This window comes from Elephas maximus, chromosome 2, assembly GCF_024166365.1.
Source record: "Elephas maximus indicus isolate mEleMax1 chromosome 2, mEleMax1 primary haplotype, whole genome shotgun sequence".
NCBI lineage: Eukaryota > Metazoa > Chordata > Mammalia > Proboscidea > Elephantidae > Elephas > Elephas maximus.
The window spans coordinates 134,843,749-134,987,927 of record NC_064820.1 but is presented as its reverse complement, the minus strand read 5'-3'; the positions used below and the strand labels follow the sequence as shown (position 1 = coordinate 134,987,927).

At 37.7% G+C, this 144,179-nt stretch overlaps 1 protein-coding gene across 4 annotated transcripts; it reads right to left on the bottom strand.

Annotated features, from left to right (window-relative positions):
* Positions 1-41,055: 41,055 nt before the first annotated feature.
* CEP120 (centrosomal protein 120) lies at positions 41,056-117,578 on the bottom strand. Of its 4 annotated transcripts, none has more exons than XM_049873557.1 (21): positions 117,469-117,578; positions 117,129-117,206; positions 112,621-112,777; positions 109,942-110,056; positions 108,479-108,620; positions 104,245-104,393; positions 97,721-97,918; positions 92,776-93,003; positions 91,565-91,781; positions 89,977-90,151; positions 85,861-86,010; positions 84,917-85,099; positions 82,795-82,891; positions 82,539-82,691; positions 81,853-81,942; positions 73,105-73,197; positions 71,738-71,899; positions 68,170-68,292; positions 57,684-57,782; positions 45,540-45,685; positions 41,056-42,148 (listed from the first exon to the last, which is right to left on the bottom strand). In XM_049873557.1, exons 2-21 carry the CDS (start codon positions 117,175-117,177, stop codon positions 41,911-41,913), a joined length of 2,964 nt encoding a protein of 987 aa, XP_049729514.1. In that variant the 5' UTR covers positions 117,178-117,206; positions 117,469-117,578; the 3' UTR covers positions 41,056-41,910. The 4 variants fall into 4 exon arrangements, with proteins under 4 accessions (XP_049729514.1, XP_049729515.1, XP_049729516.1 ...); XM_049873558.1 differs by having other exon boundaries at positions 117,129-117,209; positions 117,345-117,577; XM_049873559.1 differs by having other exon boundaries at positions 117,129-117,209; positions 117,469-117,576.
* Positions 117,579-144,179: the final 26,601 nt, after the last annotated feature.

The following is a 144,179-nucleotide window of genomic DNA, read 5'->3' as shown; positions in this document are numbered from 1 at the left end:
AGAAAATTTGTATGCTTACTTTTCTTTATGTCAATTATTTTAAAATGGTAAAAATTATACAAGCAGGTTGCAGAAAATTTAGGTAATAAAGGAAAAAAAATTCCCCCATAATTCCATCATCAAATGGCAAACTATCATAGTCTGGGGGCTGTCTGTCCCTTTTATTTTTCATATGAATTTTTAATATCCTTAAAAATTGAATTTTGTCTCATATCTATCATTTAGCAACCTGAACATTTCCCATAGCCTCTAAAGTTTTCATAATTGTCATTTTGAGTTGTATTATAAAAGTAATACATGGTTGTCTGAATTATTTTTAAAATTATAGAGAACAAAATGTGACTGCCGTCTGACTCCCAACCACAATCCATCTCCCAGAGAGTCAGTGCCTGTAAGCCACTGTGCAAACCCTTCTGCACACCTTCTGTGCACTTGCAGGCAAATATACACACATGCATACGTACATATTTTTTTTGCTATACAAAAAATTAAAAATTTGGAAGGCTTTTTCCCCTACTTACTACATCACAGACATTACCTCACGCTAGCAAGCAAACACAGAGTTGTCTCATTTCTATTAACAACTGCATGATATTTCATTACATTTACCAACAGTTGCCATCAAGTTGATTCTGATTCATGGCTACCCCATGTGTGTCAGAGTAGAACTGTGCTCCACAGGGTTTTCAATGGATGATTTATTGGAAGTAGATCACCAGGCCTTTCTTCTGAGACATCCCTGGATGGACTTGAACTTCCAACCTTTCTGTTAAGCAACCAAACATGTTAACTGTTTGCACCACCCAGGGACTCCTTCTATCACATGTTTTTGTTAAGTCCCATCATGTTGGTTCCAACTCATAGTGATCCCATGTATAGCAGAATGAAACATTGCCCAGTCCTGCCTGCACCGTCCTCACAATCATTGCTATGTTTGAGCCCATTGTTGCAATCATTGCGTCAATCCATCTTGTTGAGGGTCTTCCGCTTTTTTGCTGACCCTCTATTTTACCAAGTATTACCTGATTACATGTCTAAAATAAATGAGATGAAGTCTTGCCATCCTTGGTTCTAAGGAGTATTCTGGCTGTGTTTCCTCCAACACAAATTTGTTTGCTATTCTGGAGGTCCACAGTATATTCAATATTCTTTGCCAACAACGTAATTCGAATCAGTCAATTCTTATCCAGCCAGGCCTCAATTATAGATATTCACATAACAAAGCTGCAGTAATAATCCACACACATACACACATACAATCCTTTGCATCTGAGTGAAAGGGAATGTACGTTATGAAATTGGATAAAACCAAAAACCAAATCCGTTGCCATCGAGTTGTTTCTGACTCATAGTGACTCTATAGGACGGAGTAGAACTGCCCCATAGGATTTCCAAGACTGTAAATCTTTATAGAAGCAGACCGCCACGTCTTTCTCTTAAAGAACAGCTGATGGGTTCCAGTCGTCAACATTTTGATTAGCAGCCGAGCACTTAACCACTGTGCCAGCAGGGCTCCCAAAATTGGATAGGTGTTGTCAAATTGTGCTCTACAAATTTTATACTCATTTGTAATTTTATCAACAGTTCCTCTTTCTCAAAACCTCTCTTCACTCTTCAGATCTTTGCCACCAGGTAAGTGATATACATTATTTCATTTTAACTGTAGTAGTCATTTCTTCAACTTTGAATGTACTCGATATTGTTTCATATGATGAGCCATTTTTATTTCACTTCCTGTGAATTGCTCGTCTTCATTGTTCCTTCTTTTATTGGATTATTGGGGTTTTTGTTGTTGTTGATTTGTAAGAGTGCTGTGTTTTAGGGAAATTACCTCTCCGGGTATGTGTTACAAAAATTTTGTCCACGTTCGTCTGTATTCTGTTTGGGTTTTTTTTTTTTCTATCAAAGTTGAAAATGTTCATGCAAAGAACTATTTCAAGGTTTTCCTTCACAGTGTTCTCTCTAATGGGTTATAGAATTTTCTAGCAATTAGATATACCACGATTTAAGTATTTTATCATTGAACATGTATGTGTAGCTTCCTTTTTAGATAATACAAATACTGCTGTGGTAAGCAACTTTATACATATAATTTTCCATATATTGAGCAAGAATGTATATTTAAAGTGGAAGTACTAGGTGATGTGAGCTAGTAAATGTTGTCAAATTATTTTCCAAAAAGAAAACACACCACCAACAGTTTGTGAGATTACCAAGAAAGCTGTCTTTCTGTATTTCCAAAAGATTTGACACCTGGGGTCTGACGTTCCGTTGTAGTATGCAATTTATAAAAATGGTCCTCGGGTTTACTTGGAAAGAAGAAGGCGCAAAAAACTCACGAGGAAATTTTTATAAGAGAGTGACTGGTAGGGTTAAAGATTTCTCTTAAGGTTTATTAAAAATGAACAAATAGAAAAAGAGCTAAACAGATACAACCAACACATTTTTAATACGTCAGTCTGCCCTCGAAACCCAGTCTCTTTGGGAACACTCAGCTCCTCTCCTCCCAGAATGTAAACACTTCCAACTTTGGCATGATCTTTTCACATCATAAAACACATAATCCTCCTAAAGTGGGTTCTTAAGGCTTGAGGTCTGTTGTGCTTATCAAATAACCAAAACAAATAAATCATCTTATTTGGGTTGAGGTCAGTGAGTGTGTGATTCTGTCTGGGAGAGGTGGGGAGGGACAGGAAGAGGCCAGGCCCACACGATACTGTTTGGTGCATTAGCAGAGAAGCTGCCCAGGGTAAACTGTCCTGCACAAGCTAACGTTTCTTTTACTTATAAAACTTTTTATCATGGAAATGTTCATAAGCACCCCAAAATGAAAATAATAGCGTATGAATCCCCATGTACCCATCACTCAGCTTTAATGATTATCTATATTTTGCTAATTGTGTTTCATTTATCTCCTCCAAATTTTGTTTCGTTGGTTTTTTTCTTGGAGTTTTTAAAACAAATATTAGATATCATATCATTTTATAGGTAAACCCTTCAGTATGCACCTCTGTTTAAGAACCTTTTATAAAAACATATTAACCAGGCTATTATATCACCTACCAAAAACTCACTGAAAACCAAAAAAAAAAAAAACCCACTGCTGTCAAGTCGATTCCGACTCATAGTGACCCTACAGGACAGAGGGTCACTGGTGAATTCCAACTGCCCACTTTTTGATTATCAGCTGAGCTCTTATCCACTGTGCCACCAGGGCTCTTTTTATCACTGAGGCCATACTCAAATTTCCCCGGCTGTCTCAAAGATGTTGCCGGTCTGTTTGTTTACAAAGAGTTTGAATCAAAATCCAATACCTATTTGGTTGTTACTTCTCCTAAGTCTCTTTTATTCTAGAATAAACCATGGTTCCTGCCCTTTATTTGTGGCATCAATTTATGGAAAAAACTGGATCGTTTGTCCTGCAGAACACCCCACATTCTGAATTTGGTTTATTGCTTCTTCATAGCGTAATTTAACTTATGCCTCTCTCCCCTATATTTTCTATACTTGGGTAGTTAGTTTATAGTGGCTTGATTAGATTTGGGTTCAATATTCTAGAAAAGAATATTTCATATGGGTACAATTTTGGATTTAAAAATGCTAAAATAACCATTTATTTTCCACTAAAATGCACTGAACACCACATAAAAATTGTCTTTAGTAAGTAATAGAGACTGATTTTGCATGCCAAACACCCAAATAAAGATAAAATGAGAAAAATAAATGCAGAATATGCAAAAATCACCATTTTCAGTAAGAACTTGTCCGTGACTATAACTGCTGATGTCAGGAACCACTACCATTCACTTCTGAGGTCAAAAAGAGTTTATGTCAAATTATTTTATTTTTCTCATTTATTTTAAAATCATGTTGGTATGGCGTGGCAGCCAAACCTCAAAAACCCAAACACATTGACTTTGAGTCAAGTCATAGTGACCCTATTGGACAAAGTAGACCTGCCCCCATAGAGTTTCCAAGGCTGTAAATCTTTACAGAAGCAGATTGCCACATCTTTCTCCCGCAGAGCAGCTGGTGGTTCTAACCATTGACCTTTTGGTTAGCAATTGAGCACTTAACCACTGCGCCACCAGAGCGCCTCATGTGGCAGCCACACAGATGTAAATACGAGGTCCAAACAAAAGTTTGCCCAGCCCACCAAACTTCACTTTTCAAGGGTTTCCTCCTCCCGTGAGCCATCTGAAGCATGCTGCTTCCATCCCAGACTTTCAGAGGTCCTTCCCTTCACTGCGAACCTGGGCGTCACTGGAGCACTGTTTAAAACAGCAGAAGATGGGAAACAACATAAATGTCCATTAAAAGGGAACTTATTAAATAAGTTAGGAATACTAAGTAGCCTTTCAAAATATTTCTGTAGAACCATATGTGCTAATATGACACCATCTCCTAGTGAGAAGAGCAAGATTTAAAATAGTGAATAGACGAGCAATTCCACAAAAGAATTGAAAATAGGAACTCAGGTACTTGTATGTCAGTGCTCATAAACCCGTTATTCACAATAACCAAAAGGCAGAAACAACAAACCCGCATCGACAGATAAATGGATAAACAAAATGCTGTGCATGCATACAATAGCCTACTACTCAGCCATGAAAAGGAATGAAAGTCTGATACATGTTACAACATGAATGAATCTTGAAAATGTTATACTGTTATAATCCAGACACAGAAGGACAAATATTGTATGAATCCACTTATCTGAGGTATCTGTTGTTGTTAGGTGCCATAGAGTTGGTTCCAACTCATAATGACCCTAGGCACAACAGATCGAAACACTGCCCTGTCCTGAGCCATCCTCACAATTGTTGTTCTGCCTGAGCTCATTGTTGCAGCCACTGTGTCAATCCACCTCATTGAGGGTCTTCCTCTTTTCCGCTGACCCTCTACTTTCCCAAGCATGATGTCCTTCTTTAGAGACTGATCCCTCCTGACAACATGTCCAAAGTATGTAAGATGCAGTCTTGCCATCCTTGCTTCTCAGGAGCATTCTGGTTGTGCTTCTTCCAAGACAAATTTCTTCATTCTTCTGGCAGCCCATGGTATATTCAATATTCTTTGCCAACACCACAATTCAAAGGCATCAATTCTTCTTCAGTCTTCCTTGTTCATTGTCCAGCTTTCACATGCACATGATGCAATTGAAAATGCCATGGCTTAGGTCAGACACACCTTTGTGTTCAAGGTGACATCTTTGCTTTTCAACACTTTAAATAGGTCCTTTGCAGCAGATTTACTCAATGCAATGTGTCTTTTGATTTCTTGACTGCTGCTTCCATGGGTGTTGATTGTGGATCCAAGTAAAATGAAATCCTTGACAACTTCAATCTTTTCTCCATTTTTCATGATGTTGCTTATTGGTACAGTTCAAAAGAATTTTTGTTTTCTTTATGTTGAGGTATAATTCATACTGAAGGCTGTAGCCTTTGATCTTCATCAGTAAGGGCTCCAAGTCCTCTTCACTTTCAGCAAGCAAGGTTGTGTCATCTGCATAACACAGGTTGTTAATGAGTCTTCCTCCAATCTTGATGCCCCATTCTTCTTCATATAGTCCAGCTTCTTGGATCACTTACTCAGCATACAGATTGAATGGGTATAGTGAAAGGATACAACCCTAACATACACCTTTCCTGAGTTTAAACCAATCAGTATCCCCTCGTTCTGTTCAAACAACTGCCTCTTGATCTGTGTACAGGTTCCTCATGAGCACAAATATGTGTTCTGGAATTCCCTTTCTTTGCAATGTTATCCATAATTTGTTATGACCCACACAGTTGAATGCCTTTACATAGTCAATAAAACACAGGTAAACATCTTTCTGGTATTGTCTGCTTTTAGCCTGGATTCATCTGACATCAGCAATGATATCCCTGGTTCCAAATCCTCTTCTGAAACCAGCCTGAATTTCTGGCAGTTCCCTGTCAATATAATCCTATAGCCATTTTTGAATGATCTTCAGCAAAATTTTGCTTGTTTGTGATATTAATGATATTGTTGTATAATTTCTGCATTCTGTTGGATCACCTTTCTTGTGAATAGGCATAAATATGGGTCTCTTCCAGTCAGTTGGCCACGAAGCCGTCCTCCATATTTCTTGACATAGATGAGTGGTATCTCTGAGGTATCTAGAATAAGCAAATTCATAGATACAGGAAGTAGAAAAATAATTACCAGGGGCTGGGGGAGGAGGGAATGGGACGTTATTGCTATATGGGTACAGAGTTTCTGTTGGGGGTGATGGAAATGTTCTGGAAATAGTGGTGATGATTACACAACACCATGAATGTACTTAATGTCAATGAATTGTACACTTAAAAATGCTTAAAATGGTAACTTTAAAGTTATGTATATTTTACCACAATCAAAAAGAAGAATTAAAAGATAGTACATGAAGTGGGCTACCATATGTGTGGTACGATGTTTATCTTATTCTAAGAATACACAGGAAACTGGGAAGAGCTATTGGAAGACAAGAGGCTGCTACACAGGATAGATTTACTTTTCTGTGTAGGCCCTTGTGTGCTATTTGAAATTTTAACTATATGTATAAATTACTTATTCAGAAGTAAATTTTTCAGAGTGGAAACCCAGATGAACTGAGTAGTTGTCAGTGATGCTGCAGATCTGAGCCAGTCACTTTCAGTTCTTTCCCATGTTTATCAAGCTCAAGAGATGACAGACAGCAGCGGGGTTTCCATTTGAAACACTTTTCAGCTTGCATTTGACCACTTTGAAGAGGGAAACCAAACAGACTTTTGGAATGGTTTTCAAGAACCAAACGTGCTCCGTGTTTCAAAGGATTTTAACTCACAAACAGCGCTTTCTCTGTACAGACATCCCCCACGCTGAGAAACTAAAACAAGTAGCTTGTACAAAAAATATATAAATTATGATGACTTCTGATCAAACATGTAATGTCAAGTCTGTACTAAAGAAAAAGAAACTTCCAAAACAGTCTGTGTTAGTGTTTCCATAAAACATGCCACATACTATACATTGCAGGGCACAGCTAAGGAAGTCTATTAATAGAACTGAGAAAACAATAATAGGGGCCCACACGGCCTGGTCATTTTAAAGATATGAGAATGAGCTCTTGGCTTTATAACTTTAGAGCTGTTAAAACACCTGCCAGCAGGATGTCTTAGTTGTGTGGATGTTTTTTTCCATTACGCTGTGTGTGGAAAGACATTTTCAAACAAAGTCTGAAAGCCATTCAAGAAAACTCAAATAAAGCCCTAGTTATGAAGCTTGATACAGTGGTCCAGTAAAATGATTTACAAATCTGAAGACAATCATCGGGTGCTTTTCTTAACCCTCAAGCCCAAATGTTGCAGGGAAGTTTAACTATAGTGGTAATCTCTATAAAAAGGAACTGTCAGGAAGCACAATCGTGTAAAGCAGAAAACAAACAAACAAAAAATTCAACAGATAGATTTCAAAATATTTATCACAGACTTAGCCATCAGAACTCTGAACCTCCTCCATCAATGTGACCAGAGCCTATAGCCACTGAGGGGAGATTCTTCTTGCTTCTTTGTTGTTAGGTGCCACTCAGTCAGTTCTGACTCTATGTACAGCAGAACACAGTGCTGCTCAGCCCTGTGCCATCCTCAAAATCATGGCTATGTTTGAGCCCATTGTTGCAGCCACTTCATCAAATCCATCCCGTTGAGGGTCTTCCTCTTGTTCGAAGACCCTCTGCTTTACCAAGCATGACGTCCTTCTCCAGGGACTGGCTCCTCCTGATAATACACTCAAAGTACGTGAAACAAAGTCTCACCATCTTCGCCTCTAAGGAACATCTGGCTGTACTTCTTCCAAAACAGATTTGTTCATTCTTCTAGCAGTTCATGGTATATTCAACATTCTTGGCCAACACCTTAATTCAAATGCATCAATTTTTCTTCAGTCTTACTTATTAATTGTCCAGCTTTTGCATGCATATGAGACAATTGAAAATATCATGGCTTTGGTCAAAGTTCTCAAAGTGACATGTTTGCTTTTTAACACATTAAAGAAGTCTTTTACAGCAAATTTGCCCAATGCAATACATCATTTGATTTCTTCTTTGCTGTTGCCATGGGCATTGAGTGTGGATCCAAGTAAAATGAAATTCTTGACAACTTCAATATTTTCTCCATTTATCATAATGTTGCTTATTGGTACAGTTCAAAAGAATTTTTGTTTTCTTTATGTTGAGGTATAATTCATACTGAAGGCTGTAGCCTTTGATCTTCATCAGTAAGTGCCTCAAGTCCTCTTTACTTTCAACAAGGAAGATTGTGTCATTTGCATATTGCAGATTGTTAAGATTCTTCCTCCAATTCTGATGCCACATTCTTCTTCATATAGTTCAGCTTCTTGAATTATTTGCTCAGTTTACAGATTGACTAGGTACTGTGAAAGGATACAAACCTGATGCACACGTTTCCTGGTTTTAAGCCACACACACTATCCCCTAGTTCAGATCAAATGACTGACTCTTGGTCTATGTGAAGGTTCTGCATGAGCACAGTTAAGTGTTCTTGAATTCTCAACAAGAGGGACTATTAATCTGGACAAAGTACAAGACATTAATTAGGTCATAAGTACCAGTGGACAGAACTACTATTTATAAAATGATATTATACCTCTTTCCTGATTCTCAGGTACCCCTTCACCACCTGACTCCCAGGCTGCTGGGCATCCCAAAGCCCCACAGGTTTTCCACTTACCATACTAGTATGATTGAAATTCATTACGTTTTTTTCCAACTAGACTGAGATGGGGGTGATCCTCAAAGTGGGAACCTGTGTAAGTCCCCTCTGAAGCCCTAGGATCTAGTATAGGAGATGTAGTATATAAAGAAACTTAGTAATTATTGGTTGGATTGAAAAATGTTCTGGCTAAGAGAAGCTCCATCTTCTTGCATAAAAATGCTTGCATTTGGCATAATACTAGATGCTGACAGTAATTTCAACATATTTATGATTTAGACAGATAATGAATTTTCTTGGAAGCCATTATTGGCATCAAACCTGGATTACAGATAAATTGGTTGTCATAGCTTTTATCACTGTGGAATGGTTTGGTATGATTAACATACATGAGTCAATCAGTTCTTCCTATCTTGCCCATGTTTGAAGAACATGCTCAAGTCTTTTCTGAGGCACATACAAACTCAGAGCACCTACTTTTGTGCAGGCTGACTTGGGTTCAAAATGACCTAGGAGTTTCCTGGTTAAGGGTCTGGGGAAGATAATCTGACACCAGGGGCAGATTATCAAATAAGCAAGGTACGCACAGACTTACTTGGGCTTACTCACTAATCTGTAGTGAACAATTTCACATGGTGAAACTCAATGGGGTGAAACTCATGTGAAATTGTTCACTACAGATTAGTAAGTAAGCATAAGTAAGCCCATGCTTACCTTACTTATTGAGTCAGGCTTTGATCCTGTGGGAAAGTGCTGTGAGGTTGGGAGAGAGAGAGATGCCAGCCATACCTAGAAGCAGAATCTTTGATGTGGTGAAAAAATGTGAAATTATTCACTACAGATGATCTGTGAGTAAGGTAAGCACTGTGCTTGCCTTGCTCCTTGGATCATCTGCCCCTGTCTGACATCAGGAGGTGGGTATCATGGTTAGTAAGGCACCTGAAGCAGAACAATCATTTTTCTGGTGCAGATTTCTACAAACACGAATCTGTTCTGGAGCCAGAAACTGTAGCAGCAGCCTCCTATTCCCAGGGCAGCTTCCTCTTCACAGCACAGACCTCGGCTCTACAGTGTAAGTTTGGGGCTCATTCTTGGAAGTTCACCACAGAGTCTGTCTTTTCAGCCATCCTAACCTTTTCAAAGAAACATATAAGACTGTCTGCATTTTATAATGGAGGGAATTAAAGAGCAATGAAAATAATTAAAAAAAAAAAACAACAGTTACCATCAAGTTGATCTTGACTATTGGCAACCCAGGGTACGTCAGAGACTTTCAATGGATGATTTTTTGGAAGTATATCACCAGGCTTTTCTTCCAAGGAGTCTCTGAATGAACTCAAACTGCCAACCTTTCAGTTAGCCGCCAGTGTGTTAAGCATGTGCCCCATCCATGGACTTCATGAAAAGGATGCACCAAAAGACAGAGATCAACTCAAAAATTTTTTACCACAATAAGAAAAAAGTGGAACTGAAAAACAGAAAGGTAATTCCAGGGCTTCTAGACTTATATCCTGTGATACTGACCTCCAGCCTCTCTCAGTTTTCTTTCAGAAATCCATCCACATGGTTCACTCCCTCACCTTAGCCAGGTCTCTGCTTAAAAATCAGAGATGCCTGCCCTGACCTCCTACCTGCAACAACTCCTCTTCCCAGCATGCACTCTCTCCCCTGGGTCTGCTTTAGTTTTCTTCCTAGCACTTGCACCACCTGACAAATTATATATTTATGTATTTATTGTCTGTGCTTTCCTGCTAGAATACAGTCTTCATGAGAGCAGGGACTTCTATTCACTGCTATATCCTCAGCACCTGAAAGACTGCCTTGCACATAGCAGGCACTCAGTAAACACTTGCTAGATAAATGAATTAATACTAGCTAATAATTAGTATATTAGAATATTGAATATGCCATGGGCTGCCAAAAGAATGAACAAATCTGTCTTGGAAGAAGTACAGTCACAATGCTCCTTAGAAGCAAGGTTGGTGGGACTACGTCTCACATAATTTGGACGTGTTATTGGGAGAGATCAGTCCCTAGAGAAGGATATCATGCTGGGTAAAGCACAGGGCCAGCGAAAAAGAGGAAGACCCTCAACAAGATGAATTAACACAGTGGCTGCAATAATGGGTTCAAGCATAACAATGACTGTAAGGATGGTGCAGGACTGGGCAGTGTTTTATTCTGTTGTGCGTAGGGTCGCTATGAGTCGGAATCAACTCGAGGGCACCTAACAGTAACAACAATTAGTAAGCCCTTCCTCTGTCTTAGTTATTTTATATGCATTTGTTCATCAAGTTCTTTTACCAACCTATGAGAGGCTGGGAGAGGTTAAGGAACTTGCCCAAAGTCATACAGCTAATAAGTGGTAAAAGCTAAATGCCACCTAGCGCAGTTTAACCGCAGACCCACACACTTCACCACACTAAAGATTACACATTGAGATTTTACTTCTCAACCCTCCTCAGAATCTCAGACAAAGATAACTCCAGCACTGCCCTTTCCCACCTGCCTCCCAAAAAAGAAAATGTGAATTTCTATGCAAGATTTTTGGAAGACATTTAAAATAATTTTCTCCTAGTATTTTTTTTAATGAAAATTATCCTAAAATAAAATAAAAAGCAAATACATTTAAATGCTCAAAGAAGAGAAAACAAGTAAAGATCCACAAAGTACATGAGCAGAGTAAATCTGATCTAAAGATTTTTCTTCTTACGTTTTTACTCATTGAAATGACTGGCCTACTTTGAGATGGATAAGTTAGCTGAGGTGTTGAAAAATCTCAAGCAATTTTAAAGAAATGTTAGATAACTCAGTACTTGTAGGTGTATCTGCCTGGGACTGTGTAAGCAGGCGGAACAAAGAAGGATCTCTGAGCCCCATCCTTGCCACCATAGGCACCAAAATTGCCTCTTGGGCAATCTTGCTGTACCTAGAATTATGCCCTTAGCTACTCCTGACTCTGTCTCCTGCTAAAACGTATCTCCTAAGGGAGACTGAACTGTAGTCTTCTCAGTCTTTATGTGATGGCTCATGAAAACAGGGTTTTTTTTTTTTCTATTAGAGAGAAAGGTAGAGAAAACATGAGGACCTACACTCCTGCGTGAGGGCAAGGATCATAAAAAGGGAAGATGGAAAATGAATCAACACATGTCCCCCCTAGCTCTACTTGGCACATCTAAAGTAGGAGCTGAAATGAGTCTGGTAGCAAAAGTAAAAATGCTTATTTCTATTGGAATTTTTTCTTACTGCCTTTCTTTATTCAGCCTGTATGCCCAGCACCTAGCACAGTGCCTGGCATGTAGTTAACCAGCTGCTGTTGACTTTATTCTGACTCATGCTGACCCCATGTGTGTCAGAGTAGAGAGAGCTGAACTCCATAGAGTTTTCAGTGGCTGTAATCTCACAGAAAGAGATCACCGGGGCTTTCTTCCCAGGTACCTCAGGGTGGATTCAAACAACCAACATTTCAGTTAGTAGTCGAGCAGTAGTATCTGCTTGTGTCACACAGGGACTCATTGGCATGTAGTAGAAGCTCAGTAAATATTTGTTTGGCAGATGAATGAGCCACCCTCTGAAAGGCACTTCAGGCTCTTACCCCCTCCAGCCTTCCCATCCTTCAAGCAAAGTTCTGCCTTCTCTCTTCCAGCAACTCTCTCACTTGCAAGTGAATTTCTGCCCTGATCTTCTCCAGTGAATATCATTTCTGTTGCAAGTTTTAAGAAGAATTAATCAACTGTAGACAGTGATAGCTCTTCAAATGTTTTGTTGAAGTTATTTATATCATCTTTTGTAGTAAAAATGTTCCATATGTTTATATCTTATCTCCCCATCTGGATTTTTAGTCTCCCAAAGGTAGAGGTTTGACAACTTTGTTTCCCCAATGCTTATAACAGAGACATAAATAATAGCTGGATTTTTATAAGAAAACGTCACCTTTAAATTCAAGCAAACTAAAAGGAAATGGAAAAACTGAGACGATAGGTATATTATCTTACTGCTTCATGTGTCTCAAAAACAGGACTTGAAAGTCTTAAATTAAATCAGTATATTTGTCATTAATAACACACTGATCTCAATTGAAAAAAAGAATTGGTTTTAAAATACCAGGGTAATCCTTATTTATCTGGACAGGCAATGCATGACCATGCAAAATACACTATGACTTTGCCAAGAAAATTAAGAGAAAAAGTCATAAGCTTCAAGTGCCCTAGGCATAACGTTATAATAGGCTTTCGGAAACGCAAAGAATGAAAATGGATTTGCCTGCACCCTTAACTTTTCTGATTTAGAAGACCTGCGTTTTGATAGCAGTGAGACTGATAAAATAGCACTCACTTTCCCTTCGGGTTAAGTACTGGAATTACCATTAACATTCTTACAAGCTGCAGAATTTTAAGATTTTTTTTTTGAGATTTCTTTATATATACTTCTCATCTATTTTCTTCCAATATATCAGTTCATTATATCAGTCCTCAGGACTGCTCATAAAATTGTGGTCTTTTTCTATGGACTACTACTTAGAATTTCTTCTGTGAAATGTGTGAGCACAGAGAGTGTCACTTACTATATGTCAGCATCTACATAATAAAACTGACTCCCCACCACCCACCGCATTCTCTAGTTGGTTATGATGGGGTCGAAAGTTCAAAGCCACAGTGCGTCAGGATTTTCCCCCTCTTCACAATCAAATAAATCAATGAGGAAAAGAAAATCTACCACAACATCAACTGCCAGCAGGGTATTGTGAACAGATTAATGCAGCTCTTAAGATATTGCTGCAGGTCAGACATGGAGCCTGTCGGTGTTGGCAGCGCTGTCTCTTAAAGAAGTCAGGCTTTCCTTGTTTTGGTACAGTGAGTGAGCGACAACTGTGACAACCCAGACCATATTAAAAAAGCTTGTAATGGGCGGCACAGCAACATGATGGCCTAGCTGGCTCAGTGGTGTTCAAACAAAAGAGAAAATAAAGTACACCTTGAAGGACCATGCACACTTACAAAGGAGGGTTTGCCCTGGCTTCATAGATCATGGTTTAGACACAATGTGGAAACAGCTGTATTTATTTTTCATATCAGAAATGATGTGAGAATAATTTCACTTACTGTCTCTCCAGGAAAGCCAGTCTTTGGGGTTACTCTGTCTTAGTCATCCAGTGCTGCTATAACAGAAATACCTCAAGTAGATGGCTTTAAAGAAGAGAAATTTTCTCACAGTCTAGTAGGTTACAAGCCCAAATTCTGGCTGTCAGCTCCAAGGGAAGGCTTTCTCTCTCTGTCAGCTCTGGAGGAAGGTCCTTGTCCTCAACCTTCCTCTGGTCGAGGAGCTTCTCAGGCCAAGGGACCCTGTGTCCCAAGGACATGCTCTGCCCCTGGTGCTGCTTTCTTGGTGGTATGAGCTCCCCAACTCTCTGCTTTCTTCCTTTCCTTTTTATCTCTTGAGAGATAAAAGGTGGTGCAGGCCACACCCCAGGGAAACTCCCTTTACACTGGATCAGGGATGTGACCTGGGTAAGGGTGGTGTTACAATCCCACCCTAATGCCTTTAACGTAAAATTACAATCACAAAATGGAGGACAGCCACACAATGCTGGAAATCATGGCCCAGCCAAATTGATACACACATTTTTGGGGACGTAATTCAATCCATGACACTCTCTTCTTGTCAATTCCTACCCATCCCCACCTTCTAGCAAAAGCACTTCTGAGGTTTTCTTTGTGTTCTGTTAACAGACATGTAGAAGGCCTCTCCCTCCAAAAAGGCAACACTTAGTGGTTAAGAGATTGGCTGCTAACTAAAAGGTCAGCAGTTCAAATCCACCAGCCGCTCTTTGGAAACCCTATGGGCCAGTTCTACTCGGTCCTATAGGGTCGCTCTGAGTTGGAATCGACTTCTCGGCAACAGGGTTAGGTTTTTTTGTTTTTTTAATTCACAGAAGCCAGGGGCTATCTAAGTACTTTGTGTTTAATCCTTACAAAAATTCTCTGAAGCTGGTGCTTTTATTATCATTCCATTTTATAGATGAGAATGAGGTGAGTTCAGGAAACCTGTCCCAGCTATTCTGCTGAGAAGTGGCAGTCAGGATTCACATCCAGACAGCCTGAAGTCAGAGCCCATCCAAGCTCTAAATTCCTGCACAACCAGTCCTCTTAATACCTAACAACAGAGCGGAAGTGCACTCCCAACCCAGCCAATCCTTCTGCTTCCCCTCTCTGGCTCATTCCTTTTATTTATTTATTCTTATTGGAAGCAAAAGTTAAAGATGCTATCAACTTGGATATTCCACTTCAACTCAGACAAAAAGAAATCTTATCCTTTTCCTCTCTTCAAAGCCATGCTAGATTATATATAACCTAATACCTTAACTAAAACTATTTTAAAAATATCAAAGGTTTGTATTATTGTTGCATTACCCTCTTAGATGCTTTGGTTCTTTTTAAGAGCTTATCATTTTCCCCAAAAGCAGTTTGGGGAGGAGGCAATATGTCTTTTGGCTCTTGAACACTGCTCGCCCCTGAAGCTCATTATGACAAGTCACTTTCTGAAGCTGGGCTGTAACTCTGGACAAATGAGCATATGACGTTTTAAATAAACATACAACATTTACATTATGCTGTTTTTTAAAATGATTTATCATCATTTTCTTCTTTCAGTCCTGCTCTCTGGACATGAAAGACATGAGCTTTTGCTGTTTATACAAACCAAATCCTCTGTTTGCTCTGATTAAGCATTCATAGTTCTTTAATATAGTACAGGCATTAGGTTTGGAATTATTCCCTTTGGGAGTGGTGGAATTAGATACATTAGCCAACAGAGATAAGGGAGGGCATCAGGGCTTAATTGCCATTAAAATAGATATTGTGGACAACAAAAATAGAAGGCAGGAAAACAGAAAACAGTCTGTTTTCTCATGTTCTGGCATGGTGAATGAAGTTCTAGGATCCTGTGATTTGCAGCCTCTTGGAAGTCTCCCAGAATGATGGCCTGGAAGATATGGGAAATAGGTGCTGGGAAGAGATTAATCCCTGAGTTCCTAAACAGCCTGATGTTTAAGAAGACATTATTGAGAAGAGAGAGAACCTCTGAATTGCCCACTGGGAGGAGCCTTCACGCAGCTGGACTTGAATTGGGTGCAGCTGTCAATCAGTGGAAAACTCGCATGCCCCTCAGAAGTCATTTCAGAAATGTGGAGACAGAAACTTTCTTCCTCTGTGGCCCTGATTAGTAGCTGGACAGAAAGGAAATCTTCATAGGTAATTCCAATTGGCAACTTTTTATTTTTCACTATTTCATAATTGGCTAATCTGCCGGCTTTTTCTTTTTCATTCTATTCATGGACATTGTAAATGGATCTTGTCAGACTCCCCCAGAAGCAGACACTTGCGGTCTGCCCTGGGTTTGAGCAACTTAACCGATTAACTCAATGGAACAGATATGATCTAAGTGCTTTTTTTTTTTTAATGACTGTTTAAGTCCCACATTTTCACTTCATTTTAGAAGTCTTTAACTTTCTTGGGTTTTATTATGAAAGCCAGAGGGGGGAAAAACAAAATCTTGCCATTTTAAATAGTAAGCATTAAGAAAAACATCACAGAATATATCAGAACGGGGAAAATTCGGAATTAAAAATATACTGGGTGATTCCATTTATTTGGAGTTCTAGAAGGAGCAAAACTAATCTATACTGACAGAAAGCAGATCAGAGGTTGCCCAGACTGGGGTTGGGGGAAGGAGGTTGACTGGGAAGGGGCACAAAGAACTTCATGGGGTGACTGCAATGTTCTGTATCTTAATTGTAGTAGTTGCACAAATTAAAGTCATCAAGCTGTACACTTAAAATGAGTGCACTTTATTGTATGTAAATTATACCTCCATAAAGTTTTTTTTTTTTTTTTTTAATGTACTGGCGTAAGTTACTGAGGAGCCATGGGAAACCTTTCTAAATCATCTTGTATTTTAATATAAAAGAAAATACTTGAGCTAATACTCCAAGAGTCATTAAGGGTCGAATGGATTTTTTTCTAAACAAAAATAATATATATCCACCAGCTTTAAGTGCTGTAGCTGACGGGCTGAGCCTGTTACTTGCAACTACGACCTGAGAAGTTTAAGGCTGGCTCTGCCTGCGCAGCCGCAGGCTCCTCGCTCTCCGCCAAAGGACGCCTGGTTTTCTTGCGGCTCGTGACGTTGTGCTCCTCTATAATGGACTGCAAGGCAACCAAATTAATTGCATTCCTTGTGGCCCAAGATGCGCTTTTATCTCCCACGTGGACATGTAAATAAGTATCCATCAGCCGCGTGCCCACAGCGTCTTTCTCTTTTCTCAAGTGACAGTGCTGGGCTATTATCCATGTCCTCATTCACCGAGGCCAGTACGACCCTTTGACTCGAAGGCTATGGGTAGTACGACCCTGGAGTAGGAAGGCGCTCCTTGTCAATCCCAGCTCCTCAAAGCCTGGTCTGCAAGAGGAGAGCAGCCGCCCAGAGACAAAGGCCGCGGCGGGCCCTGTGGTCAGCTCTGTGGGGCCGGAATGGAGCCGCTGCAGGCTGATCCTGAGCTGCGGCCCTGCCCAGGATCCCAGCACCCGAGGCCACCCGGGCCCGACTGTCTGGGGTCCCTCGCAGGCCCTCCACCCCTCTGTCCCTCCCTCCCCACGCCACACCAGATACTCTCCCCGGGCCAGGAGCGGAGCGCACTGCCCTTGACAGATGGGGAGGTTTAGGTTTTGTGATTCAACAGTTGATAGTGAGCATTCCCCCCAGAGGAAAACCAGCCAGAGCCAAGCCATTTCTTTCTCTGTGGTCCCACAGGCTCTTGGAGTGTTTACACTAACTCCAGGCCAGGGAGGAGAATTTACAGCCTTATCACTGGAATTAAAGGCGATGTCGGCCGGGGGTATGCGTGTCTCCCTTGCTCTTTTTCCAAGGGAGACTTTTGGCTTCATGTTGACGAGCCGTTATTTTGTTCTCTCTCTCCTCCTCTGCCTGAAGTTCCTCTTTGAAGGTTTTCTGTCATGGTTGTTGGGATAATGAGGATTTTTTTTTTAACTTCTATTCCAATATTAATGTCAGGGAATGATTTCTGTAATAGTCTCTTAAAAATTGCAAATCAATGACTCACCATAAAGATGTGCTTCAGGTCAGTATTTCTTTTTAAAAAAAATATTCAATATTAAGTTTATACAAACGACTATTTAAAATATATGTACAGTATAAAAAATAATGATTCAATGGGTACCTGTGTACCTAGTTTAAGGGAAAAAAAAAAAAACCCTGTTGCCCTGGAGTCGTTTCCAACTCATAGCAACCCTATAGGACAGAGTAGAACTGCCCCATAGGTTTTCCAAGCAGTGTCTGGGGGATTCCAACTGCAGACCTTTTGGTTAGTAGCTGTAGCTCTTAACCGCTGCACCACCAGAGCTCCGTGCACCTAGGTATCAAGTGTAAATACAGAAGATAACTGCTTTCTTGTAAGACTTTTGAACCCTTTCCTGATCTAATGTCCCTCCATAAGCCCATCACCTTTCCATCCTGAATTTCTGATTAGTGGTTCCTCACTTTTTTTAACTTTTTTTATGTGTAATTTCAGCATGTGTTTACATATGTAAAAATACATTTTTGCTCGTTTTAAAACTTCATATACATAAAATCCTATTATCTATGTTCTTTGTGGCTTGTTTTCTTCAAGTAACATTATACTCCTGAAATATATCCATTTTGCTGCATGTTTTTAGCTATAATTCATTCATGTTCACTGCCATCTTCATTAATTCGATTGTTGGTGGACATTTGGCTTATTTCCTTTTTTTTTTCTGTTATAAATCATACTGTTGTGAACATTCTTACACATTTTTCTTGGTATACACTCTATAATTTCTCTAGGTCTAGGGTAGATAGCTGGGAGTGGAATTACTGGGTCATGGGTATGTGCATCTTTATTTACTAATAATGCCAAACTGTCTTCCATACATGATTGACTGATTTACTGTCTCACTAGCAATATACACAGTATATATATATACATATATAATTTTTTGTAGGTGCCAATTTAGTGTTTACAAAATGGCTTCTTATTGTGATTTTAACTTGCATTTCTCCAATTACTAATGAAGGTCAGCATCTTTTCATGTTTATTGGCCATCTGGGTTTCCTCTTCTGTGAAGGGTCTGCTTTCCATTGCCCGTTTCCGCTTGTTAGCTATATATATTGCAAATATTTTCTCTTGATTTGTGTCTTGTCATTCCACTATCTTTATGGGTGGTTTTGATGAGCAGAGGTTCTTAGTTTTAATGTAGTTTATCAATCTTTGTCTATATAGTTTGTGGTTTTTGAGTCTTATTTAAGAAATTCTTCTCTAATCCTAATCCTAGGTCATTAAGAGAATCACTTACATTGTCTTCTAAGAGTTTTCTTTTACCTTGCATAGTTAAGTGTTTAATCCACCTGGGATTGATTTTCGTATGTGGCTTAAGGTACAGATAAAATTTTATTTTTTCTATATGGAGCGCCATTCATTAAAAAGTCTCTGAAATGCAATGGCCATTACCATAAACCAAGTATCCATATATGTATATTAATTCACACACACACACACACACACACACCCCGCTCTCTATTCTGTTCCTTTGATCAACTTGTCTATCCCTAAACAGATACCATACTGTATCAATTATTATAATTTCACTGTAAAGGGTGATATCTAATAAATTAAATTCCCTTTTGGCCCCTTGATTTTCCATATAAATATTAGAATCAGCTTGTCAGCTTCACAGGGAAAAAAAAAATTCTTTGGGATTTTTATTGGAATTGTATTGAATCTAAATACCAATTTGAGGAACACTGACACCTAATGATATTGAGCTTTTCAATCCATGAACATGGTATATGTTGTGATTTAAGCCTTTTCGAATATATTTGGAAACCCTGGTGGCATAGTGGTTAAGAGCTACGGCTGCTAACCGAAAGGTCTACAGTTAGAATCCCCCAGGCACTCCTTGGAAACCCTACAAGGCAGTTCTACTCTGTCCTATAGGGTTGCTACAAGTCAGAATTCACTCGACGGCAGTGCATTTGGTTTGGTTAATATATTTCAGTAAAGTTTTATAATTTTCTTCATAGAAGTTTTACGCATCTTTTCTTATTTATTCCTAGAATATATTTTGATGCTATGTAACTGACATCTTTAAAAAATGACATTTTTAATTATTCAGGGCTGCAGTATAGAAATGCAATTCATTTTTGTACATTTATTTTTGTATTCAGCAACTTGTTATTCTAATGCCTTATCCGTAGAATATTTTTTTTTCTACTCATGGTTTTGTTTGTGAGTCATGATAACTTTGTTACTTTCCAATCCTTGTACATTTTACTCATTTCTCTTGCCTTAACTGCACTGGAGAAGACCTCCATCTCTAATATAAGGTTGAACAGAATTAGGAGTAGCAGGCACCCTTGTCTTATTTCTGACTTTAAAGGAAATGCTCTCCACATCTCACTTTTGTGATATTTGTTGTAGATACACTTTATCAAGTTCTTTAAGTATAGTTCTATTCCTTCTTTGGTAATAGGGTTTTTGTCATGAATGGATATTCAGTTTTATCAAACACTTTTTCATTACTGAGATAATCACATGATTTCTATTACTGTGATGAATTTCTGTAATTGACTTTTCTAATGTTAAATTAACCTTACATTATGGACTAAACTCAGTATGGTTATGATATATAATCTTATTTTACATTATTGGGCATGGTCTGCTAATATTTTTCTTAGACTTATTCCATCTAATACTCCAAGTCAATATTTCTTAGAAGCAAAATAATTTCACCAGTCTTTTCCCAGCCTCCAATGATAATGAACCTTAGAAGAGTTGCTATTAAAGCTATATTCCATTTTGTGATGCTGAAACATACACTTCCAAATAAAACCTTTTTCATGAGCATCATGGAAGAATCATACAAGACTTGCATTTCAGTCCCCAAGTGTGCTCTGCAACTGCATGAAGGTGTTACGTGGACATATATTTTTACCAGATTCATATCTTTAACCATCTAAGAAGTTTCAGATTTTTTATCTACATACAAATTTAGTAAAAACCAAAACCAAACCAGTTGCTGTGGAGTCAATTCCTACTCATGGCAACCCCATGTATTTCACAGTAGAACTGTGCTCCACAGGATTTTCAAGGCTTTGACCTTTCAGAAGCAGATCTCCAGGCCTGTCTTCAGAAGCACTTCCGGGTGGGTTCAAATAGCCTTTTTTTTTTTTTTATTGTGCTTTAAGTGAAAGTTTACAAATCAAGACAGTCTCTCACACAAAAACTTATATACACCTTGCTACATACTCCCATTTACTCTCCCCCTAATGAGACAGCCTGCTCTCTCCCTCCACTCTGTCTTTTCATGTCCATTTCACCAGCTTCTAACCCCCTCTACCCTCTCATCTCCCCTCCAGGCAGGAGATGCTAACATAGTCTCAAGTGTCTACCTGATCCAAGAAGCTCACTCCTCACCAGCATCCCCTTCCAACCCATTGTCCAGTCCAATCCATGTCTGAAGAGCTGGCTTCGGGAATGGTTCCCGCCCTGGGCCAACAGAAGGTCTAGGGGCCATGACCACCAGGGTCCTTCTAGTCTCAGTCAGACCATTAAGTCTGGTCTTTTTACTTGAATTTGGGGTCTGCATCCCACTGCTCTCCTGCTCCCTCACGGGTTCTCTGTTGTGTTCCCTCTCAAGGCAGTCATCGGTTGTAGCCAGGCACCATCTAGTTCTCCTGGTCTCAGGATAAGGTAGTCTCTGGTCCATGTAGCCCTTTCTGTCTCTTGGGCTCGTAATTACCTTCTGTCCTTGATGTTATTCATTCTCCTTTATCCAGGTGGGTTGAGACTCATTGATGTATCTTAGATGGCTCCTTGCTAGCACTTAAGACCCCAGAAACCACTCTTCAAAGAGGGATGCAGAATGTTTTCTTAATAGATTTTATTATGCCAATTGACTTACATGTCCCCTGAAACCATGGTCCCCAAACCCCTGCCCCTGCTACACTGGCCTTCGAAGCATTCACTTTATTCAGGAAACTTCTTTGCTTTTGGTTTAGTCCAGTTGTTCAAACAGCCAATTTTTTGTTAGTAGTTGAGTGCTTAACCATTTGCACTACCTGGGACTCCTATATAAATTAAAGTCAATTTTTTTGTGTGTGCGTCCAAGCAACTGTTTTTGGATTGCCAAGCTTGCCTGGCTTTTCCTCACAATTGAACCATAAGCGTTTTTAGGACAGGCACTGCAGTCTCCAGTCTTCATTGGTCCTTCAGTAGAGCATGGTGTATCGTGCTTTACCCACAGAGCTGAGGATACTCCGGAAATAGAAACTAATCTTCTCTTTATCGGATAAAAAGGTAAGGTGCGGCAGTGGTAAAAGACACTCAGGCCTTCTTCATGCTTCTTGACAATCACTTAAGAATTCAGAAATGTTTGTATAGCTTTACAGTCAGGCTTCCCACAAGGGAAGGAAAAAAACTGGGTTAAAGATACATACTCTGGAAAACAAGGTAAATAGCAGATCCATCATGTGAATTCCTAAAATAAAGTGCAGTTCAGGAGATGTGTTCAGTCAGAACTTCCTCCCAATGTCTATCTTGCTATACCTTCCAGCTGACTTCTTACCTTTCCTTTGCTAGTTATCCCCTTTTGTTTGGGATCCCTTTTTGGCAATAAGACCCTCCATTCTATTAGAAGTGTCAGGTGACATGGTTGTTTGGAAATGAGAATGATTGAACGTAGCCATTATGTAGAAGAATTTTTGAAAAGTGAGGGCATAGCAAAACAAACACTATTTTAAAATCTGGATCTCCTGACCTTGGGAACCAAAAAAATCACCATGTACCAGGCAATGCTTCACAGTTTGCCATTGCTCATCGGAACACTGGAGGCAAAACACACTACTCTAATTTGCCCCTAATTGGCTTGGCTGGTAATGGGGCCCGCTGCATGAGAAAACTTTGAAATGAACTCATGGAGGAAAAAAAAAAAAAAACACCCACAAAGCTATATGTTATTGATATTGTGATTAAAAATAATATTCTAATCAATGAAAACCTATGAAATTATGGATGCCATAAGTAATTATTTTGAATTTAATCAACCATCAGTGATATATCTTGGTTGTGCTTTAAATTTCCCCAGCAGAGGGAAAAAGTGTACATGTGGGAAATACATGAAATAAGGATGGTGGTGTGTAGATCGAGGCGAGGCATGGATATATGGAGTTCGTTAGATGATTTTCGCTACTTTTGTGGAAGTTTGAAAATTTTCATAATGAAAAAAAAAATTTTTTTTAAGTCAGTGATTAGAATGGAAAGAAATATATCGACCTTTAGTTGTTAACACAACTAAACTTTGTTCCTACCCATGGCGAGTGCTGTGATGTACTGCTCAACTCCCCCTTCAGGAATGAATGCATATTCCTCATTTGTTGGGAGTGCTACTGACAGAAAGCTCTCAGCCATCAGCCCATACACAGATTGTCTCAGCTGCAGAGACAGCCACTTCCCCCAAGGTTGCACATCCTTCCTGGGGCAGCCTGTCTCAGTGACTGATTGATGTGGTAGTAGAAATGCCAGGCCTTCTCATGCCAACATCCCAGCTTCGCAAGTCCCCGTAGGTTTGGCTGAGGCCTCCACTGAGACCACACACCAGTTCTTCTTCTCCTGCTTCTTCCCTTTCCTTCCACAGATGTTGATCCAAAGAGTACTTCTTCATAAGCCTCCCCCAACCTGTGACACTACTAGAGACACACAATCGGAGAACATTAGTGATAAAAGGGACCTAAGTGTATCCTTAATCCAAATCCCTCATTTTACAGGAAAGGAAAGTATACTCTAGGGAGGTTACTTGACTTACCCAGTACCAATCCTAGTTGATGCTACAACTGAAATGGTGGAACCCACAATTCCTAACTCCTATGGGCCAGGCCATTGCCATGTTCTTTCTAAACATTTCACTGATTCACATGGGCCCATTTTGAAAATAAGTTGCTTAGTCTCATATTCTGATGGCCAGGGATATGGATATATCACATGGTTTTGGTTGCTTGCAATGGAAGAGTCAACTAAAGGCAGTTAGTTGTACATTTATTTTCTCATACCTCAGGAAGGTGGGTATAGCAGTTTGAGGATGTCATCAGGAGCCGGGATTCTTTCCATGTCTAACATGTCCGTCTTTATCCTCAAGTCTCAAAAAAGTTGCTAGGGCTCCAGGCACCACATTTTACAACCATGTAACAACCATGTCAAGATAGAAAAAGTATGTTTATTCATTTAAAAAAAAAAATTATGGATAAAAGCCTTTCCCAGAAGCTCCTCAGCTGACTTCTCCTCAGGTCCCACTGGGTCTTATGCCCAAGCACTAGCTGGAAGGAAGGCTGGGAATCCAAATATCTGGTATCTGGGGCCTGTCTAGGGAGATAAGCAAGTTACACAGGCGTGAAAGGTCACCAATTAGGCAACGCAGTGACTGCCACATCTGATCTAATTTTTATCTTCTAAACCCATCTGCTCAACCAAGCAAAAGTGTTTATCAGATATAATATTATCCAAGTAGCACTTTTAAGATAGCTCCTCGCCTAGGAAGACTTAACTGGCCAGATGAAGTGTCCTGTATTTAAACCACAAACTTGAAACATTTTTCATACTTCACTGAAACAGACTCAATTACATTAAAACAAAGAGGGATGCACTTTGTGTGAACTAATTAAAATAAGTAAAAGAAATCTCTTTAAAGTGTTAAAAAGCAAAGATGTCACTTTAAGGACTAAGGTGCGCCTGACCCAAGCCATGGTGTTTTCAGTCGCCTCATATGAATGTGAAAGCTGGATGATGAATAAGGAAGACCACGAAAGAATCAACGCCTTTAAATTATGGTGTTGGCAAAGAATATTGAATATACCATGGACTGCCAGAAGAACGAACAAATCTGTCTTGGAAGCAGTACAGACAGGATGCTCATTAGAAGTGAAGATTGTGAGACTTTGTCTCACATACTTTGGACGTGTTATCAGTCTCTAGTGAAACACATCATGCTCGGTACACTGAGGGTCAGAGAAAAAGAGGAAGACTCTCAACGGGATGGATTGACACAGTGGCTGCAACAACGGGCTCAGGCCTAACATCCTGTGTGAGGATGGTGCAGGGCTGGGCAGTGTTTAGTTCTGTTGTACATAGGGTTGACTTGATGGCACCTAACAACAACAATGAAAATAAAATTTTGCTGCTTCGATGTAAGCTTCCTTTTTACATTTACAATCATTAGAATATTTTGCTCTTTATGACTAAGAAAATTGATACCGTGGAGATGATTAAAGAACGGACTTGACTCTATAAAACTCTAGACCAAACCATTAGGTAAAAAATAGCAAATATAGGACAGATCAGGGTTGTAAAAGTAATTCAGTCATTTCACATTTTACCAAAATGATGGACTTGGTAAGGGGGAGAACCAAACCTGAGTGTCTTCAATCCTTAGTGTTGCTGTAACAGAAATACCACAAGTGGATGGCTTTAAGAAACATAAGTTTATTTTCTTACAGTTTAGGAGGCTAGAAGTCTGAATTCAGGACACCAGCTCTAGGGGAAGCCTCTGTCTGCCCTAGGAGAAAATTTCGTCCCTTTCAGCTCCTCTTCCTCTGTTTCTTGGTAATTCCAGGGGACATCAATCTTTCCCCACTTGTGCTTCCTTGCTTCTTTGCCTAAACTCCTCCTTTTGTATCTCACAATTAAGACACACCCTACACTAATATAGCCTCATTAACATAACAAAGAAAATCCTATTCCCAGATGGGATTATATCCTTATGTATAGGGGTTAGGATTTACAACACAATATTTTGGGGAGATACAATTCAATCCATAACAATGAATAATTCTGAAGTTTTTCATCTTCTTGATCTGTGACTAAAAGTTCTCTACTATCTTTCACTACAGGATAGAACTTGTCTACTTATTTGGTACTTACCACAAGGAGCTTTGTCTGATACTATGTTAGAACTTCCATGTTATAACTTCTTCCCAGCCAGCATCTTGAATAGACAGTCATTCATTTTTGTATCCAAAATGCCTTGCAAAATTCTTTGTACTCTGGTAAATGTTTGTTGATTATTATTTGCTTCATCACAAGTAACTCATAACTAGGCAGTACCCAACTGAATCGAAGTTCACAGTGTATACAAATAGCTAACAGGGATTTAGCTGTAACTCTGGGAAATAATTTTTTTTAAAACATTTGGTTTTTAAGCCTTCTGCTGTTTAACATTTACATGATTTAATGTGACGTGAATAATGGAATAGAAAGCATGATCCTAGTATTTTAAGATGAAAGGTTCAGAATTTGAATCCATTAATTCAATTATTCATTATTACTTTCAATCAATCTTTATTAAGCACTTATTATAAGCCAGGCACCATGCTTGTACTTGAAAGACAAGGCATGGTTCCAACAGGGCTTCCATTCTAGTGGTGGATGCAGACAGAGGAATAACATTCACTCAATGGCAGGCAACAGCCACTTAGGGCTGACCACATGGCCAGCACAGGTTTAATCAGTTTATATGCACTGCTGCACTTACTTCTCACCACAGTTCTATGTGCTAGGTACTGTGAAAATTATTTTTTTTATACATATAGGTGCAGAAACAGGCACAGGTGGTCTGCCTCCAGCGCTATGCTGACTTCCAAAAATAAAATGATTTTATAAATCAGTGGAAAATTATTACTAACTCAAGAGCTAAGGAGGAGAGGTTCATGATGCTACAAAGCATATTTTAAGGGGAAATGACCCAGTAAGGCGGTCAGGAGAGGCATCCCCAATTCAGGGACAGTTAGGATGACGTCTGAAGGCCAGGTGGGTATTAACTAGGTGAAAAGGGGCTAGAGGAATATTTTAAACAAAGGAAAACCCTTTTGATAGGAAAGGATGAGAGGCTCAAGAAACTCACTCCCAAAAAAAACGTGGAACAGATGGAAGGTCTTTATGTTTCTGCTTTCAGTTCCCAAAGCAGTTTCACATTCACTCTCACAGCGCTCTCAAACGCCCAGTGCAGGTACAGAGAACTTAACCAATTTAACCAAGGCCACAGAGACAGTAAGCACCAATGCCGGAGCCTGAACCCAGTCTCCACAACTATTCCACCGAACCACCGGGGCTAAGCAGCCAGGGGAAGAATAAAGCTGTGTGTGTAGAGAGCATGGAAACCCTGGTGGTGTAGTGGTTAAGTGCTACGGCTGCTAACCAAAGGACTGGCAGTTCAAATCTGCCAGGTGCTCCTTGGAAACTCTATTGGGCAGTTCTACTCTGTCCTATAGGGTCGCTATGAGTTGGAATCAATTCAACGGCACTGGGTTTGGTTTGGTTTTGGTTTGTAGACAGCATGCGTGACTATAGCAGAAAAGACAGGTCACAAATGATTCAAAAGAGCATAAAAGCCAGCAGTAATGCTGGTAACCCTTGTGCCTAAAGAAATCTTTTATCTAGATGTAAAAATGGAAGAATAATTGAAAATCAGAACCAAAACGGAATTAACCAGTGAGAACTGACAAACTTCAAACATCTACTTTAACACTGATGATAGAATGGGCCCCACAGCTTCAGGAAGGTGTGAAGCACTAAAAAATGTTCCTGCAAAAAATAATAGCATTAAAAATAAAGGCTCATGAGGGAAAGCCAAAGAAATTTGGGTTCTTTTGAAGAAAACTATCGGAAGTTGCTTATCAAGAACATTCTATGACAGACAATGACCAGCTGAGTTTTTATCATCTCCCAGAAGGCAGAGAGCAGGAAGGATTTACACCAGCCTTGCAAACAGTCCTCCATTTCCTGAAGAGAAAGAGGCACCCTAGGACAAAATCCCCCAAACAATGAACCAGTAAATCATTTATGCTTAGCTCTGGAGCTGTAATGTGATTCTCCTTCCTATCCCAGATTTACCTATTTATGTTTCACCCAGATCAATAGTAAGGTTATTTTGAAATATTCTAAGCATATGTAATACTGTGCTAAGGGAAAAGTTAATCAAGGATTAAATCAGATAAAAAGACATGCCCAATAAAATAAAGCTACAGACGAAGGGGGATAATCTACATATGGATAATTTAAAGCATTCAAACTTTTTTACAATATCAAAAGTTTTATTGCACTTAACTGTCCAGGATCTATCCCCAGGAGTTGCTCACTTACTCCAGCTCCTTTACAGCCAGATGCTCTATAAATGCCTACTAAGGTTGCAGAAAGGAGCCATGGTGTCACCATGGTTAAGCGCCTGGCTGCTAACCAAAAGCTTAGCAGTTCAAACCCACCCAGCAGCTCTGTGGGAAAAAGACCTGGAAATCTTCTCCTGTAAAGATTACAGCCAAGAAAATCCTACGGGACAGTTCTACTCTGTCATGTGGGGTCACTATGAGTTGGAATAAACTCAAGGGCACCCAACAACAACAGTGTATGGAAGAAGACAAGGAGTAAAGACTATATTGTGAGCTCCCCTCTTACAAGAGACTCGTTGAGGACAGACTATTAATCACTCTTCGGCATCTGGCTGCACCCAGCATAGGGTGCTAGCACAGAAGACTCTCAATGAATATTTGCTACTTGTTCATGTAGTGTCTTTCCTCTTTATTTTCTCTCCCCTACTTACCTTTCTTTTTATTGTCATTACTCCGTCTACCCCATTACTTTAGGAAAAAAAAGGAAGTGTCTCTCTCCTGCTCCTTTTTTCTTGTCTTCAGCACATGCCTAAATGCCTGACCACAGCCGCAAAGGCACCATTCAGACTTGCTAGTGGCAAGCAGAACTAAGGCAGATAGAAATATTCCTTGATTCTCAGAGATGTTAAACCCTGCTGCAGCTTGATGAAAAAAGATTGTAAGATCATTATCTCAGGAGGTCTTTGAAAACGTAGAATATCTAGAATGATTCATAAAGATCTACCTAGAGTTCTAGCTTAACGACCTTTAAACACACCACATGCATGTACACGTTTCCCTCGTTATAGAAGATATACATGGTCACAAAAAGTAGCTTATTTTAATTAGTAAAATACATCTGCTTTAAACATTGCGCTCTTTTAAAGAAATTACCTGTGAGATCAAATTGACAACAACATGGGATGGGATGGGATGGCAACGAATGGGAAGCTTAGGGGACAGTGAGTTTAAGACAATGGTGAAATAATGTGAAAAGGATAGTGAAAAAGGTAGCACAACTTGAAAAATGTTGATTACACTGAACTGTACACGTAGAAATTGTTGAAATGGCATATCTTTGGCTGTGTTTACTTTCACCAGAATTAAAAAATAATAACAACATTTTCGGGACCCTGGCTCATAGAAGGTTAATGCAGAAACTCTGATTGCTATTTTTATTTTCAGCATGGAAAACAAATTAGGTGACATCACTGTACCAAGATGATTCCTGAATGTTGAGATAATGATGAAAAGGGAATGGGTGTAAAGATCTCTTTATGAAGACATTAGAAAACAGAGCATAAATGAATGCAGTAAAGCTTCCGATTGCGTTGTGGGGAATCAGAAAGTACAGGGAGCTGAAGGGTCAGGGATCATTTTTGAGATTAGACTCTGTGGGGTAAGGGCAGATGCCTAGAGAGCTTTTAGGAGGCTATTGCCTTAATTCAGCTGAGGTGACTTATAATGTAGCTCTCTGCATCACTGGCAGGGTTATCAGAGGTTGGTAGTATGGACAACGTTAGAGGCCCAAGCTAGAATCTGGTCTTCTGAGCTCCAAAATGACTCTACTGCTTAGTAGCCTGAACACAATACCTAATATCTCTAAAACTTGTACAGTAGTCCTCTTCTATAAAATACATAAACCAAATTCCTGTGAAGTTCTTCATACACAATATAATGCATAATAAAAACACAATAAATGTAAAGCTATCACTAATATCGACACGTGCGTTACTGGTAAGACTAGACCACTTTACAAATTCTGTGAAGGGACTGTAACATTTCCCAATGAGAGGGATGACCACCGTGGGTGCTGGCAGAGGATGGCATATGCTTGTTCAGTTTTATATTGTAATTTTATATTTATAAAAAATATTCATTTTAAAAATGCAACTATAGAAAAAAAGCTCAAAATTGGCTTTTTTTTTTTTTAAAGGTATACACGTTCAATGCAGAAAATTTGTACAATATAGGGGAGTATAAGGAAAGAAATAACAATCACCCATAATCACATCATCTAAAAGGAGCTACCATTCATATTTTGGTGTGTTTTCTTTTAAGTTTTTTCTACGTACCTACCTCTATTCAGCCATTCATTCATTAATTCAACAAATTCTAATTAGCAGTTTAACAACATTACAATAGAGGGAAACAGACAATAAACAATTATAATAAAAAGAAACTAATGTAGTATGGTAAAAGGTGTTAAGCGCTATGGAACAAATAGTGCAGGTTAAGTAATGTGGTCAGAGATGCTAGGGTGGGGTGGAGGAGGGTCTGAAATTTTAAGTGGAGTGGTCAGGTGGTATCTGAACAGACATAACTGGGACCACCCTGTATTGCTAGTTTTCTTTTGGTGAAGAGTACCATTTGACCGGGGTGCAGAAGGTGTATTTTTCACCTGTAGCCTGTAGTTGCTTTAAATATTAAACCATGTAAATATATTACCTATTGAAAAAATAAAATTATTTTAAAAAGCATTCACTTACTCTCCTTCCCTCTGCCAGCTTAGGTTGACTTGTGAGGTGGGGGATCCCCTGGGTGGGCAGAAGGTACCACTGCTCTTTTACTCCAGTCCTTACAAGCCCTGAAGCACTCTCAGGGGTGGCCCGGTAGTTTCTGGGAACCCCCTCCTCCCGCCTCTACCTTCTCCCGTAGGTTGGAGAAGATGAGGGAGACAGCAAAAGGGACCGACTTATCTGCCTGGCCACCCTCGTGGTCTCATTTGGCATTGTGGCAGTTTCTCTAACACGGTGGCCCTTGATGTATGCTCTGTGGCAGGTCCAAAGACAACAGTCTCCTCAGTCACAAGTGTGAGGTTTCTTTGGGAAATGGATGATGAGGAACCTATGGAGCTCCCACTCTGCCCGGCTCTGATATGAAACATCCATCTTCAGCTTGGCCTCTTCGGACCCTCCTCAACTCTAATACCTGGGGTGGGGGTGAGGGGTGGAAGTATATATACCCAGTAACCTCTCATTCATGTACCTCTCTGATGGTCCCAGCAAGTTGGCTCAGCCTAGCTACCTTCCCCTGACTCACAGGACCCTCATACCTCCAATACTGATGCAGACTGCCCCTCTGCTGTCTTCACCCCGCCATCTCTCATCAGGAAGCTGCAGCCAGTAAATCCAAAGCCTTAATAGATGTCCCAAAGAGGAGCGAAACAACCGTCTTCCCTTTTTGCAGGCACCATCAAACATTATGAGTGATTACGTTAGAATCCTTCACACCTGGATCTCCAATCAGGAGGGGAAGAGGAAAGAAGGAGGAAAAGGGAAGGGGGGGCGGTGTATTCGTTTTTCTGGGCTGCTATAACAAAGACAATAAAAAAATTTATTCTCTCACAGTTCTGGAGGCTAAACCAAAACCAAACCAAACCCAGTGCCGTCGAGTCGATTCCGACTCATAGTGACCCTATAGGACAGAGTAGAACTGCCCCATAGAGTTTCCAAGGAGTGCCTGCAGGATTTGAACTGCCGACCCTTTGGTTAGCAGCTGTAGGACTTAACCATTATGCCACCAGGGTTTCTTTCTGGAGGCTAGGAGTCCAAAATTAGGGTATTGGCCATGTTGATTCCTTCTAGAGTCTGTAAGGGAGAATCTGTTCCATGCCTTTCTCCTAGCTTCTGGTGGCCACCACTGATCCTTGGCATTCCTTGGTTTGTAGACAATTCACTTCTATCGCGGCCCGTCTTCATATGGCTGTCTTCCCTCTGTGTCTCTGTTTATCTTCTTGTCTTTCATAACAGTCATATTGGATTAGGACCCACACCACTCCAGTATGACCTTATGTTAATTTAACTGATAACATCTTCAAAGACCTTATTTCCAAACAAAGTCACAAGTACGGGGTTAGGACTTACATTTTGGGGGGACATAATTCAACCCATACCACAGGAAAAAGCTCCAGTGTCATCCTTCCCTAAGTTGATCACTCAGACCTCCAACAATTTCTTCCACCTCACTTCCCTCGTCTCCTTATATAGACTGAGTTGGTGTAATAGGACCAGTTCTAGTAATTCTTGTTAAGCGTGCATGCGTGCGTGCCTGTGTGCATGTGTAGAGCCAGGTGTGAAATATTTCCATGGGGGGAGGAGGTAACCTACTGTGGAATGGCTTTCTAGTCCAGTGTTTTTCAAATTTTACTGTGCATAAAATACACCTGGGGATGTTTTTAAAATGCAAACTCAGATTCGGTAAATTCAGGTGGGGTCTGCAAGTCAGTATTTTTAACAAGCGCCCAGGTGATGCTGATGCTGTCGTCCCACAAACCACAGTTCCAATAGCAAGACTCTAGGAGGTATTTAAACCATTCGCTGTCTTCAGCCAGAGCCCAAGTCTTAAACTCTGGGGCAATTTGTTCTATTCTTCCAGAATCATGTTATACATACCACTATGCAAATGTGATATATAGTATTGTACTATGTGCATTATTCTGCCTGTTGCTTTTTATTAATGGGAGTTGGTGGTGTAGTTCTAAGATTTACCCATAGCAGTAGACATAGTTCTAGTTTGGTGATTCTCAAACTTTAGCATAAATTAGAATTATCTGGAAGGCTTGTTTGGAAACCCTGGTGGCGTAGTGGGTGTTAACCAAAAAGTTGGCAGTTCAAATCTACCAGGTGCTCCTTGGAAACTCTATGGGGCAGTTCTACTCTGTCCCATAGGGTCGCTATGAGTCGGAATCGACTCAATGGCAAAAGGTTTGGCTTTGTTTGCCTTTTGGAAGGCTTTTTAAACCACAGACTGTCAGGCCTCACCACCAGTTTGATTCAGTAGATCCAGGTGTGGGGCCTGAGCAAGTTGCATTCCCAGGTGATGCTGATGCTACTGATGGACTAGGGGGGAGGCACACTGAGAATTACTGCTTTCTGCATTCATTTTCATTGCTGTATGATATTCCACTCTGTAATGGAATGTATAATGTGTACATTGTATAAAGCATCATTTATCTTTGAATAAACACTTCAACCATTTTCTATTTCAAAATTACATCATTGAATTACACAATTTCAAAATGGTATAAAGATTTTAATTTATGTCTCATAAGGTGCACTTGTGAGCTTTTCAAGAGGCACTAGTTCTCATCCCCGTCAGACCCAAAGCCTCTTCTTTATAACAAATACTTTGTAACTCTTCCTTTACTATCCTGAAATGAAGTTCTTAAGCAATATTGCCCACCTAAACACAAATTTTAGAAAATAAAGTTAATGTCTAGCTATAATATGAAGGAGAAATAAAGTGATTTTAAATAAACTGCTATTTCGATTTATAAATGCCTGAGCACAATCGTATCAGAACACACAATGCATTAAGATGGATGCACCTACTTAAAATGGATGTTTGAATTTCACAGAAGTATAAAAAATCAAAAGCCTCTGTAAAAAGTACAGGAAAATGAAAGGACAGAGAATAGGTGGACACTAGGATAAGAACTAGTAAATAATAAGAAGCAGTTTTAGACTGGGCTTATTCGTGTATGCAAGGCAAAGGGGGAAACAACCTTAATTGAAGTAGTATTAATATGGCAAGGCAAATTACACAACGTTGAAGAAAATGAGTGTGATATGCTTGCAAATGATCTGAGCCTTATTTTTAATTGTTGTTGTTAGTTGCCCTTGAGTCGATTCTGACTCACAGCAACCCCATGTGTGCAGAGCAGAACTGTTTCATAGGGTTTTCAAGGCTGTAAGCTTTCAGAAACAGATCTTTGGAGATACCTGTGGGTAGGTTAGAACTTTGGGCTAGTAGTCAAGTGCTTTACCATTTGTGCCACTTTACAATTTGTTGTGGTGTGTGGTTGGGTCAATACCGACTCACAGCAACCCTACAGAACAGAGCAGATCTGCGCTATAGGGTTTCCAAGGCTGTAATCTTTATGGAAGCAGATTGCACATCTTTCTCCCTCTTAGTAGCTGGTGAATTCAAACCACTGACCTTTCGGTTAGCAGCTGAGCACTTAACCACTGCACTGCCAGGGCTCCTCCCATCTAGTAAACCAAAACCAAACCCATTGCCATCAATTCTGACTCATAGTGACCTTATACGACACAGCAGAACCACCCCATAGGGTTTCCAAGGAGCAACTGGTCGATTCAAACTGCCAACCTTTTGGCTAGCAGCCCAGCTCTTAACCACTGAGCCGCCAAGGCTCTCACCTTATAATAAGAAACCCAAAAACTCATTGCCGTTGAGTCAATTCTGACTTACAGCCACCCTATAGGAGGACAGAGTACAACTGCCCCATATGGTTTACAATGAGTGACTGGTGGATTCAAACAGCTACCTTTTGGTCAGCAGCCGAGCTCTTAACCACTGCGATAGTAGTGTCAAAATAATTCCTTTTGTTATGATATGAAATAGGGTGATGATAACGTATCAAAGAAAACATATCTCTTACCTTGAAATCGCACTAAGTATCGCCTCAATCGAGATAATGAACATACATTTATCAATCCCTAAAAATTTCCTTGTGCTATTTTGTAATCCCTCTATCCTGTCCCTTTCTTCACCTCCCACCCCAATACTAATCAACCACTCATCTGTTGTCACCATAGACTCATTTTTCATTTTCTAGATCTTTCTGTAAATTGAATCCTACAGGGAGCTCTGGTGGCAACAGTGGTTAACCGCCTGGTTGCTAACCAAAATGTCCACAGTTCGAATCTACCAGCTGCTCCTTGGAAACCCTATAGGGCAGTTGTACTCTGTCGTAGAGGGTTGCTATGAGTTGGAATTCATTTGATGGCAATGGGTCTCACAGTGTATACTCTTCTTTTGGATTCTTTCACTCAGCATAACTGTTCAGAGATTCACATATGCTGTTGCACACATCAATAACTCATCCCTTTTTATGGCTGAGTAGTATTCCATTGTATGACTATGCCATAGTCTATCCATTCATCTGTTGATGGCCATTTGGGTTGTCTCTACTTTAGACTATTACGAATAAAGGTCCTATGAACATTCACGTACAGGTTTTTATATGGCCATATGCCTTGTTTTGGATAAACACCTAGAGGAGAATAGCAAATCAAATGGTAGGAATATGCTTCATATTTTAAGAAACTGCCAAACTGTCTTCCAAAGTATCATTTTACATTCCCACCAGCAATGTATGAGAGTTGTAGTTCCTTTATAACCTTGTCAGCACTTGATGTGGTCAGTCTATTTAATTTTACCCATTCTAATAGTTGGATAGTGTGATATCTCAATGTGGTTTTAATTGCATTTTCCTAACGGTAATGATTTTGAGCATCTTTTCACGTACTTATTAGAGATTCACATATCTTCTTTGGTGAAGCATTTGTTCAAATATTTTTTAAAAAATAAATTGGGTTGTTTATTGACTTTTGATAACTCTTTATGTTTTTGCATACAAGTCCCTTATCAGATAAATGACCTGCAAATATCTTATCCCAAGCTGTGGCTTGTTTTTTCATCCTCCTATCGGTGTGTTTTGAAAAGCAAACTTTAAATTTTGATGAAGTTCTACTTATCATCTTGTTCTTTTATGCTTCCTGCTTTTGGTGTCATGTCTAAGAAATCTTTGCCTAACCCAAAGTCACAAAGGTTTTCTCCTAGAAGTTTTATAATTTTAGATTTTACATTAAGATCTATGATCCATTTTGAGTTTATTTTTGTATATGGTATGAAGTGTGACTCAAAGTCTATGTTTTTACATATGGATATCCAATTTTTCCACAACCATTTGTCAAAAAGACAGTCCTTTCTCCATTGATTTGCCCTTGCATCTTTGTTGAAAATCACCTGCCCATATACTTGTGGCCTTGATGACTGTGGCTAAGTCTTGAAATCAGTCTTAGTCTTCCAATCTTGTTCTTTTGAAAACTGCTTTGGCAATTCTAGGTCCTTTGCATTTCTTTATGAATTTTAGAATCAGTTCTTCAATTTCTGCAAGAAAAACATGCTAAGATTTTGAGAAGATTACATGGAATCTGAAGATCCGTTTAGGGAGAATTGACACCTTAACAATATTGACTCTTCCAGTATATGAACACGGTATGTCTCACTATTCAGGTTTTCTTTAACTTCTCTCAGCAATGTTTTATCATTTTAAGTGCACAGGTCTTTCACACTTTAGTCAGATTTATTCCTAAATAGTTCACATTTTTAATGCTGTTATGATTGTGTATATTGATCTTGTATCCTACGACTTTGCTAAATTCACTTATTAGTTCTGGTAGCTTTTTTGTAGATTCCACTGAATTTTCTACATAGATGAGCATGTTATCTGTGAACAAAGATAGTTTCACTTCTGCCTTTACAATCTGCCTTTATTTTTCTGCCTTAGTGCACTGACTAGGACCTCTAGTACGATATTGAATAAAAATTGTGAAAGCAGACATCCTTGTCTTGTTCCTGATTTTTTTTTCGGTGGGCGGCGGGGAGCACTCGGTCATTCACCGGTACAACATTAGCTGTCGGTTTTGCATAGACGCCCTTTATGAGGTGGAGGAAGTTGCTTTCTATTTTTAGTCCGCTGGGAGTTTTATCAGGAATGGATGTAACATTTTGTTCAACGCTTTTTCTTGCCTGACCACTAATATCACTTGTACCCAAAGATGGCTACTGCTACATTCTACAGAATGCACTACAGCCCGTGGATTTTAAGACATTAGATTCTACCTGAGTTTGCCAACACTACCCCTCTGTTGCTAGCCAGCTTTCTTGGAGCACAGGCCTATCAACAGATTGTCTTTTCTAGCCTCCTTATAAGCTGACCTCTAAAGTTTCCATGAAACTAGCAGCTAATCCAATGTACTTTACGACACAAACTTCTCCTCTGGTTCAAACACACTTTTAAGCATCAAATTTAGTATCCAAATACTCTTACTGAATATAAGAAAAAGTCTCTTTTGACATAAAACAAGCAACTTATCAGAGCTTTTAATAATAATGTAATTGGAAATGATTTTGTGTACACTGCATCATAGGATGCTATCAAAGAAGAGGTAGACCAATCAGGGTAAAGGATGAGAAGGAAATGCAGATATGTTTTTTGGTCATTCTTTGCCGTGACCACATGAAGGGACTGGAGATCTACCGTCACCTTCACAATTTACTAGTATCAGAGGAAATGTGTAAATCTCATTCTTCATAATTATATAGAATTTTACAGTAAATAAAGCACTTTTATATAGTTGCTAAAATATATATATTGGTTGAGTGGATTAATTCTTCAATTTATTTTATCTGTGTGTCTGTAGAGCAAATTTCAAATTCGGAATTCATTTCAGAATGTATAGGTTGACAATTGCTTCTCCATAATATGGTAATTATACTGCTGTGTGTTGTGTTCACAGAAATGCTCAGAAAGATCTAGATAACGACACTGAGGTTCAAGCAATAATACAAGGCATAATAGCAGAACCAGCATAAATCATATGACAAATTTACAGACCTTACAAAGAAAAATATAGACAAAAGGAAAATTGGGCTGTAGCCTTCCCCCCACGTGGGGTCTTTAAAGTATCTTCTTAAGGCAAATTTTGTCCCTGGTGCCAATAGGCACACATTCCTGTTCTAAGGAGATAAGGGAGAAAAGTGTGACTTGGTAACAGTGAAAGAGTGGTAGGTTAAACGTGGACTGGAAAATCCAATTTTTAATGGCAAAAAAAAAGTCCCTGGGCTAAATTACTTCTGAAAACTATTTACAAAGCTATTTCCTATTTGGGGCTTTTATTTTCTTTGCACAAATTTGACAAATTTCAGTTAGTTACCTAAATAGACTTCTGCCACAGACCAAGAAAAGATCATTAATCTCATCTGCCAACAATGAAGCTAAGTCAGGAATCAAAATTTCCTTCTTCCAGGCAACAATCAGGTGAATACACCAGTCTGCTACATTATCATCCAATATAAACAAGATGACTAAAGATATCTGCTGAATATTAATGGCTCAAATACTTGACTGGACATACCATCTTCAGAACATCACATTTTACTCACAATCTGAATTGAACTCAAGCAATGAGCAATGCAATAATCATCTTGTTTGAATTCAAAATTTCTCACAAATGGATGGAAATTTTAGTAACCAAATCCTTCTCATTTTTACGTATTACAGAAAGAACTCATAGAAATGAAACCAGTACTTTAATAACACTTTTAATCCCACTCGATCTATTCCCTAATATGAGAATTTGCTGAAGAACAGTATATTGTGAATCTACAGGCTTAGGCTCTCTCTATTTCAGTTGGCATTCAATAAAATTTAGAATAATGGCAAAGCAGGATTTTGCAAAAATATTTTGCTAGCTGTAGCCAAGTTTTAATCTAAAATATTGAGGGAAAAATTCAGCACTTCATCCAGTGTATCTGCTTGCTTTTGACTAGTTAACATGTTAATCAAGAAAGTGGCTGTGCGGTCCAACTATTAGATAAGTTATTTGGAAAAGAAAAAATATTTGTCTATGAATTTGTGGATGAAATGTTTCTAAGAAGAAATTATAAATGGGTTCTAATTTTAGTTCTCTCCTATGATGAATGACAGGTTTAACGTTTTTAGAAACCTTAAGAATATAATGACTACATCTTTAAAAGCCTCTAGGGATTATGGTACATTAATGTATCAGAGTCAGTAAATTATTTATCTATGAATTAATCTTTCTAAACAGATTTTCACCCCCCTTCAACCTGAAAGCTAAACTCCTGAGTCTCCACTTCAACAACTTCATATCTGAAGAGCCTACATCTGTAAAAACATTTCTAATGAAAACATAAAGACAACCCCCAGAGAACCAAATAAAATGAGACTGAAGTATATAGCAGCCTTTCTACAGTTACATTCCTAACAAAAGTGGATTCTAACTTGACGCCAAAGAGACGTTATATAACAAAAGCAGGGAGAGATCTAGTTCTTCTGGTTTCAGTGAAAACTTCAGTTACTAAACGATTCTGTATCTTCCCACTTACACCAAGACAGATGCCTTACATCTTTATCTCCTGAGTCATGGAAGTGGAGGGCCCACTGGGTAGAAAGAAGCTGCATGGTTCTGCTGTAGAACAGGTGGGAGAGTAAGTGCACATTGAAAAGCCTGGGTTCCAAGGGCTATGTTACAATTGCCAAAACACAAACATCAAAGATGGATTTAAATGTTCAAGTCATAACACATTAAAAATCACTCAACTAGACTTTATTCAATACCACCATACAAATTTACCAATTAAGAAGACCACCAACCAACAATAAGATCACCACCAACAGAAACGATACTAAGTCTAACTTAGGGAACTAGTAATTTGTTACAAAAAATTACCTCTACCATTTAAGTCCACAGCCTGGACTATCTGCTAAATTAAACAGTCGTTTTTATTTATTTGCTTTGGTTTTATTTTGTTGTTTTTGCTCTTTTCTAAAGGGTAATAAGATTTAATTTTAGAAAATATGAAGGTATTACAATTCTAAATTTCAAAGATCCTACAATTTACCTTTAGTGTTCAGGATCAAAAAGTAGCCATTAACTTTCACTAAAATCACCTGGTCAAACTAGACTATCCGCCCTGAATTTGTGCAGAGCTTCTGTTGCTGTTAGGTGCCGTCTAGTTGGTTCTGACTCATAGCGACCCCATCTATAAACAGAAAAAAATGCTGCCTGGTCCTGTGACATCCTCACAATTGCTGCTATGTTTGAGCCCATTTTTGCAGCCACTGTGTCAATCCATCTCACTGAGGGACTTCCTCTTTTTTGCTGACCCTCTATTCTACCTAGCATGATGTCCTTCTCCAGGGACTGGTTCCCCTTGATAACAGATTCTCTGTATGTCCTTAAATCAGATATAAACTCCCACCTCTGTTGAAAGCAACAAGAACTCAGGTCCAGCTACAAATTACTAACATATATACCTGGTAGAAATGACACATCACTCCAATGCAGTATGTGCCAGCTTTAGACATGGGAAGTAGACTTTCTCCATCAAATATAATCACAAAAATCTTAAAGGTACATTTTATTTCACTTTAAAATATTTGGTAAAGGTCTGCTGTTTTATGCACTAATTAAGAAACTCATTCATTTGTTCACTCACTCATTTGTCTACTTGTGGTTGTAGTTTGTAACTCCAGCCATGGACAATTCAGTAAAGCAATCAATGTAAATATGTTAAATGTCACTACAAATGTAATGGCTGTAGCTGAAGGATTACAAAGGTGTTAAGTTTCACACTCCCAATTTTTATGACATATAAAAATATCTGCAACGTAAGCACTTGAGAAAAAAACAAAAATACAAAGTGACTTGAAATGGGAAGTGGCAAGCACTCTGCCCTGCATTTTGCTGCGTGGAAGCAAAAGTAATGGACTGCTCAAGAACTCAAAGATGCATACCATTATGATTTTATTTGTTAAGTTACACAGCCAAAAGGTCACGTTACTGATAGCAAAACAAACCACATATTTATTTTCAAAAAAATTCTTTTTGCTTATTTAAATCTAAGGCCCCCTCTAGTGTTTGAAAACGGTCACACACAGCACACAATGTACCCAAAGGTAAACAGTCACAGTACTTTACCAGAGACCTTCTGAAACAGAACACTTCTGTTCTATTCATGCAGCACAAAATCAATGAGAGAAAATGTCTATCATAGTTAATCTTTCAAATTCCTGCTACGATTCACAGATTCATTATCCTCTTATTCAGTCATCCTTTTTTTTCCTGTTATTTACTGCTGGATTGGTTTAAACGATTAGTGCTTTGTTAATAAGGACAGCATATAAAGTAGGTAGGAACTTTAACTTCACAAACAAGAAATATACCTACTGGAAGATAAGAGAAAATTAACATTACCAAATAGCCTATTCTGCTTTTATGAAGGTTACTGGTAAATAATATATACTTCCTAAAGCATATACTTAAATTTACTATCTTTGGGAATCAGAATTTTTAAAACTGCATATATAAGACTCACCTAATCTGTGAATTTGCTAATAAACCTTTTCGGTACCCTGTAGAAGGAGGTGGAAAGTGCTGCTTTGAGGGCCAATACTGGCTCTGAAGAATATGATGCAAAGGAGCCCTTGAAGTTATATGGACATGGCATTATGTAAACCCAATGACTTAATCTTAGGTACTTTTGAAAAAGACGCATTAAAATCAAAATCAGGGGGAGTAAAAAACAGTAGATTTTTACTCTGTTTTCTCAGCTAATGCCTTTAGTGTCTGTTTCTGTATTAGAAAGCGTCTGAATTAGCAACTAACATTACTATTGCTGGAAAAAAAAATCTCTAAATTCCAACAAAAGAATACAATGCAATCTTGAGCACAAGAATGGCGGAAAAAACCATGTTAACCTATTACTTCATATTCATAAAAGAGTATGCTGAAAATTTGAAAGTTCAATAGCTCTTGAAACAAGTTTAATCTGTATTAATTTTATTTAAGTAAATGACTACCTCTTATCCAATGTCATATGGCTTCTCTGCCTTGATTCTACTTTCTGTCTGCAAATTGGTCACTTGCAAATGTTACAAGTTAAAGGGAAAAAATAAGACAGGTCATCCAAAGTGAGTTAAATAAAACTGGTTACACTTACAATTGGTCTCAACTTTTAACATATCTACATTCAAATGGAACAAGGACACAGCATTGTTAAAGTGCAACATAGAGTTTTTTGGCTCAACATGAAAAATTATGTAACTAGAAATCACTGCAGTCATTTTTCCTATAACAAATTTAGTGAAAAGCCGTTTTGAAAGTTAGCCATCAGACTATAAATTATGAGAAACACTGAAGAGTCATTTAAAATGAGTGTATAAAAAGCAATTACAATAAAACCAGTGTGGGAGAGGTAGCATAAAGTAATAAAATCAAATAAATACTATACAGTAACATACAAAATTTTGCTTATAAAAAAATTGAAAATTTTTGGGTAAAAATCCATTTTACCCCCTTTTGAGGGTCTTATAATAAAATTAAAATTTAGACCTGGAGTCTCTGTAAAGATTTCCCAAATGTTATTCATTACTGGCACTGTTTTTTACTAAAACCTCTCTGATCTGCCGGTCAAGTTCACTTATTATTCGATCCTCATGATTATACACACCCGTTCTCATTAAAGTATCCCTTTCTTCTATTAGGCGGGTCAAATAATCATCCAAACCTTCTTCCAATGCTTTGCCATGGGGGCTATCCATTTTTCCGGTTGCGATCTCTCTGGAGTCCTCGTACTGTTTTTGGTCATGTTGCCTTAACCTGAGAGGGCAAGAACCACAGGCAACAAATACTACTTTGGCTTTCGTAACAAAATCATTTAAGTTTTTAGAAATATTTTCATAAAAAAAAAAATAAACAAAAACCAATATTCTATTTGGCTAGTCAGTATCAGCACATTTTTATAAAAGGCAGTTTTAAAAACAATATATTCCTCATTTTAAAGTAATACATGAAAATTGTAGAAAATTTTGGAGATGTATAAAGAAGAAAATAAAAATCACCTGCAATATTACCAACCAGAGATAATCTGAGTTTTTTTCAATTAAAAAAAAAAAAAGCATATGTATTTTAAATAGGCGTCTTCTCTAAAATTTTTGATACTACGTATGCAATGCTGTGCACTACTTTTTTACTTATGTATACAGTGACTATTTGCTACATCGTTCAGTGTTCTTCCAAACGGCTGTGTGATGATGTTCCATCGTTTGGATGCAACATCATTTACATCTTTCACTGCTTATCTCCAGGTGCTGTGAACCTTTTGTCGTTACTCTTGTTTTTAATATGAACATTTTCCTAAAGTTTTTCAACGAATATATATTTGTGCTAGTTCTAGGTTTTGGGATACTGCAATGAATTAAGAAGTCCTTATTTTTATAGAGCTTATATCTCTATTTGTAGATATAAATGTGCACATATAAACGTGAATGCCTAGTTCAAAGTGGTTTGCATTTTAAGACACTGTATGGGTATCTTCAAGTTACGTTTGTGATGATCTCATCTAGGAGGTAAAAAAACGAGAGTAGGTGCCAGCCTGAGATTTGGGTATTCGCAATAGAAAACTGTTGATCATATTGCCTTGAAAGTGGACAGGCACTGAGAATATCTAATATACTCAGTGACAGTAACACTAAATTTGGATATAGAGTTAAGCTATAATTTAATTAAGAATGCACAATTAATAAGATATAATTTTATAGTCCTCTATGTAACTGGCTAAAAAATGTTTAATTTTTTAGCCAGTTACATAGAGGACTATAAAATTATATCTTATTAATTGTTACATAGCAATCCAAAGGCATCCTATTTATAAAGACAAAATTCAGAAACAGTTGTGAATTAAAACATTTTTGTAGCCAGTTACATTGAGAAGTACTGGGGCTACATGAATCCTCCCAGGCTTCCTCACATGAGCTCTTTTCTTATCATGTCTAGCCCATCGCGTAAGTGATGTTTTGTGTAACTTAAACAGAGGACTCTGCTTTTGCCTCTGATACATCTAATCTTGTTGGTTTCAGTTCTCTGAACCTTGATTTATTAAGACATTAGTGATACAATTCAATTTTGTATGATCTCCAAATTCGACAGGCAAAATGGCTATCTTCCTTAAGTCACCAAAACGGTGCTTAGCAAACAACAGGGGCTTAATACATATTTGTTGCACTAAAACAAAAAAAGTGCTGTATATGACAGGAAAATTTTGGAAGGTAAGGATCATGTTACATCATAATTCATTACTCTGTAATACCTTAAAGTCTACAATATAGAATACAAAAGAACAGTAGCACAGATTGAGCCCTGCAGTATGATACCATAGACCATGACTGTTCCCAACTGACATTTATTCATAAATACGCTAAATTTTTTTTTCCCCAGGTGCCATCAGGTCAATTCCGACTCATGGCAACCCCATGTGTGTCAGAGTAGAACTGTGTTTCACGCAGTTTTCAATGGCTGATGTTTTAGAAGCAAACCTCTAGGTCTTTCTTCTGAGGAGCTTCTGGGTGGACTTGAACTGCCAACCTTTTGGTTAGCAATTGAGCATATTAACCATTTGGACCACCCAAAAAAACACCAAAAAATCAAACCGGTTGCTGCTGAGTTGATGACAGCTCACAGTGACTCTGTAAGACAGAGAACTGCCCCATAGGTTTTCCAAGGAGTGGCTGGTGGATTTGAACTGACGACCTTTTGGTTAGCAGCAGAGCTCTTAACTACTATACCACCAGGGCTCCGCCCAGGGATTCCTAATATTCTAAATGCAGTTGTTTAATTCAGCTCTGATCTCACCTAATATACAGTAACTGCATTTTTCCAGCTCACACATGGGGATGTTAAGGGATACTCTATAAAATATATATGCTTTGCTGAAACAAAGTCCCTTGATAAGCTAGGCTAAAAAATCTTCCTCCACCTTCTTCCAAAAAAAAAAAATTGTTCTCATGGTGCTTCCTAATGATTACCTTTCTTCTCTAACATGAAACACTGCTGAAATAATAACTAAAATCAACATGACGCTCACTCCTGAGGTTTACCCTTCAGCCAAAGATTAGACAGGCGCATAAAACAAAATGAGACTAAAGGGGCACACCAGCCCAGGGGCAAGCCCTAAAAGGCAGGAGACAGGAAAGCTTGTAATAGGGAACCCAAGGTCGAGAAGGGAGTGTTGACATGTCGTGGGATTGGTAAACAATGTCATAAAACAACATGTATACTGACTGTTTTAATGAGAAGCTAGTTTATTCTGTAAACCTTCATCTAAAGTACAATTGGAAAAAAAAATCAACGTGACACTACAGAGAAGCCCAGTGTAGTATATATATATATATAAAAAAAAAAAAAAACCCAAAACAAAAACACCAAACCCATTGCCATGGAGTCGACTCTAACTCATAGCTACCCTATAGGATAGACTAGAACTGCCCCATGGGGTTTCCAAGGAGTGGCTGGTGGATTTGAACTGCCAACTTTTTGGTTAGCAGCCGAGTTCTTAACCACTATGCCACCAGGGCTCTCAGTGTACCATAACAATTAAAAATACAATCTCCGAAATTAGATTTGAACTATGGTTTCATGTTTTACTAGCTGTGTAACCTTGAGAAGCATACTTAATCTGTTTAGTCCTCAGTTTCCTCGTCTCTATAAGGGGGATACCTTCCTCAAAGAGTTGCTCTGAAGATACAAACGGGATAAACATAGAAGGCATTTAACATCATTCCTGACATACAGGAAAGGCTCAATAAACAAGTGGTATTTTATTATTGATATCAAGAATATAAACCTGAAATTTCTTATGCTTTATTTAAATTCAAAATTCAATATAATCAATTACCTTAAAACAGTAGCAGTAATCCTGAAATGGTCGCACAAAAATAAATTTTCAAGTCCTATTTTTTAATGCTATGAATGAAAACAAAAAAGCTAAATAGATTTGATATAGCTACATATGGCAAAAAAATTAAGTATAATGGTGACTGGCATAAATTTTCTGTTGTACAAGTCTGCTATACTTTATATATGATCTACTTTATCCTTGAGAGACCTGAAATTATACCTTCCCTAGACCAATGACCAATTAAAAGATTATCCTATTAGGACTTCAGTTTTTTATTAAAAAAAAAAAAAAATTATAATCTTTTAGTTATGATACCTGTTCAATTCATTTCTTATATCCAACAATTCTTGTCGCTCAGTTTTTACTGTATCTTTTTCCTCAGCAGCCAGGTAACGTAGTCTCATCTGTTCTAATTCTTCTTGCTGTTTTTTAAGGCGAGCCATTTGACTTTCTTGCTCACGCTTGAAAGGAAGGAAGAAAGAAACCAGATCCCTAGTATTAGGAACAAATTTATTTCACAGGACTGCGATTTGTGATTATAATCCTATTTGGCAATACTCATGATATAGCCACACACTGCCAATACTATGAGTCACATATTACCTAGAAATGCTCAGATCCTCTCAGAATACCCTACTACTTCTCCCCTTATTATAAGTCCATAATCACCCATGGCCCAGTGATTGAGGTTAGGTGAGTATCACAGGCTAACAGAAGTTGAAGACAAGAGAGTCCACTGTCAATACAATGAGATTCCACAATTACTAATGGTGAGAGTGGCATCTAAGAAATAGTTAATTATATAAAGATGTACAAAGAAAAATTTCATAGTCATCCCTGCACAGGTCACTAATCTCACTTCCACCTCAGATAAATAATAAGCCTTTCTACATTTTTTTCCATGCTCATACAAAAATCTGTGCACATATGCATATATTTGTATGTTTTGAGCAAAAGTGGAACAAACGGTATGTCTTAACTTTGCTTTTTTAACTTGACAACTCCTCCAGCTCAACAGATAAAACCTCTCTTTTAAAATAAATCTGTAACATGCCACAGAATGGATCCACCATGACTTATTCAACCACTCCCTCAATGACGGACACTTTGGTACTATAAACAATGTCACACTAAAACACCCCATCATCCAACACACAGTTACCTCATGAATCCCTATACGTATTTCTTTAGGTACAATTACTTTACTTTCTTTAGGACAGAACCCCAATGTGGGATAGCTGGATCAATAGGTATTTTTCATCTTTTAAAAATAAACCTGTTTATTGACTTACAACAAATAGAAAACTGATAAATCACAAGTGTAAATTTTAATAAATTTTCACAAAGTAAACACTCAAGTAACAACCACCCAGATCAAGAAACAGAACGTTTTCAGAACCACAGACATCCCTTGTTTCTTCTCAGTCACTAACTACCCACTCTTTCCCAAAGATAATTACTACCTTAATTTCTAATACAACAAATGTTTTGACTACTTTGAACTTTTATATAAATGGAATTGAACAGTATATAGTACTTTTTGTCTGGCTTTTTTCACAAAACATTTGTTCTAAGATTCATTTATGTTGTTCTGTATAGCATTCCATTCCTGTATTGCATTTCACTGAAGGAATATACAATTTATTCATTCTACTGTTGTTCTTTTACTGTTGAGGGACATTTGCGTAGTTTCCCATTTTGTATCATAAATAATGCTGATGTGAACATTTTTGTACGTGTATTTTGACACATACTTGTGAGCATTTCTTTTGGGTATATTCCTAGGATTCAAACTGCTACAGGGTATAAGAATTTCAGCATTAGTGAATATTGCCAGTTTTCAAATTGGTCATACCAGTTTAATATTCCCACCACGGTGTGTGAGTGTTCCATACTCTTGCCAATACTTGGTATTCTTTTTCATTCCAACCATTCTAATAGGAGCCCGGGTAGCACAGTGGTTAAGCACTCTGCTGCTAACTGAAAGGCCGGTGGTTTGAACCCACCAGACACCCACTCTGCAGTAGAAAGATGTGGCAGTCTGCTTCCGAAAGATTTGTAGCCCTGAAAACCCTATGGGGCAGTTCCACCCTGTTCCATAGGGTTGCTATGAGTCAGAATTGACTTGACAGCAAGGGGCACACACACAAAAAAACTCATTACCGTCAAGTCAATTCTAACTCATAGTAACCCTATACCAAAGACAAAGAGAAGATCTCTAAGACATCCAGACAAAAAGACTAATTAATTACCTTCTAAAGAATGAAATTATTTTAACAGTTAACTCCTCAACAACAAGAAGAAAAGAAAGCCAAAAGAAGTTGGAAAATATCTTCAAAGTGCTGAGAGAAAACTATCTACTTGGACTAGTGTATTCAGTGAAACTATCTTTCAAGAACAAGGATAAAACAGATTTTACAACAGACAGTTTACTACTGGTAACTCTCATTAAAAAAGAAGACCATAAAGGATGTACTCTAGGAAGAAGGAAAATGAGCACAAAAAGAAGGTCTGAGATCCAAGAAGGAATGACAGGCAAAGGAAAATAATAAATCTAATTAAATATTATATAAAACAGTGATAATAATGTGTAATTTGTAGAGTTAAAAAATGAAAAGACAGAACTAAAATACTTTACAACAAAAGACTGGAAAGAGGGTGAATGGAGATAAATTACTCTTAGGTCCTTGTATTAACTTTAAAGATATTACCTTTGGATTTGTTAAACTCAATATGGATACTAACACCCCTAAGGGAACCACAAAAAAAGAACAGGAGTAATCATTTAAAAATCTGTATAGACGAAAAATAGGATCTGTAAAGGTGAAAAAATCGGATGAGAAAAAGAACAATATTAATCAATCCAAATGAAAGCAAGGAGAAAATAAAGCCTAGAAAAAGTAGGTCAGAAAATCAGATGGTAGAAATAAAATAAAACGTATCAGTAATCACGATAAATGTTAAGGGAATGAAAACTCCAGGTAAAAGACTGATAAAATATCCACTTACATGCTGTCTATGAATGACATACCTAATACATGAGGACAAGAATTGAAAGTAAATACTAACCAATACAAAGCAGGAAATATTAAGTTAGTACGGAACAAAACAAACTTTAAGGGAATATTACTAGAGACGAAAGAGGTTAACTACATAATAATAAAAGTTCAACCCACTGGGAAAATATGACATTGTAATGATAACATGGCTTCAAATTATATAAAGAAACAAAAGATGTGAAAAAGGAAAATGGAGAAATCTACCATTAGAATGGGAGATTTTACCACACCTCCCTCTGTAATGGATAGATCAAACAGACAAAATACTAGAAAAGATACAGAAAATTTGAACACTGCCTTTAACAAGCTTAGTCAAAAGACCATTTAAAGAACAATGTATCCTAAAATTGGAAAATGTATTTTCAAGTACTTCTTAAATATTTGAGAAAAATGATTCCACGCTAGGCCATAAAACAAATCTATCTCCTAGTTCACTGCATAGTGCCTGGGATCTAAAAAGCTTGCAAACAGCCATCCAAGGCACAATGGATCTCTATTTGCCTGGAGCAACAAAGGAAAAAGGAGAACCAGGGATAGCAGGAGAAATGAAATGTGTGGCTAATTGCTTCCACGAACAACTGCTTCCTTTGCCATCAGACCAGAAAAACTAGCTGGTGTCTGGCTGCCATTACTGAACATTTTGATCAAAGATTCTATAAAAGAATCTTGAGCAGAAGGGAGAAAATACAGAACAGAATTTCAAATTCTCATGGACTCTAGACTTTCTGGATTCATAGGGGCTGGATGAAGCCCTGAAATTATTGCCCTGAGATAACCTTTAAACCAAAAATACTTCCTGAAATGGCATATGTTTTGCTGTGTATATTCTCAACAACGAAATAAAATAAATTATTAAAAAAAAAAAAGTCTTAACAAATTTCATTGCCAGAGGTACACAAAAAAATGGGTTACAAAAACAAAAACAAAAAGACAACTTTAAAGAGACATTTATTTAGGGTTCCAGTAGAAATCACGACAGAAATTCAAAAGTAATTTGAGATAACTGAGCAAACGTAAACATAGATTGGATATTAGTTATTAAAGAATTACTGTCAACTTTGTTAGGTAAGATAATGACACATTATTAAAAAAAACAGTCCTTATCCATTAGAGATGCACACTGAAATACATACATAGAAAAATGATTTACTTGGAATTACTCCAGAAACGGAAGAGAACCAAAAATGGAACAGGAAATAGATAAGATTGGCAAAATGTTGATGATAGTTGACACTGGATAATGGGAATACAGGAATTCATTTTAATTATCTCTTTTTTTATGTTAACAAATTTCCATAATAAAAAGTTAAAAAAAAAACTTCACAGCAAAATCTATGGGCTGTTATTAAAGTGATATCCACAAGGAAATTAATAGCCTTAAATGGTTATATTAAAAAGAGAAAGGTTCAAAACTAAACAGTGAAACATCAACTTAGTTTTTTAAAATCCCTAAAAGTAGAAGGAAAATTATAACAGAAGATTAAACAGGCCAAAATATAGTTCTTTACATAGGTTAATAAAATGAACATACGCCTGGCAAAAAGGGCAAATAAATAAATACATAAGTAAACAAGTAAACGAATAATTTAGAATGAAAAGGGGCATACTACAGCTATAGCAGCTAAGAAAATACTTAGGCAACTTAGGAAATTTGAATGCTATATGAAATTGACAAATCACTATAAAACCATAAATTTTAAGAACTGAATTGGAAATAAAAAAGATGTGAATAAGTTTATAATTGAAGAAATTCGATCAATAATTAAGATAGAAAATATAAGGCTCAAAAAGCTTTATAGACTATTACAATACTCAAGAAATAGTGGCCATCTTATGCAAATAGAAAAAAAGATAACTGAAAAAAGGAAATGCACATTTTATGAAGTTAGAATAACCTTACTATCAAGACCAGAGAAAATAATAAGAGAAAGGAATACTAGAGGCCAATTTTACTCTTAAACATAGACTTAAAGATCCTAAGCAAAACACTAGCAAAATGAATCTACCAATTTAGAAAAAATATTAAACATTATGACTTTGTATGGCCACATAAACCAGAGACTCCATCAGCCTAAGACCAGAAGAACTAGATGGTACCCCGCTATCATCAGTGACTGCCCTGACAGGGAATACAACGAAGAGTCCCTGACGAAGTAGGAAAAAAGTGGGGTACAGAACTCAAATTCTAGTCAAAAGACCAGACTTAATGATCTGAGTGAGACTGGAGAAACCCCAGAAGATATGGCCCCTGGACTCTCTGTTAACCAGAACTAAAACCATTCCCAAAGCCAACTCTTCAGATAAAGATTAGACTGGACTAAGACATAAAATGAAATTGGCAGCTCCTGTCCAGAGGCAAGATGAGAAGGCAGAAAGGGACTGGAGCTGGTTGAATGGACATGGGAAATCCTGGGTGGAAAGGAGGAATGTCCTGACATATCATAGGGATAGCAACTAGGGTCACATAACGATGTGTGTATAAATTTTTGTATGAGAAACTAACTTGAGTTATAGACTTTCCTGTAAAGCACAAGAAAAAAAAAATTATGACTTTGTACGGTTTATCTCAGGAATTCAGGTTTGTTCAATGTTAGAAAATGTATTAACATAATTCATATTATAGATTAAAGAAAAAAAACCCTATGAACCCTAAGCAAAGGAATAATAAATAGCAAATTGAGGATAGTGATTACCTCTGGGGAAGATGCAGTTGAGAAAAGGCACACACAGAGCTTCCAAAACATTGATGATGCTCTGTTTCTTAAGGAAGGGGGTATACGAATCTTTTCTTTTTCCCTTTAAACTACACATACAGTCATATATCTTCTTTACAATATATTTCATTTAAGAAGTGATTATTTAAAAAATAAATGGAAAAAAAAATTTGGACAATATACTAAACTGCTATTGCTAGTTAAGGAGCATGTATTATTGGTAATTTTTATTTTCTGTATTAGTTCTGCCTTTTTTTTTTTTTTTACATTGAGCATGTATGATCGCAAGCAGAAAGAAAAATAATGAAAAGTCAGTTTTCAATTTTAGGCTCTTTGGTAAAATCAACTTTTTAATAAAACTTTAAACATTTTTACTCTAAAACCTTAAAAAAAAGCCTTTAAATGCCTTGCATTTTTAATCAAGTATACTGCATTAATTTAATCAACTATACACACACAGACACACAAAAATTAGAGGTTAGTGAAAGAAATCCTCTCTGCTGCCAGGTGCTCTGGGTTAAAGGCTCCTCAATCAAGTGAGTATAATCTTTATTTTGCCTTGGCTGCCTATAAATCCAGAGAGGAGATGTAAACATACATACACTAGACTAAACAGCCGCTAAAAAGTGGCCACTACTTACTCTCCCACTCACACATACCATGTAAGTCTGTGGGAAAAAACTTACAACTAAGCTAAGGAACTCAAGTAAAGTTTTCTGAAAATAACCCAGAGCTGACAAGTCAGTAGGAGGGCCTGGATGGTTTCAAGACACAGTTTTTAACCAAGACTTGGACCTCCAACTGTTTTTCTTAAACAAAGATTTACATCCCATCCTTGGCTAAATTACTTATAAATTAATCAAATTAATTACTCTGAGTGGATAAGCAGGAGGCTGGACAAGATAGTGCTGATGTCAGCCAATGAAGTCTGTGTTGTTTTAACTAAATATATCAGCTTAGTTTTAAACAGATCTACTGTGCACAAATATGGTAAGGGACCCACATCCTATTCAAAATCTTAGTTCTCTTTTCTGTCCTGAGGACAAACATACATAGTTTTAATATATCTGACGCAATAAATAAAATGTTAAATTTTTCTCAATGACAAATTCATACCTCATTAACAATTCTTTTTTTTTTTTTTAAAATAGTGGCTTTTATTCTTCATACATAACTATCTTCTGAGGTGTCAAAAAATGCTTTCAAGTAAATATGTAAATACGTTACTCCTTAGAACACAAGGAGTAAAGCAGACAATCTTAAGTTAGATAGACCAACTGTAGACCAATTTAAGTATTTATTTTGGTATTAAAACATTTCTGTAGTGTTCATCATCATGGAGCAGAGAAAGAGATAAAAGGAGAATTTTCTAAAGCCAATGTTACATTCTGTCCCAAGATACCAAACCCAGAATGTATGGGTATCGTTTCCTTGTTTTCTAAAGGAAGACCCATTTCACATTTTACTTATTTTACATTGTCACAGCTGTTGCTATCGTACTAAAGTTACCAAAGAACAAAAAAGCATATAACTCGGAAACACAAACTTTTATGGTTGAGAATCATAAGATTTTTTTCCCTGAATAATTAGAAGATTATGCTTTTTTAATTCACAAAATGACTATACTAGGTCACCTTTGAGTAATGGAAATCTCTGTTTAAACATTCTTTTGGCAAGGGGCACCAAAGTATTAGATCTTATTTCCAAGCTTTACCAGCTGGGTTTTGTCATTAACATTTATTAACAATCTAAGATTTGGCTTTCGCCGTCTAATCCGTACTACACAAATGTTTTGCATGGCCCTCCAGAGGATTTTGCTGTGACAAATTACTGGCAAAGATTATAGCCCCGTGGCTATTCACCAGAGGCAATGTAAAATTAACATGGTACTAATCCAATTTAAACAAGAAGTTGCACAAACAATCCTCTGAACAAAAGCAGATAGAGGATTCCAATTTTATATTCAAACACAATAAATGTGTTGCGAATAAAAAGTTTTAGGGAAAATTTTTGAAGTAATTTTCACACGTACAAAATGTACCAATTTGATGAAGTTACAATTTTAATCTTCCGAAAACAGCCAGTGGCAGAGTACAATTCACTATGGTACTCTCAGGTCCATTACATTTTTTCTCAAAGTGTTGCATCTCAAATGCAGTCTGCAGAACATCAGTGATGCCTAGTGACCTTGAAATTTGTTTACAGCATAATTTCTAAAGCAGAAAGTTTGTGGGATGAGGAATAAAACTGGGCTACAGTAAGTATGCAGTGAAGATCGCTGCACTCAAAGAATGAGACTATTATTTTCTAACTTTCATGGAATACAAAGAAATCTCACAGTTGAACAGGTTATTTCACATTATGTTTTCTTAACACTTACAGTAACTCAAGAGAAAGATGGCACCTGAACTTTTGTAGTATCCTGTCATCAGGAAAAATAGATAAAATACTCTGCAAATGTTTTTTGAGCAAGAAGGTAGAAAAATACATAGGAAGAAGGGGTTGATGGAAAATAACTGATTAAATGGAAAGACACAGAAGACAGCAAAAGTGTACGAGGATGCAAATGTTAGGAAGAAGGGTTACTTGGGTTGGAGCCTTTCACACGGAATCTGCTTTTAATTATTTATCTCAATATCCCAGTGTGAAAAACAAAGAGCCATGACTTTGGGTGGTTCAGAACTGACTCAAAAACAATAGGTTTAGTTTTTTTGGTATTCAAAACATGATTTATTTCCTTTTTAAATACCACCTCAGAAGGTGAACAACATAAACAATGTAACATATGAACATGACTTAAATATCAATATATTTAAAGTAAACTCTTGCACGAAGATTTCTTAGTAAGAAACATGCCAAATTACAACAGAATTATGTTTTTACAGTTCATTACAATTATTACTAATTTTTCCAAAGAAAATGCTTTAATCGACAGCTAACATAACTCTTCCATCTTTTCAAGTGATTTTGGTATTGTCTTATAATCAATTACCATTACATCATTCTGTTATCCTTCACTACTCAACTTCTTCAATGGCAGGCACTATCTTCTACTTCATCCCCCTTTACGATTATTTTAAAACTTGAAAAGATTTCAAATCGAATAGCGTTATTTGAAATGTTTTCTCTTTGAAGCATTTCTCCCTTACCTTTGATTAACAATACCCCAAACCCAGCTAATGCTCAGTTGTCCTCCTGGTTTTCTAATATTTATTTTCTTTAATTTTTACTGACTTTGCTTGCATTTCCCATACCCTGCTATATTCTTGTTAAGTATCAGTTCTCCCCACTGAACTTTAAGTTCCACACAGGAGAAAACTGCTGTATCCATAGCATTTAATGCTGTGCACGGTGCGTAACAGGCTCTCAACAAGCACTTGCTGAATGAGTGAAAGAATAAACAAATGAACTAACTACAAATGTTTCTCCAGACTCAATACGCTCACATCCCTTTATGCCCAAACTTTAGGAAGTTTACAGACTGACACCTGCATGTCAGCACACTTAGCTCTTTACATGTTTTTTCCTTCAGTACAGTTTTCTGCAGAACATCTGTTAAAACTACCATCTAAAAACAAACTACTATTAATACTCAAACTATACCCTAACCCACTTCCCTTTTGCTATTACTGTATGACATCTTCCTGTTCTCCAGACTTAAAATGTTTAAATTATTATTGGTGCCTACTATTTCTTTAAAGAGCTAGTCAGCCACAAATCCCTCCAATATTCTGTTCATAAATATTCAAATCTACCATCCAATTAGGTCCTCACTGACTGAAACCAAGAACACAACACAATGGCTTTTATGGCTCATCTCTTTTTAATAATCCAAAAAAACCAAACCTGTTGCCATCGAGTTGATTCCCATTCATGGCGACCCTATAGGACAGAGTAGAACTGCCTATAGCGTTTCCAAAAAGCAGCTGGTAGATTCAAACAGCCTATCTTTTGGTTAGTAGCCATAGCTTTTAACCACTGGGCCACCAGGGCTCCACTTTTTAATAGTAGTTACCATTTATTGAGCACATATTATACACGCAACACCGTATTAAATGCTTTACAGACCTCTCATTTAATTCTTAGAACCTATAAGAAAAATTATCTCATTGTACAAATGAGAACACTAATCAGAGATTAAATTACCAAGGTTGCAGAGGTATGAAGAGGTAAAGCCAGATTCAATCCGTGTCTCTTGACTCCAAAGCTGTATCCTTAACTACTATGTATAATGTCCCTGACAGTATATCTTGTTATTTTTAATAGCTTATCATATTATTTCCTTGCTCTCAAATCCAGAGGGACTTCTCTGTATTGTATCATATGTACATACAAATACCTTGGGATCTAAATATCGTGGCATCATGACATTATATGAGTTTACTCTCTTTCAAAGACATTTTAATTCTCATTATCAGAGCTAGTCTAACAATCAGTGATGCCATCTTCCTTGCCAGGAGTATGCCAAGACATGACTTCTCCCTCAGTGCTCTGTCAGAGAGAAATCCTCTTTCATAGACCAAAGTCTTCCATGGCTCAGCTTCTTTCTCCCTGAAATTCTTTCATTCTTTGGCTTCTATATAATTAAACCATAACATTATGAAAAGGAAAGAGCCTGACTCTGGACTCTGGTGAAATGGCTCCAATTCTAGCTCTACTACTTAGTACCTGTGTGATCATGTACAACTTAAAGGCTCTAAGTCTCAATTTCTTCATCTATAAATTGTGGATAATAACATTACCTACTATATAGGAACCTTTGTTATGATTAACTGAAAAATATGAAGGGCTTAGCACAGGATCTGGCATATAGTAAGCCCTCAATAAATGTTAACTGCTCTATAAGTATCATTACAATTATCATCACTCTTTCTCTCTAGTTGCTATTTCATTAGCTTTCTTTCCTCCTTCTTAAACACAAGAATTCTAAGTTCTATCTGTCACAGTTCAGTGATCACTTCCGCAAAAGGACTCTTTCATCTCTGTTTTTAAACCCATTCTTTCTCACATTAGATCCATATTCCTAGCTGCTTGCTGAACTGCATACGTGAAGATTAAAATGTCCAAATTCACAGGTCCTATTTCCTTCCCACTCTCCAATCAGTTTCTTAAGAACCATATTTCCAATACTGGAAACTCTTCTTCTAGGTCACTAAGGCCTGAGCCCTTAGCATCATCTTTGGTTTTCTACTCTGCATTCCAGTCAGATGTTTTGTACTATAGATCGACCAAAACCATATCTCTTACAAGAACCTCCTTGTTGCATTCCTACCACTACCACTTAGTTCAGATCCTTAGTAATGAAATGGGCTCTAAGTGGGCTTTCCTTTGTTCTACAAAAGTAGCCTGTGCTTTTCCACCTCACCCTTCTGTTATATATTTCATCCATTAGATTTACAACATTTCCCCAATATTATATCACGATCAATTCCTCTATTAAAACCCTACCTGCTTATCTCTAGAGGTCCATCTTAAATAAAAACTCTTCAAAAATACCTCTAAGTCCTATGAAACAGATGTACTTTCTCCTTCTGAGCATTTTTTATCACTCTTTACAGGGCTCTTACAATTAGGCAGTAAATGTTATATTTATAGTGGTGTTCTCTTTTTTACTGAATTATAAGCTCCCTGAGGGAAAGCTGTGTATCTTACTTACATCTGTATACTAAAGAAGTGCCCTGAATACAGGAGGTCCTCTGTACTATACTTGGTTATTTATTCATCTACCCTTAGTTCTGTGAACATTTATATAATATATTCACTTTGTATAATGTTTTATGTTTAGTGATATATAACTACCTGTCTTCATGTGCAATGGTTATAATCTCAACTAATCTATAAACTATGTTAGATCAAACTGTCTACCACTTTCTATTCTCAGGTAGTCTAGTATATACTGCTCTATGAAGGTGGTTAGGCATTAGTATAATACCACAGACATGATTAATAGTATTTGAGGGCTATGAAGACACAATAGGAAAAATACAAACCCAAAAAACCCTATGTGTCAATTTTAATTCAGAATAAAATGGATACATTAAAAATAAAAAAGCAAAATTTGGAATAAACTAACCATTACTAACCCTTAAAAGTTTTTGACCAAGTAGATAGATTCAGAATAAAAACCTTGCTCATACAAATAGAGGTCATCATCATTTGGAGAAATTACCCTTACAATTAATTTCTCAAGAATATCATAGCCAGAAGGGGAAAAAAATGTAATGCAAGAAGAATTCAGGAAACTACTATAAAGGTTTTCAAACTCTTAAAATTACACAAAAATTTCCTGTGATCCCATTTCTTAATGGAATAAATTTCTGTGCCTTCTTAGGAAAAACATTTAAAATATGTTTTTAAATTTGAGGACGTGATAAATTTTTTTTTAAGCTATCCTTAAATTTCCCCCAAAAAAGGCACTTCCAATGGGGCAGGGGGATACAGAACTTAAGGAGGAAAAGTGAAAATAAAAGATATTATTCCCAATTTCTTCTGGGAAAAAGGATAATTAGAAAAAAAAATAAAAAAGGACCTAAAAATTATCTTAGTTTTAAGTAACAAAAGGAGGATACAACATGAAAAAAAAAACCCCCTAATCTCAAAAATAGCACTGGCAATTCAAATACAGACATTTGAACATAACAGAAGACATAAAAAGAATAATCCATCATCAGCTATAAACTACATACCTGTTTAAGTCTGGCAAGTTCTTTCAAAGCTCGTCCCCATTGCTGCTTGTAATGCAGTTTGGACTTAGTTGCAGATTCCAACTTTCTTTCAAGTTCAACCTAACAGTGATTAAAATCGTATCAAGTGAAACACTATACCACTGTGTACAATCACTGAAAGATAATATATACAAAGAGTCTGGCTTAAGAAAAGAGTTTATGTAGCGTAACATACGACATCATCTAAAACTGTTATATAATTTACTATAAATATTATGGCACATGAACATTTTCGTGTTTAAAATATGGTCTTATTTTTATTGCCTAACAGCCTATACTAAAAAGAACTGAATTAGTCTTAACCTCCAGACAGTTACTATAAATGTATTTAAAACATGTATATTGTATAAAGATTCCCCACAAAGTGAACAATCATTTTTCTATAAAAAGCAGTTCTGTTAGCATTCCAGTTTGGCTGGCACTTTGAATCTTAGAAACCAAATTATTCCTTTTGAAGGCCTTCATTATATGGAGTTTGTCTTATAATGAAGAAAGCTAGCAGAGATACTTTTGTAACTATATTTTGGCAAAGTCACTGAAGAACACTGAAAACAGAACACAGTTTACTAAGAAAGAAAACAAAGTCAAAAATATTTTCAGAATGTTGAAATATACCCAAGAGTAAGAAAAATAATGTTCCTTAATAACATACATAGAACTTTTATTTTCTATTTTTCCTCAAATATATAAACACTAAAGTGATTCAATTTTAAAAATATGGCTATTTATACTTGCAGCAGGCAATCTGTTGTGCATGAATCGAAGCCAACTTGGCTATGTTTTTGCAATTTACTCTCTCAACGTTTCATACCAAGTACCAAATGAATTCATGTAGCCAACAGACAGTGTTACTATTTAAGTAGTAATGTAATAATCTGCCTGGATTACAGTAAAGTACTATTACTCTCAACTAGTCTATTTTTTTATACCAAGTCTAATTTTTCCCACACACACAACTCCTAATATTTTACAGGAAAATAAAAACAAAGGCACTATCCAAAAACTCAAACTTCAGAAAACTCACATGAAACTAAAACGAAAGTAAAAGCACAACTGCCAAATTCCCTTCACAAGAGACCAGAACATTCTCTGCAGTAATATATGACTACATGGAGTCAAGGACTTTTCTGCTTACAGATCCCTAGTACTTGGATTTAAACGTGTTGACATTTCACAACTGGGTTCAAGCATACTTAAGTTGAATAATACTGCTGAGGCTATTGAAGACGATCTCTTCCACTTATGTCCCAATGATTTATACGTATCACTTGGTAATGTAAGAGGACACACCTCTGAGGAATAACAAAAATCTTTTTATGGTTGTGGGATAAGAGTAGTACCCAATTAAAAAAGTGATCATGTCCACGGGTCTCGGAGAAGGTCTGGAATCTTGGATGGGCCCAAGGATGAGGGTTAGGAAAAGAATGAATCTAGAGTTACCATTTACACCCAATGGACCAACTCCATCAGAAAAAGCTGTCTGGGTAGGTTACATCAGTTTTACTGTAATTATTAAAATAGTTCATATCTACATAGTTATTCACACTAATTTAAAACACAGGTATAGTCCTAATTTATAATTTCTTTATTCTTATCAAATGAAGAAACTGATTACAAATTGAGACAAATCTCATTCTTCTAATTTACTCCTATTACCAAATCAATGGTTCCTAACTTTTCTTTTTTAAGGTTACAGATATGTCTGTGATTCTAAAGAAATCCATGGACCTAATTCCCAGAAAAATACTCACAGCCAAAATTTTAATATAATTTCAGGGCATTAAAAGACCTCGAGAACACTTTTAAGTAGATTTGAGAATTCTGTAATCCTGTGCACAAGGATTTTTTTAGGGTTACTGGTCCATGAACTGAAGTAATATACTATAAGCCAAGTTACAGACTCCCGAAGGAAGACTCAGCCCAGGACTTAGTCACTTCAGAAGCCAGCGAAGGTGGAAAGTACGGACTACTGTTTTTGGGCTCTCCATTTCCCTGTTTCTACTGTTGACATACCCATGATTCTAGTTCTCTTATTGAAGTATGGCATTGTCTTTGTCTCTAATCACCTATTTCCCAGGCCCAATCTCTCACAAAGAACTATAGATTTCTCCTTTTAAGTATTTTTCAGCTTTATTCCTTTATATTCCCACTGCCATTTTCTTAATGCAAGCTCTACTCAACTCTCATCTTACCTTGACTATAAGAAGTTCTTATCTCTCCAGCCTCAAATTTATTCTTCGTTCTACAAATCGTACAAACTACTATTGGATTAATTCACTCTCTACCCAAAAATCGACAATAGCTACTATCTGTCTACAGTATTGAACCCATATTCCTGATTAGTTTTCAAGGTAGGCCAAAATATAATTTCTATCACTCCAGCTCAATCTACTCTGAGTGTTTCTCAAGAAGAAACCTTCTACTCCAACCAGGTCTGTGTCTCCTATGTTTTCCCTCCTTACCCAAGTTACTTTCTGAGCCTGCCAATTTCTTTTTTCTTCTCTGCTTATCTAAATCTTAAAGGTAAACCTCAGTTCAAATTCTACCTCTACATGAAGCTGTCTTAAAACAATTATATTCTGTATGCCAAATGGTTCCTCTTTTCTAAATTGCAAAGAGTTTCTATCACATTCCTTGGTACTTGATTATACATGGTTGTTTATCGCTGAGTCATCTCCCCAATTACATTACAAACTAAAAGTGAGGTCCCAAAAAAATAATGTACTTTTCTCTTCCCTCATCTTTTCCATTGCCCTAAGACAGGTGTGAGCATACAGTAGGTACTTACCATATATTCTTAAATACATAAATTTTACCATGATTAAAAATTTCTGTATTTTTTATCTGCCCTTTCAAACTCTATATGCCCTAAATTATGCTTCCCATAATTTATTGTTTTAACGTTTCAATTATTTTCAAGCCATATAAAAGGTATTTCTCAGCTAAAACAATCATAAGCTCTTATTCACTTCTTACATAATAAAAAGAATCAAGAATTGTATTTGTTAAAACTGTATCTAATGTAAACTTATTTTTAGATCATTTCATTGAAAATGGGAATATGTGTGTTATATTTCAGAATATGGATAATCAGGAAAAAACGACAAGCTCTCAATCAGACAAAACCAGAAATTTTAGAGTACATCAGGTATTTTTTAACTTACGTCTTTTTTGCGGTTTTATCTGTTACTACTTATGAAATAACATTCTGCCCTCTTCTGGCTCCAAAAAGTTATGCAAAGAATTTCCAGAAGAGCTGAGAAGCCTTGTTACACCAGGCACTTAAACATGCTGGATAAACTCATCAGGTCTAGTATAGAAGCAATTCAATTATGCATTCCTCTCTCTTTCTTGTTCACCTTCATCAAATTCATGGTACTGCTTATGCTATTGATATGTTTAATTATTTTTATCATTTTGGTAAAAGTGTAGCTGGAAAAAGAAATTCTAAAAATTATTTAAAATTTATTTCTATGATGGATATTATCTAGCCAACCAGTCTATATTCAGAGAAGATGAATAAGATAATGCTTCTGTTACAATTTGGACATCTAGTCTCTGAATTCCCCAAGATAAACTAAAAATACTCTTTGACACCAACTTAACAGGTCTACAGCTGATGAGACACAGTCTAAATGAACGTTTCAAATACTTCTGGTAGATACTACAGAGCTCATACCTATAAACACAGAAGTACTTTAAGAATTGATATTATCAAAGGAGGGGTGAGAAACACCCAGCTGGATTTAAACTCACTGGTAGAGAAATAAAGAAATGGTCGAAAAGGAAAAAATGAAGAGACTGTTCAAATACGTAAGACATAAAATTAACAACACTTTGTAATTAAGTGGATGTAGGGGTGAGAAGAAAGCAGCCTTGGTGCCACAGTAGTTAAAGCACTCAGCTGCTAACCAAAAGGTCAGCGGTTCAAACCCACCAGCTGCTCCATCAGAGAAAGATGTGGCAGTCTACTTCCACAAAGATACACAACTTTGGAAACCCTACGAGGCAGTTCTACTCTGTCCTATAGGGGCACTATGAGCTGGAACTGCCTCGATGGCTGTGGTTTTGTTGGTAGGGGTAATGAGGGGAGCAAAAGATAGCTCAGGCAATTGACAGTCTACAGAAATACCTACTATAGTGTAAAGGGGTCTTGAAACCAAAAAGTTTGAAAACTGCTGCCCTAAGACATTCAAGAAAGGATGTTGAGAAAGCAGTTGAATAAGGGTCTTCAGCTGAAAAGCCAAGTCTTGTCCTCCTACACACATTTTCTACATACTAGGTGGATTTTCAAAACCCTTCTACTGTATCCCATTATTTATTTAAACTTTGTTTATTTTTCTTAACATTTGTTATAATGCCCGAGTTTCTGTGCTAAGCAATTTATTAATATTAACTCATTTAATCCTTTCATCAACCTTATTATCCCCATTTAAAAGATATGGAAACAGGTACAGAGAAGTAAAGTAACTTGGCCAAGTTTACACACTTTCTAAGTGGCAGAGAGCCGGGATTCGAATGAAGATGATCTGACTCCAAAGTCCATGCTCTTAACTCCTATTGTGCTACAACTCTCACAGACTAAGCACAAAATCTAAACTTCTTGCCATGGTTTAAAAGACCTATATTTTAAACCTTTCTTGTATATTCTCCTCCCCTCACGCTCTATGCTTTAGCTAGGCTAGCCTTCCTATTCCATAAACAATTCAGGCTTACTCCTACATCTGTTCTTTTGCAGTTGCTCTCTAGACACTTCCATAGCCCTTTACAACTGTCGGCTCCTCCTTTTCTCAGATCTCAACTCACCACAAATGATGGTTATCTCCTCAAAGAGACTTTCCCTGACCAGCCTTTGTAGGGTGGCATTGTCCTGCCATGTCACCTACAGTGCCACACTCACCATCACACCATCCTTTTAATTACTTTTGTTATGCTTATGCTTAGCACTAATAAAAATCATCTTGTTCATTTATTTGTTTATTCTCTCTTCTAAAATGAGGAGGCTGTTTGTCTTGGGAACATACAGGGCACTCAATAAATAGCTGATGAATTCATTAACAGTTACCAATGATCTCAACCCCCATGAATCTGTCAGTGTGTCAAACTGAGGGGGCTTGTGTGTTCTGGTGTTGCTGGAAGGTATGCTACTGGTATTGAAGTACCAGCAAGGTCACCCATGGCAGACAGCTTTCAACTGAGCTTCCATGCTAAGACAGACTAGGAAGAAGGACCCGGCAGTCTACTTCTGAAAAGAATTAGCCGTTGAAAACCTTGTGAAGAGCAGCGGAACACTGTCTGATATACTGCCAGAAGATGAGCCCCCAAGGTTGGAAGGCATTCAAAAGACAACTGGGAAAGAGCTGCTTCCTCAAAGCAGAGTCGACTTTAATGACATGGATGAAGTCAAGCTTTTGGGACCTTCATTTACTGATGTGGCACGACTCAAAATGAGAAGAAATAGCTGCAAACATCCATTAATAATCAGAATGTGGAATGTAAGAAATATGAATCTAGGAAAATTGGAAATTGTCAAAAATGAAATGGAACACATAAACATTGATATCCCAGGCATTAGTGAGCTGAAATGGACTGGTATTGGCCATTCTGAATTGGATAATCATATGGTCTAGGTATGAGAACTTCAAGAGGAATAGAATTGCATTCATTGTCAAAAAGAACATTTCAGGATCTATCCTGAAGTACAACACTGTCAGTGATAGGATAATATCCATACACCTACAAGGAAGACCAGTTAATACGACTATTACTCAAATTTATGCACCAACCACTAAGCCCAAAGATGAAGAAACTGAACCTTTTTACCAACTTCTGCAGTCTAAAATTGTTCAAACGTGCAATCAGGATGCATTGATAATTACTGGTGATTGGAATGAGAAAGTTAGAAATAAAGAAGAAGGATCAGTAGTTGGAAAACATGGCCTTGGTGATAGAAACAATGCCAGAGATCGCATGACAGAATTTTGGAAGACCAAGGACTTCTTCATTGCAAATTCCTTTTTTCACCAACATAAACAGAGACTATACACATGAACCTCATCAGATGGACTACACAGGAATCAAATCAACTACGTTTATAGAAAGAGAGGATGGAAAAGCTGAATATCATCAGTCAGAACGAGGCCAGGGTCTGACTGTGGAACAGACCATCAGTTGCTTGTATGCAAGTTCAAGTTGAAACTGAAGAAAATTAGAGCAAGCCTACAAGAGCCAAAGTACGACCTTGAGTATATCCCACCTGAATTTAGAGATCATCTCAAGAACAGATTTGAAGTGTTGAACACAATGACCAAAGTCCAGATGAGCTATGGAATGACATCAAGGACATCATACATGAAGAAAGCAAGAGGTGACTGAAAAGACAGGAAATAAAGAAAAGACCAAAATGGATGTCAGAAGAGACTCTGAAACTTGCTCCTGAACGTCGAGTAGCTAAAGCAAAAGGAAAAAAATGATGAAATAAAAGAGCTGAACAGAAGATTTCAAAGGGTAGCTTGAGAACACAAACCAAAATATTATAATGGCACACGCAAAGAGGTGGAGATAGAAAACCAAAAAGGAAGAACACGCTTGGCATTTCTCAAGCTGAAAGAACTGAAGAAAAAATTCCAGCTTCAAGTTGCAATACTGAAGGATTCCACAGGGAAAATATTAAACGATCCAGGAAGCATCAAAAGAAGATGGAAGAAATACAGAGTCACTATACCAAAAAGAATTGGTCGATGTTCAACCATTTCAGGAGGTAGCATATGATCAGGAATTGATGGTGCCAATAGAAAGAAGTCCAAGCTGTACCGAAGGCATTGGTGAAAAACAAGGCTCCAGGAATACACAGAATGCCAAGTGAGATGTTTCAGCGAATGGATGTAATACTGGAAGTGCTCACTCATCTATGCCAAGAAATTTGGACGACAGCTACCTGGCCAACCAACTGGAAGAGATCCATATTTATGCCTATTCCCAAGAAAGGTGATCCAACAGAATGTGGAAATTATCAAATAATGTCATTAATATCATACACAAGTAAAATTTTCCTAAAGATCATTCAAAATCAGCTGCAGCAGTATATTGACAGGAAACTGCCAGAAATTCAAGCTGGATTCAGAAGAGGACGTGGAATGAGGCGTATCATTGCTGATGTCAGATGGATCCTGGCTGAAAGCAGAGAATACCAAAAAGATGTTTACCTGTGTTTTACTGAGTATGCAAAGGCATTCAACTATGTGGATCATAACAAATTATGGATACATTGCAAAGAATGGGAATTCCAGAACACTTAATTGTGCTCATGAGGAACCTGTACATAGATCAAGAGGTAGTCATTCGAACAGAACAAGGGCATACTGATTGGTTTAAGGTCAGGAAAGCTGTGCATCAGGATTGCATCCTTTCACCATACCTATTCAATCTGTACGCTGAGCAAATAACCCAAGAAACTGGACTACATGAAGAAGAACATGGCATCAAGACTGGAAGACAACTCATTAACAACCTGCGTTATGCTGATGACACAACCTTGCTTGCTGAAGGTGAAAAGGACTTGAAGCACTTACTGATGAAGATCAAAGACCACAGCCTTCAGTATGGATTACACCTCAACACAAACAAAACAAAAATCCTCACAACTGGACCAATAAGCAACATCACGATAAAGGGAGAAAAGATTAAAGTTGGCAAGGATTTCATTTTACTTGGATCCACAATCAACACCCATGGAAGCAGTAGTCAAGAAATCAAAAGACGCGTTGCATTGGGCAAATCTGTTACAAAAGACCTCTTTAAAGTGATGAAAAGCAATGATGGCACCTTGAAGACTAAGGTGGACTTGATTCAAGCCATGGGGTTTTCAGTCGCCTCACATGCATGTGAAAGCTGGAGGATGAATAAGGAAGGCTGAAGAAGAGCTGATGCCTTTGAATTGTAGTGTTGGTGAAGCATATTGAATATACGATGGACTGCTAAAAGAATGAACAAACCTGTCCTGGAAGAAGTACAACCAGAATGCTCCTTAGAAGCAAGGATGACGAGACTACATCTCACATACTTGGACATGTCATCAGGAGGGATCAATCCCTGGAGAAGGACATCATGCTTGGGAAAGTGGACGGTTAGCAAAAAAGAGGAAGACCCTCGATGAGCCTGATTGACACAGTGGCTGCAACAATGGGCTCAAGCATGACGACTGCGAGGATGACATAGGACAGGGCAGTGTTTCTTTCTGTTGTACGTAGGGTTGCTATGAGTCGGAACTGACTTGACAGCACCTAAGACAACAACAACCATCTCAAAACTGTTTTGTACCAAGATGAAATAAGCACAAACAATACGCCCTCCATAAATTTTTGCTGAATGAATGAATGATCGGAGATTCTGAGCAGCAAAGGTTATGCTGTTTCATCATCACCATCAACAGATATTTACTCAATACTACAAGGTACAGGGTGCTGTGTTAGGCACAGGTAACATGAAGATAGCTACAACATGGTCTCTGCCTTGGAAAGCTTATCATCTGGTTTGGTTTGCAGCAGTTCTGAAACAATCACAATGACTATCAGAATTTCCTAAAGGAATCTATTCCACAGTCTGATACTGAACTATAATATCTCAACATAAACTTTAAGGTTTTCCGTGTTAAAGTTATGAAATAAAAGATTTTGGAGCTATTCAGTAGTCTTCGTCCCCCTACCACACTTTAACAGAGACCAGGCATTACTTTGCTCAGGCACTCTTCTGTTGATGCTATCCATTAGTCCATTCTCCCAAACCTACAAGTTTGTTTCTTGCTCCCCAATGCCACTTTCTGATTACTACTCTACCATAGCTGTTCAACAAAGGTTCCTGTTTCAAAATCTAGTCTATTCATTTATACTTGCCTCTTCACTACCATCTATCAACATATAAGTCAGAAGTTCTCAAGCGTTTTTTTCATTTTTTGAGGGAGGTTCGTAATACTCTAAGTTAAACCTGTCTCAAGAAAGAAGCAAGGACTCCGACTGAAGTGAAGGATTTTAGAGCACTATCTGCCATTCCCATGCCCCACAACGGTCCCTAAAGGAGCCTGAAATCACATGGTCTGAAAATACCATTCTTGGATATTATCCCACTTTACTCGATAACTTTAGTGCTAGGTTCACACTTTTCCTCATTTAGCTCATCTCACATAATGCCTTATATTTAAAGTTTCTTGACTTCATTACTTTACCTCCACTGTACTTCAGAAACCAATATGTAGATATGATCATCCCTCCAATCCACCATCACATAGCTAAATCCTTTTCCAAGATCTTAAAATCACAGCTCTTCCCTTCATCAATCAAACATCTTAACTTTCACTTTACCAACCTTCAGTGACAGTGACCTTTTGGGTCTTCTGACCCTTTTCTGTTCTCCCTGTCCCTTTAGTAGGCCAAATGTCGATTATTTCAAATACGGTCTCTCTAGGATCTTACCATTCCATGGCTTTCATTTTACCTGTCTCTGAATCCTAGCCACCTTCACTAGCCTATGTTCATTGGGGAAAGGGAAGAGAGTATGCTAAACTTTGCTATAACAGTGCTGACAAAATTCTCTTCAAAAATATGCAATCTAACCTCAACTGCAATCATTCTCCCATCAATAATGCTAACAAATTCCCCACTGCAGTTGTTATAAGCCATTTCCATATTCAAACTCTCAACTTTACCTCTACTTCTAAACCTAGAGAATCGTGATACAGAGAGGCTAAGGAAACCAATAGCAGAGGTATTCACAATGACTACAGCAAAACAGAGTTCAATAGAGTGACACCAGAATTAGAGGATACACAATTCAATAACATGGCACTGTCTGCAGCTGTGATGGCACCAACAACAGCAGCTTGGTAAACTGTTTTGATACAAGATATTGGCTGTACCTTGCTTCCTCTGGTTCCTGCCTATTTTCTGAAACTGGTTCTTCAGTTTTCCTGTTTTGTAAATTCCTTCACTCTTACAGTTAGTCAGCTTCTGCTGCTTGCAAATAAGAGCTCTAATTAGTATGAGCTCCAACTGATATGGAGCCCTGATGGTGCAGTGGTTAAGTGCTCGGGCTGCTTACTGAAAGGTTGGCAGTTCAAACACACCAGCAGCTCCGAAGGAGAAAGATGTGGCAGTTTGCTTCCCTAAAGATTATAGCCTTAGAAACCCTACAGGACAGTTCTACTCTGTCCTACAGGGTCACTATGAGTCAGAATTGACTCAGTGACAATAGGCTTTTTGGGAGTTTATAACTGATAACAAGCCAAGAAACCCAAGTATCGACAATGTCATGTACCTTCAATTGTCTGATGCGTTTTTATTTGCTATCAGAATACTATAGTGGAACGTTATTACATTCTGTATGCAAGTATTATTTGCTGATTTTACAAACTGATCACTGGGAATAGTTACGCTGAAAAAAATTGACATGGTACCTTTTCCAAGGTGAGAAGATTTATTTCAGACTGTAGACGTATTTCTGGTTTGCTGCTCTGTTGATCCTTGAAATGTTGGAACTCTTTTTCCAAATTCTTATATTTATTTTCAGCTTCATTAAGCTGCATTAAAAAAAGTATTTATATCCATTTTAAAATAAAAATACTCAAGTTTAATGTTACAGAATTCAAATCTTTTTATTCTAAATCATGTTCGTAGCAGAAAATTTAGAAAATGAAGTGTAATGAGGAAAATAAAGATTCTTAGTAATCTTAAAAAAAACATTATTAAATCAACTGATTACAATGTACAAAATCTTTTTACCGATATGGAATTTCTTATAAACCCAGTATCATAAGAATGTTTTTGTTAACTTTTACCTGGCAAATCAGAAAGTTATCATATAAAAATACTGGTATCTTCTCTATATTTTTCTTAAGGTATCAGATCTAAGAAAAGACTGGGTATTATATATATGCAGACTGTTATCCATGAAAATAAAAACTTAATTGTAATGTAATATTTATTATTATTCTTATAATTTGATACTGTATGAATGTCATAAATACTATTACGATTTTAGGTAATTTAAAGATTATTTAGTCCAGCCTCTTCATATTCGTAAGTAAAAAAAAATTGAGGGCCAAAAAGCTAAATAATTCAGGCAATGCCAAAGAGCTAGTTAGTAGCAGACGCATAAACAGATTTCAGATCTTCTCATCCCCTAGAATAACATTCTAATGAAAACATGTACTACTTTCTAAAAAAGTAAAAAAAAAAAAAAAAGAGAGAGACAGAGACGTAGACTGCCTTGACTAAACACTATAATTTCCTTTAGAAGAGCTGCAGAACTGCAAATATATATATATTTAATGATGTTCTTTTCAAATCTGGGAATTTTTGTTTATTCAAATGTAAAAGAGCATTGCTCAAGATGCTTCCAAAAATCATATACTGATATGACCAGCCATCACCAGATAAACCAATTATCACTCTCCTAAGACATAAGAACCAGATTTGAAATACTGAAAAAAAATCTGTAGCAAAAATGGAACTTCAAAACATCAATAATAATTTCTTTTATGTCAACAAAAACAATTCTAATTAGAATTTATCTAGCATCTTTAGGTAATGAGGTGTTCCACATATAAATATTTTCCATGTAACTGAAGTTGATCACTGTTAACATTCAAACTTTTATTTTAAAAGTTGAATAGAAATCTCTTAAAAGTATCTCACTGACTTTCCTGTTTTAACAAAAGGTAACAAACTTAATATTGCATTTAGTAGTTTTGCCACCATATTATCGTAAACAATTATCGTACTAGGTTGTAGAGCAATAAGATACTAATGCACGGTAGACTCTTTTTCCTTTGCTAAGGGGCCCATAAACTATAGCGATTTTTGAGTTCTGGTATCCCCTTTTATATATTTGAATACAGGCACTTTTGAATTCTTATATATTTGAATACAGACAGTTCTCACTGCTCCTTCTGCCTTCTAGTTAGAATTGTGTATATAGCTCATGTAACCTGGTTCAGAACAAGAGTCTAAAAAGCTTTCCTATATATATATAAGATGTGAAATGTATAGAGTGCATGGACTTAGCAATTTGGGCATCCCAGAAACTTACCCTGCCCATACCTTCCCCCACCCGGAGTTCTTTTCCCACAGGTCCTAGATTATGTTTTAGACCAGTGGTTCAAAATCAAATTACTGCCCTGGGTAATTTATCCAAAATACCAGCATCCAGGTTCTTCCAACAAAAATACAAGCTAATTATGTCAATGTGGGAAGGGGTACTGACATCACGCATTTTTTTAAGAGCCCTCCTGAACACTTTAAGAATCTTTGTTCTAAATGGCTGAATCTTCCTGATAAGTGGAAGAAGGGATGCATTAATAGCGAATCCCATCACATTTGCCCACTTTTACAACCTTATCTTTCATATTTTAAGTGAGACCCTCCCACGGTAACAATCATATTTATAAAAAAAAAAAACCACCTTAATATTGTGACCTTATCTGACTCTGAAGGTGCTGTCAAACAGGTCGACATGCCAGAATTGACTGAAGACTCTGAATGCATTCATCACACATATCTAATCTATGCTGAAATTTTTAAGAAAGGTAAGTTTAATTTTTAACAGCTGATCGTTCTTTTAGCTGATATTCATTGAGTTCCTGTTATGTGCTGAAGATTGGACTGGGCTGCAGGCATACAGCTATAAACCAAAAAAAGCACTGTTCCTGTTTTTATGAAGCAAAGAGTTTGACACTGATCAAATCATCACATTAATAAAAACAAACTTATATAAAATATAAAGAAAAAAAAATAGGAGAACAATGTCTTATGAGAACATGTATCAAAAACTTGACCTAACCTTGGGGAGCAGGGATCAGTGAAGATTTCCCTGGGTAAGTGATCCTAAAAACTGAAAGATGAGTGGAATTCACTAGGCTCAGAAATAGTAGCGTAGATGAAGATTCTATGGGTGACCTGAGCATGACATGCTTGAGAAGCTGAAGGAAGACCCATGTGGTTGGAGACTAAACAACAAAGGTGAAACAGTGGGAGATGAAATAAAAGGTAGGCTGGGACCAAATTATGCAGAGGCCTGTAGCGCAAGGTAAGAATTCTTATTGCCTAAGAAGCCATTAAAAGGTTTTAAAGAGGAGTGTCATGATCCCAAATTTCAAAAATATCATTCTGGCTACAACATGGCAAGCAGATTGAAGGGGCCTATCATTGAAATAGAGAATACTTAACGGAGAAGGTAAGGTATGGCATGCTGAGTTTAAATGCCTTTACATCAAGTAGAGATGTCAAAAAGGCAGTTAGACATAAGGGTCTAGAATGCAAAGGAAAGGTCTGGGGTATAAATGTGGGAGTCACAGATGTACAGATTGTTTCTGAAGCCATGGGTAGAATTGTTTAGTACAAAGTAAGTCCTGAGCTTGAAGGAATTCCAACATTTAACAGCCTGAGAGGTGCCTAGAAAGGTAGGGGAAAACAATGGGAGTGATGCAACAGAAGTCGAGAGAATATACAGAAACAATGACAAGACCGCTGGTGCTGTCAAGACGTTTTACTAAGATGACGATTAAAAACGTCCACTGACCTTAGTGACAGCTGGATGGTTGGAGTGAAAGGGACAGAAAGTGGAGTAGGATGGGCTGAAAGGTGGGTATGAGATGAGGAAATGGAGAGGAGCACAGAAAATTATCTCGTGAAATTTGGTTCTTAACTCAATTTGTGACATGTGAAGAATATCTGTTTGCTACAAGGAAATTTATTAGAAAAAAAAGACTTTAAGTTGGGAGTCACCTGAAAAATAGCATAATTTCATGCAAATAGTTAAAAAGGAAAAAAAAATTAATCCAATATAATCTGTAGCTTTTGACTTAAAAGAAAAAAAAGATCCAAATTAAAGTATATTTGCATCTCAGTGCAATAATTATGATTAGTAGTGCAAATTACTGTGAATTTTATCACTTTTTAATGAACTATTTCTTCCTAGAATACAAATAAACTTTAAATGTAAAAAGATGACAGGTATTATACAACCTTCTGTTGAAGTCGGTGTTTATCCTCTTCTAGTTGCTTGATCTTCAATCTTTCTAGCTCTACTTGGTGAACACAGTCTTCTTTGGCCCTACGGATACAGTCCTGAAGTTCTTGGAAGTTTCGTTCACGTTCTGACTGTAGTTCCTTTTTTTCTCTTTGCAGCTTGAAACAAGTGCATCTTTAAGAGGCTGGCCTATTACTAGCTGAATTATACTGTCCAATATTCTATTATCCTTAGATACAATTAAATGTTCAGAATATTTACAAATTCACTTTCAGATCCTTTTCAGTTACTGCTTAATACTTAAGAATATTGAAATTATAAATTTTCAGTCAATCATTATTAAATACTAATATATAAAGAATATACAAAACCCATATGAATTCAGATGAAAAGACCCTACCTAAATCCACTGTGCTCGAGTTGATTCCAACCGAAAGCAACCCTATAGGACAGAGTAGAACTGCCCTACAAGGTTTCCAAGGCTGTACATTTTTACAGAAGCAGACTGCCACATCCTTCTCCCATGGAGCAGCCGGTAGGTTCGAACTGCTGACCTTTCAGTTAGCAGCTGAGCGCTTAACCACTGGGCCAGCAGGGCTCCTGAAAAGGCCCTAACCACTTAAAATTCCCATTTGAATAAAGCCCATTTATTATATAGGCTTATATGCCCAAATTGCTTTTTTTCTTCTAGAAACTTCTCTCTCTCTACCTAATAATGTAGAAGATAACAGAACTTTAGTATTAGGAACAAAACTATTTCCATATATATTTAAGTTTAAACATCTAAACAATTTAGAAATCCCAAAACAATGCATAAAGACATGGTTAGGGTGATTTACTGATTAAATTTTAATCGATTTTGGGTGGGCAAGGGGCATATAAAATTAACGTGGAAGAAGTTCTACTGTATTTTAATGCAAATACACACCTCCTACATTTGTTTGCCAACCTTGTCCTTCCCCTGTGAGGTATTTTCATAAGCGTGTTATACCAAATTTTTTTACAACAAAATTCCCTTCTCCCTTCGAGCAGTATCAGCATTTTAGGCCCCTGAGCTGGTGGTACATTTTTCTCTAGGCAATACAGCAATCCATTCCTTCCATACAATGGGAAAGTTAACCACAAAATTCCACTGCTGGATGAATGATGCTTAATTTCAAATAACAAACACTTTTCTACCTATTCCTCAAATTCTAACATAAAAAACATGCTCTGTTCAGATGGAGCAGTTTCCTTCATACTGTCTGAAAGACAATCTCCATGAAATATATTTTACATGTTTAGAAGAAAAGAAATAAAGGGTATGAACTTAATATACAGACTCTCTAACGAAATGAAAACATACAATATACGAACGAAGTACCTCTGAATCTGCACTGGCAAGTTGTTGCTCTCTCTTCTCTAAGTCAATTAGGGTTTTTTGAAGTTTTCCTTCTAAAACAGTATATTCAGCCACCTAAAATATAGTAAAAGAAAAGTTACATCATTTTCCCCCAAATTCAAAACACAAATTAGAAAAAATATGTCACTGAAACAGGATCTGAGAATGAGGAAGTCATAAATTGCTTCCTACTCAAAGCAGCAATCCTTTCTGCTGTACTCTAACGAAGGAAGCGCAGCCAGCTTCTGCTTGGATATCTCTAGTGATATTTATTTAATCTCTTGCAGGAGTTCAATCACCTATAGGGCAGTCAGACTGCTAATAAAAATCCCATGTTTAGTCAAAACCTACCTCCTTAAAATCTGCTTTGTTCAATGTCCCAGTATCCCTCTGGTGTCCTCAGCTAGTCATTTAAGCTTTCTCTCCCTGGAACCAATACTGTTGCCAGATCAGCTAGTCAGTTATAAGTCAGTCCGCCAGGTGCTCCTTGGAAACTTTATGGGGCAGTTCTACTCTGTCCTATAGGGTCGCTATGAGTCGGAATCGACTCGACGGCACTGGCTGGCTTTTGGCTAAAGGTTTAGATGTGACCCTGTACTACATACAATTCCAGTAACTGAGATCCTGATCTCTTCTTAAGCCAGAGCTCCTGGTCAGGCTCCTAGTCTAGTACCCCAATTTCTATAAGCCTAGAGTCCTACCTGGCTCTATTTTTAAGGATATGAGTTCTAGTCAGGATAAGAGGCCTACTTGCTCAGCCTATAATGGATACAGGACTCTCTCAGTTTTCTATCTTCTAAGTCAGACTTAGCATTTTTACTGGGACTTTCTAAATCAGTTTTTCCACCCTCCTTACCAACCAGTCTCCAGGTCCCAGGTCCCATCCTTTCCTACTGCCACTCCTTAATCCTAGTTTGAACCCTTGGTCAGAGAAAAAAAATTAAGTATCTTCCCATATTTAAGCCTGGGAAATCTAACCACGTTTTTGCAACTATTACTCACATATTACGGTTTCCATATTCTCTAATCCTGTGGATTTAATCTAGAGTCTAGATTTTAGACAAAGTCCTTTAAAAAATATGGTACTCAGATGTGATCTCACTAGTTCAGAGATCTAAGAACATGTACTGCCAAAAACTAGGATACCACATGTCTGTTAGCCTAAAATCACCTTTGCTATTTGAGGATCTTAGTCATACTTTTTGTTAATGTAAAAAAAAAAACCATATACACACACACACACATATATATGTATGTATATATGTATACAGGAAACCCTGGTGGCATAATGGTTAAATGCTATGGCTGCTAACCAAAAGGTCAGCAGTTTGAATTCACCAGGTGCTCCTTGGAAACTATGGGGCAGTTTTACTCTGTCCTTTATAGGGTTACTATGAGTCAAAATCGACTCAATGGCAACAGGTTCTTTTTTTTTTAAATATGTATATGTGTATACACATATATGTATATAGTATAAATATGCGTGTTCATACATATGTATACGTGTGTGTGTGTGTGTGTGTATCCCAGGGATTTTGTGTTTGTTTTTAAAGCTGGCACAACTATGCCCATTGTGTATTTGTCCGACTGTTTTAATCTGACTGCAGAATTTGTTAAATTTGTTAACAAACTGTTAACCTTGTTAAACTTGGTTTTGATGATTCAGGTTCAGCATACCAACCAATCAGTATCATTTTGTATACTGATTCTGTCAACTCTACCACCTCATCTGCTGAGCATGCCTTCTACACCCTTATCCAAAACACTAACAAAAATGTATCAGGTTCTGAGTGTGACACTTACAAAGCCATATAGAAAGTCAGAGGTGAAGAGGATTGCGAGGGAGTATTCAAAGCATATGTTCTTCCTCTGGCAACCCAAACATCTGTGCTCCCCAGAGTTCTGTCTCAGGATTTCTCCCCTCATGTTACACCTCCTTGGTAAATCTTATTTACATATTATCACAGGTACTAAGAACTCTCAAATTTATACTCAAGGCCAAACCTCCCTGCAGAGTTTCAGACCTATATACCCAAATACTTTGCTGAATATGTCCTTCTCAATATTCTGCATATACCCCAAACTCAAAGATGTAAAAAAAAAAATCTGAAATCATAATCTTTTTTACCTCAACAAATATTTATTATATGCCTAGTACACACTGGGCAAAACAAGTCTGCGGAACCTATATTCTGAGAGAAGAAAGACAATAAACAAACACATGAATATTTAACACGATAGGTAAATGCTATGAAAAAATAAGGCAGAGTGAGGAGACAGTTAATACCTGGGGGAGAAGGCTTCACCGACATTATTCTGAACAGAGACAAGAAAGCAACTCTGATAGAAGAGTGTCCCTAAAGGGGTAGGTGGCTTAGCACAGTTGAGGAACTACAAGATCACTCTGGTTGGAACAAACTTAGTGAACAGAAGATGAAGTTAGGGAGAAAGCCAGGAAATAGATCACGTAAAGCCCTGTAGATCCTGGTAAGAACTTCAGGTTTTATTCTAAGTGTCATGAGCAGTAGGATGAATTTTCAACAGGGGAGTACATAATCATACTCTGACTTATATTTTAAAAGTCTCATGCTTTGCTGGTACAGGGGCCAGGAATGAAAGAAAGGATACCAAGTCAAGAAGTACTTACAGTAGTTTTAGAGATTGTGATGGTTTCAAGTAGGAGAGTAACAATGGAGGTAGTATAATAGTTAATTTCCAGTATATACTCTGAAAATGGAGTCAACAGGATTTGCTACTGAGTTAGGTATGTCATAAAAGAGAATCAAAAATGACTTAGCCTATAGCCTAAACAAACGGGTAGAGGCAATACCCTTGATTAAGATGAGGAATCAGTAGGAGCAAAGTTACAGAGAATGGAGACAGAGTTTACTTTTAGACATGCCATGACGGAGGAGCTTATTACACAGCCAACTGCCAGGGTAAAGAAGGCAGCTAAAGAGCCTAGAGTCCAGGGAAAATGTTGAGAAGGGAGACAGACATGTATATGTATATATGTGCATGTGTGTACACGTGTGTATAAATAATAGGTATCTAATAGAAGTGACATATATAAATTTATATTTCTACTTTATGTATAATGTATATAATTTGACGTATACAATGCCAAGAAAGTGATAAGATCACCTAAAGAGTGAGTGTAAAGAGAGAAAAGAAGAGATTCAAGGACTGTGCCCTGGGGCAAACCAATAAAGTCAGTATTTACAGGTTAGGGTGAAGAGGAGGATCTAGCATGAAAGTTGGGAAGGAGAGACTACTGGAGAGAGTAGAATACCTGGAGAACATAGCAGGGCTTCGAACCAGTTCATTCCAGTTTGAACCCTGCTGAGAATTTGCATTTCCGTTCCAGATATACTGAAAGAGAACCTACATTTTAAGATTCTCAGGTGATTTTTACATATAATAAATTTTGAGAACCAATGCTGTACTAGTGGTTCTCAGAACTGGTCCCTAACCAGCAGCATTAGCATTGCCTGGGAACTTGTTAGAAATGCAAATTCTCAGAATGGGTTCAAACTGGAACGAACTGGTTGGAAGTCTTGGAATATAGTAACGGAAGCCAAGTAAGTAATTATTTTAGAAAGGGAGAGATCAAAGTGAGAGCATGAGGGAAGGTTATTTGGTAAGAGAAAAAAATTATGAATTAATTGTCCTGGAAAGTGAGAGGATGAATTGACCGGGAAGGTAGTAGGATTACAGGGCAGCACTAAGTACTCTTTAAGGCTTGAGATCTTGAGCCTCCTTAATACCATCTCTTTAACACCCATTATCCTTTTCTCCATCATCTTATTGCTACTGTTAGTTTTGGCTTTCATTTTCTTTCACATAGCTCATGGCTTTTCTGTTCTCCCTGTCTGTAGTTTCACATTCCTTTATTCTACCTGCTATGCTCCCATCGGAATTACTGTTCAAAATTTAAAATCTGATTACCTTATTCCTTTATATAAAAATCATCATTTAAAAAAGAAGTTCCTCAAATTTCTATCTATCTCAGACACTGTTCGTCATCTGAACCACAGAACACAGAAAATTATGTGAATGATTATTTTCTCTATTTGGTATATGACTTGTACCATTCTAGATGTATAGGAGAAAGTTAATGCATTACGAATAATGGATGCTTTAGGGCATTTAAAAAAAAAAAAAAAAGTTGCCCTCGAATCAATTCCAACTCATAGCGACCCTGAAAACCCTGGTGGCATAGTGGTTAAGAGCTATGGCTGCTAATCAAAAGGTCAGCAGTTTGAATCCACCAGGCACTCCTTGGCAACTGTATGGGACAGTTCTACTCTGTCCTTTAGGGTTGCCGTGAGACTGAGGGCATTAGGGGTTACTTTTCTCAATGAACCCTGGCTGAGAGCATTTACAGAATCAAATCTAAATACCTTAAAATAAAATACAAGATGACTCACACTCTGGCCCCTGTAAACCTCTCCTACCATATTTCTCGAGTCACACTCTTTCCTCTCCTCTTCCTACAGGAAATTACATACAATTTTCTTAATGCAGCACCCTATTTCAAACTTCTCTGCCTTTGCTCAAGAGGAGTTTTCTGTTAAGAATGCCCCTTGGGTCCGCCTGGCAAAACCTGTTAATCTTCATCAAAGTGAAAACATGATATTACCTACAAAACCTAATGTTACATATGTAGTATTGATGTCTTTCTTCTTTATTTCTACATGATAACTACATTCTGCTGCCCGACGGGCAGTCATATGGAAGACAGAGTAAACATTATCTCAGCTGCCCCAAGGGGCAGAACAGGAACCAAAATGTTGTAATCATATGCTAGTTTAAGGCAAATTTATTAGTTGAAAATTATTGGTTTAGCATAATCATCTGTACATCAGGTAATCATAAAAGACAAACTGTAAAAGGAGAAGAAAATTACCCATAGACTGGTTTTCCAAAGCAAAGGCCTGGCATACGTGCAAATATTTTACTTCATTTTAAAAGCCACAAATGAATGTTATAAAATCTACTTCAAGATAACCTAAGCTTCATTTATTTAGGGAAAAAATTTATGTATAATTCAGGAGGATGTATTACATTACCAATCAGAAGACTCTCTAGAGAAACAATCTGCTCTTTTTTAGGTGGAAAAAAAAAAAAAGAAAATCCCTACGAAATGGTCTCAAAAGATGACCAAAATAGGGTAAATGATGGATCATAAAAAACAAATCAACTACAATAATATACATTCTTAGCTGCAGATCATGTGAGTTAAATATTAATTTACTATTAGAAAATACTAATTAATGTATTTGGGTTCTAACTTGATAAAAGGAGACCTGGTGGCACAATGGTTAAGCACTCAGCTGCCAATCAAAAGATCGGCGGTTTGGACCCACCAGCGGCTCCATGGGAGAAGAGAGCTGGCAATGTGTTCCTGTAAAGTACAGCTTAGGAAACCCTATGGGGCAGTTCTACTTTGTCATATACGGTTACTATGACTCTGAATTGACTTGACAGCACAAAACAACTTGATATAATCTATTTTTTTTTTTTACTATACAGGCTAATTCACATTTCATTTTGAATCAAAGAGCTAATAACTAGGTGATACCTTTAGTTTGAAGGCTGAACTTAAAAAAAAAAAAACTCAACCAGTTGCTCTTGAGTTGATTCCAACGCTTGGCAACCCCATGTGTGTCTGAGAAGAACTGTGCTCCACAGGATTTTCAATAGCAGATTTTTCAGAAGATCACAAGGCCTTTCTTCCATCATAATATTAAGTGAGCTTTACTATTAGCTCATTATTTTGTGCCGAGCAACAAAAACAAAACTAATTTAAATGATTGCATAATTTTCCACCAACATTAAACTAACTCCAGGTGAACCCTCAAAGTACTAAACATGGTATACATTGTTTTAGGGGGGAAAAAAACTTCAATTTATTAAAATAAAAAGAAATTAACAAATTGGAGACTGGAGAAGCTGGGGCAGCTAGAATTTGTGCGGAGAGCGGGCAAATACATACAGGGTGAGTGCTGGAGATCTCCAGATCTTAAGCTGAGTATTGACAATGTATGTCAAAAGTGAAATGCCATGAGGAGGAGGAAATTACCACTGAAAAGCACTAGGACGAACAATTCCCAGAGCTCAGACAGGGCTGAGAATAGTTTATATTTCCACCAGCCAGAGGGGAAAGACACTGTGATGCACTAGGCAACAGAGAGTCTTCAGGTGAATATTGTTAAATAGTCCAAGACTAAAGGATGTTCTAGGCCCGTCCTAATAAAGACTAAAAGGATCAAACTCATCCCAAGTAACTTAATTGCACACCAGAACAAAATTCAATATTCTTTAAAGGAATAAAACAAAACACAGCAATCAACAATATAAAATTCACAATGTCTGGCATTTAATAGAAAATTAGCAGGCATGCAAAGAAGTAGAAAATAATAACCCAAACCCATAACAAGAAGAAGTAGAATCAGATCTAGATATGACAAAGATGATGGAACTACCAGATAAACTATTATAAATAAGTTCCAGATGCTTAAGAATATGGGAGAAAACATGAACATGATAAAGAGAAAGTGAAAGATTATTTAAAAGAAGACCCAAGTACACCTTCTAGAGATGAAAACTTAAGAAGCTAAGTTGAAAAAAAAAAATGCTATGTGGGATTACGCCGACTTCTCACTTAACGGCATGGCTAGGCTCCTAAAACCAGGCTCTTATGTGAAAATTGGCGTTATGCAAAAATGGAGGTTTTTCCTTCTGTTTTCAGACCACCCATTTGTCCAATTTTTTTAATTTAGAAAATGTGATCATAGAAATAATAGCAGCTAAGATTTTAATTTTTTTTTTTTAAGATTTACTGATATGCTCATTACTGTGATGGGTCCGGTTATGGATTTTTTCTCTGTGGAGGAGGCTTGGAGACAAAGCTAGAAAAAGCTGGGCTGTGTGACCGGAGGGCCCATGGTTAACTACTTCGCCTGCCTCCTGTGCTGGGTCAGAGTTTCCCTTGCGGAGCTGCCTCCAGGGCTCTGTTCTCATTTCTGCAAGCCCTGCATTCATGATCCCAGTGTCTGCTCTGCCCTCTGGGCCTAGAGATTCACTGAGGCTCGGGACTTCCTGCGAGGGCACTGGGGATCCGGCCATATACCTGGCCTCACTGAAGCAGAAGCTCCAGGCCTAGTTCAGCTCACTTTGGGATGTCATTAAACTTGCACACATTTTTTCCAAATACCCTCTCTGATACGTCTTCTTTCCTCTCTTCCCATGTCACAGGAATTTTGAGCTGCAGGGCCTTAGGCCACATAGGAGCTGGGAACCCAGAACAGGTGCAGACTGGCTCAGTGCTGCCTGTGCATCCACCCGGAGGCCATGGCCACAGAGGAGATTGACCCCACACGGCAGCTAAACGCAGTGCCCCTGCCAGCAGGAGGGAGCAGAGGATGCAGGGCAGCACAGCTCAGCTTCCTAGAGGCCATCCGGAGACTCTCCTCGAGGGAAGGGACACTCTGCAGCCATTGCCATCATGCCCATCACATTATTAATGTGTAAAACAGACAGTAGATTTTTTACTATTGTAAATGCAAAATGTCAGATTAATGAGATAGTTGATAAGTGAGGAGTGGGTGTAACAAAAAATTAAACCCGTTAGAAGAAAAGATCAGCAAACTTGAAGCCACAGCAACAAAAACTATGTAAAACAAAGCAGAGAAAAAAAAAATCTTAAAAAATAACAGTTAACTATGGGACAATATCAAGCAGTCCAACACACATGTAAGCAGAAATATAAGAATGACAGGAGAAAAAGAAACAGAAAAAATATTAGGAGAAATAACAGCCCAAAATGTTCCAAAGTTGATGAAAACTATACACTTACATACCCAGGAAGCTCAAAGAATCCAAGCAGGATAAACAGACACACACCAACACACATAAAGCACATAAGACACACCACAACCATGTTGTTAAAAACCAATGGTAAAGAAAAAATCATAAAAGCCAGTAGAGAGAGGGGAACAAAGAACATTACATATAGAGAATCAAAGATAACAATGACCAGGAGACTTTCTGACAGAAATAATACAAACCACTATGTGCTTTCTGGTATATGATCAGATGACCTCGTTATCATTTTTAGTGTATTTTTTAAAGCACAACTTGTTCTTGTTGGGTGCTGCAGAGTCAATTTCTACTTATAGTGAACCCATGTGACAGAGTAGAACAGCACCATAAAGTTTCCTAGGTCGCAATATTTGCAGGAGCAGGTCGCCAGGTCTTTTCTCCCATGGAGCCAGTGGGTGGGTTCAAACCACCAACCTCCTGATTAATAGCTTAGTGTTAACTACTGCACTACCAGGGCTCCTTTCATGTTATCATTTTTAAAGATGTGTTTTATTTCATAATTTAATTCTTAAAAGTTTTGGAGGTTTTTTAATTAACTGACAGATTACAATAAATTTTTATATATAACTGTTAATTTCTTTTTCATACAGAGGCTTTTTCTCTATAATACTCATTTTTTAGTATTTATACATTTTTTGAATAGGTAATACATTTGCATCGTTCACTAAACAGTTTATAATGAAAAACCTCCCTCTTACCTCCGACCCATTCATTCACTTCCTCCATGCCACATATAACCACAATAATTAGTTTATCCTTCCAGAGATTTTCTTTAATTCATATACACGATACTATCATTAATATTCTTCATTCCCCCCTTCAATTTTCTACACAAGTTATTACCTTTTTCTTTACTAGTGATTCTCTCTCTCGATCCCTTTTCTTCCATTCCTCTGCAAGAGCTTGCATATGAGCCAGTTCTTTCTGCTTTAGCTACAAAAGGAAATGAAGTTACAGTAAAAACTGAAATATTTCAAATAAATTAATCAGTTGTTTTCAGTTAAATAACTAATACTGATCACTCATGTGTTCCTTCAGGCATTTCATCTTATTCTTTTAATAAGAAATGGAGGATGCCTGAGGCAAGTAATAGCTGTAAAGTATATAATTTGGGACCGTATTAAGCTAAAAGTGAGCTTTGTTTTCTAACTCTTTTTTGGATACTGGTGATGCCAGGTTTCAGGGCAATCTGCTCCTAATTGAGTACCTGAGATTAAAAGAAACTTTCAAGTCCTTAACCTCTGAATTCTAACCTTCATTCCTAACTCTGCTAAAGAATCATGGACAAAGTTTAGGGGAATCCTTCTGAGTGGTTTCTGCCAAGTTGTTGCATTTCAAGTATTTTTCTTATTCTCTTAATTTTTAAGAGTAAGGTATTCAAAAAAAAAATAAGAAAAGAGTAAGGTATTCTTGACATTCAAAAGAACTAGACAGGGTAGCCATGGAACAGAGAGAAAAGCTACTATGGAGAAGAAAAAATATACTGAACAGCCAAAAATAGATTTTTTAAGTAACATTTAAAAAGTAACCTGATTTTCAAAAATGTCTTCTTGCATTTCTTTCCACATTTCTAGTTCAAGTGCTGCTTTGTATTCTAAGGTTTCACGAGGCTCTGTCTGGATTTCTGAAGGACAAAGTGCTGGAGGAAGAGAAGATGGCTTCTGTGGTAGAGCTGGTAAACCCTAAGATATAAATAATTAAGCATATTTAAACAGACACGCTCACACACACACATCCATTAGATTCCTTTTAAAGAACAATTTGATAATATTCAATTATATTTACCTGAGATGACTCAGAGACAAAAATCTCACGCATTTTTACTAGTCCATAATCTTCTAGGGTCACAGTGTAAGAAAGATCTACTATTCTGTTATTTGACCTATAAATGAAATCAGAAAAATCCTAAAATTCATGGAAATATTTTTGTATTATTTTTCCTTTTATCTCCTCAATGCCATAGCATCAAGGAGTAGGCAACACCTCTTGTACTTGAAATTCTTGCTGCTAAATTATAGCAGTTTGTACAGGCTTCAAGACCTTCCACATACATGATTTTATTTTATCATCACAAACACCTATAAGGTACATACCAACATTTACTACAAAATGATTTAAAACAGCTACAGATTATTTGGAAAAACCAAAAAGTATAAAGGAGAAATTTAAAATGTTACTCCTACAGGTAATCACTGCTAATATTTATTTTCTTCCTCTCTGTGTTCTGTATACGTAGGTACATGTGTACAACTACACGTTAACACAATTTTGCTTTTTTCCTACATGTATCAGGAGCATTTTCTCATGTCATAGACACTAATTTTAAAATGTGATTTTTAATGCCTGTAAAATATACTAATAAATATATGTAGTAAAAGATACCTGAAAATTCCCTCACTCTTGATTATACAGGTTATTCTAATTTTTCTCCCTTCATTTTTGCTGGAATGAACGTATTTGTGCATAAATCTTTTACTAGACACGGACATTGCCTCAAAATAATGCCTAGGAGAGTTATATGTTATTTTTATCAATATAAGTAACTCTCTGCACCATAGAATCACATGCAGCATTTATCATTAAATAAGCAAAAACAAAAACATTACGGGAAAATAAAATCTTGACAACAAAAAAAACATGGTTTTGTCTAAATTAAATATATCACATAAACCCTCAAACAAAACATGCACAGATCCCACACACCTGAACTCTTACTTAACCAACTTTTGAGGTGTCTTCTCCTAATTTCACAGATATTAGAAGAACTGAATAAAGTAAAATGGAACACTACCACATCTGAAAGAAATTCCCGAACATACGTGAAGTGCTCACTTAGATAAATGTCCTAAAACTTTGTGTCTACAGTTCAGTACAATTAAAGTTAACATTCAGAACAAATAGCATTAAAAAAGCTTCCAATTATTAATAACTTGATTATTTTCATATTGTGTTTGTGAAGACAGAAAAGAACACTAATTTTTAAGAGAGATTTTCAACAACAAGAGTTGGAACAAAAAGAATTTTCAGCTATCCAGTATATCTGATTCTCCAGAAAACCAGTTCCCAGGTCTCCAAGCAAATCAAACTTGTACTAAATCCTTCAGTCTCTGGAAGTGGCAATGGATGGGGAAGAATAAGGGAAGACATATCAATAATACCGACTTTTAGATCTCGGATTTTTACAAAAGCCTGATTTCCTTCTACATTCTTATTACGTCTTAAAAATAAAGGCATATGATATACCTGGTTAAACTGAGTTTAAGATTTTACTGTTAATTTTTAAAAGATAAATGAGCAAACGTACTATTTTAAAAACTGCTTCTGACTGCCAAACACTTGTAACATTCTCAAGCTTTAGATCTGAGGTAGAAGTTTTAAATATTTTTCAAGTAAAAAACAGTCACAGTCCAATGTAAAATAATGTAAAGATACATTATGAATTTAACCTTGAGTTAAAAAAAAAGCCCAGTGCCATTGAGTTGATTCCGACTCATAGGAACCCTATAAGACAGAGTAGAACGGCCCCATAGAGTTTCCAAGGAGCGCCTGGCAGATTTGAACTGACAACCCTTTGGTTAGCAGCTGTAGCACTTAACCACTATGCCACCAGAGTTACTACCTACTAAATAAGAAAACATTGTGAATTTAAAATTGTCAAGCTAATAGGAGAGGGAAAAAGAAAAAGTCAACAGTCTGAGTAAGTATTATAGCATTATACCACAGAGACTCTTTACTTCATGAGGGTAAATGGGGATGAGAAGAAAACTAGAAAGCAAACTAGAATATAGCCCCACAGGTCACAGAAGATGATTAGAAAAAAGATGAAAGGATTGTGGTTTGGGTTAGCAAATCCGAATCACTAGATTAATAAAAGCAAAGCAGACATTAATTGTGCAAAATGCATTACCCTTGTGCTGCTATAACAGGCACATTGTCACTGTAAGTTTGACGCCAACACTGTTCACCATTAGCACCTAAAAACCGAGTTTTTTCTGAAGATAAGATGTTAGAAAGCTGGATTCTTGCAATTCCCAGAAGTAAATCTTTACTCATTTTATCCTTGTGCCATAATTCAACCAGCAATGGAATCCTAAGGAAGAGAGAAATATGTTCATATCTACCACCTCTGAACTAAATTCTTTCCTGAACTAACATCTTTGAATTCTGTTAATGTAGTGAAAGATGGTTTTATTACCTAGAATGTTATCTAACACACGATTGTTAAAGACTCAGTCGCACAGGTAACAAATACGAAATACTATTATATTTTCTAGACTTCTTGCCATTCAATAAAAAAAACCTTCAAAAACTATTATTTCTACAAATGGTTAAATCATTTTTCATTACCATTCATTTTCTCTTTTAAAATAACTTACAAAATTGAATTGTGATACTGAGAAAGAAAAAAGACATTTCATAGATTTCATTTTTATTCACAAGCCCATTTCAGATAGCTGGGTTAACACTTCCAGTTTACAGATGAAAAAATAGAAAACGCAAATAACATACTACAATGATTCAGTGAGACAGCAACAATATTTAGTTCTTAGTTATTTATCTTCATATATTATAGTACAAAAAGGAAAGACTGCCTTATTAATCACAGATCCTGTTTTTACAATGTTCAAATATCCAAACCCAGGCAAATGATAAGATGTGAAAATTTGAACAGAGCCTTCGTCACCACATAAGACTGCAGTGAAAGCGCAAGATGTCAGGGTTTATTGGTCAATTTGTTTCTCAAATCTCAAATGCATAAACTGCTTTGGATTTAAACCTATAGGAATTTCTCTTTTTAATACTTACTGTTACTTAAGAAAATTAATTTCATAAACATAGTGTACCTATTACCTTAAGAAGGTATCTTGCAGCTGATGAGGCATAGTTGCAAAATCAAATGCACAGTAAGACTGGGGCAGAAATACTTCCATGTTCTTCCGAACTTCTACAGGAGGATTAGTCATAATGGGAGCTGCGCTTCCAAAGAATGGATAGGAGTACCTAGAATGTAAGAATAACAAAGTCTAACTACAGTTTCCAGATGAAATTTATAGTCTGATTTAAAAAAAAAACTAAAGGAAAATTTGAACATTCAGATCAAATACCAAAACCAAAACACCAAGCCCACTGTCCTGGAGTCAATTCCAACTCATAGCAACCCTACAGGACAGAGCAGAACTGTCCCATAGGGTTTCCAAGGCTGTAATGTTTACAGAAGCAGACTGCCATATCTTTCTTTCACAGAGTTGCTGCTTGGTTCAAACTGACTACCTTTCAGTAAGCAGCCAAGCACTTAACCACTGCACCACCAAGGCTCCTCTCAGATCAAATAGAATTTTTAAAATAGAAAAATGGTAGAGATTTTAACCATCTAAAAACATGATGGTTTTACTATTATTACGAACTTTCAAATTACGCAAATATTTTCAGTATTGATATAGAAACTTTTTTGAATATCCTGAATTCCTTATACTAAGTGTTTATACCTAAGACTGACTACATTAAACAAGAAACACAGCAAGATAGGCTTTAATCATGTAAGTAAACATTACAGAAATAAAAAAGAAAATGCTTTTATTTATGTAACACTAGTTTACAAAGTTGCTTAACAGATAATCTTTCAACGTCCCTCTGGAGAAAAAAGAGAATTCTGGTATTTTGAAGGCAATAACACCAAATAAGAAAGAGATAATCATTTTGATACACTCCAAACAAGCAAAGATTCAGGGGTAAAATTGACTAATTAAAAACCAAGCCGCCATTTGTTTGAGTTTCTTGAGGGCACACATCTATCTTTTTCATCTTTGCACTCCAGGAACAAGGACAGTTTCTAGCATATAGTAAAAACCAAAAACCAAACCCAGTGCCATTGAGTCGATTCCAACTCATAGCGACCCTACAGGACAGAGTAGAACTGCCCCATAGAGTTTCCAAGGAGCGCCTGGCGGATTCGAACTGCCGACCCTTTGGTTAACAGCCGTAGCACTTAATAACTGTGCCACCAGGGTTTCTGGCATATAGTAAACACTCAAGAAATACTTGCAGAATTAATTTATATACCTAGCTTCCTTTTTACAATAGTGTCCTAATCGTTTATGGGCAAAGAAACCCTCAGTCAACTCCAAAATGATGCAAACGTAGTCATCTGTCTTTGAAGAGAGAAGTAAGGATGAAAACAACTCAAATGTATTACTGGTGAATTAAAGGGTGACGAAAGGCTACCACTTCCTGTCATCATAAAAATCACACCAGATAAATGAAGGAACAACTGACTGCTGCTGAACTTTTTTTTTTTTTGTATTTAAAGCCAAATATAAAGACCTTACAATAGTCACATATATTTCATCCTGTATCTTGTTATTCACATATGAAAATTAGAATTTAAACTCTACCAGTAAAAACTGCATTTCCTGTAAGAACCACCATTTGCACCCACCCTATTCGTATATAATTATACATCCACTGAAACCAAGGCATCTCAGAGCGGTAGTTCGTGCCCCAGAAATTCAACCCTAAACCCTAGTGGCACAGTGGTTAAGAACTATGGCTGCTAACCCCCAAAGGTCAGTAGTTCGAATCTACCAGGCACCCCCTGGAAACTCTATGGGGCAGCTCTACTCTGTCCCATAGGGTTGTGATGAGTCAGAATCGACTTGGCAGGAATGGGTTTGGTTTTTGGTTTACCACTGCAGCACTGGATTTAGTGATTAAAAAAAAAAGACAAACAACTTAAACAAAGCTACCACAAATTAAACTTTTTCAAATATCTGTGTTGTCTCATGAATTCCATTTTATAGTGCAAAACTACAATTTCATACCAATGAACAGCATGATTACATAAAAATTTTCAAACCGAGAGAAAGCTAAATGGCCAGCATTTCTAAAAATGCCTTAAGTCAAAGAAGCAGTAGTTTTTATCAACTGAATTATATGTAAAGAGTTAAGTGGATCATAACTATTTATTTCCTATTTTTAAAACAGTCTTTTCCCTTATCCCTGCCAGGTAAACTACTAGTCTCCCTTACATATAATTTTATTTCTGAATCTGTTGTCTTCACAAGGCTGAGCTCTTTGCTTATGTGGCCCATGTACCTCTAATACGAGGCACGTTGCAAGCACAATGGCCTTTATGGCAATGAGGAGACACAAAACCTAGTATTAGTGTTTCCTAAGTGGCTTGTACTAGGTTTCCACCTCACAGCACCTTATTTTCGATTTCCTTCCCTATGTTTCTATATTATTCTGTCTAGGTACCCCAAAATGAGATTCTCCAGTAGCACCAGAAGAGAGATCACAGTTAAGGGTGTAAGATAAAAAAAAAAAACCTAAAATAGAGAATAAAAAAAAAAAATAAGTAATAATAATTCTATTTCTAACAGCAGTTCTAAAAGATGTTACATAAACCCTGAGAAAAGCTATGTCTGTGAGGAAAAAAATTTTTTTAGTCTTCAATTTTCAAATAAAAGCAACATTTAAGTAATGATTTTCAACCTCAAACTTCAGGTAATATGCAGAACTTAAGCTGAGATGGAAAGACATCCATTCTATGAACTCAGGATCACACTCAGTGCTTAGTCCCTTTGATTCTGTCCATTACTTGCACCAAAACCTGGAGAATTTCAGGTAGAGAAGAATAAAATAATTAAAAAATAAGATGCAAGTATGAATTAATTTATCCATCTCAAAGGCAGTTTTGTCTCAAATAACAGCAGGAACAAGGTAATTGCTGAGACTCCTGGGAATGGCAATCCAAGATTGGAGAATATTTTTCTCACTTTAATCACAGAAAGACCAAGACATTTATTTCAAATTGTAATGCTTGTTCCAAAGAAATTTATGCAAAGGAAGCTAGACAGCCCCAAATCATGTTATTATATTAGACACAGTATAAACATCTATGAAAATGTAACATCATTAAAAACAAACTACTATGTAATCCATTCAGCTGACAGATTATATACAATTACATTTACATCTCATATACACAGTCATTAAGTATGGTATTTAGATTCATAGCTATGAAAGATAGGTATTAAGAATATAACCTCCAATTATAATAGTTTCATAGAAAAACATTATTTTAACCTATAGCATCTTTTCCAGATGTTATAAGTTCAAGACCCACTGTATTTTAAATAGCAGTACTGATAAATTAAGGAGGACTAGTTTTACAATGGTTAAGAGTTCAGCTGCTAACCAAAAGGTCAGCGGTAGGAACCCACCAACTCCCCAGAAGAAAAGACCTGACAATCTGCTCCTGTAAAGATTACAGCCTAGGACACCCTATGGGGCAGTTCTACTCTGTCATATTGGGTCACTATGAGTTGGAATCCACTTGATGGCACAGGAGAATAACTGATAAATTATTATAAATACCTATAATTATGCCAGACTAGGCAAGACTAATAATACCTCTTGTATCACCAATGCCAGCCTGGTTCAAATTCAAGGTCATTATGCCAAAGCCTTATACCCCTTTAGTTCACAAATCTAACAAATGTTATACAGGCAGTCCCTGGGTTATGAACATTCGACTTACGTACATCCCATAGTTACAAACCAAACCCCATAAAGCCTATTCATTACAAATCTGAGGTACACACAATGGTTCATAATAACACATGGGCACTACTTTGCAATGTTCATCAAAACATCACTACTGTATTATTATGTTAAAGAAGTTTTAGTGTATCTGAAGTGTTTCTTTAATGGTTTTAATGCATAGAAAGGTATACTATATACTGTGTACCAAGATAAACATTTGACTGACATTAGATATCAACCGTACCTAACTGTTCCAACTTCCATACATACTTGACTTAAAGTCAGACTTAGGAACGGAATTCGTTTGTAATCTGGAGACTGCCTGTAACTTCTTTGGTGACATTTCTTTCTCTGCAGCTCTCAAAACAGAGGAGAGGCACTTCTCTTTAGGAAATAATACCCAGAAACAAAATCAGACCCCACCTTAACATACAGTTGACTGGAAAACCAACTTCTAAGTCATGGACGCTCCTCAAGTCTATTGAAAAGCAAAAGTGATGTGATGCTGCTGGAACAGCAACCTTCTGTCCTGAAGTTGTTTCTGAAACGTTGGACGTGGTCACTGGCTGGGCCAAAGCCGGTACAGAAGAATTCATGGCTAAAATGAACATTCAAAAAAAAAAAAATTGCTAAAAGTTTCTCTTAAGTTATCAAACAATTTAAAGTTATCATCTCATTCACCTTCAAGAAGATATTGGACTACTTGGTTTAATGAGCATATAAATTGAAGCATAAGTATCTTCAAGTGATTTGTCCAAAATTATATAGTCGATCAAGTGTAACTGAGCAACAACCTAGGCTCTAATTCCCATCCTACAACTGTGTAAAGCATACAGGACTGACGCAGTAATGTACGACTACAGTCTGGCAGGCATTAATTTATCTCCAAAAGTAGCAGCACATAACTGAGCATTCAAAGGGCTGTATTTGAGACTTGTTCAGGTAAAAGATATCACTTTTTAAAAACTAGTTTTGGTTATTTTAGGCATATATGAAATAGTATAACAAAAAGCTAAAACTTGAAAAGATAGAGATAGCTACTCCAACCCTTTCATATTATAGACCAGAGATGTTTAGTGAGTAGCTCAAGTCATAAAGCTACTCAGTGACAGAAGTAGAACTTGCACCCAGGACTTCTAACTCCTAATCCACCACTGATCTAATTAATTACACTTCTAAATATCTCTGCAGTCCTCAAGTGCAATGGATGGAAATTTTTATAAAAGAGGATGTATGAATACTCAGGCTCAATATTAGGATCAAAAGTGATACTGATTTTACTACAAAATGCAGCTTGTTGGTGGAGGTAAGCGCCGTCCAGCTGGTTCCAACTCATAGCAACCCTAAGTACAAGAGAGTGAAACACTGCCAGGTCCTGCACCATCTTCACAATCGTTGTTATGCTTGAGCCCACTGCTGCAGCCAATGTGTCAATTCATCTTGTTGAGAGTCTTCAATGACCCTCTACTTTACCAAGTATGATGCTGCTTTCATGGGCATGGATTCAAGTAAAAAGGCAGCTAGTAGCTCTTTTCTCTAAAATGCCAATGAATTCAAGATATTTGAGAGTTTAATAGTTTAAAAAACCCATCGAAAGAACTACATTCTTAAATTTTGTTTGAATAGGCTGCTATTTGTAAAGTCTCTTACCTTTTAAAAGCAAATTCTATTATGAAGTTAAACACACTGCAATTACTTTAAATTGAAAATTTTTATATCACCACACATTATTAGTTCTTTAAAAATACATAATTTTTCCTTAGAACTCATGAAAGCGCTCAACCCACTGCTGCTGAGTCAATTTCAACTCATAGCAAAATGACAGGACAGAGTAGAAAAGCCCAATAGGGTTACTAAGGAGCAAGCAGCTGGTGGGTTCGAACAGTTGCCCTTTTGGTTAGCAGCTGAGCAATGAACTACTGTGCCATCAGGGCTCCTTAAAGGTCTCATAGATGTATATTAATGGCTGCAAAATCTGATACCTAAAAGATCTGTAAAAACAAATCCTTACCCTTTGGATTTGGTTTTGTGTCCTTATCATACTGTAAACTTTCCACTTCACTTTCCGTTGCATCGTCTTTTGTTGGAGGTGACTGGTTGTGAGGCAGTGCAGGGGACACACTTGGTGACTTTGGCACAGTGGGTGTCTTTTCCTTTATGGGGGTTAAAGCTCTCTTCTGTGAATGTTCTGTCTCATGTTCATTCTGGGTCTTTAATTCAATTAAAGACTAAAAACAATTTTTAAATAAAGTACAATTTGCAAAGAAATTTCCTTCATAATTAAGCAAAAAAACTTGATGTTGTTTTTTAAAAATACAAGCTTGCTTTCCCAGTTTGGATATTCCTAGTCTATTTTTCTTCATAATTTGCAAATTTTCTTATAGCATCTAGGACCAGAAAAAGGAAGAACAGGAAGGATATATGATATCCAGAGCTGAGAACCAAAATGCATCCTGATGGGTAAAAAACCGTATTCTAGAAAAGAAGTCAGGCATATGTGTCTCAATGATTACTCCTACCAAGACAGGATAACGGAGGTCTATATTATTGAAAAGAAAAAAAAAAGATGTCTAGTATGATTTTTCTTGCATTTGTTCTACTCCCCTCTAAAAGCGTATGCATGTTTATCTTAGAATCTCACTTCATTTTTTCTATCTTTAATTCACAATCTACATAAAGGTCAATTCTTTGAAAGGTCACTAAAGTTGATTTTAAAAAGGGGTGGAATGTACCGTTAATAACTGATAATCAAAACACTGTAATTTCCCATCGCTGTACAAAAGATTGGCTAAAGAGTATGAGTACTATAAAGCACTAATGAGCTAAGAAGCTTAACTGAACTCAAGTTGTGTCAACCAGAAAGATACCATTAATGCAGATTGCTAGAAACTAGGTCTAAAAATGTTCTCTATACCAGAGTTCTTTTTCGGCCATTTTCATTGAATACAAGGGGGAAAATGGTTTCTACTACATGAGAGAAATGTCCCAAAAGGCTAAACAGTCTCTGGATACAATCATTTATAAAAATACAGCAGTTGAAGCCATACCATTTTTCAAAAGGCCTTTTTGAAGAGAAGGTATCACATATTTTAGGCCGTTAATTAACAGTAATACGTTCTCATGCTAGATAACTCCTCTGAGGTTCAACTTCTGTGAGTAATCTCGGGCAACTCCGGAGAAGCTGTGTGGGAGTGGGGGCAAGGAAGGAGAGTCACTACTTGCCTGGGCGTCTATGCCTTCTCTCTGCAGAGCCACAGACACTCCCACTGTTGGGGCCAGCTCCACAGGAATAGGTGCAAGTTTTTGTTTGGCTCGGTTTGGGGGTTCAAGGGTAAAAGCACCCTCAACTGTGACTGGACGGTGGTTGATTTCTGTGCTGCCCTTCTTGAGTAATCCAGTTAATGGTACTTCTGTGCTTCCAAGTGACTGGTCTCCACAACAGAGATGGATCTAATATGAAGGGAAAAAATAAAATAAAAAACAGGGTTTTATATCTTCTCCTCTCTTTTAAATAAGTAAATAAAATGTTATAAAATGATTCATGAAAGACTACATGACTAAATATGAGGTCCTCATATACGATAAAACTGGTGATAAAACAAAAACTTTACTAGTATCTCAATAATGAAGCCATTACCTCTTTTTCAATTCTTCTTTACTAAATACTCATATAATATCGCCTTTCTATCCCTTTTTGTGCACTACGGTTACTTTAATATCTCACTACACTACCATATTGTTGTTAGGTGCTGTCAAGTTGGTTCTGATTCACAGTGCCCGGTCCTGCACCATCCTCACAATCATTGCTATGTTTGAGCCCACTGTTGCAGCCACTGTGTCAATCCATCTCACCGAGGATCTTTCTCTTTTTTGCTGACCGTCTACTTTTACCAAGCATGACGTCCTTCTCCACGGGACTGGTCTCTCCTGATAACATGTCCAAAGTATGTGAGACAAAGTCTAGCCATCCTTGCTTATAAGGAGCATTCTGGTTGTACTTCTTCAAAGACAGATTTATTTGTTCTTCTGGCAATTTATGATATATTCCATATTCTTTGCCAACACCACGACTCAAAGGCATCAATTCGCCGGTCTTCCTTAATCACTGTCCAGATTTCACACACATATGAGGAGATTAAAAACACCATGGCTTGAATCAGGCACACCCTAGTCCCCAAAATGATATCTTTGCTTTTAAACACTTTGAAGAGGTCTTTTGCAGCAGATTTGCCCAATGTAATACATCACTTAATTTCTTGACTGCTGCTTCCATGGGCACTGACTGTAGATTCAAGTAAAATGAAATCCTTGACAATTCCAGTATTTTCTGTTTATCATGAGGTTGTTTATGGGTCCAGGTGTGAGAATTTTTGTCTTCTTTATGTTGAGGTGTAATCCATACTGAAAGCTGTAGTTTTTTAAGTGTTTCAAGTCCTCTTCGCTCTCAGCAAGCAAGGTTGTGTCATCTGCATCACAGGCTGTTAATGAGTCTTCTTCCAGCCTTAATGCCACGTTCTTCTTTACACAGTCCAGGTTCTTGGAATATGTGCTCATCATACAAACTGAACAAGTACAATGAAAGGATATGACCCTGATGCACACCCTTCTTGATTTTAAACCATGCAGTATCCTCTCTTGTTCTCTTCAAACTGCCTCTTGATCTATCTACAGTGTTCTGGAATTTCCATTCTTCACAATGTTATCCATAATTTGTTATAATCTACGAAGTCAAATACCTTTGCACAATTAATAAAACACAGGTAAACATTTTTCTGATATTCTCTGCTTTCAGCTAAGATCCATCTGACATCATCGATGATATCCCCTCTTCTGAACTTGGCTGGAATTTCTAAAACCACTTTTGAATTATCTCCAGCAAAATTTTACTTGCATGTGATATTAATGATTTTTTTCGATAATTTCCACATTCTGTTGGATTACTTTTCTTTCAAATGGGACAAATATGGATCTCTTCCAGTTGGTTGGCCCAGCGGCTGTCTTCCAAATTTCTTGGCATAGATAAGTGAGTACCTCCAGTGCTGCATCCATTTGTTGAAACATCTCAATTGGAATTCCATCGATTCCTGAAGCCCTGTTTTTCGCCAATGCCTTCAGTGTAGCTTGGACTTCTTCCTTCAATACCATCAGTTCTTAATCATATACTACCTCCTGAAGCAGTTGAACATGAACCAATTCTTTTTGGTACAGTGACTCTGTGTGTTCCATTCATCTTCCTTTGGTACTTCCTGCATTGTTCAATATTTTGCCCATGTGTACTACCATACACATGGCAACTGTATAATAAAGTGCTAAATGCATAAATTAGTTTTTATATATCTGCATACTTGAATGAAAAAATATATTTTACCTACACTAAAAGGCGATGGTGGCGCAGTAGTGAAGTGTTCGGCTGCTAACCAAAAGGTCAGCAGTTTGAATCCACTAGCTGCTCCTCAGAAACCCCACGGGGCGGTTCTACTCTATTCTATGTGGTTACTATGAGTTGGAATTGACTTGACAACAAAGGGTTGGGGTTTTTTTTTGGGGGGGGGGCTTTTTTCTTTCCCAATGCTTTAATACAATTTCTCTTAAAATGTAGAATTTATTTAAAAATATAAATGGAGGATTTACAATGAAGTTAGTTACTAAGTTATTTTCAGTAACTTTGGCATACAAGTTAAATTGCAAAAGAAAATAAAAATATGTTAAAATGTATCAAAAGAATAGTAAAAAGTGCATTCTTTATCAGCAAGAAAACAAGGTGTCAAAAAAGCAAACTCAAATTTCCTGAAACTGTAAACTGTATGTTGCAAGCAAATACACTGTGATTTACACAGGAAAAAAAAAAAAAAAACATTGCCATTTAGTTGACTGCAACTCATAGTGGCCCTACAGGACAGAGTAGAACTGCTCCACGGAGTTTACAAGCCTGTAAATCTTTATATAAGCCGACTGCCAGCCACATCGTTCTCCTGCACAGTGGCTGGTGGCTTTGAGCCATCAACCTTTCGTTTAGCAGCCAAGCACTTAACCACTGGGCCTGCAGGCTCCTCGCTTACACAGAACACAAGTGTAAACACAACTAAACTGTTTCAATTATTTAATACGTGCCATATTTTGCTAAAAAAAAAATTACAGACGCCAGTTAATAAGGACAACTAAAAGGTACATGGGCCAAATCTCTTCTAAAACTCTTGTATATTATAAAATGATACTCTACATAAAAATCAAAGCTACGTACTTTTCTAACCTCACTGTATATCATGTCAATCACCCATTCTTTAAGTACTGTGGGACAGATAGGGAATAAATGGAGTGTTTCATCTGTAGATGGAGTAAGAGTTATCTTAGAGAAAGCAGTGTGTGAGGAGGTTGGGGACATTGAAGGGAAACAGTCATTCCAAGGAAAACTGTGCGCAAAGGTCAGGAGGTGAGAGGAAGTATGGTACATTCCGGGAAGTTCAAAGTAATTTTCCATTTAATGAGATACTGCATAAAGTCCAAGCTCAGGTGATGGCCCCCTGACCAGTTCAATGCTAATACTGACCTTCCTATTTCACTGAATTTTAATTGCCTGTTTACTTAGCTGTCTTCCCCACTGCACCATCAACTCCAAACTCCAAAATGGGCTGTGATCGTACTTATCCACTGTCTAACAAGTGTTTGACATACAGCAAAATAAACGTTTGTTCAAAGAAGGCAATATGGCCAGGGGTTAGAGTGCTCAGGTGGAGGAAGGCAGAAAATGAAGCTGGCGATCATCTCATACAAAACATAACTTCAAGAGAAAGCCAGCAAACTTCAGATCCAATTCTGGTTCTGCTATTATGACACTACTTGACAGAAATGATACAGTTCTCTAAAGAGGATCAATAAGGATATTAAATAACAATGAAAGTTTAATAATTAAAAGCAAAAAAAAAAAAAAAAAATCTGTTTTTTTTTTAAAAGATAAATTCCTAAAACAAGACCCATACATTTCCATGGGCATTGTATTAAAAAAAAAAAAAACAGAACATAACCAATATTGAATTCTTCCTTCTTCCATATATCTAAGAATACTTTTTTTTAAAATAACAGAAAACAAAACAGTGGGTTGTTCTGTTAAAATAGAACAGAGAAACCTCAAATTTTTTCTATTTCCATTTTAACAAAAACATGTTAAATGTATTTAACATTTTAAACACAGTTATAAAAAATAAGTCAGTGGATCAAGCCTGCTTTAGAAATGACAGAACCTCAAATAATTTTCTTTTATTCACCCATAAACACCTTGAATGTTTCTCTCCTTTTCTGCCTTTTAGACTTTATATACAAAACTCAATGTTTAACAGTAAAATGGGTGGAATGTACTGTTTATAAGGATAACACACACACACCCAGTTTATAATGATAGCTAATCAAAAGTTCCACATTACCACCTTTTGACAACTACAAAAGAATACTGTTCCAGGTATACGTTATATACTATTCTTTCCCCTTATAAGCAATCATCCTACAAAAATATTTTTACCTCTAATGACAACAGTGACAGAGTTAAGGGAAATCTGTAAATTAGCTTTAATGTTATTAGGTGTGATTTTTTAATGGGCTGAAGAGAAAGTATTCTTATGACTTAAATGTCCATTAGAATCAAAATAATATGGAAGTTAATCCTTTTGGTAAGGACTCACGTAATATATAAAATAATTCAAACTGCTTATTTCCTGCTTTTCATCATTCTGTATAGTCTTCAGTTTACTAAATATCTTATATTCAGAACCGCCTCTAAAATTTAGTTCTACTAAAATTTCTTAATACCTCTCTCCTCATTCCTGGCCAAAATGCATGCAAAGTCTAACTTCTGAGAATACTCTGTGCCCGTGGCTTTTATTTTCACTCGCACTAAAACCTTGACTGTGCCCAAAGCTCTGGGGTCAAGGCACAATTTTATAAAGGATCAATAACCAATATTCCTTTTTTCTCAATAACTAGGAAAAAAGTCTATTTCCTAAAATACTCAAGTAACTCTTATGCCAATGACTTCACTGAGCCAGGACAATCCTTAAAAAATCAAAAGAGGGGGTATTAAGATGACCTCCACTACTTAAGTAGGATAGAATTTAAGTACCTCCCTAACATTTAAAAATCATGTATTAAAAAAAAAAAAAATTGCTGCAACACTCACCTGTAGTTTAGACTGAAGAGCCAGGTAAATACGAAGAATTTCTACACTGCTGCGTATGCGAACAGATGCTCTCTCTGGCTCGAAATTTGGGTTGATCAAATCATTGAAGGGTTCATTTGTAACATCATTCCCCAGTAACGAGTAGTAGAAGAAAAACTCAGGTTGTCTTTCTGGAAGTTTCATGGTACATGGAATTAACTAAACATTTAAGGAAAAGAAAAGAGTATTACTTTCTAAACTACTAGAGGTACTTAGCATGCCCGAGGCACTCCAAAAATATTTGCTAAAACTTTGATGATTTTTTATTGAGTTCTTAAAATTAAGAAATAAAATTTCTAAATCCCTAGTAACCAAATTACTAGTTTAATTTTGTAAAGTTTGTCTTAAGAATTTTTTTATTTCATTCAGCCTGTCCTTGAATCAACACAGTCAAACATTTTAAAATGAGCTTTATCTTCACATACTTATTTCTCCTTAGCCCTGGTGACACAGTGGTTAAGTGATATAGCTGCCAACCAAAAGGTGAGCAGTTTGAATCCACAAGCCACTCCTTGGAAACCCTATGGAGCATTTATACTCTATCCTCTAGGGTCACTACAGATTGGTATCTACTTGACGGCAATGGGTTCGGTTTTTTGGCAGGCATATTTCACCTAATCCTTACACCACTATCACAGGCTTTACTACACAGATGAAATGAGGTTTTTTAAAAAAAAAATCTTAGCCCAGAGCATTTAATATCTTAAACCAGGCAAGAAGTTTATTAGCCATTCTGTATTATTTCTGAGGACTGAAATTCAAAGAGACTTTCATTTTCTTTTACTTTCTTCCATAGTCAAATCCAAATAACTTTAAGAAATAAAAGATGACCGTATATATTTCACATTGTTATGTGCCGTCAAGTTGGTGCCAACTCATAGCAACCCTATGCACAACACAATGAAACATCACTTGGTCCTGCGCCAGCCTTACAATCATTGTTATGCTTGAGCCCACGGTTGCAGCCACTGTGTAAATCCACCTCTTTTCCGCTGACTCTGTACTTTACCAAGCATGATGTCCTTCTCCAGCGACTGAGCCCTCCTGACATGTCCAAAGTATGTAAGACTCAGTCTCACCATCCTTGCTTGCTTCTAAGGAGCATTCTGGTTGTACTTCTCCCAAGACAGATTTGTTCATTCTTTTGGCAGTCCGTGGTATATTCAATACCCTTCACCGACACCACAAATCAAAGGCATCAATTCTTCTTTAGTCTTCCTTATTCATTGTACATATGATGTGCCTGACAATACCATGGCTTGGGTCAGGTGCACCTTGGTCTTCAAGGTGACATCTTTGCTTTGCAACACTTTAAAGAGGTCTGTTGCAGCCCATTTACCCAATGCAATGTGTTTTTTGATTTCTTGACTGCTGCTTCCATGGCTGTTGATTATGGATCCAAGTGAAATGAAATCCTTGACAACTTCAATCTTTTCTCCGTTTATCGTGATGTTGCTTATTGGTCCAGTTGTGAGGATTTTTGTTTTGTTTTCTTTATGTTGAGGTGCAATTCATACTGAAGGCTGTGGTGTTTGGTCTTGATCAAGTGCTTTGAGCCCTCTTCACTTTCAAAAAGCAAGGTTGTGTTATCTGCATAATGCAGGTCGTTAATGAGTCTTCCTCCAATCCTGATGCCCCGTTCTTCTTCATACAGGCCACCTTCTTGGATTATTTGCTCAGCATACAGATTGAATAGGTATGGTGAAAGGATAGAACCTGAACACATACCTTTCCTGACTTTAAACCACTCAGTATCCCCTTGTTCTGTCTGAACAACTGCCTCTTGATCTATGTAAAGGTTCCTCAGAAGCACAAGTGTTCTGGAATTCCCATTCTTCGCAGTGTTATCCATAGTTTGTTATGATCCACACAGTCGAGTGCCTTTGCATAGTCAATAAAACACAAGTAAATACCCTTCTGGTAGTCTCTGCTTTCAGCCAGGATCCATCTGATATCAAAAATGATATCCCTGGATCCATGTCCTCTTCTGAATCAGGCCTGAATTTCTAGTAGTTCGCTGTTGATATACTGCCGCAGCTGATTTTGAATGATCTTCAGCAAAATTTTGCTTGCATGTGATATTAATTATATTGTTCTATAATTTCTGCATTCAGTTGGATCACCTTTCTTGGGAATTGGCATAAATATGGATTTTTTCCAGTCAGTTGGCTAGGAAGCTATTTTCCATATTTCTTGGCACAGGCAAGTGTGCACTTCCAGCACTGCATTTTTTTGTTGAAACATCTCAATTGATAGTCTGTCAATTCCTGGAGCCTTGTTTTTCACCAATGCCTTCAGCGCAGCTTGGACTTCTTCCTTCAGTACCATCAATTCCTAATCATATGCTACCTCTTGAAATGGCTGACCGTCAACTAAGTCTTTTTGGTATAATGACTCTGTGTATTCTTTCCATCTTCTTTCAATGCTTCCTGAGTCGTTTAATATTTTCCCCATAAATCCTTCACTATTGCAACTTGAGGCTTGAATTTTTTCTTCAGTTTTTTCAACTTGAGAAACACCAAACATGTTCTTTCCTTTTGGTTTCCTATCTCTGGCCCTTTGCACATGTCATTATGATACTTACCTTTGTATTCTCAAGCCGCCCTTTGAAATCTTCTGTTCAGTTCTTTTACTTCATTTTTTCCTTTTGCTCTAGCTGCTCGATGTTTGAGAGCATGTTTCATTCAGAGTCTTTTCTGACGTCCACCTTGGTCTTTTCTTTTTTTCTGTCTTTTCAATGACTTCTTGCTTTCTTCACGTATGATGTCCTTGATGTCATTCCACAACTAGTGTAGTCTTTGGTCATTAGTGTTCAACTCGTCAAATCTATTCCTGTGACGGTTTCCGAATTCAGGTGGGATATACTCAAAGTTGTATTCTGGCTTTTGTGGACTTGCTCTAATTTTCTTCAGTTTCAGCTTGAACTTGCATTTGAGTAATTGATGGTCTGTTCTACAATCGCCCCCTGGCCTTGTTCTGACTGATGATATTGAGCTTTTCCATCATCTCTTTCCACAGATGCAGTCGATTTGATTCCTGTGCATTCCATCTGGTGAGATCCATGTGTATAGTTGCTGTTTATGTTGGTAAAAAAAGGTATTTGCAATGAAGAAATTATTGGTCTTGCAAAAGTCTATCATTCGATCTCCAGCATTGTTTCTATCACCAAGGTCATATTTTCCAACTACCAATTCTTCATTTCCAACTTTTGCATTCCAATCACCAGCAATTATCAATGCATCCTGATTGGGTGTTCCATCAATTTCAGACTGCAGAAGCTGATAAAAATCTTCAATTTCTTCATCTTTGGCCTTAGTGGTTGGTACATAAATTTGAATAATAGTTGTATTAACTGGTCTTCTTTGTAGGCGTATGGATATTATCTTATCACTGACAGCGTTGCGCTTCAGGATAGATCCTGAAATGTACTTTTTGACAATGAATGCAACACTACTCTTCTTCAAGTTGTCATTCCCTGCACATTAGACTATATGATTGTCCGATTCAGAATGGCCAATACCAGTCCATTTCAGTTCACTAATGCCTAGAGTATCGATGTTTATGCGTTCCATTTCATTTTTGATGATTACCAATTTTCCTAGATTCATTACTTCATACATTCCAGGTTCCAATTATTAATGGATGTTTGCAGCTGTTTCTTCTCATTTTGAGTTGTGCCACATCAGCAAATGTAAGTCCCGAAAGCTTTACTCCATCCACATCATTAAGGTTCACTCTACTTTGAGGAGGCAGCTCTTCCCCAGTCATCTTTTGAGTGCCTTCCAACCTGGCAGGGCTCATCTTTTGGCACTGTATCAGACAATGTTCCACTGCTATTCATAAGGTTTTCACTGGCTAATGCTTTTCAGAAGTAGAATGCCGGGTCCTTCTTCCTCATCTGTCTGAGTCTGGAAGCTCGGCTGAAACCTGTCCTCTATGGGTGACCCTGCTGGTATCTGAATACCGGTGGCAGAGCTTCCAGCATCACAGCAACACGCAGGCCCCGGGAATATGACAAACTGACAGAGAAGTGGTGGTATATAGTTCATAGTACATTTAACTATAAATAATTCTCATTATCAGATTCTTTTAAAAATCCTTTATTATCCTGGAATTTAGAGACTGAGTTTTTTTTACCCTTCATTTTCAATATTTAAAAACAAGATTATTGCCACTCAGTCTTCTTGCTTCAAACTCATTCCTCCATCCTACTACAACCTAGAAATCACTATTTTGCATCTGAAAGAGATGTTTTTGTTTGTCTGCTTATTTACTGCTAGATGTTTTCCCACAATGCCTGTGACTTGACTAAGAAGAAAAACTTCAGTGACTAATTTTTAAAAACTTTGGCTTGTCTGTAAAGAATAAAAAAAGCAAACACGACAAAGTAAGCAGTATCAAGGGATAGATGGCCTACGGGATTACTTTTTAATAGAGACAGCAAAGAGCTTGCCACAAAGATATGTCCCAAGAAGTCATCCTGCATTACCAAGAACTGTATTAGTTTTAATTGTGAGCTCAACAGGTCAATTACCCATAACAAGCTTTTACTATACAAGTGTAACTTCTCAAACAAGCTAAACAATATGATGTGCCAGGTACTTATATTATCTCATTACCCACCCATGCACATCTGCAAAGCTGGCAGTATCATGACTATACAATTGAGGAAAAGTAAACCTTAGAGAGGTTAGGTGCCTAAGTTAAAGGAGTAGTAAATACTGAATCTATCTTATTCCAAACCCTATAAAAGACAACAGAGCATAATGTGGAAACAATAATGTGGAATGTGACCCTATGATCAGAAACACCTGGGCCACTTATGAGCTGTAAAACCTCCCTAAGACTCAGTTTCCTCATCTCTAAAATAGAAATAATAATCCCCTATGGTTGCTGTAGGATTACGCTCAACATATGCAAAGTACGTAGCACAATGCCTATTACACACAACATAAAACATAGTAAGTTACAGATATATATTAACAATTATGCCACTCAATCTTTCCAGGGAGTCAAAAAATATTAAAAATAAAATGGCAATTCAAAATGTTTTGCACATGTTAAAAATACAGTAAAGAACAGTAGATTCCTAATTATCTGAAGTGCGCACGAGTGTTCAGGCATAGTTAATAAATAAAAATACAGTGGACACTTGGCTTTGCCCAAACCAAAATGGCATTTTAAGCTGGGACACACTACAGGCAGGGCTTTATGAGAAGAAAAAAAATAAGGAAGCTGGTGGATGAAAACAAAAGTACATAGAAGAAGTGGAAATAAGGGAATGACAATACCTAATTAGGAGAGGAAGAGAGAATCCAGAAAGAGCTCATACATAAAAAGAGCTTTTGCTGGTAGACATAAATTCACTGTGGCAAATCAACATTTCCTAGGAAAAACCTTTACCTGACAAATTTGGCAAGTCAAGTAAAAATGAGGTCACTAATTGTCTGCCAAAGGAGTCCTCTCGGCACAGTGGTTAAGCACTCAGCTGCTAACCAAAAGGTCAGCGGCTCGAACCCACCAGTCACTCCACAGGAAAAAGATTTGGCAATTTGTTTCCATAAAGATTACAGCCTTGGAAACCCTTTGGGGCAGTGCTACTCTGTCTTGTAGTGTCATTATGAGTCAGAATCAACTCAAGGGCAATGGGTTAATTATCTGCCATGGGATCTTAAGCTTCCTGTACATTCCTGCTGAGTGTGCCAAGACTTTGAGACCCTGACTGTTCCTTTACCCAGGCCATTTCCCAGGTTTTTTTATGCAAGTAGAAACCTTGGGCAATAATATAATATGTCCTCTGGGACAAAGACCAGGTCTGCTTACTGCTTACATTAAAAGCATTGGACTCCCCAGGTTCAGTGTTCTGAAGCTGCAACACAAACCTACTACATGTGAGCAACCACCTGGGTACCTCAGTGTAGTCCCCATGGGACTCGGAGGTAAGGGGAACTGAAGGGAATATGCTGATATTCATGCTGTCCGCTGTGCCAAAAGTAATAAAGTCCCTTGTCTCTCACCCAAGAATCCCATGTCTTCTGCCAGCATCCACGAAACAGTAACAGGCTATCTTGTTAGCTTATAAATAGGATAAAACCTAATCCCAGACCCAACAGCCACTGAAACAGTATGTTCCCAACATTGCAAATTTCTCTAAAAAGTTAATTATTCAATACTTTAAAAAAAAAAATGACACTCCCCTTTCATGCCATCCTCACAATGCCACAGAGTACAATGGGAAACAACATTTACTGGTGGTCATTCTTCTAAATCCTGACAGATTTAATTAATTATTTACCATCGTCTAGATCATCCATACCTTTTTTTCTCCCCTCCTTAAACGAAAATGTTTTCTGGTACGAAAGAAAACATTTTTCAAAATCAATATTAAAAAGTGAAAGTCTACTTACTAATATTTTTATTACCTTAGAAGGTAGAGTTTTTAAAAAATAGTTTTCAAGTTCTTTATGAGTCAGTATAAGTTTTACCTGCTCCAGCTGGGTGGCAAATGCTATGGTCACCGACATAATGAAGGAGTCAGTACAATACTCCACTGGTCCAATCTGATGGTAGCCTTCCTCCTCATTCAGCACTGCCACAATGTCCTTGGGGTCAAGTCCAGACAGGCTGGCAGGTACTTAACAGAGTAAAACACAATTAAACTGCATTATAGTTTGACATAATCCATTACAAGATTTTTAAAAGCTGATTCTACATTTCAATTCGCTTGGCAGCTTCCAGAGATACTGTTAACATCTTAGTAAGGTTTCCTTTCATTTCTTACCATCTCCCAAGAGCTGTTATTTAACCAACATTTTTTTATTTGTGAGAACCAAATTCTGAAACAATATAAATCACTTTAAAACTTCAATTTAATAAACCAGATACAAAAGACATTCAACACAAGTTTCTGAAAGGAAGTGAATCCTAACTGGGAACTGAAGAAGTAAAAAGATTTGGCTAAGAAAAGAATGGTTCCTAAATAGAGAATGGGAGCGTGAAAAGAGTGTGCCAAACAGAAAAACAGTACACACAAAGGCTCAGAAGCAAAAAAACACATGTGGTTAGAAACTGAACTAGACGTGGTGTGCTGCATCATAGAGCAAAGTCGAACACATAGAAAGACACGATGGAGAGATGAGCGGAAGTCAGACCATAAAGGTTCTTCTAAAATGCCATAATGCAACATTTAGATAGTTTTCTAGTAAGGAAAAATCATGAAACAAATCTGAGAAGCGAGCCAATATAATCAAATAAGCACTGAAAGGGACTACAGTTCTTCGAATTGGTTAAATATGCACACACACAACTGAAATAACAGACCATATCCAGTGCTGGGGAGAATGCAGGTTAAGTGGACACTTTCAATATGGGTAGGTATATAATGGTACAACTTGTTGGAGACACTGTGTAGGAGTTATCAGAATTTTACATGTGCATATCCTAAAACCAAGCAATCACTCTTCTAGGAGTTAATCCTAAAGAGATACCATGCTTATTGCAGCACTGGATGAAAATAGTATAATGATTAGGAGCATAGATTGCTGAGTCATGGACACCTAGGTTCTAATCCCAGGTCTGTCAATTACTAGTTGAACCGGAAAATTGCACAACTTTAGTCTCCATTTTTCCTCTACAGAACTTCTTATAAGGCTGTTGGGAAGATTAAATTAAATGATGAAAGTGAACCACTTAGCACAGTATCCAAATACTAAGCACATAAATAAAGGTAGCTATTATTCTTATTATATAGTAGGAAACCCTGGTGGCATAGTGGTTAAGTGCTACAGCTGCTAACCAAAGGATCGGCAGTTCAAATCCCCTAGGCACTCCTTGGAAACTCTACGGGGCAGTTCTACTCTGTCCTATGGGGTCGCTATGAGTCGGAATCAACTTGACGGCACTGGGTTTGGTTTGGTTTTTTTAAGGCAGTAGAGCTTAGAAGTTAAGGCTATTAGCTCTGGCAGGTTTCTCACTGTTGGCGAAAGGAGTTACAAGTACGGAAAGGGAGAAAGCTAGAATTAATCTTGCGGTATAGGACTAAAACTGGAATTGTCGATGTGAATTCATGTTGTTCTATATAAATACAAAAATACAGATGTAAAGGTATATGTGTATAGATACAACTGTGTATATACACATGTATCTATGTGTATATATATATGTCTAGACATATGTGTGTATACATACATGCACATATTCCTCACTTTGTCCACTGAAAAGTGCAACAATACCCCAATAGCAACGAGCATACCTAGCACCCAGATCTTGACGTCTAAAACTCACTCTTTACTAAAAGGAAGGACTTCTTGGATAAACAGCAGAATTCAGGGCTGAGACAGGGAAAGTGAAGATAAGCCTGGAACATTTTCTTATACCAGAAAGCAAGAGAAAGCTCAAAGAATGATCAGGACAGTCTAAACAAGCTCAGACAAAACAGGCTCCTGCTGGCCAAATCTGTGACAAATAAATAATGATAGTTAAAGACTGTAACCCACTGAACAAAAAGAAAAAACTATGAGTCCACACTGATATAAATAAATACATAAGTTGAAGGTTGCATAAGGAACAGAATATTTTCATAATACCCCCCTACAAAACACTTATTACATAATTACAAAGGAAAAAGATGTACAATTGAGAACACTAGCACATACCACCTTAATCAAGTAATTAAAATGAACATCAGTAATAGGACAAATCAAAATTATTCACCACTGAACAGAATGCAATGCGAAGAACATAGTATCACTTCTGTGAGATTTCTGCTAAAGGTGCATAACTTCAATCTAACGTCAGACAAACCCAAGTCAAGGGACATTCTAGAAAATCACTGTTCTGTAATCTTCAAAAAGTTCAAGACCATGAAAAGACTGAGGAATTGTTTCAGGCTGAAGAAGAATCTAGAGACATACAAATTAAATGCCACACCTCATCCTAAACTAGATACTTCTGCTATAAAAGGTTATTATGAGGACAACTGGTAAAACTTGAATAGGGATTGATGGTAGTAATGAATCAATGTTATATTAAAGTATTATTAACTCATTTCTCAGTTTTGACAGCTTATGTAGGAGAATATCCTTTATTTACATGAATAAACACTTAAGTATTCAGGTACACTGTTACTGTTAGCTGCCGTAGGGTCAGCCCGACTCATTGCAACCTCACGTACAATATAGGGCCCGGTCCTGTACCATCCCCACCATCCAGGGGGTTTTCACTGGCTGATTTTTCAGAAGGAAAGCACCAGGTCTTTCTTGCTAGTCCATTGTAGTCTGAAAGCTGCACTGAAACCTGTTCAGCATCCTGATACCACATAAACCTCCAGTGACAGGCGGGGAGTGGCTGTGTATGAGGTACGGTGGTCAGGAATTGAACTCAGAGCTAAACTCACGGACGGCAAGAACTCTACCACCGAATCACCACTGCCTTCTATTCAGGTATGTACTTTAGGGAGGCAAATTACTCTCAAATGGTACAGGAAAAAAATTATTTTTATCATTCCAACTTTGCTATAAGCTTGACATTGCTTCACAACAGAAAAAAATCTAAGTAAAATTTTAACTAAAAAATTTTAATAATAAAGGCTCTGGAATCTGACTTCTGAGTGCTTATCCTGGCTTCACTACTTAGAGTTATGGCATCTTGGCAAACACAGCAACTCTGATATTCAGCTTTCCCATCTCAAGTTTATGGGGCCTACAAGTCATGTCCAAATGAGATGTCCAGGAGGCAGGTGGATATTTGATTCTGAAGGCCTGGGTGCAGGTCTTCAGCACAGAAAAGATTAACTGAAGTCACAGGAATAGATAAAATCATGTGGGACGACTGTATACAGAACAAGATGATATCTCTTTAACATTTAAAGGTTGGGAAGAGGAAGGAAAATCCAAAGGTTATAAAGAGATGGCCAAAGAAGTTGAAGGAAAAACAGCTTCTGCTAAAATTCTGAGCTACAATTCCCATAATCTCAACTTAAAAAGCAATTTAGAAATTAAACTTTGGGGACAAGACACTGATTTATAAATTCACTACTCTCAATTAAGAATATAAGAGCCCACAGAACCAGTGTTATAAATGTTAATTTTACATATAATTCTAAGACATTACATCCAGTTTGACTGAAACATATTGTACCACCAATTATACTATTTCAATTTCACTATTTGCTTCTATCTGAAAATGCTTCTGATTTCTAGATAAAAGAAAATTTTCACAGGAGGTCTAATCAAAACATACTAGACTGGAAGGACTTTAGAGATCATCTCATCCAATTTCATCATTTTCATCTCATCCAATCTCAACCGATTTTCATCATTCCAAGCGAAAATTAGAACACAAAAATATTTAAAAAGAAACATGAAGGTTGTTAAAACTATTGTTGAGTTAATAAACAGAAAACAGCCTAAGCGTATTAGTCTTTCCTATACTTGTTCTAAGAAGGAAATCTTCCTAAGTAGCAATTTTTAAAAACAATACAATATTCTGCTTTTTTCTGCTAGCTGTCAAATAGGGGAAGAAAAGCTTTCCCTATTTCTAAGATGTAAACAAGAGCTAAGAGCCTCAAGTGTTACACGTGTAACAATGTCACAATATTTCCCCAAGCACTAAAATCAGCTTTGACTCCTGCGTGTATTTCCCTGTAATAGCCCCCCTTCCAAAAGTTCTAGTTCAAAAATGGAACTTCTCAGAGAATGTCCTTAGAAATGATGCACAAACCTCTTCCATCTCGAGGGGGTGCTCCCTTTGCTTTAAAACTATCTGCTGGTGCCTTTGTATCTGTTTCCAAAGCAATGCTTATCTGTATTTCAGACTTGAACTTGGTGTATTTATTACTCAGTAACTGGTACCATCTGGGTGCCTAGAGAATGACAACAACACACCTTAACAGTTAATAGGCAAAAAAAAAAGGAAGCATTGGGAAATGTTCTCTGTTGTTCTAAATAAATTTCTTACAGCGTCTCAGCACTTTCCTCTCTTTTAAAATATTTTTTCCCACATTGCCCACAAAAGACATTAATCCTGCTTAGGAAACCTTCAATTGAACTTCCCTTTGAAAAAACTAAGTAGAAGTTTAGATCGCCTTCCTTGCCTCCATTCCTATGCTTCAACAGGTAGAATATTAATGGGAAGAAAACAAATATATTTCTTTCTACCTTTAGCCCCAAACCCTCAATCTTACTTCATGCCCTGAACAACAACAAAAGAAAAACCTACCAATTCTCAGTTTCCCTAATTCCTCCTTTTTCACGCTTCCTTCCTATTATACCTTTTCTGACCAACATATTTCCATTTTTTCACTATATATCAAAATAGGAAATGAAAAGCTTAATGTTAATAAAAATTGTAACAAAAGACTAAAGTAAAGGTCTAATGGTGGAGTTCTAGGTATAAACCATGTACTTGATTGGTTTTGAAACATAAAGGCCTCTCACAGAATGAAGCACCAAGAACTACCTGAACATCTCCCTAGAGATACTGGCTGCCAAGGATAAGCCAGGTCAGACTTCATAGGTCATGGTAAAAACTTTGGTTTTATCCTTGTGGCAATTGGAATACACTCAGGAGGATTTTTCTTTTTGCGGGGGGGAGGGTAAGATGGAGGGAGTAAGTTACATAGCATAAATGTGTTTCAGTAAATTCACTTACTGTGGCTACTATGTAAGGCATTGAAAAAACAGAAAGAGATAGCCAAGGTGGAAATGATAGTAATTTAGGATGGGGCTGCAGCTATGAAAACGCAGCAGACGGATCGGGGGGAAGGAACCAACTGGAAAGGATAACTACAGAAGCAGGGAAAGGGAGGTTTCAGGGACGACTTCTGCATTTCTAGCTCATGTAACTGGAAGGAGAGTGGTTACCATTCATTAAAGGGAATATTCCTTTCCTTTGAAAGGAAAGCTCAGGAGTTGAACATGTTGAGCTTGAGGAAACAGCAACATAGACACAGGTTTAGGCTTAGAGAGAAGTTTCTTTGAGAACAATAGTTCTAGGTTGAAGAAATGTTTAAAAGGGTCAGGATTTTCTAAGTCAAATTCGTAAGATAAAACACGAGAATTGCCATATTGGCTTAAGCCCATGATCTATCAGGTCCAATATTCTGTGTTCTATTCACTGACCTGATATCTCCTAAAAACAATCAACTAACATTATCTTTAGCAAGATGCCTTAAAGGGCAATACCTGCTTTGTTTCTTGAGCAGATCTTAAGTCCAGAACAATGTAACCTATGGTTTCCTTGGCTGAAGACAAAGGATCCAAGGCAAAACACTGGAGTTTGACAGGAGTGCGCTGTAGTCTGTAACATAATTCACGTGATAGATAAAATGGCTTTTGTTTAATATTGAATTTTCTATTAGCCTTTTTTCAAGTGCCAACTACTATCAAATCAATTATAGTTTTGTTGGATAAGCTATTTTCATTCCACACTTTTCTGCAAAACTCTTCACCTGGAGAATGAACTATTAATTACATCTACTTATCTATTCATTAATTAATACATAGAACATGCCAAAATTTTAGTCTCTCTTGTCTAAGAGGCTATCCAGTAGGTCAATATTTCTCAAACTTCTGTAATGTATGTAAAAAAAAAAAAAAAAAAACAAAACCCTGTTGCTCTGAAGTTGATTCCGACTCATAGCGACCTTATAGGACAGAGTAGAACTGCCCCATAGGATTTCCAAGGACCAGCTGGAAGATCTGAACTGCTCACCTTTTGGTTAGCAGCCCAGTTCTTAACCACTGTGCCACCAGGGCCCCTCTGTATCGTATTAAAAAAAAAAAACCTGTTGCCGCTGAGTCAATTCTGACTCATAGCGACCCTATAGCACAGAGTAGAACTGTCCCATAGAGTTTCCAAGGAGCGCCTGGTGGATTCAAACTGTTGACCTTTTTGTTAGCAGCCATAGCACTTAACCATTACGCCACCAGGGTTTCCCTGTATTGTACACAGCCCTTTTAGAGGCAAATATTATCCTTGGGATTGGTTTTAAGTTAAGTTTTTCTTATACTGTTACAAACATAAAACGACAAATACACATGTATGCACACAGCTCTTTTTATAACTATAAAACCAAAATAAATTTAGGAATTAAATATCATAAAACCATAAAGTTTAACAGTAACTTAATGTTAACAGATGACAATGTTTTGTAAGCATGATATTGACTGATACAGCACAGGCTCTTCTTGAATTGTTCCGAACCCCTACAGTAGCTTGGAAACTCTGGTGGCGTAGTGGTTAAGAGCTATGGCTGCCAACCAAAAGGTTGGTAGTTCGAATCTACCAGGTGCTCCCTGGAAACTCTATGGGGCAGTTCTACTCTGTCCTATTGTGTCACTACACGTCGGCATCAACTCAATTGCAAGGGGTTTGGTTTAACAGGTTTACAGTGGCTTATACAGTGAGTCCATTAGATTCTGCCATGGCTTTTATCTACTGAAATTACCATGAATCCTGCACTTGGCACAAAATCATCACTTACATATTCAATTTACCTGTGTTATTTTATTAGTCTACAACAATCAGAGTGGTTCCTCTCGGCACTAGCACAGTTGTAAATACAAGCACAAACGCAGGCACTAACCTCTCATAGCACTACTCTAAGGGGACACTCCAGATGTCACTGAAAAGAAATGTAAAATTCTTACATTCACTAAGAATTTAATACTACTTCAAATAAATTCATAAACTAATCTAGCAATAAAAGAAAATAAATTTCTACTTACTTTCATTTTTTTTTTTAATTTCTATTTTGATTTACTGAGAAAGCAGAAGTATTAGAGTGATTGTGTGTTTCCCATGAAGGAAATATATTTTTAATTTTTTTAAAGCTATCGATATTCTTGCCAGCTTCTAGTCACAAAAGTTCATTAAAAAAATAAAATGCTTTAATTTTAAACCTGTTTTATACACTGATAAAATATTTAAATGTCTAAAATTAAATATAAAATAAATTTTGAAAAATCTCTAATATAATTTTTATAACCTTATAACTTTTTCACTGACTATCTTTATATATCCTGGGCAAGCCAGATAAATTACACAATAAATGAATTAATAGCAATTATAACAGAAATTGAAATACAAATTACAACAAATTTCAATCCATAGTTAATACTGGGTATTTTTTTAATTTTTTTTTAGGCATATGTATGGTACTACTAGAATAGTAGTCTAGTGTCACACATTAGTCAAAAAGAGAAAAAAAGCAGATTAGGTTCTGGAGCTAGACTGCCTGAGATCTACCACTATCCAGTGGAGTGATCAAGGGCAAGTTACTTAACCTCTTACACCTTACTTTCCTCATCTGTACTGTGGGGAAAATAATAACACCCACTTTATGGGGTTGTTCTAAAGTTTAAATGAGTTATTGATACAACAAAGTGTTTTGAAAAGTTCCTGGCACATTTTTTAAAAAATTAATAAATACTACTATTATTAATACTGTAATCTAATAGGACAAATTTATAACCCATTAAAAAAACCAAACCCATTGCCATTCAGTCGATTCCAACTCATAGCGACCCTATAGGACAGAGTAGAACTTCCCTATAGGGTTTCCAAGGAGTGGCTGGTGGATTCAAACTGCTGACCTTCTGGTTAGCAGCCAAGCTCTTAAATACCGCACCACCAGGGCTCCAAATTTATAACAGCCTGGAAAAAAGAAGAAGAATAGAGATGGCAGTTTAAATTGAAAATAATAATCATCCAACTTAAAAAACGAGGGAGAAAATGGTTGCACAACTGAAGAATGCAATCAACATTGCTGAAATGTACATGTAGAAACCTGAATTGGTTTATGTTTTTACTGTGTATATTCTCAACAACAAAAAATTATTAAAAAAGAAAATAATAGTCACCTGTGCTGATGAAGTGCTTTCCTGTCAATTTCCCAAGCTAACTCGGTAGCAAATTCTGGCTGGTCAGTATGGTCCACAGGATCAGTAGCCAACTGTTCTCCATCAAACTTTGCCTCTACAACAAGCATATGCTTTGGACGTTTAGGGAAATGACGACCTGGAAGAACAAGACCACACAGATTAATTGGAAGTGCATAAAAATCAAAGAGAATCACTTAGTGTGTGTTTTTAAAATCGACGTGTTATGGGTGACAGACTTATCATACATTCCATTAACTACCCAAAAACATATCGCATACATTCACCTTCAGGATTCATAAGAAACATGAATCAAACATTGAGGAAACAGACTACTAAAAAGATCAGGTAGATAATGAGAATCCCTAAGGAAGGCATTCACAAAAGTTTTTATTTAGCATCTACTATACTATACTATATATATATATATATATATTACTATATAGGGTAATTACGAGTCGGAATCGACTCAATGGCAACAGATTTGTTTTGGGTTTTTTTTTTTTTTTTAATTCAAAGATTTTAAGAGGAAACATACAGTGAAAACAGAAAAGACCCTAGTTGAGTGACGGTTCAAGACTGTCTTCAATCATCCATGTTCAGGCAACCCTTTCTCCACGTATAGATGAACAGAAGGCGGACTCAGCAGATCTCTGTATGCTCGGCCCTTGAGGATCTTTGCCCATGGGAGACACACTCTGGAGTTTGTTGCTTTATTCCAAGTTTTATACTTTGTATGGAGCCCTAGCGGCACCACCGCTACGTGTCCAGCTGCTAACCAAAAGGTTGGCAGTTTGAATCCACCAGCTGCTCCTTGGAAATCCTATGGGGCTGTTCTACTCTGTCCAGTAGGGTCGCTTTGAGTCAGAATCGACTCGAAGGCAACAGGTTTTGTTTTTTTTTGTACTTCGTAGTTGGCCTGGAATTTGAAATCCAGTATTGGCCAGAGTCCTGAACAATGTTTAAGAGTCAATTATCTTTGGTATAGCCACCCTAGAGCCACCAGGAAAGGGGGCACCAGGGAGGAGACACACAGGTGAGATTACAGGTGCCATCAAGGAAACAGGGTCTAAGGGGACCACCACAGCCTTTCCTTTATCCCCTCCTTAGCTGGAGGTTGAAAAAGGCAGAGGCCTTGTCAGGGCCCTGGGAGTTGCCATGAGCAGGGCAGGAGCTAGAGTGTATTCCCAGGCCAGGACCAGGGGACTTTCCCCTCGGCAGGGACCCTGGTGGGAGGTTGGAAGGCTCATCCAATCTGAAGGGCTCAGTCTCTGGACACAGCATCAATGGCATGGGGGCTGCAGGTCTCCTGGTCAGGCTGCCTCAGTTTCTCCCAGATGGTCCGTGAGTCTATTCAGCCACATTATGACACAGAGTAGGCCACCAAGCAAGCGCATCTTCACAAAGGTCAGGAGCACAAAGTGGATGTTGCAGAGCAGGGACCTGGTGAGGAGGCTAGTAAGAGCCATCAGTCTGCTGTTGTTGGTGGTCTGGATGGTTGAAGGTGAGGAAGCTAGATGTGCTGGCGTTCTCAGTTTTGGGTGGGTTTCTTGGAATTGCTGGATCAACAGCCACTTTAACTTGGAATCCAAGATCAGTTCCATTTCTCTCAATTCCACACCTGTGAGTGTCCACATCATAGCCCCCAAGCTCCTTCATGGTTATGGTGAACTGGTGGTATCCATGGTTGTCCCTGATGGACACTCAGCCCCTCCTCACCTCCTGCTCTGACCCTGTAATTTTAATCAGGAGTTGGCAGGCGTTCCAATGCTCCCTGTGGCACCACCACTTGCTGTAGGTCTCCCACACTGGGTCATAGTGACACTGCACAATCACCAGCCCTGGCGGGGGGAGGCGGTTTCTGGTGGTGGTGTTTAGAAAAGGAGCCATGGTGGCACAGGGGTTAAGCGCTCGACTGCTAACCGAAAGGCTGGAGGTTCAAGCACACCAGCCGCTCCAAAGGAGAAAGGTGTGAGAGTCAGCTTCCATAAAGATTTACAGCCTTGAAAACCCTATGGGACAGTTCTACTCTGTCCTAAAGCATTGTTACGAGTTGGAATCGACTCGATGGCAATGGGTTTTTATTGCTCAGAAAATAAAATCAACAATACTTGGCGACCATTTGGAAACTGGGCATGGGGAAGTAATCTAGGATGACTACCAGGTTCTTGGTTGAAAACAACAGAGTGGTGACAACAAATGGAAATACAAACACAGAGGAGAAACAGTTTGGACGGAGGACCACATGCCAATTTTTGATGTTTGTGGCAACAAGCTTTAACTGACATCCCTGACTCCTGGTTTTCTTGCCTGCACGTTACTAAACTAACCCTGTGAAAAAACACTCTCCAGTTTAGCAATAGGTTTTGTCTCCTTATTCCTCAGCAAATTAAGTCTAAACTCCTTGGATTGGCTTTCAAGATCCTTCCAAGGCCTACTTTCTCTAGCTAAACAAACAAACGAAAAAAAAACTCGTTGCCATAGAGTCAATTCGGACTTACAGAGACCCTATAGAACAGAGCAGAACTGCACCATAAATTTACAAGGCTATAATCTTTACAGAGATTTACGCAGATTGCTACACCTTTCTCGTTCAGAGTAGCTGGTGGGTTCGAACGGTTGACCTTACAACTGGTTAGCAGCCGAGCACTTAACCACTGCACCACCAGTGCTCCTTACTAACTCTACCTTCAGAGGCTTATTTCTCACCCTGATACTAAATAGTTATCCTCTTATACCCTGGTCATGTTGCTGGCCTCTACACTGTTCCATGACACCCTCCTAACCCCAATCCCAATACTCATTCCCACATTGGCCTATGTTGTCCGATTGCCTGGAATGGCTTTCCTTGTATCCTAGCCAATCTAAGATTTACGTACCACACAAGGCACTTCAGCCATCATCTCTATCCCACCCCAAAACCTATGTTTATAGCCCGTATCATGTATTTTTAATATTATAAAACATCCCAACATATTGTTTCCTGCACAGTAATTTGAACTCCTCAAGTAGACAGACTCTCTTCTAGGTCCTTGATGGGAGACAGTACCTTATATTTCCATTTCTTCATAGCCTGGGGCACAGTTCTAATTCAAAAGCGTGTTCATCAAATTATAAGAAGACTTTAGTGTTATGTCTTTAAACAATCAGCAACCTAACAGTTAAAACGCCCTATATCTGACTCTTTATGGCTTCTGGTCAGTCTTATGTCCAATTTTTACAAAAACTTAAAAAGTAGGTTTACAACGTTCGTTTCCCCCTCACCCTCCAAACAATGCCAAACAAACAAGCAAACAAAAAAACCTTGTTGACTTAGAGTCGATTCTGACTCATGGAAACCCCACATGTAACAGAGTAGAACTTCTCCATAAGGGTTTCTTGGCTGTAACCTTTACAGCAGTAAATCAACTGGTCTTTCCCTCTTTCCCTCAGGTTCTACTGGGTGGGTTCAAACCATCAGCCTTCACATTAGTAGCAGAGTGTAAACCATTAGGGTCACCCAGGGACCTTATCCAAACAATGTTTCTTCTCCACAAAATACCTTCCCATTAGAAGAAGAAAAAAAAAAACAAAGATATCGCCATGCCTCTGGCCTGCTCAAGATGATGGCTCCTTACCACTTTATTTATAACCTTTCTTCAGTCTACCTATCAGGTCCAACGCTCTCCACTTTCCTGCACTCTGCTTTCCCATCACAAAGAATTTAAGCAACCTCAGAACATGCCTTGCTTTCCAGACCTTATATACTTTTTGCTCTTCCTTTTGCCTGAAATGCCCTTTTTTCCCCTAGCAAATTCCTAAAATGTCATTTCCTCTGGTAACCCTTCTCCAACTTCCCCAGTGAGAGGTGGCTACTCCTTCCACATCACGATGATTTGCTGACACATTCTCCATGATTCTGTTAGCTTTTAGAACCAGGACCAGTCTTATATTTTCAGCTTTAGGGCCGGACACTCAGGCCTTTAATAAACAAATGCCACTCATTCAACCACAAAAAAAAATTCAAAATATGTATAATAGGCCTACGTTAACAACTGCAGTCATCTAAGTCCTCCCTAAGACTGGTAAAGGAAACGGCTTCCGAAATTCTTCTGAAATTCCGAGAAGCATTTATTCAAGTCAAAGGCAAAGTTGTTACAAATGGTATCACCGGGAGGCGGCTGAAGAGAACGTGTCTTCCAGGTACACTTTCAGCTCATATATAAAAATCACCGGCATGCTGCTTCTGAAGGAAATTGTTTTTTCTAGATTCTCTGGGGCTACAGCTAGTCACGTTAAATATCACCTATCCCTATCAGCTCTCATGCTCCTTTGGGAGATTTTTAAAGCAATTGCCTAACAAACCTCACTTCGTACAACTGCGAACAAGTCTTTAGGAATCATAAAAGCAAAGATGACAGGGTTTTTAAAGTTAACAGAACCTCGGTCCCACACTACTCTTTTAAAATTCTGGCAACAGCAGTTGCAAAAGCAAGCCCGGGGCCGCTCACCTTCGAGGATGGACACAACGATGAGCAGTTGGTCAGACTTGGAGACCATGGTCGCTGTCTCCGGCCTGCAGGCGGGGTCTGCTGGGGGGAGAGGGGCGCGGGTGAGTCGCGGGAAGCCCGGGGCCCCAGGCAGGACTCCCGGCAGCGGCCCTGCTGCCCGCCCGCCCCGGGCCCCTGACGCTCGGGCCCTGCTCCGCGGCCTGACGCCGCTGCTACCTGCAGCGCGCCCGGCTCCCCTGCCGCGGGCCGCCAGCTCAGCCCTTAACCCGGCCCCAACCCAAGGCAAAGGCTGCTCTGCCGCCGGGCCTGTGAGCAGGTAGAGAGCCCGCCGCCCGAGGACCTTTTGCCGCCTGCGTAGCCGCTTTTCAAACACCCGGGCAGCCGCCGCGGTCTCCGCCGCCGCCCCGTTTCCGCCTAGCAACCAGGCCCACAGGCCCAGCGCCCGGGGGAGGCTGGAGGACAAAGGGCCATAGAGACCACGGCAGTTGAGGATAGAATGGCTCTCAGCCCGCTCTGCCGGCCGCCCTTTTACACAGCGTTCCAGAGCCCTGGGAACTCTTCTTGTTCATTACCTCACAGCGCCCCCTGCTAGCGGGACCGGGAAAAACCGGCGCGGGGGGATGGGGGGGACCAGCTGCGCAGGCGCAGTACAGCAGTAAACGCTTGCCGAAGCCGCGTAACCCCATTTAAGGAGTGTGAATGTAGCGTATTCTTTGTTTTATGCTTCAGACACAATCTAAGAAATATGTCATTGGGAATTAAATTAAAAAAAAAGGTAGCTCAGTTCAGGTCCTCAATATCAACACTGTTAAGAAAATTAAGTCACAGAAAAATAATGACAAATTTGAACTCGAAAATCCCCAAATTGTTCTCTCGCGGTACCTGAAGTTTCTGCGCTTTGAAAACCAGTAGTGTCAATACGGTCATTACTGTATCTGTTGGCGCAGACGCAAACTCGGAATTTCTTGTACATTAGAAATTACCCTAAAACAAAAACATTGTCACGTGGGCAGGAAAATTAAAGGAATAGATTCTTCTACTCCCTGACCACATTAAAAAAAAAAACTAGTTAGCAAAATCAAGTTTAAACTTAAGAAGGATGACCAGATGCTGTCAACTGGCATTTTTATCTTTACATCCATGCTGCAAGATTTATTTTAGGAAAGATTAGAAATCTTTGGGAGATTATCCTAGCTTGAAACTGGACGGGGAAGGGGGCGCACTAGGGAACAGTGCGGACATTTTTAATATTAAATTTTGTAATAATTCTGCTTTGAAAAACAAAAGCAAATCATAACAACAGGTGACGGGGGAAAATACAGCAGCAGAAACGAGATAGCACGAGGAAATGGCCATAGGTCTAACCCCTCCCACTGTTTGCTTGTTCTCTAAACTTAGAAGTCATTGCTTTAAGAGCAAGTCACGTATTCATCTCTGGCCTTGAAGGTTTGTTTGCTTGCTTTGTGTTCAAAAGAAAAGGGGAGGGTGTGAAGATTGGACTAGGTTACTTCTAAGGCCCTTTCCCATCCCAAGCCACTGCCTTCTTGTGGATTTTGACTCATAGCGACCCCTTAGGGTTTTCAAGGCTGTAAATCTCTACGGAAGCGGACTACAGACTGCCACATCTTTCTCCCGAGGAGCCGCTCGCTTCCGACGACCTTTGGGTTAGCAGTGGATAGCTTTAACCACTGTAGCACCAGTACTCCTTAAGGCCCTTTCAGGCTTCTTCAAAGGCTTTCCTGAAGTGAAACGTTATTCAATATCAAATCAAAATAAAGATCTACTTTGGGTTCATCTTTCAACAATGTATTCTTTTACGAAGTATACCAAACATGCCTAAAGTAGACAGAACAGTGTAATGAACACCCGTGTATCCAGAACCAAGTTTCAACAATTATCACCTCAAGACAAATCATCTTCCTCTATATTCCCCACCTCGCCCCATCCCCAAAGGTATTATTTTAAAGGAAATCCTTGATGTCACATCTATTCATCTCTTTCAATATGTACCTCTAAGGATAAAATTTTAAAAAATATTTAAACATTCAACAATTTCATTATTATATCTAAAACTTAGCAGCAGTTTTCTTAGTGTCTGTCATTATATACGCACTGTTGAGATTTTCCTGATCATCTTACAATTTTTCTTCAGTGATTTGTCTGAATTAGGATCCAAACAAATTTAAAACAATCCATTGGTAGTATGTTTCCTGGCTCTTTTAAACAATAGGTACCTACTCCCACTTTTTTTCCCTTGAGATTCTTTATTGAAGAAACTTGTCATTTATCCTGTAGAGTTTACTACAGTCTGAAATTTCATGATGCAATACCAAATGTTGTCATTTAACAGATCTTCTGTTGACAGTTCTAATAAATGTGTCCAGATTGGCAATACTCCAAGAGTAGCAAACAAAACAATAACAGCAAGCAAAATACAATGCTATTAGTGGGTTAAAACATTACTTAGCATGAAACTAGCATTAAACTAGGCAAAGGGCAGCCAATCCAATGAGAGCAAGTGTCCAAAATAGAAAGAATATCTCAGGAGATCAGGGTTTGGGACCTACCTCTGCTGTTTACAAGCTGGGTGACCTTAGGAAAGTCATTTTTTCTCTTTAAGACTCTGTTTTAGCTATAAAATGATAGTATACATAATTCCTTAATTCAGAGCTTAAACTTAGTAAATGCCATTTAGCTATTATCTTCTTATATACACAGTCTCAAACTTTAAGTAATAGCTGTAAAAAAACTAGAAACTGCCCATCAATACATCTTGTTGTTTTTCTTTAGGATATGCAGTAGGGCTTAAAAGCTAGGTTACAAATCATTACTGCAAGCCAGAGAATGATCTCAGGTCATGAAAAATCAGCAAATCAGTAAAATTAATTAACAAACTTTTTCATATAATAAAATTCTCACATAGTTTCTTTTATCTGTTATTTTTCCCCCCATCAAAAAACATTATCACTTTTAAAATGACCTCACCAGAGCTACTAGAAAGTCATCAAATTAGTTGGCTTGGTGTTCTCTACTATTGTACAAGTTAATGACATGAAATTTCCCATCTAGAAATTAAATTACAATTTCATCAACATCTATAGCCTCCTTATCTGTTATTTCACAATCTAATTTCTTCTAATAAGCAATATTAAACAATAGTAACTTCAATTCTAGCATAAATCATCATATTTTAGCTTAAATTCATGAGTGAAATTTTTGTTATGTTTTTGAAATACCAATTATTATTTCAAAATACATAAATAAATGCTTATAACATGTAATTTTTGTTTATTAGACAATGTGAAATTTATTAGACAATGTGAAATTTATTAGACTATAAGCATGCAAATTAAAGGCTTTATTCTCAATTAATTTGCCAATACAATAGCGAATCGTATTAGCTTTCTATTTCTGTGAGTGTTTACCAAAAGAAAGGAAAAATAGAACAAAACAAAGCAATTTTACTCATTGTAAGCCTTCCTTTTTCTGCAGCTATTTTATATTTTTCGAAAAATACTCTGTAGGATTTCTCTTATTTATCTTTTCAGCAATTTCTGTGGTCCACCACAGGTGGCATCAGGAGTTGTATTCTCCTTCCTCAGCTCCTTCTACCTTCATGTCCCCCCTCACACACGCAGTCCCCCCTCAATTCACATTCAAATACATGTACACACACTCAGTAAAATTTAAGGCAAGTTCCCAGGACAAACAAAATCAGCATATCTATTGAATAACTGCTACTTGTAAAAGCATGATGCCATATCCTGATTTCAGGAGATGCTTAGAAAATAGCCTCCATTGAAAAGCGTGTGTGTGTGTGTGTAGGCAGGTAGGTAGGTAGTAACTAGTACTTGTCAATAGTGCCAAGGTGACTTGACTTCTTTAATCCAACATCTGATGTCATGAAGATTGGCCACTATGATCTATCATAGGCAAGGCAGTGTAACCTAGTAGCAAAGAGTCGTATAGACCTGGGTTCTTTGTGACTCTGAACCTCAGTATTCTCATCTGTAAAACAGGTAAATAGCCCCTACCTCACACAAGTTTCTGTAAGAATTAAATGGCATCACTTCTGTGACAAGCCTAGGCTATCGTGAAATCTCTGTATAAGGTAGCTACTTTTATTGTTATTGTTAGTATAAAGGGATAATTTATTGTAGTATTATTTTGTGATGTTTCCCTTCCAGGTTCTGCAAAGATAATCAGATCCTTTGTAGTCCCTCACCTTGATCTCTGTTTATGGCCTAGGGATAAGATCCCCGAAAAGAGTCCCTCTTCTTAGCCTTTTGAAAGATCATGGCAGACAATTCCAAAGTCAAATCTATCTGCAGGTTAGGTAAGTGCTGTAAAGCTGTGGAGTGGACTCTCAGGGCCTGAGTAGGAGTATCATCGCTGTCTTAAGGGGCAGCCCTTCTCTGCTCCAGCCAATTGTGGCCTTCTAACAAATGCCAGATTTTCCAAATTTTCATGAGAAGCTAGAATTATTAATTTGTATGTGAACTCATCTAATTTTTAAACGCTGGTAACTAGTTTTGGTTAAAAACAAACAAAACCAGCACTGTGTGAGACAAAACCAAAAACTTCTACCAGCCACAGGTTAGTTACTCTGGCCTAAATTCATTAAGGTGTTTATGATAACTGTCTCTGAAGGGCAAGGAAAAGAGAGTAGTAGGGAAAAGAAAAGAGATTGCCCAAAACTGCAAAGGAAAGGGGTGTTCGTAGTGTGAGTATGGTAAGAGCCCACATTCTACTCCCTGGCATAGCCTTGTGGAAGCAAGACCTTAGGCCCCAATTTTTCATTCTTAGCACAGATTCTTATGCCCCTAACTTGACACAGACTCAGCAAACTAACAATACTTACAGAATCCTGTAGCCTTGGACTATGGCAACTCAACAGTGACCAAAACCAAAAAGCAAAACTTGTTGCCATTGAGTCAATTCCAACTCATAGCAATCCTATAGAACAGGACAGAACTGTCCCATGGAGTTTCCAAGGCTGTAATCTTTGCAGAAGCTGGCTGCCACAACTTTCTCCCGCAGAACGGCTGGTGGGTTCGAACCACCGACCTTTTGGTTGGCTGCTGAGCGCTTTAACCACTGCACACCAGAGCTCCTCCCAACAGTGACCAGCAAGGGCAAAACCTGGCAAGACTCCTCCATTATTTGCTCTGTGTAAGAACCCCAGTACCTCCACACAGCACTTCGTTCGTGGAGACAGGTAGAATTTCCTCTTGCTTGGTAGAATGGGAGAGGGAAGTAGATTTAAGAATATAAAGAAAATCAATATTTCTTGCACACCTTCTTTACGAGGTTACTTTAGGCTGGGATGAGCTTTGGGCTCAGGATTGCTGTGGGAAGGCTGTGCCGTTGATGAAGTGAACACACACTAGAGGCAGCAGACTTTTGAGAGGGCTTCATTTTTTTTTTTTTTTTTTTCATTTTAGGAATAGGCATTACATTGGTTTCCTAGGACTGCCATAACAAATGATCACGAACTGAAACAACAGAAATTTATCCTCTCACAGTTCAGGAAGCCAGAAGCCTTACATCAAGGTGTCAGCAGAGTTCATTCCTTCTGGAGGATCTGAGCGAGAAACCGTTTCAGGCCTCTCTCCTAGCTTCTGGTGATTGCCAGAAACCTCTGGTGTTCCTTGACTAGAGAACACAACGGTTCAATCTCTGCTATCTTTACATTACCTTCTGATTTCCTTATAAGGACATCAGTGATTGGATTTAGGATAACCCTCCCTCTAAATCCAGGACAATTTCATCTTGAGATCCTTAACTAATTACATCTGCAAAGATCCTATTTCCAAATAAGGTCATGTTCTGAGGTTCTAGGTGGACATGAATTTGGAGGGGCATTCTTTAACCCACTATAGAGATAGAACAGATGGCAGGTGCTGGGTAGAAAGAGCCGCTTCTTCACTACTGTGACATTAGGAAGCACTGTATGACATTATGGGACTTCAATTCACCTATTGCATAATGTTTGGTGTGTGTCAATTTTCTTCTCCCTCTAAAAAGCTTCCTTTTGGCACACTGAAGCCAATAGTGGAGGAAGAGCTGGTGCCAACCTACTCAGCAGTCTGGTGGACAAACTCCCCAGGCTTCTGGGCATGTGATTGGCCCATATACATCTGACGCCATTAAATGGTAACACAGAATCTTCAGTGCTATGAAATATCTCTGGTACAGGGATTATAGTTTAATGTGAATATTACAAGCACACTTGAAGGGTGTAAGACTATCCTCTATATCTCTGTGTTAAAACAAACAATAGGAATAAATTAAACAATCAATAATATCTCCCTTTGAATTCAGAGGAAGGCTCTAAATATATGGCCTGGGTACAGAGAAAGGAAAACCCTCCCTCAACTCCTTATTCATATCCCTAAGAAATAGTACCAGTAGCTCACTCAGTGCCTAGCTAGCAAGCTTTGTTGGACCATTTCACAGGTGGTATAAGAATGAAATAAAACTTTTTTTTTATATATAACAATGCTGTTATCCCTTGATGAGTACATAAACCACAAAATTGTCCCTCTTGAACTACCTCAGGTGTTTCTGCTGCCTAATAGTGCCTTATATTTGCATAAATGTGTACATTTCAAGCAAATTCTAGCGCATATAACAGGATGTTGAGTGGGGTCTTTTCCTGTTGCCCCAGAGTTTTCAACCATGGCCCCAAAAACAACAAAGAGACATTATGTCCACCCTTACTCTAAGGAGCACCCAAGGCAACTAAGCCCCAGAAACCTCTGAGTTGTAAGAGATGACCACAGTGGCTTTGCCCTCTATAACCATCACTCCAGCACCCACTTAAGTCTATATTCAAAGATAGTGGGCCAAGGACTGGTGAGTGAAAGGCCAAGAACTTTCCTGTTGTAGAGGGTGGGAGCTTTTTCCCTCCCCACCCTAAGCTAAGCAAAAAGAAGTAGGTACAAGAGAATCTCTCACAGAGATTGAGGATGGGCTGATCAGCTCATTGTGGATACCAGAGCAGGAAGAAAAGAGAGAAAGACTGTAGGAGAAAGACAGAGAGATTATGATTAGCAGCCTGCATCCACATTTCACTGTGACAAAATATGTGAGATTCAAAGGAACACAGTGGTGAGAGGCCTCTTTAATTGAGCCATCTTGGTGGCACCCTATCCAAGAGGACAGGACAGGCCACCAGGTAAGAAGAATACAACATCAAAATGCTATGAGTTGTAGAATGTGGGATGGAACTGGGATGAATTTTTTTTCTTCAAACTTAATATTATTTTTCAGATAACACATGCATACATTGCCCCCAACATTTTATTAAGAAAAACTTCAAACTTATAGAAAAGCTGAAAGAATTGTACATTGAACATTTATATACCCACTACCTGGTACACAATCATTAATATTTTGCTATATTTGCTCTGTCAATCCTACCTATCCATGATTCCAATCCATTCATTAACACAGTGTATTTTGCCCTGATGGTGCAGAGGTTAAGGGCTCAGCTGCTAACCAAAAGCTTGGCAGTTCGAATGCACCATCTGCTTCTTGGAAACCCTATGGGGCAGTTTTACTCCGTCCCATAGGGTTGCTCTGAGTCAGGATCGACTCAATGACAATGAATTTTTTTTCCAAAGTAAGTTGCAAGGAACTGGGATGATTTTAAAAGCAGTTGAACAAGAGACAAGAGTGACTGAGTTAGGCAGGTTTCCTGGGGCAGAATATATTTCCCTGGGAAGCCCCTCACCAACATTGCCCCTAGAAATAATATGCACATGTATCCCAGGAGAGGTTCAGTATTTAGCTGGCTCCTACCCAGAAGTGATAGATCCGAAGACTGATGGATCTGGGCTAGAGGAACAGTAACAGACAATAGAGGACCACACCTGCCTCTTTTAAATTACAGGTATTTGCACTCTTTCTCCATTCAAAAGAAAGAGAGGAGAGGAAGTGAAAAAGTGGATCCCACTCCTTCCCCAATCCAGCTCCCTTAAGTGGAAATTGCTGGAACTGGAGGGATGAGAAGGAGGTGAAATTGCACACGGATATAAGGTAGAGTTTTAAATTGGACCGAACGAACATTGCAATCACTGAAAGTGACCAGAAAGCTATGGGATCTGCCCAAGCTGTTACTAAGGAATGGGGAGGGGGGAATCACTGGAGCACAGTTGAAAGCAGTGATTAAAGAATATAATAGAATCATTTCATATTTGTACCCTGACCTAACTTCAGATTGTTGAATAAACCAGTTGTATATATTGACTTCTGATCTTTGCAGCAACACTGTGCAGACTAAAGCAGGAGGTTTAACAGATGAGAAAATATGAAATCGGATCTCTTCAACAATTTGATAACAGTTAGAGCTTGTGTTATGCTACTCTGGTGATTCTCAAATGGGGATACACAGATGCCCTGAACACATGGAGGTGTGCCAGGAAGTTGGAGTGGAAACATAGCATATCATATTGTGGAGCAACAATGCTAATCAGTGGTAAGAAATTCAAACATTGTTTTTATATTAAAACAAACATGAAACTATTGTGGATACAATAAAACAGTTTGCATGGCATTTAAAGACAGAATGTAACACTTGAAAGAGATTTGTTTTGGGCCACATCTTCAGCCTTCACCCTATGCCAACAATACCCATGTTAACCTTCCTCTGCAGTTAAGCAGACACTTGTTGGAGCCTTTGGGAAGCCCACCACTTACATTCTTGAGCCAGATTCATCTTGAAAGTTGTTTAGAATAACGAAGGGGGAAAATATAATGTCTAAGGGGAAGTAATGTCCTACTTCCCCATAAATCTTCATGGGCTTGGAGAAGATTAAATTTGTTTCCTAATTATATGCTAATATTATTATCTCAATATAGTGAATAAAGTTCTTAAGAAGGTTCACGTGTATTTTCTAGTTACTCTAGATTTAGATGGTTGGACATTAAACTGAGATACACTCTCTGTCTAGTTAGTATAACAGAATGTTTTTAATGGGTGCCATCTAGTCAATTCTGACTCATAGTGACCTCATGTGACAGAGTGGAACTGCCCCATAGGGTTTTATTGACAGCAATCTTTATTGAAGTAGACCACCAGCTCTTTCTCCCAAGAAGCAACTGGGTGGGTTTGAACAGCCAACCTTTAGGTTAGCAGCTGTGAGCTCAACCACTGTCACACCATGGCTCCTCAACAGTGTACTTTATAAATTTAATAAATGTGAAATGGTTTTTTTTTTCATAAAAAATTATTTATGTCCCAGGTAAGAGCTGTATCAAAAATAAAATCAATAATTAAAAAAAAAAGGGAGGGGGCAAAGAATCTGCAATGTCGACATTGGTTGGTTTATCCTAACATTAACCAGAAATACATAATCTTCTAAAAACTACTAAACATAAATATGAGTAAATTAGAAAATACAGCTATTTTGTTCATTACCATGTCCCCAGTGTCTAAAACAGTGTCCTGCATAAATTTGTAGTACCTGGTCAATAAATTATTGCAGAATGAAAAATTCTGTAAAATTTGCAACACTGTTAGAATTATATCTGCACCAGTGGTAGAAAACGATACACAATTCTTTATACACAGAGAACAAAGATGACTACATAAAAAGATGAATACAAGAAATGTAGCTATAAGCTTATCTTGTTCAGACTGCAGATGGGAAAATCAACAGCCATTCTCTGACACACTAGGAAAAATTTTGCCATCTATTTCATTTCAGAAACTTTATAATAATAAAAAAATAATTTATTGAACTAGTGGAGAAAAGATAGATTTACAGCAATGCTTTGGGAAAAGGCTTGAAGGTTAAGATAACTATAAACAGGTGAAGTTGCAGGAGTGCCAGGGATAAGGGGTAAGTAGGTTAACCTTGAAAAATGTGACTAATCCTGTAGGAGAGAAAGGAAAACTTGACAGGGAAAAAGGAGAAGAGAATGACTTAATACTAAGCTTCTATTTTTAGTTAGTGTTTGTGATGGTTGAGGTTGTGTGTCAATTTGGTTGGGCCATGATTCTCAGTGGTTTGACAGTTATGTAATCATGTAGTCATCCTCCATGATGTGATTTGATGCGATCAGCCAATCAGTTGTAAGAGGAGTTTTCCTAAAGGTATGGCCTACATCCAATACATATATTGATCTTCTGGCAAAGCTAACTTGCTTGGGATTTGACCCAGCTGTCTGCCATATTGCCTGCCAATCTTGGGATTTGTTAGCCTCTGCAGCCTGTGAACCAGTGGCCTGCCATCTTATCTGCCAATCTTGGGATTCATCAGCCTCCACATTGTGTGAGCCAGCAGCCTACCATTTTACCTGCTGATCTTGGGTTCATCAGCCCCTGCCACTATGTGAGTCAGGAGAAAGGAGATGCTTCAGCCTTCAGCCTGACCCATGGACTCGTGACTTGTCAGCCTCTACAACCACGTGAGCCATTTCTTTGAGATAAATCTCTCTCTCTCTCTACATATATATATACATATATGGGGCCCTTGTGGTGCAATGGTTAAGAGCTCGACTGCTAACCAAAAGGTCAGCAGTTTGAATCACCAGCCACTCCTTGGAACCTCTATTTTGGCAGTTCTACTTTGTCCTATAGGGTCGCTATGAGTCGGATTTGACTCGATGGCACCTAACAACAATGACATACATGCTTCACTGGTTTTGCTTCTCTAAAGAATCCAACCTAAGATAGTTTTTTAATTGCTAGTTTCACAAGACTTCTGACTAGGAAAGGGTATTACTCCAATAGGAAGTGAAGGGTGGCAGGGGGTTAAGAGAAAGGAAGAAAGAATGGAAGGAAAAAAGGAAGAAACATTAAAAAATCTGGAATTCTGAACAATTTAAACCAATACCCATCTATATGAGAGACATTTTCTAAGTATATTTTAAACTATATAGTTATCAGTCAGTTTTAATAATTCTTATTTTATGACATTTGCATTATACCAAGATATGGGATATTATAGTTTTGTCCACCATCCAGGCAGTGTTTATTAATAAACTGGTTTCTGTTATTCCTAGCAAGGAATATGAACACACCAAAATGGTGTCTATTCAAAAGGGTGACGTTTAAAAGACATTTTAATACTTGTTTGTTTTCATTTTCTTTGATACATTGCATCACAAATCTTTGTTTAAGTTACAAATTATTATATACATACACAAGTGCCAATTAATTTTTATTAATTTCCATGAGACAGGGATCTTGTTTGTTCAGTTCTCTATTCCCAGAGCTCAGAATACTGCTTAGCACACAATAAGCATTCAATAAATATTTGTCGAATGAACAGACAAAACTATAATGGATTTTAGCCAGTAGATGGACTTTAAACCTAACCGAAATATCATTTGTCAAAATATTAAAAATTATTTTATTACATAAAATCCTATATTGTTTCATTATAGTTGGCTAGTAGCTTTCTACTTTTGTCAAACTTTTAGACTTCAATTTTCTTCTGAAGAAATACAGACTTTTCAAGGGCTTTCTCCTATTTCTTAACTGGACCAAAATAGAACCATCAGGCACCATAAGATTCCCAGGAGTTTCTTCAAATTTCAAATACCCAGATCCACATTGCTGTATATCTTGAAAATTTTACCTCTGAATTCACTCAGGGGAATTGAATAAATTTATCGTGTATCTATTGTCAGTCAAGTTCATTGGTAAGATTTTTTTTTTTTTTTTTAATTGAAGTAGCTTCTAAGTTTTAGGAAAACTGAGCAGACATTTCAAGGCTTCAGTTAAAAAGTATTAAGTGGTATAATAAACCCGCCACAAAGGACCCAATTATCATCCCATTATTAATAAACTTACCACCTCTAGGAGCAGAGCTGAGGCAGCACTTATCTTACACATGTAGTCAGGTTTCTTTTCTTCATAACCCTTCTTCTAAAGTGTTTCTGCCTGGATCACGTAGCTTTCTCTCTGCCCAATCTGGTTCTCATGAGTATGAATGCCTAATGTTATCATTTTGATATGAAAAGGTGGAACTTCATAGCAGTTCCTCATGTTCAATAACTTCAAATCCATTTAAATTGAACAACGAACTTTAATCTGTTATGCAATACTGAGAAATTTATTCAGTACATTTTTTTCTTTCCCCGCCCCCTCAGATAAATCTATCATGGTTATATTCTAAGATAGTAATATATCCAGATATTTTATTTCACTCAAAATTTCATTTATTTAAATATTTTATTTATAAGATTTCCCAAAACAAAGTCATATTGGATTAAAATGGTTTTAGACTTTTAGAAATAGAGCCTACAAATCAGCTCATATTATTGTTTAGACCTCCTCAGATACTGTCTTCCATTCTAAAATCTCAAACATGATCTCCAACTACAAAAAAGAATAGAGTTAATTTAATCATTTTCTTTAGTTTAAGAGCTTTGTCTTTTAAGTCAGCTATTTTTTTCCCACTTTTTTTTATGTCAGCAAAATAGAAATCAATTTAAACCCAGATATTCAATATTTGGAAACCCTGGTGGTGTAGTGGTTAAGTGCTATGGCTGCTAACCAAAAGGTCGGCAGTTTGAATTTGCCAGATGCTCCTTGGAAACTCCACAGGGCAGTTCTACTCTGTCCTATAGGGTCACTATGAGTTGGAATCAACTCAACAGCAGTAGGTTTGGTTTTTGGTGTTTTATTCAATATTTAGCTATCCTGAATACTTCCCCTGTGGCCACATGCTATAATAATATGTAGGAATGTATGAATCTAGCAAATTTGATATAAGTAAGTAATGGAAGATGGATGGCAAACTGCCTGTGGATCTGTAGTCTGCAAGATAAGTATCGCCGAGTTTAATGTAGAGAAAGCAGAAGCCCCAAAATAAGCACCTTTGAAGGGCAGAAAATTTTTCTACGAAGGTGTAAGACTGGTTTTCCACAATTACTTTGGCACCTAAATAATTTTCAAAAGCATTTATTTTCAATGCTGTTATATTTCTCCTAATATTTTCTCCTATTCCCTCCAAAATAATCATGTAACTACCTTGTACTTGTTTTTCATCATCTCCCCTTCCCCATGACCTAAAGGTACTGATTTGATAAACAAGCTGCAGAACAGAGTGAAATCATTTTGTCGAAGAGGAAAATGGTGAGTTCATTAGAAAAAAAAAAAAAGCCTGCTTTTATTTTTATGGTTTCAATATTGTTTTTTTTTTTAATATTTCAACAAATTTAAAGGAATTAATTCATTATCTGAAAAGGCACCAATAAGGATTATTTTACATTGATACTATAGTTATTGAAATTTCTCTTCAGTGTAATTCTTCAATTTGATGATATGATATATAAATTATTCACAAAGAAGTATATTTTAATCAGTTTTTATCAGCACTGATATTTTAATACTAGATCTCAAGGATATACGTAAAACATATTTTAAGCACAAATCCCATTATTGAGATTTCTTTTTAAGATCGTTATTTTAAAGATGAATGCTAAAAGCCTTCGTATGACTTTTATAACCCAGCCATATTATTGTGCTGTATTTAATGGAAACATTTAAAATTAATATTTAAGATGCTATTTAAGGTGATTAACTTAAATCAATAGTTACAGAGACTGAAGTAACTTTTCTTTCCATGTTCATTTCAATCTATGAAATGAAACTCAGTTCACACTCAAATCATGGTAAGTGTGACAACAACCAAACCCATTGCCGTTTAATGGATTCGGATTCATAGTGACCCTATAGGACAGGGTAGAACTAACTGCCCCATAGGGTCTCCAAGGAGTCACTGGTGGATACGAACTGCCTACCTTTTGGTTAACAACTGTACTTTTAACCACTGCGCCGCCAGGGCTCTAAGTGTGATAAGTGAGATGATATACTTACATTTTGAAGAATTCTTCAATATTATTTATGTTTATCAGTATTAGTATGCTTTCAGCTGTAAGAAATGGAATATTTTACCCCAACTGGCTGAAGTGTATTCACCTTGTACTTTAGAAGGAGGGAGGGTTTCAGGGCTGGTTCAGCCCCTGCAGTCCTTCAGTTGTGTCCTCCTCTCTAAGCTGTTTCATTCTTGGGCCAGCTTCCTTCACTGGGGGAGAGGCTCTAAAAGTCCTGGGCTATACAAGTGCACACAATGACTTCCAGAGAAAGAGAACATGTCTCTTTTGGTGGCTTTCTCCTAACAGCAAGAAAATTTCCTTCCCGGCAGCCCCCTGCAAACTTTCCCTGAAGTCTCATTGGCTCAGACTGGCTCTCCTGATCCTCCCTGAACTAGTCCTTTGGCCAAGGAAATGCCACAGCCCAATTCCTAGACCAACCACTGTTGCAAGGAGTTGAGATTACCGTTATACTACTCAGGCCTATCCCTGAAGGTGGAGATCAAGTCAACATTCCCTGAAGCACATGGGCTTTGGAAACATGAAAGAAAGGGTACATTTAGGAAGGGAGAAAGGGGGAACGGAGGCTAGGTAGCAATAACAATGTTTAGCAGAATGTAGTAAAGCTTTTTATAGTTGCCTGTGATGTTGATTTAAACATTCAATATGAAGTAGCAAAATACAGTTGATCCTCATTAATCAAGGACTATATTCATGAATCTATCTACTCACTAAAATTTGTGACCCCAAAATCAATATTCACAGTGCTTTCACGGTCATTCACGGACATGCACAGAATGGTGAAAATTTTGAGTCACCCACTAAGCATGTTCTCAGCTGATGTGAAACAAGGTGACACTCTGCCTCCTTCTTTCAACTCCATACTGTAAGTAAATGTCCTTTTCGCAGCCTATTTAGTGCCATGTTTTTTGCATTCTTCTGTGTTTTGTTAGCGATTTTGCTGTTTAAAATGGGCTCTGAGCATAGTGCTGAAACGTTGTCTAGTGTTGCTAAGCACCAAAAGGCTGTGATGTGCCTTATAGAGAAAGTAAGTGTTAGATAAGCTTCATTCAGGCATGAGCTACAGTGCTGTTGGCACTGAGTTTGATGTTATGAATCAGCAATGTATATTAAGTAAGAAACACACATAAAACAAGGCTATGCATTGATTGATTGATGGAAATATTGTGACCAGAGGCTCCATTAGTACTCAGTGTTCACTAATTCAGCACTCACAGTGGCTTTATAAACATAACTACTGAGAATAACAAAAATCAACCGTGTTATAGAGCAGTGGTTCTCAATGTGAGGGGATATTAGAACCATCTAGGAGTATTTTTATCAAAGTAAAATGCCTCTCCCTGATTCTGATTTGCACCATAGGAGGCTTGCTCCCTTGCCCCACTGAAAATTAGTTACTTTTAGAAGCCATGTTGGATCCTTCAGGACTTATGTGCTTAACGAAGATTGAGAACCATTTCCATAGAAAGAGCTCTATAATGTGAAGAACCAAAATAAATGGTTGTAAAGGAATAAAAAATGTATCTAACTATCTGATATTTTGTCCTTGTGTCATCCTTTTTCCATCTGATGTTTTGGTTTCAGAAATCCTGTGATAGAATCTAATATATTTTAATCACTTCAAGAAAAACAGTATTTTAGCTAACCTAGTTTTTTTAGTGCTAAAGAAGGAGCCCTGGTTGTGTAGTGGTTAAGAGCTCAGCTGCCAACCAAAAGGTCGTCAGTTTGAATCCATGAGCCGCTCCTTGGAAACCTTATGGGGCAGTTTTATTCTATCCAATAGGGTCACTATAAGTCGGAATCGACTCGACAGCAACGGGTTTGGTTTTTTTTTTTTTTAATAGGGTTGCTAAGGAAATCAGCCAAACTGGTGTGTTTTGTTGATTCTGACATTCACCTAAGACTGTCCCTTGGCAACAGATAGTTCAGGTCTAACTGGAACATTGCTATCTCTTTCTCAGCAGAGAGCAAAAGTAGTATCTCAAAGAGCCCTGACCTGCAGTGATCAGGTAAATAGGCTTCGTGTTGGAGACATTTGAATACAAAAACTTTTTTTTATGTGAACTCTATTCTAAATCTTTTTTTTAACCAAATTTTAAATCAAATACAAAATTAGTATAGAAAATTAAGGACATGTAGAAAAGCAAAAAAAGAATAAAATTTAAAGACCTTATAATCCATCCGACTAAAGAACCATTGATAACATGATGGCATAGTCTTACAATTATGTATGAGTCAATTGTATACGCACATATAAAGCTTTTTTAAAAATTAGTACTATACCAGAAATACTATTATTGTAACTTCCTTTCTTCATTTAATATACCATGAACATTCCCCTCTCCCAGTTGTAATAATTCTTCTAAAACCATCATATTTTAGATCATTTAACCAATTTTGAGTAAAAAATATGTTAATTTCTTCAAGGAATGGCTAACTTGCAGATAAAACATTTTGCAAAGCCGGAGTTACCAACACAAATAAAACTCTGTCTTCCTATTTGAACTACATGAGTCCAGAACTTCGTGTTCAGTCAGAAATCCAATAGAGAAGCATGAAAAATTGTTCTTAAAATCCAAGACTACTATACATTTAACAAAGCATTTTACTTCTTTATCCGTTATTAAATGTTTGTATAGGATAATGACATTAATGCAAACCATTATGAAAACTTCAAATTACTACTTATTTATATAGCCATCTAAATGAAACAGTTCTAAAAAAAAATGCGTGCAGTAAAAAAAACTTGATGTCTTTTAATCATTTTAATGTTACCTGGAAACTATGGTATCTGTGTGTGTGTGTGTGTGTGTGTACATTTCAGGAACTTGGACATTCTTGAGTCCTCTGAATGTAAAAGGATGTCTTTTAAGAGGGAGGCTAACAAAACTTGAAGTTCCAGTTCAGCTTTAGAGATGTATCTAATAATAGCCTTTCATGCAGGAACAAACAAAACTGTTACACTGTGTTTCTATTGTCCTTTATTATTTATCACATCTGGGACTAAAACTGATTTTCAACCATGATAGGGAATACACATACATTCATACACACACAGAATATATTGCTATTATACGCCATTGAGTCAATTCCAACTCATAGTGACCCTATGGGACAGAGTAGAACTCCCCGAAAGGGTTTCCGAGGCTGTAATCTTAATGCAGGGGGAGCTGGGGGGGGGGGAGTATGAATCTAGGAAAATTGGAAATAGTCTAAAATGAAATGGAATGAATAAACATCGATATCGTAGGCATTAGTGAGCTGAAATGAACTGGTATTGGCCATTTTGAATTGGACAATCTACTATGCTGGGAATGACAACTCGAAGAGGAATGGTGTTGCATTCATCGTCAAAAAGAACATTTCAAGATCTATCCTGAAGTACAACGCTGTCAGTGATAGGATAATATCCATACACCTACAAGGAAGACCAGTTAATACGACTATTATTCAAATTTATGCACCAACCACTAGGGCCAAAGATGAAGAAATAGAAGGGTTTTATCAGCTGCTGAGTCTGACATTGATCGAACATGCAACCAAGACGCATTGATACTTACTGGCAATTGGGATGCAAAAGTTGGAAACAAAGAAGAAGGATCAGTAGTTGCAAAATATGGCCTTGGTGATAGAAACAATGTCAGAGACCGAATGATAGAATTTTGCAAGACCAACACCTTCTTCATTGCAAATACCTTCTTTCACCAACATAAACAGTGACCATACACATGTACCTCACCAAATGGAACACACAGGAATCAAATTGACTACATCTGTGGAAAGAGATGATGGAAAAGCTCAATATCATCAGTCAGAACAAGGCCGGGGCCAACTGTGGAACAGACCATCAATTGCTCATCTGCAAGTTCAAGCTGAAACTGAAGAAAATCAGAGCAAGTCCACAAAAGCCAAAATATAACCTTGAGTATATCCCTCCTGAATTTAGAGACCATCTCAAGAATAGATTTGATGCATTGAACACTAGCGACCACAGACCAGATGAGTTGTGGAATGACATCAAGGACATCATCTGTGAAGAAAGCAATAGGTCACTGAAAAGACAGGAAAGAAAGAAAAGACCAAGGTGGATGTCAGAGGAGACTCTGAAATTTACTCTTGAGGGTCGAGCAGCTAAAGCAAAAGGAAGAATTGATGAAGTAAGAGAACTGAACTGAAGATTTCAAAGGGCCTCTCGAGAAGACAAAATACAGTATTATGATGACATGTGCAAAGCGCTGGAGATAGAAAACCAAAAGGGAAGAACACACTCGGCATTTCTCAAGCTGAAAGAACTGAAGAAAAAATTCAAGCCTCGAGTTGCAATAGTGAAGGATTCCATGGGGAAAATATTAAATGATGTAGGAAGCATCAAAAGAAGATGGAAGGAACACACAGAGTTATTATACAAAAAGAATTAGTCAATATTCAACCATTTCAAGAGGTGGCATATAATCAGGGACCGATGGTACTGAAGGAAGAAGTCCAAGCTGCTCTGAAGGCGTTGGCGAAAAACAAGGCTCGAGGAACTGATGGAACATCAGTTGAGATGTCTCAACAAACTGATGCAGCGCTGGAAGTGCTCACTCCTCTATGCCAAGAAATATGGAAGACAGCTTCCTGGCCAACTATTGGAAGAGATCCATATTTATGCCTATTCCCAAGAAAGGTGATCCAACTGAATGTGGAAATTATAGAACAATATCGTTAATATCACAAGCAAGCAAAATTTTGCTGAAGATCATTCAAAAACGGCTGCAGCAGTACATCGACAGGGAACTGCCAGAAATTCAGGCCAGTTTCAGAAGAGGACCTGGAACCAGGGATATCATTGCTGATGTCAGATGGATCCTGGCTGAAAGCAGAGAATACCAGAAGGATGTTTACCTGTGTTTTATTGATTATGCAAAGGCACTCGACTGTGTGGATCATAACAAACTATGGATAACACTGCAAAGGATGGGAATTCTAGAACGCTTAATTGTGCTCATGAGGAACCTTTACATAGATCAAGAGGCAGTTGTTCAGACAGAACAAGGGGATACTGATGGTTTTAAAGTCAGGAAAGGTGTGCATCAGGGTTGTATTCTTTCATCATACCTCTTTAATCTGCATGCTGAACAAATAATACGAGAAGCTGGACTATATGAAGAAGAACGGGGCATCAAGATTGGAGGAAGACTCATTAACAACCTGTGTTATGCAGATGACACAACCTTGCTTGCTGAAAGTGAAAAGGACTTGAAGCACTTACTAATGAATATCAAACACCACAGCCTTCAGTATGGATTACATCTCAACATAAAGAAAATAAAAATCCTCACAACTGGACCAATGAGCAACATCATGATAAACGGAGAAAAAATTCAAGTTGTCAAGGATTTCATTTTACTTGGATCCACAATCAACAGCCATGGAAGCAGCAGTTGAGAAATCAAAAGATGCATTGCTTTGGGCAAATGTGCTGCAAAGGACCTCTTCAAAGTGTTGAAGAGCAAAGATGTCACCCTGAAGACTAAGGTGCCCCTGACCCAAGCCATGGTATTTTCAATCGCGTCATATGCATGTGAAAGCTGGACAATGAATAAGGAGGACCAAAGATGAGTCGACGCCTTTGAATTGTGGTGTTGGTGAAGAATATTGAATATACCGTGGACTGCCAAAAGAACGAACAAATCTGTCTTAGAAGAAGTACAAACAGAACACTCTTTAGAAGCAAGGATGGCAAGACTTCGTCTTACATACTTTGGACATGTTGTCAGGAGAGATCAGTCCCTGGAGAAGGACATCATGCTTGGCAGAGTACAGGGACAGGGTCAGCGGAAAAGAGGAAGACCCTCAAAGAGGTGGATTGACACAGTGGCTGCAACAATGAGCTCAAGCATAACAACGATTGTAAGGATGGTGCAGGACCGGGCAGTGTTTCGTTCTGTTGCGCATAGGGTCGGTATGAGTCGGAACAGACTCAACGGCACCAAACAACAACAACAACTAACAATCTTTATGGGAGCGGATCATCAGATCTTTTCCCCCGGAGTGGCTGGTGGGTTCAAAACACTGACCTTTTGGTTAGCAGTTGACTGCTTAACCGTTTTGCCACCAGGCCTCCTTTACACAGAATATATAAAGGCCTGTTTTGAGTGGCAATTCAATATTTTTATGAAAACTATTAATCATGTCTTTAATTAGTTTCAAATAAATCTTGTCTCGCAGAATTCTACATAGAGTTTATAATGTCTTCTTCAAGGCACTATCTGTTTTATTACGAATAAATTGTGTTGCACACTTGTTTTAGGTATTTATAGCTCGTTTCTCAAAGCTTGCAAGGAAATCTATAAACAAGTACTCATTGCATTTCTGCTGTAAGGGGTACAAGAAGATTATGAGATTAAATTCCCTGCCCAAAAGGAGTTTACAATCTGATTAGGAAATATGACAGCCTCATGAAGCACATAGTGAACATACGAACAAGACAGGATTTTATATACCTCCGTATTCTGATGTTATACAAAGGTTTGGCACCACCTCATGCTCTTACCCCGGGGAGATAATTAGAGTTAGGGAAAGAAGACATCTGCACTTTTATTTTTCAACTTGCATTAATTGTGGCCTGACCTGGGTAAATGATTTTACGCTGCTTTTCCGAGCAGAATGTTGTGTCACAGACATACACATTGAGTAAATAGCTCGGACTCTCCTCTGGATGAAGGCAAGAGGAGAACTGATCAAGTAAGAGGATTCCTCTCTCCTTGAGGTGTGTTCTTTTTGCATTTAATAAGAAATTCTGTTTTAGGTCTGTTTCTTTACAACCCCGAATTTAAGCCTAAGTCCCTAGTCATCGTTTCTATATTCAGGAAGTCTGTATATATTGCATCACATCCTCAATAAATAAAAAATTTAACATAAATTCTATATAATGGAAATAAACCAAGATAAACATTAACAACAACAAAAAAAAAACTATGCAATGGCAATAAAGCAAGATAAAAATTAACAACAACAAAAAATTTATACAATGGCAATGAACCTATGTATGTTTTACTTCTGATCTATTTGACTCTTCTCTGCAAACCTGGAAGGGTGGCACTTATTTATTTTCTAGGCTCAGTGAGAATGAAGAAAGTCATCCTCTGCCTGTGCTTCATATTCTTTAGAGCCTCTGGAATAATGAATACCTAGAGATGTAGTTGAGTAGGTGTCTGAATTTACCATGTTTCTCAGGAAACAATGGAAAGCCATTAATTGAGGATGGCTTTCTCTCCTTGATGTGATGTGGAGTACCTAATTAAAGCATAACTGGGGACACAGGTAGTGATGTGACTTTCACAAAGGGAGCACACTGTTGTGCTAATTTACTTTGTGAGTTCCAGTTTTTTTCTGTAAATGATACGGAGAGGAGATTATATACTACAATTTTAGAGTACAAAAGAAGAATTCACAGGGAATATAAGCTGAAAGCAGCATGTATGGAGACATAAACTAGTTTTGCGCTCTTTGGTTTACCTTGATTTTCATTGCCAATAAATAACTGAATTTGAAATGACTGTTAGAAATTATGTTCAAACAAATCCTTTGTACAACTGTCATTTGAATTCGATTTTGAGAGCAGCAAACACAGCCTTTTGAATCATTATGTCCTAGCAATACGCATTTTTTCTTGGTAGAATTCTAGGAATTTGCTTGTATGTGTTGGGGATAAGATTTAAAATTTTGGCCTTCCAAAACAAGAATGAATAAAAGTATCTTTTTTAGAAATTCTGTAAATTCCTTTTGCCTAGTCTAGCGTATGACTCAGCAGCAGTGGGTAGGTTTTTTAGTCTAATGTATAGTGAGATCTTCAAGTCAACAAGAAAAAATATTACCTAACAGAAATATGAGCAAAGGAAAAAGTTAATACAAATGGCCAATAAAAAAAAAACAAACCCAGCGCGGTTGAGTTGATTCCAACTCATAGCCACCCTATAGGACAGAGTAGAACTGCCCCATAGAGTTTCCAAAGAGCGCCTGGTGGATTTGAACTGCCGACCCTTTGGTTAGCAGCTGTAGCACTTAACCACTACACCACCAGGGTTTCCAAATGGCCAATAGGGAAATGAAAATATGATCAACTTTAGAAATATTTAAAGAAATATAAGTAATAACACTGAGATGCTATTTTTCATCTATCAAGGTTTTTTTTTTTAGCCTATCAAAAGCACAAAAAAACCAAACCCATTGCCGTCAAGTTAATTCTGACTCATAGCGACCCTACAGGGCAGAGTAGAACTGCCCCACATGGTTTCCAGGAAGCACCTGGCAGATTCAAACTGCCAGCCTTTTGATTGGCAGCCATAGCACTTAACCACTACACTACCAGGGCTTCCTAACCTATCAAATGCCCATGTCATTGAGTTGGTAAATGTACCATATGGATGTCTCAAATGAAATAAATAAAAATCTATACTTTTTCTCATCAATTTAATTCTGACACCAGCTGCTCATGCAGCACTTCTCTGACCCTAGCTACCCAGAGCTAGGTCGGATCTCACAAGTTAAAGGAAAATCCAAGATTTTCCTTTACTCATCAGGATCCCAGTCACAAGCTCAGGACCCCCTAGGTTCTCTCACTTCTGACCTGCTGGTTACAAATTCAGGGGTTTCCCTCTCCCCGTTCAGAATGCCAGCCACAAGCTCAAGAGACCCCAACTCCCTCACTTCTAACCTGCTGACTCCCACTACTCCTTTGGGTTCAATAATTCGCTGGAATGATTCACAATCATAAGTGCTATACAGTACTTATGATTACAGCTCTATTATGGCAAAAAGGATACAGACGAAGAGACATATAGAACAAGGTCTGGGAGTTTTCAGCTCATAGCCTCCGTGTCCCAAAGGACATACTACCCTCTCATATGAATTGTTCACCAACCAGGAAGCCCAGGTAGTTTCTATTTCCAGAGCTTTTATTGGCTTCGGAATCTAATTGATGGCCCTGGGTTTTTTTTTGTTTGTTTTGTTACATAGTCCTGACCGATTGGATCAGCCCCTATCCCCCCACTGAGGTCAGCTAATATCAGCCCACGTGGTGATCTCTCTGGCTGGGACAGCCGCAACCCATTAGTACAAACCCTCAGCTGTGATCTAAAGGTCTAGATAACAAAGGTACTTTATATACTTAGGAAATTCCAAGGGTTTAGAGTTGTCTCTCAGGAAAGAACAAAGGCCAAATTACTTGCAGTAAAGTAATTCTTTACTCCACAGTGAGAAAATACACATTCTTTTGTAATAGTGGTAAGAGTATAAGTTGATGAAAATCTTTTGCAAGGCAATTTGGCAAGGCATAGCAACCTTTTAAAAAGTACGTAAGTCTTAACCTAATAATTATATTTGTTGTTGCTATTAGTTGCTGTCAAGTCGATTTCAATTCACAGCAACCCAACGTGACAAAATAGAATTGCCCCATAGGGTTTTGTCTTAGTTATCTACTGCTGCTATAATAGAAATACCACAAGTGGATGGCTTTAACAAAAAGAAGTTCATTTTCTCACAGTCCAGTAGGCTAAAAGTCCAAACTCAGGGAGTCAGCTCCAGGGGAAGGCTTTCTCTCTCTGTTGGCCTTCTCATAAATCTTCCCCTGTACTAACAGCTTCTCTGCACAGGGACTCAAGGTCCAAAGGATGCGCTCTGCTCCCAGCACTGCTTTCTTGGTGGTACGAAGTCCTCCTGTCTCCCTGCTCACTTCTCTCTTTTATATCTCAAGAGACTGCCTGAAAACACAATCCAATCTTGTAGATTGAATCCTGCCTCACTAGCACAACTGCTGCCCATCCTCCCTCATTAACATCATAGAGGTAGGATTTTCAACACATAGAAAAACCACATCAGATGACAAAATGGTGGACAATCACATAATATCGGTAATCATGGCCCAGCCAAATTGATACACACAGTTTTTGGAGGACATAATTCAATCTATAGCAGGTTTCCTAGGCTGTAATCTTTATGGAAGCAGGCCACCCTGTCTTTCTCTCACAGAACTGCTGCATGGGCTCAAACCACCAGCATTTCGGTTAACAGCCAAATGCTTAGCCATTATGACACCAAGGCTTCTTAATAATTATGCTACTAGTAATTTTTTTTTTTTTTTACTGGTAATTTATTCCAAGAAGATGATAAAATAAACCTTCAAGAATATTTTTTTAGATATATGAACATTGCATATCAAAAAAATTAGAGCAACCTAATCATTACTCAAAACAGGATTTGTAAAATAAATTATGGGCTAGCCATGTAATGGAATACTATGCAGCCATCAAAAATGATAACTGCTAAGGTCTATATTTGACATAAGGAGCACTGGTGGCACAGAGGTTTAAGTGCTCAGCTGCTAACTGAAAAGTCAGTGGTTCAAACCCATCAACTGCTCCATGGGAGAAAGATGTGGCGGTGTGTTTCCATAAAGATTTACAGCCTTGGAAACTGTATGGGGTAGCTCTACTCTGTCCTGTAAGGTCACTATAAGTCAGAAGCAACTCAATAGCAGTGGGTTTGGTTTATATCTGACACAGAAATATGTACAGAGCATAATGCAGATTGAAAAAAGCAGAATACAGTACAACATATATAGTAGTGTCCTAATTTAATTCCATAAGCTTATATGTTGAGAGACATTTGGAAGTATGTTACTCAAAATATTAATTGTGATTCTTTCTGGATGGTGAAATTTGGGTTTTTTAAATTGTGTCCTTAATATTTTGCAAATTATTATTTTATATGATTATGATGAGCATGTTTTACTAAAGGCAGTTGATCTCTTTTGATTTTTGATGAAGTAAAATCTTGTTTTTATTAATGACAACAGTGATTCTTTTAAAGCTGGAAAACACCTCAGTTCTTTTACATTCTCTAAAGGAACATGTACGTTATAATAATGCAATATTTTTAGTAAATCAGTGTGTGTCTTTTGTGTTTGAAGCTTTGTCTGTGAGTAACCAGTAAAACAGGTGTGGTAGGAGGGGAAGGCCATCTGTTTGTGAAGGAGTTTTTTTTTTTTTAATAGAGAATGAAAAAGGCTTTAAAATCTATCCTCATTGACTTAAAAACTAGTAGAAGAAAATGAATACCTTTCCTCAATTCAGAATTACCTTCTGATGTTATTTTAAGTGAGCATACTTAGAAGCTATCAATCAATAATATTGTGCAGAAAGCTTTGGAAATACAAGCCTTGACTAGGGCTAGAGTCTCAAATCTTACTTGTCAAAACAGTGTTAATTAGGAGCTAAGATTAAGGTGGAAACGAGCATAAATATTAAGTTCTTTTCAGAAATTCCCACCTGCTATGCTTAAAGCTTTGTTTTATGCTAGAAAGACTTGGTGCTGTCTTGAGTATGGAGTAGTGAAAACCTCCTCATGTCTTCCCTGCTTTATTGTTCTCTTCAGCTTCCTGAAGAGAGAATCACATTTGGATCACTACCAGGGAAGTTGGTAAGATTTCATGCAGTTATTTTTGCTTTGAAGGGGCCACACAATAGCTTTCCTGTAGAAAGGTCATTGATGACTGCTATGTGGTCATCTGGATCCATCATAGAGCTCTAGATGATATCAATAGTCTTCTCTTACAGGTACTGCCAACGCTGAGCTGCAGCTCTGTGTCCTGAAATATACATCACGTGGCATGAATGGTAGAATCATAAAATAATTATGGTGCGTATTAGTTTTTGCCAAGTGATATCCCAAAATATTTTGGTCTAAAACCATATAATTAAAATTTTGTGTTGTCCTTCAAGAGTACATATGATTAAGTTTTTAGCAGTGAATTCTTTTAAAAACATCTCAGTAACCATTTGTTGTACTCATTTCAGAGATCTCTAAGAATGAGAAACATGATTTGGAAGATTTGAGCCATGATAACACTACATCTTCATAGCCATGTAGTTTGAGCATATACTATTTTCACAATTATACATTTTATGTTTTTGAAATCACTTAGCTGAAAACTCTAGTGGCTGTAAAAAAAGCACCTTTCAGATCTCCTGCTGCAGGTGCATAGTTGAAGGACAGTGTTTGAGCTGAGGCCACATTTCCCCTGGGCTGTTCCCAGCCTCAGTGTAAGCACAGTGGAGTTACCAGTGTAGGACTATTCTGCAGGAAGTGGGGCTTCTATAAATGACAATTTTAGCTTGAGAACTCCCCTCAGCTTGTCCAGAACTTACTTAGAAGTGTGCTGTAATCGAGACTTCTTCTCTGTCTTCTGTCTTTACCCCTCACCTTTCACAGGAGTCAGACCTATAGTGTTGTCTGATGGTTCTCCCTACCTACTACTGCTTTCTCTCCTTTATGCTTCACAAGCATTTCCTATAATAAGTCTTCTAATTGTACAGTTCCCATGTAGGCATTGGATCTTTGGAACTGACATATTTCTCTCTTTCTCTTTCATTGGTATGAGGAGCAAAACGTAAGGAAGAAATTTCAGTAAAACATAGGTTGCTTTTTGAGCAAGTCTCATCTGTAGGCCATGAATACATCTTGTCCTCTCCATATAAAAGTAAGATTCTATTTATTATAAAGAGCATACATTTTTAAGTTTGTTTTAAACTTAGTTTTAAAGTTTTAAACTTTTTATTTTAAAATAATTATAGAACCACAGAAAGTTATAAAAACAGTACAGAGAGATACCATGCATCCTTCATCCAGTTTCCCACAAGGGTAACAAAGATTAACATAAAATTTTATACAAAACTAAAATACCCTTCAGGTGCCTTGGTGGAACAGTGGTTAAAGTTCTGAGCTGAAACCCAAAGGCCAGCATTTCAATGTGGCAGTCTGCTTCCATAAAGGATTACAGCCTTGATTGAAAACACATCATACCAAAACCTTTGGGACACAGCAAAGGCAGTGCTCAGAGGTCAATATATAGCAATAGATGTATACATAAAAAAAAAAAAAAAGACAGGGGCAGGGCCAAGATGGCGGAGTAGTCAGATGCTTCCTGTGGTCCCTTTTACAACAAAGACCCCCAAAAAACAAAGTGAATCAATTATATATATGACAAAACAGGAACCCTGAGCATCAAAGGCAAGTTAAGAAATTGGGCTGAGTGACCGGGCAGGGAGAGACGGTGCAGAAGCAGGGAGGAGTTGCCGAGCTTGTGGCAGTATCTTAGCCCCTATTCCTTGTCATGACTGTGGTGGGGCTGATGGTAGTTTTCGGGCACACAGCTGC

What these genes read in the sequence shown, in the direction of transcription:
- CEP120 (XM_049873557.1), bottom strand. Translation starts at nt 117,177, where the DNA reads ATGGTCTCCAAGTCTGACCAACTGCTCATCGTTGTGTCCATCCTCGAA. An exon ending in AAAGCACTTCATCAGCACAG is followed by an intron (nt 110,057 to 112,620) that starts GTGACTATTATT and finishes ATTATGTTACAG; the next exon opens with ACTACAGCGCACTCCTGTCA. An exon ending in CCTGTTATAGCAGCACAAGG is followed by an intron (nt 82,892 to 84,916) that starts GTAATGCATTTT and finishes TTTCATTTATAG; the next exon opens with GTCAAATAACAGAATAGTAG.